Raw genomic sequence first — 144,179 nt, forward strand, 5'->3', positions numbered from 1 at the left:
GCTTCGACTGATGCAACTTTATTCTCTCCTCTTTAAACCACCGACAATATGGCACCGTGAAAACGATAAAGATGCACAAACAAATACCATTAAACATTCAAGTAGAAAGTGTAGAAATGTTCACATTTTACTATAGAAAATTATTTTGATTAACCCAAATAGTGACATTGACATAAATCAATAGTTTTTAAACTATTTATGTTACAGCATTTAATAAAATTAATTAACAACAACCTTTCTGTCTCTTAAATACATAAACAATCATTTGCAATCATTAACCAACCTCTTTCTGCTTCCAAGGGTGCTAATCATGCTGAACCAGCTAGCAACCTCCTCCATGCGCATCTCTTAGCCAGTCTTTCCACACCGCAAACAAATGACATGCATACACAATAAAAAACGAATTCAACCACATTGAGTAAACTTTCAAAGTTATAGCATGTGACAGAAAAATAAAATACATAGTTTTGCATGAGTATTTTCAAAAAACAAATGCTTTTACTCACTCTGAAGCAACGTGTTTGCGTCGCCTCACCGCGAACAAAACAGGAAGTCTGACGCAATAAAAGAGGAAGTGCTGAGGTACTCTTCAAAATAAAGCACAAAGTAAAGTGGCTTTGCCGGCATTTACACTAATAATTAACAGATAAACAACCGAATGACAGAAAAGTCACTGTTTTTTCACGTCTGTGTTGGAAATGTCAGTTTTTTTATGTGTCCACAGTAAAAACATTAAAAATGAAAAGATTAAAAAACAGATTTAAAAAAGAAACTTTCAATTTTCTGACTGCAGGACAGTTGGAGCAATGAGCTGCTCTACACCAGTGTATACAAAAACTGCATTTGTTCCTTGTACTAGTTAAACTAGCGTACTGCGACAGACTATCACTTAGCCGTCCCACTTCAAATTAAATTCAACTAAAGTAGTTCTAGTAAAAGTACTTTACTAGAGACTTTAACATAGAGACTTTAACATAGTGCTCACAATGATACTGACTTCTTCCTCTGAAAACAACATAAGAGTATTTCAACATACATCTGAGTACTTACAGTTTTTTCTGATTGCTTAAGCACATTTTTTGTAACTATTGGCTAATTTTGCATAACTCTACACACAAATAAAAAAACCTGTCACCCAATTATCAAAACATTTTAGTTCTCTTGCAAAAGCAAACACAGCTAGATTAACCCTTCACACCTTTGTAAAAATGGTGTTTTCGTATCAAACAGTACACACAAGCCATCATCTACTAAGCACACAATGCGCCAACTGCACACTGATGGTATGAATACAAAACACATCTGGCTTTTGCTTTCTCTGTGTACAGATGTCAATTTGAGGTCACACCTTTGTCATAGTGTCATGTAAACATACAAGGATCCAAACTTCAAGTATTGGTGTTTATTCACACTCATCAAAACCAAGACAAAGTCAGAACACAAAATAGGAATTCCACAAATAAAAGGGAAAAAAAAGACAATCGGCCTACATCATGTCGTCTTTCTGGGTCCGGCCACAAAATTTCGTCCACATCGCATGCGATATCCTCCAGTCCAAGGCACCGGGGAAAATATCTCCTTGAATGCCGTATCCAGGCCTGACATGATGCCTGGTCAATATCTCCACATGCCTCCTCCATTGCCTGTAAAAGGGCTACCTGTTGATGAGGATGATGGTCATACACTTTCCAGCGCCAGGCAGAGAAGAACTCCTCGATGGGATTCAAGAATGGAGAGTATGGAGGGAAGTTGAGTGCCATGAAGGATGGATGGTCTGTAAACCAGTTGCGGACCAAAGCAGCCCTATGGAAACTAACATTGTATATGACATCATATGATGACATATCGGGTCTGCTCTGGTCTCTGAACAGTGAGCATGTCATGCAAGGTGTCCAGGAATGCAATAATGTGTGCAGTGTTGTATGGGCCTATGGTTGCATGATGGTGAACAACACCATTTTGGCTTATAGCTGCACACATGGTTATGTTACCACCACGTTGTCCTGTGACATTGATGATGGCACGGTGTCCAATAATGTTCCTGCCACGTCTCCTGGTTTTACTGAGGTTAAAACCGGCCTCATCTACAAAAAGTAGCTCATGTCCCATTGCATCTGCTTCTAGTTCCATCACTCTCTGGACAAGACAAAACAAATGCAACACATCAGGCCCATGCACAGCACTACAGTATGCACTTCCAAATTCAGAACCAATGACACTAGCTTACCTGCACATAGTCATATCGCAGTTGCTTTACACGTTCTGTGTTTCTCTCGAAAGGAACTCTGTAAATTTGCTTCATTCTTATTCTGTGGCGCGCAAGTACACGACTTAGTGTAGAAATGCTTGCACTGTGTATATTTTGAAAGATGGTGTCATCATCCATTATGCTGTATTTCACGCAGTCTTGTTGCATTACAGTTTTTTCTGATTGCTTAAGCACATTTTTTGTAACTATTGGCTAATTTTGCAAAACTCTTCACACAAATAAGAAAACCTGTCACCCAATAATCAAAACATTGTAGTTCTCTTGCAAAAGTGAACACAGCTAGATTAACTCTTCACACCTTCGTAAAAATGGTGTTTCCGTATCAAACAGTACACACAAGCCATCATCTACTAAGCACACAATGCGCCAACTGCACACTGATGGTATGAATACAAAACACATCTGGCTTTTGCTTTCTCTGTGCACAAGGTAGGCTATGTCAGTTTGAGCTCATACTTCTGTCATAGATCCATAAGCATAGAGGGATCCAAACTTCAAGTACTGGTGTTTATTCAAACACATCAAAACAAACACAAGTGTTTATTTCCAAGTATAGGATTATTTGCAATCGCCATAATGACTATATGGGTTACTTGGTCTGCAGTGAACATGCTTCCTCTGCCCCCAGCATCTGGTCATCTAGCAATTCTGTAAAGTAACAATTTCAGTATTTTTACATCAATGGTATTGGTGTGTTTCTCATTGGCATATGGCAGTGCTACAAATCTTTGTGCGAAGTGACTGTACTAACCGATTCTCATTTCAAGATGTCCTTATGGTACTTGCTACAGTGTAGCGGCTCGAGTTAGGCTGGACCCGTTGGCCAGCTACCCTCAGGGTCATTCCACGGTTGATTACATGGTCCACTATTGTAGCTCTGATGTCATCAGCAATTCTATTTCTTACTCTTCCTACCCTTCCTCTCCCCCCTCCTCGTCTTCCTCTTGCTCCTCCTTGTCCTTGTCGTCCTCTTCATCCTACTTCTTCACCTCCACATCCTCTTCCTCGGCCTCCTCTACTTCTCACTCTTTCTGCTCCCTCCATTGTACTCCGCACACACAGCTTACCTGTATTATAGTGCTTAGGCTGATTGCAAAGTGAACTAATTATCTAAAAAAGTTTTCACATGTGAAAGTGTGCCAGACAGTTGGCAAATTAGTGTTAATGATAGCCATACATGTGTATACTTTTGCTAGGAGTGTGTTGGAAATTTGGTAATTGAGTGTTGTGCAGTGAATTGTGCCTACAGTTTTGCAAAGTGTGTGTTACAAAATTGCAAACTGAGTGCAAAGCAGTTTTTGTGCTTTTAGTTTTGCAAACTCAGTGAGTGGTTTTGCTATAAGTCTGAATAGTTTTAGAGATTGTGCTACAGGAATCACAGTTAGGGTTTAAGCATTCAGAAAAAACTGTAATCTGTGACTGTATATCTCAGAATTACTTGTTTGAACTTGCCTGAATTAACTTAAGCTCATTGTTGTTATTGCTCATTGTTATAGTTCAAAAGGTACTGTACGGGTATCAATTTTTTTCTTATTTTATAGTTTTCACGGTGCTCAACGTCCAGAGAATGAGCCGTGTGTGGTGAGGAAATAAATGGCTGCACCCGTTAGAGACTCTTCTGTCGTTCCTGATGCCAAGGGCTGCTACAAAGGGTAAGAAGAGTAAGAAATAGAATTACTGATGACATCAGAGCTACAATAGTGGACCATGTAATCAACCGTGGAATGACCCTGGGGGTAGCTGGCCAACGGGTCCAGCCTAACTCGAGCCGCTACACTGTAGCAAGTACCATAAGGACATCTTGAAATGAGAATCGGTTAGTACAGTCACTTTGCACAAAGATTTGTAGCACTGCCATATGCCAATGAGAAACACACCAATACCATTGATGTAAAAATACTGAAATTGTTACTTTACAGAATTGCTGGATGACCAGATGCTGGGGGCAGAGGAAGCATGTTCACTGCAGACCAAGTAACCCATATAGTCATTATGGCGATTGCAAATAATCCTATACTTGGAAATAAACACTTGTGTTTGTTTTGATGTGTTTGAATAAACACCAGTACTTGAAGTTTGGATCCCTCTATGCTTATGGATCTATGACAGAAGTATGAGCTCAAACTGACATAGCCTACCTTGTGCACAGAGAAAGCAAAAGCCAGATGTGTTTTGTATTCATACCATCAGTGTGCAGTTGGCGCATTGTGTGCTTAGTAGATGATGGCTTGTGTGTACTGTTTGATACGGAAACACCATTTTTACGAAGGTGTGAAGAGTTAATCTAGCTGTGTTCGCTTTTGCAAGGGAACTACAATGTTCTGATGATTGGGTGACAGGTTTTCTTATTTGTGTGTAGAGTTTTGCAAAATTAGCCAATAGTTGCAAAAAATGTGCTTAAGCACATATTAAGTTAAGCTTAATAAAGAAGTAACTGTGAGTTAAACATGGTCTCCGTGGTTCCTTAGTCTTAGGATATCACAGACGACCAACATTCTAAGACTGTTGCTGAATTGATCTCAAACCTTCGACAATGTTGTCATCGATGCTATCATCTAAACGACTCGAAACAGTATCTACTGGTAAATGATCCCTCTCTATCTGATTTGCTTAAATGAGCAGAACTGACTGAAGTTCACACCAGTCCGCCATCCTCCGTGACTTTTGACCTAGCACGCTGTTGCTAGCTGTAGCAGCCCTCCGATGGTAAACAACAAGCCAATAGGTGCAAACGTCCAGCCCACTTACATTGATTGACAGACAAAGTCATTCTGCTGAAAAGTCGCATTATGAAATAAATAGGCCATTGGGAAAAACGGGATTTTGAAATAAAGACTGACATTGAAAATGGGTCATTTTGGAATAAAAACGTCTGGAAATAAATAAAATGCCTCAGGAATAATCTCTATTATTGTGAAAAATAATGACCATGAAATAATATTTCACAATAATAAGTAAATTTATATATATATCATTCTCACATTACATATCTGTGTGTTATTTATTCACATAGTTATTTATTTCATCATTGTAGCGACTTCCACAGTCGCTAGAGGCCGGGGATGGAGCCTGCCTATTTGCCTGACACGCTGTCAACTTTACGCAATAATACGAGAGGTGGAATTGTTTGCTTGTTTATTAAAATGCTTTGAGAGTTTACAATGTCATCGGCTCCTGATTCAGACTCTTGTCGGGAGGATGTGCAGGATTTTGTTCGCACCGTTTTGCCACCGCAGCAGCATCAAAACCGCGAACAGGAATCACTGCCGCTGCCTTGCGAGCCTGAGACGGTTCGTGTCGGTTCGCTGAGACTCGCCGCAGCGTCACCACCTCTCAGCTCATCAGTTTCCACACCCTCGTCACAGTCTTGCCACACTCTTGCCACAGTCCAGCGCGAGGAAGCGCTGGACGCCATAGATTTGGACTACGACGAACGTCAGTCAATATTCAGCGCTCTATTGGAGGAGGAGCTCCGGTGGAAGCCATGGTTCATTCCAGAGCACGAGCACTCTTTCCGGGGAACTCGACTGGCTCTCGGGGGTCCCCGGAGTTACCAGGGACTTCCACCCATTGCTCCGCCGTCTTCCACTCTCAAGAAAAAGCGGCGTGCGCACCACCGACGCTCCGCACCACAAACGAAAGTGAGTGACTATATTTTGGCTCCTCATGTTTTTTCTCAGGAGAATATTAAAACTAACACTGACTTACCAGTTCATTAGCCCAGCTATAAAGAGACTGTTTATGATTTTCACGTTGCTAAGACTGAGAATATTTCGGCCGAGTCTTCCACGGACCATCCTATCCCTTTGCAAACTTCCCGCTTCTCTGTGCATTGATCATGCCACGAACTATGCGTCCAAGAAGCCTAATTATGAGACTGTTTGCACTGGAAATGCTAGCCATCAGGCTCAGCTAAGCTGCTGTGGGACTGTAATCCAGGCCGGGTTGGAGCCAGGGGCGGAGGTGCAGTTTGTGCAGCCTTTTCCAGTGTCAGCTGGAGGGCCCGAGGAGCCCGTCCAGCCTCACTGGACTCTGCTGGGGGTTCGGGAGAACCCAGCCAGCCTCATGTGTCTCCACTTCCCCTGATCACCTCATGTGTGTATTTCAGTCCTCTGTTTTTTGCATGTCATTTGTCGGGTCGTCTGTTATTTCACCATAGTCATAGTTATAGTTATAGTCATAGATTTTCTTGGTATTTGTTTCTTAGTGTTTTTTCGTTTGCTTAGGGTTCCTGGTTAACCCCTGTAATCACCTAAATAAAGGATCACTTTTCTGTTTAAACTTACAACTCCTCGTCCTCATCTGCTTTTGGGTCCTGTTTCTATTACACACCGGCGCACCCCGCCGTGACACTACAAAATTGGTTCCGTTGTCAGAACGCAGTTCTCCTGACCTCTTCTTGCATTGAAACGTCTGAACGCATTAATGAAAGAGTCAGTATCCAGTGATGGAGCAACCTCAATGTGAACAGCACGGATAGCAAGGCAGGTGAACATAACACCGTATCTCTTCACCACGCTCCTCCTACTTTTTACACTGAAGGGTCCGAAGTTATTTAGTATTTATTTATTTATTGTCATTGTCAAGAACAATGAAATTGCGTTTGGGGCTTCCATACAACCCCAAAAAAAGAAGAAAATAATAAATACCCCTTAAAACCCAAGTGTACATATTTAACCCAGTGTGACTCCAATGCAATAAGACAATCCTTAGCAATAATGTTCGTAGAAATTCAGACAAAGACCTGAGAAACATGACAAAATACAACAATGCAACCCATTCAATATTATTGTACTGTGAGATATGATAGTTATCTATTTAAGAAAGAGGGGGGGCAGGAGGGGGAAGAGAATAAAGATATGATGCACCAATGCAGACCAGTTCATTGCTATTAAGAAGTTGGATATGGTTATTGTCCGTGAGAGGGGGGCAGAGAGTTCAGGAGCCTCACAGCCTGTGGATACAGGCTGTTGGCCAGTCTGGATGTTCTGGCCTGTATAGACCTGTACCTTCTCCCTGAGGGCAGCAGATGGAAAAGGTGGCGCGCAGGGTGATGTTGGTCCCGCAGGATACTGTGCACCCTCCTCAGACAGCGAGTGGGGAAGATATTACTGATCTCTGGCAGACTTGTTCCAATAATTCTGCCAGCTTCTTTCACCACCCGCTGGAGTGCTTGCTGATCGGCCTTGGTGCAGCTGGGGAACCACACTAGAAATCCATACGTCAGAACGCTGCTGATGGCACAGTTGTAGAAGTTCAACATCAGAGTAATCCACTCCCACCCGCGTGAATGGAGGTTCATCTGGAATGATTCTTTCATTGGGCAAATCCGCCATCTGTTGATTCACTGGTGGAGCATTAAGACGTCGACAGATGACACATTTAGATAACACTTTTCTTATTGCTGTACTAGCTCCAATCAACCAGTACTTTTCTCTTAGCTTAGACAGCATGTGGTTACGACCACCATGTCCAACTTCCTGATGTATGTGTCTAAGCAAGAGCTCGGAAATGTGTTGATCCTTTGCTAGTATTATGGGATGTTTCACCTCAACTGGCATCGATGATCTACTGAGTCTCCCACCCACTCTGAGAATTCCATCTTGCATCTGTGGGCAGAGTCTTCTTAGAGGACTTGATTTTATAATGGGTTGTCCCTTCTCCAGACTCACAAGCTCCAAGGAAAATCTCCTCCTCTGACAGAACTTGATAATGACAACCTCAGCTTTGTCCAGATCTTCCACTGTAAGATTCTTAATCACAGATGTCCTCTTAAAGTTCCTCAGCTTTTCTTCCACAAATGATTTCTGTTGCTCTTTGGTGACCTCTGACTGTGGTAAGCTTGAACACAATTCTCTCCTTTTCTTCACAAAGGACAGAAGCAAGTCCTTAAATTTTAACAGCTGACTTAACACTGACTTCTTAAGACGTGTCCAGGTGGAAAAATGTTTAAACAAGCGAGTAACAGAATTTTCTCCAGCTTGCTCAACACTCTCTGTGGCAACTGTTTTTACCTCAGGATCATCAGATGCAAGCAGACTGATGTCATCTGGGTAGACAGGCCATTCACTTCTAGATTGTAGAAGATACTGAGGCCCAGACAACCATTTTGTATTCTTCATAAAAACATCGACTTTCACTCCTCTTGAGGCCATATCTGCTGGATTACTGGCAGTGTCCACATATCTCCATTGCGAGGAAGATGAAACTCCTAAGATTTGTGAAACTTGTTTGGCCACAAAAACCTTGAATCTTGAAGTCTCACTCCTGATGTATTTAAGAACAGAAGCACTGTCTGTCCAAAACACAGAATCCAGAAGTTCCATCTGCAGCTCTTTCCTCCAGAGTACATCCAATCGACTGCCCATGGTTGCTGCAATGAGCTCCATCCTCGGGATGGTAAAGGATTTAAGAGGAGCAACACGAGCCTTTCCCATAACAAACGCACAGTGTCGTTCTGAACAGATGTTTTCAATCAGTAGACAGGTCACTGTTCCATATCCATCCTCACTGGCATCAGAGAAATGGTGCAACTGAGCACTCGTGATTTCTCCAAATCCATCAGGTTTCAGACAACGACTCACTTCAAACTTGCTCAATAGCTGGAGCTGCTGGAGCCATGTTAACCATCTTTTGGAAAACAGCTCTGGTACGTTATCGTCCCAACCAATTCCTTCCTGGCATAGATCTCTTAGGATTTTGTTAGCAGTTAAGACCACAGGACTTAGCATTCCAAGAGGATCATAGATAGAACTGACAATTGAAAGGATTCCTCTTCTGGTGAGCGGTCTGTCTTTGAGCACAATCTTGAACTTAAAAGAGTCTGATTTTATGCACCACTCCACGCCCAAAACTCGCTCGATCATTGAGGAATCCAATTCCATGTTCAACTCTTTCATTCCTGTGGCTCTGTGACTTTCAGGAATTGATTCCAGCACTCCAGGCTTGTTGGTGATCCACTTTTTGAGCAGAAATCCTCCTTTGGCACACAAAGAAACCAACTCGTGGTACATTAACGCTGCTTCCTCATCAGTTTCAACGGACACAAGACAATCGTCCACATAAAAACAATGCAACAACTTCTTCACAGCTTCCTCACTGTAGAGATGTCCAAAGTCATCCGCACACTTTCTGAGTGCAAAGTTGGCGCAACTTGGCAACAAGTTGCCCCGAAGAGATGTACATTCATCCTGTATTCAGATGTTGGTTGTTTTAGATCACCTTTAGGCCACCAGAGAAATCTCAATAGATCTTTATCTTCAGCTGGAACCATGACTTGATGGAACATGGATTCAATATCTCCCATAATTACAACTGGCTCCTTCCTGAATCTTGTGATCACTCCTATTAAAGAGCTTGTAAGATCAGGTCCTTGTAAGAGTTGGGAGTTTAAAGATGTTCCATGATAACTCACTCCACAGTCAAACACAACTCCGAGTTTCTTCTTGGTCTGATGGTAAACACCATGGTGTGGTATATACCACAGCTTGCCATCATTGCGATTGATCTCCTCTTCCGGGACCTTTTCAGCATATCCTTTAGCCAGAAGCTCATTCATGAAGACTTTGTACTCAGTATGAAACACTGTGTCTCTCTCAAATCTCTTTTTTAGAAAGCGCAGACGTTGTTGAACAACTTTCTTATTGTTTGGCATACTGATACTGGCATTCCGAAAAGGTAATGCTATCTGGATATGACCACCCACATATTTGGCAGAGTTAGTCACTATTTCCAGAAATCTCTGATCCTCTCTTGACAATCCAACCTGCTCATCAACTTTGCTCTCAGGAAAGTCATTCTTGAACTGTTGCTGCCAAAGATCCTCCAGCGTGACAACAGAAATTCTGTTGACTGTAACTTGTGGATGCTTCTGATCACCTGTAGCTTCACAGTTTCCTGAAAGTGGTCCATTGATGGTCCAGCCAAGCCTTGTCCTTACGGCATACGGTCCTCCATTAACACTACACACCACTTCCAGAGGTTCCAAGGCTTTGGGAATGTTTGTTCCAATCAGAAGTTCGATTCCTGCATTTATTTGAGGCAAGGTTATGCGTTTTAAATGTGCCCATCCTTCAGTATCTCCTGGTGTTGTAATATTTCCTTTATGTACAGGCATGGACTCCTGTGTGTACACTTTTGGCAGTTCCAGAAATTCGTCACCACAAAGAGCGGCAACCTCCAGTCCTGATAAAGTGTTGCTGCTCACAATTCTTTCCTGGCTCATGGTTCTGAGGAGGATGTTTCCTTTCCTTCCCTCAAGGTGAAGTCTGCGCATCAGACTCTCAGTGCAGAAAACTGCTGTGCTCCCTTGGTCCAAAAAAGCATATGTTGTAATAATGTTGCTTCCTTTCTTTGACTTTACTTGGACAGGCACAATGGGCAGTTTACAGTCCTGATCTCCAGCCCCTGTAAGACCACTCGACACCAGTGTGCTCACATGCGGCTGCATGTTCCTGCCGGTCTTTTCAGAAGGTGAACTTTCTTTGTGCAGGATGGTGGGATGTTTTCGGCTGCATTTGGAACAGGAAATCCTCTTACGGCAATCTTTACTGATGTGTCCTATACACAAGCAGCCAATACAGATGCCATTTTCCTTTAAGAAGGTTATCTTCTTCTCATGAGCCATTTTTCCCAACTGTGCACAGACATCCAACATGTGTCTTCCTCCACAACAAATACAGACGTTCCTTCCAACCTGATTATTTTTGATTTCCATTTCCGCAGGCTTAGGTGTTCTCTCCACAACTTGCATAGTGGTGGCAAAGCTTGTTCCTTTATTTCCAGGTCTGCCTTGATACTTGGCTTTACTCATTCCTTTTGTTGGTAAAGAAAGCGGAGAATCTTGAATATCACCGAATACAGGATCAGTTAATATTCTTATTTGCTTCTCCAAAAAGTCTGCAATGTCCATAAATTTGGCTCTTCTTTTATGCCTTTCTTGCAGGTCACAAACATGGCTTCTCCATTTGTCCCTAAATTTATACGGCAATTTTTTAATAATGTTCACCATATTAGAAGGCATGTCCAAATCACTCAGATGCTGCACCTCCTCCATTGCATTACAGCATCCCCTGAGGAACAAACTGTAGTTCTGAAGAGCTTTTACTTCCTCTGTTTTAATTGATGGCCATGAAAGTGCCTTGTCCAGATATGCAGCTGCGACCTTCTGTTCATCGCCATAGTGCTCCTTTAACAGTGATTTTGCCTTACGATAACCACGATCTGAGTTCATTTGTTGACAGCTTCTCACCAATTCCTTTGCATGGCCTCTTGTGTACTGTTCCAAAAAATATAAACTATCGCTGTTATTTTTCGTATTGCACTCAACTGCATTCTCAAATGCTTTAATAAATGAATAATATTGAAGTGGATCTCCATCAAAATGAGGTATTTCTCTCTTTGGTAAAGAAAAGAGGCTTTGTTGTTGGATTAAGAGTGTTGTTATTTCATTTTGTTTAGTCATTATTCCAATAACATCATTTTGTGGTTCCAGTTCCACCATACCATTTGTATGACAGCCATTTTGTCCATTTGCATCAGATGGGTTTGAAGGAATAACTGAATATTGTCGAGGATGCTTATTTTGAGAAGATTCAGTCAGCACGGCTTGTTGCATGACACATTCCAGGGTTTTATCTTTTCTCCTGTTTTGAGTTTCAGCATTAGTCAATGAATTTTGTTTTGCAGAAATGTGAGGTATAAATTCCAATGCATCAACATTAAGGGTTTGTTTAGATCTTTCATGGGAAATGTATGAATTCATTCCATCTGAAACTTTTAAAGATCCTTTTTTGCTTGTTATACTTTGAGCTTTAAGGACATTTATTGTAGCCATTTTTTCAGCAATTTCAGTGTCCAATTTTAGCCTTTCCTTTCTTTTACGAAGACGTTCCTCCTCTTCTTCCAGTACATGTTTCTCATCCAAAATCTTTTGCTTTATCATTAAAGCTGCCAACTCTGCCTCAGCTTTCATATGAACAGATGAAGTTGAAGATCTTGATGAAGAAGTTTTGTCACTTTCAACATTTGAAACACTATCACTTGGCTTGATATCATCCTCCACTTCTGTCTCAGTATTTGATGCAACATTGTTTTCCAATAAATTGATTTGCTTTGGACAAACAGCAGGATTTTGTTCTCTTTGATTTATCCAGTTTTGAATTTCATTTAAAAACACATTGGTGTATTTCATGATGTTTGAAAACCATTCCTCTTGTTTTATTACTTCTTCTTCTGGCACCAAAGACAACACCTCAACATGTGAACTTGAAGCCTTTTCACACAGTGCCTTTAAATCCACCAAATACTGCTTAATTTGAGAAAGATTTTCATTGTGTTGCATGAGCGCTTTCATTTTTTGTATTCATTTTATTGACATAAATTTTGCATTCATTTTGTAATTTTTCGATTTTATTCAACAATGCCTTTCCAGTCATTTTTCTTTCTCTCTTTCCCCCCAAATCATTAGAGGAACAATCATCACCTCCTGTTTGACTCATGATTTTCCCGTTTGTTTGTTCGATTTTTTATTTATTTATTTTAATCTTCAGTGATCATCCATTAAAACATATATCCACTGGAAGCCACAATAGACTTTGACCATAAAATCCTTTCAACGTAACGGCACTTTAGTTGTCCATTTGAACATCATCCAAGCAGCATAATTAATAAGACGCAGCGCAGACATCAATCCAAGAGCGCACCCAAAAACGTTGCACATATAACCAACATTCATTCCATTCAGTGTCTCCTCTTGAAACATCTCAGTGCTAATCCAATGTGGCTTCCTTTTCCACAACCAGACATGCACAGGTATTCTTACCTGCGCTCCTCAGAATTGCGTCAGGTGTGTCGGTGCTACTGGGCTCACTCATTCAGATGCGCTGCACTTACTTGGCGTCTCCGCTGGAGGGCCCGAGGAGCCCGCCCGGCCTCAAGCCACGTCAGCTGGAGGGCCCGAGGAGCCCGTCCGGCCTCATGCCTCGTCAGCTGGGGGGCCCGAGGAGCCCGTCCAGCCGCCTTCTACTCCTGCTTCGCCGTCACCTGGTCCAGCCTCTGCCTCAGCTCCTGCTTCGCCGTCGCCTGGTCCGGCTGATCTGATTTCTTTGATCCTGCTTGCGGCTTGCTTCTCCAGAATGCTGTTTTTTGTTGACTAAAGATGTAGCGACTTCCACAGTCGCTAGAGGCTGGGGATGGAGCCTGCCTATTTGCCTGACGCGCTGTCAACTTTACGCAATAATGCGAGAGGTGGAATTGTTTGCTTGTTTATTAAAGTGCTTTGAGAGTTTACAGAGTAATGTCATCGGCTCCTGATTCAGACTCTTACAACGTCACAGGCTCTAATATAACGAAGCGAAACATATTGTGCAGTGGTCAACAAAAACTACGGCTACCCAGCCCTCCTCTCTGTCAAAATCAAAACCAGTGAATGACAGACTGACAACGCCCTTTATGTCACCGCTAGCACCCACGTGATTCCCATAACAACCAAACAAATAAAAACCCAGTGATCATCAAAATTCAATACATTCAATTATGGCTCCTCCAATCATGACCTATTTATTTATTTAATTTTGAACACTTTGGAGTTCCATAGTAATTAAGTCATTAAGTGTGATTGGAGAAAAGGAAGTAAATGACCCAAGACAACAAGGGGTATCTTCACAGGGCCGTGCAGAGAGGTTTAAAGGGGCGGGTGCTCAAAGTTAAAAAGGGGCACATTGAACCAGGCTGAATAACAACAACACATTCATCAAGAATCTAATATGGGAAGGGCAGGGCTGTGTTGATCTGAGACTGTAGACATTAAAAAGTCCATAGGAGAGATGGTAGCTGATTAAACAAGTGTCATGAGATAATAACAAAATGCAAAGATTGGTGACAGCGCTTGGAACCATAAGGCAACAAAACACTGTGAGAAATAAACTCGGCTCTGCCTGTGAATCACTCTTTGCTTCTCTTCTTCCATCCCATCATTTCATATATCACTCTCCACTTGCTGTCTATCTGAGAACAAAGCACAACTTGCTATTGCAATAAACTATAATCTAATTATCCACATCTAACAACTCTTGCACTTAATCTAAAATAAAATGATGACAGAAAAATGTTATAGCCCTGCCTTTAGTAGCCTCCCACAGCTCCTGCTGTTTCCTCCTCATGTCCTTACCAGGCATGTCTGGATAATGTTATATCATGAGTAATATTTTTTTTTTAAATTCATCTAAATAAAACACACACATGCATGCACACACAGTGACATTTTAGACCTTCTTCAGAATACTGTATATACTATGGGCATCATGGTGCTGATCCACAATCCTTACATTATTATTTATTACTAGAGCTACAATAATAAAGCAAAGAGGGGGAAGTAATAAATATGAAATAATGTCATTATGATGATTCCATTTGTTTCACTATCCACTCTGTGCAGGGGCAAAGCTTATTACATTTTTAAACTGTAGAGATACAATAATTTTACTGCTGTAAAATCCAAATTTTGTCTTATTTAAAATATAAATCTAATATAATCTGCTTCTTAATGTATGTTCTTTAAAATACAGCTTGTGTTTTTAAATATATTATAATTATAATTATTATTATGTGGACATGCATATTAGATCATTTTTTAGTGAAATATAATCCCTCCAGAAAGGCAGGAAAAGCCCGGAAACTTACTTTAAAATTAAATATGTTTCTAAATACTTTAAAACTAAATATGTTCCCTAAAACGGTGGACAGAGCTACAGACCCATGACAGCCAGGTAGCCAGCAGCTATGACCAGCACTACTTGTGCAGTTAATAAAAGGACAGGTAATGTTTGTCACGCTGTTGCACACACAGCACGCTCGTTTGTTTCAGTTCCTCAGTTGCAACAAGACATCTTACCAACGTGTACGTAATAAGCTAATACTCCTGGGTGCTATACACTACAGTGTACGCTGTACACCTACTTACTGGTTTTGTCGCATCAGTCTGTGTCTCTGAGTTAACTTGTGTCTCTCCTACAGCTCCGGACCGCTAAAAATGCGCGTGCTCTTTGTGAGCTCGTTCCCGGCTCGTAACCAGCGCGTTCTGCCGTCAAGGGCGATCATTGGTTAAATGTGATCATGTGACTGATGCAAGCCAGATCCTTTTATTTAGCAAAACTGTGATTAATAGTTAAATATTATTGTTGAGGGGCACAGACAGGACTCCGCACGCACGCACACACACATAAAAAAATAATAATAATACTAATTTTTTTTTTAAAAGTTACCTCAACAAAAGGGCACTTTGGGCACCCATCAGGAAAGGGGCGGGTGCTCAAGCCCCTCTAGCCCCCCCCCTCTGCACGTGCCTGTATCTTCATAAGGGGTGGCACTTGAGGAAATTTTGGATCTCAAGTCCATAACCTTATTTACAAAATGATTGAGGAAAGTATTGCAATCTTCATCAGAAAGTCACACAGCATGCTGAGTTGGAGGAGAAACAATATTGTTTATGGTATCAAATAGAGCTCTCGAATTACTTTTATGATGATTTATAAGATTATTGAAATAAGAGGAGCTAGCCTCTTTGACTGATTCATTATATAAGTAAAGAAGTAATATGTGGTTTGAATGCAAGCAGGTTTGCCTACAGCTAATTAAAGGCAGATCCAGCCCATAATACTGCAGCATGCAGTTTGTGATTTATAGGCTTTCTGCTGTTGAGTTGCAGTTTGATCATCTGATCTCATGGAACAAATGGAACAGGTGCAAACAGCTGTAAACAGCTGTTCTGCAGCTAACAAAATTAATTTAACATTTTCCAATCTACACACGTTCAAATACTCATTGAGTCTGTGTAGCAAATCAATGAACTCTACAGGCAGGTCACTAAAGGCGCAAAGCAGCAACAACCTTGACAAAATGAAAACTATGAAAATCACTTTTTGTTGCATTACAGAGTTCCTGGCTGCCGTTTTACAGATTATTAATTAGAACTTTTTTTCTTAATTTGAATTTCACAGCTCATATGTGTTGAATAAGAGCACTCAGGATGTAGTGAGAAAATATATTTAGTTCAGGCTGAGTCATAGCAAACCTTTTGTCATGGTCCTGGGTCGTGTGACCCAGTGTTTTGTGTTTAGCCTATTTTGATGTTTATTGTTTGTTTAGGTTCTCTAAGGTAGTCCAGCCATTTGTATATATTACCCTTGTATTAAGTCCCTTGCCCTTCGTGTGTTTATGTCTGTGTGTCTTGTATTGTCAAGTTCATGCTGTCAGTTATGTCATCTCCCCTGTACTAAGTTTCCCTGGGTCGTGAGTCCTGTCTGCGTGGTTATGTTTAGTTCTTGTCATGTCTAATTTTCATGTTTCCTGTTTTACTTTGTAAATCTGTATTCATGTCAGTGTATTCAGTTGCACCCTCCTGTCCTGTCGTTAGGTTCATGTGTGTCAGCTGTGATCCCATGTGTGGCCACTTCCCCTGATCATCCCTCATGTGTATTTAGTCTCTGTGTTTCATGTAGTCTGCGTCGCGTCGTCTGTGTTCCCACCCTCTGTGTTTCCATGCCCGGTCTGTTGTCTTCCAAGCCATAGCCTCACCTAGTGATGGCCAAATGAAGCTTTCCGAAGCACTGAAGCTTGTATTGAAAAACGGTTCATTACTCGAAGCTTTTCAACACAGTCCTCTCCGGTGACATCTGGTGGTGAAAATTTTGAAGAGCAGCTTGAATCTGCAAAATAAAACGCACTGCTCAATTATCACTGCTCACTCAAGAGTGGAGTTCTCTCTGATATTGGGCCACCGTTCCGTTGCTTTGAACATGTAATTGGTTTTGTTTTCTCGATTGGGGGGCTGAAAAAAATGTAATGCGTATCTGCGTAATACATTTTGATCAATAAACTTTCCCTATTTAAACATGCACTATGGTGTGGCCTTTCTTTGCTCATAACTCCTTGATGTTGGTAAATACAATAAGTGAGCAATATATATAATATACATATGAGAATGCACAGCACATTATGGAGTATGCCCCTGCTGTGAAGTCCTGCCTCCATCTACTTGTCGTTTAATCACTGGACAGCTAGACAGGTTCATACAAAATATTAGATTAGGCCAATTCCTATACATATTTTTGACCTAGGGGTGGGATTGATTGTGAACTGGAAAGGGAAAATGCTTAGGGAGCTGAGTACGGCTGCATCGTTACTGATTTGTAGAACCATTTTGATTCGATACAGGATCCGGTTCAATTTGATTGGAATCTGGAAAGTTTTGCCTCAGTCAGAAATATTACAATTCTGATCATTTAACAGTATATATCCATAATTTCGTATCTATTAAAAGAAAGCTGACACATGTGAGACTTAATTAGAGATGTAAACAGAGAGTTATGAAACCTGCAGCTGCAGAAGCCAGCGAAAAAAAAGGAGGCAAACACAGCGCGGACCCGACGACACACCAAAATCTGATTCTGACGCGTCGGGTCCGCGCTCTGTGTTTACGTTTGTATGCAGAATCCGTAAACCTGCTCCCATTTACTGTTTTAGCTGTATGGTGTTTGACGACATGTTGTGAGGTTTAACCTGAGATGCTGGCGTTTCAGGCATAATAACGTTAATTTACAAATCGACACGGGATTTTAATGAATCAATATCACTTTATTCAATTTAGCATGGATTGTAATCAGAAAAGCGATAATCAAAACCCACCCCTAATCAAGAACTTGCAAAGTAAAAACATGATCTATGTAAGGTAGCCCTTTTGTTATTTACATTTAAAAAAGAGGATTAGTGTTACTGTGCGCTGGCTGAGTCTGTTTCTTTTCTTAGAAATAGTTTCTCCTGCCCTGGAGAAAATCCACTTGCATGGAACAGAAGAGGCTGTGGAGTGCAGGAACCACACTGCAAGCTGGTAGATATGCAGGTATTCCTGGGTCCTGCAGACTATCACCTAAAAACAATAAACAAAATGATTTTCTAAACTGTGTAGCAATGTAATAGTGTCAAATACATTTTTGTAGTCTTCATTAGCTTTAATTCACATGGAAGTGTTCCTAAAGTCATATGCTGTAATGATATTTACATTATGAAAACATGATTTTGGACATTTCAAGTTTTGCACTTCGGCAGATAAAATGAATTGAGCAAAATCAACTCAAAATATTCCCACACGCCAGAATGTCCTCTCTTCCTCGCTGGCTCCATATCTGTCAGTGGAATGATCACCTCGTCGCTATCTGTCACCATCAACACACTCCACGAATCCCGTGGATGATTCACTTCCTTATATCCGTTTGAATCAGGTACCGAAGCAGTTACGTGCGTAATGAAGCTTCGGACGTCACTGGTCACGTGACTTTTGCCAAACGAAGCAAGCCTCGACACAGTGCTTCTGAACCAGTGTGTTGTTTTTTTCGACACACGCTCCGGAGCGTCAGCTTCAAGCGGGCCATCACTAGCCTCACCATAGTTTGTTCCCAGTTTAGGTTTCTGTTTAGCCACGCTATCCCTGCTGTGTTTGTACACCTTGTTTTCAGCCATATTAAAGGCTCGCCTTCTGTTAAGCTCACTCCCGTCTGCTCACTTGTGTACTGTTGGATTGTAGTGTTATTTTATGCCATGTTATACCCCGAATTAAAGATTGTGAATTATTATGTAGTTTTAGTTTGCATTATTCTCCTGAATTAGAAGAAGCTGATAACTATTGCATTAGTTAAACTGATTTGCATTACATTAAACTGCTGACTTGTTGTGAATGAATGACATTGTTTTATGATGCATTATACTGCTGAGTTATAAGAAATACTGTTCGCAGAGAGTTATTGTCTTATTTGTCTGATTAGAAGAGAACAGAATATGCTGGAGTTTTCTGCCCCATCTCAGCAGGAGCAGATAAACAGGGAGCCAAGGTCGTAGCTTAGACGCCGTGTGAGAGAAAGCATGCGAATGTTTAGGCTTTTTATGATAAGGTGGAGGCACCAGACGCTATAAAAGTTTGAGCAATGCTCCACCATTTTGAGATCTGAGGCTGTCTGCATACAGTGTCCATCTCCCACGCGTGTGATCATTAAAATCATCGTTTGACTCAACCCGGCCGGACCAGTGTTGTTATTGTGGTTTTTTCTCTTGTTTCCATCCCCAATTTTGAACTCGTAACAGCTTGGGGGCTCGTCCTGTGGTATTGGGGTGGAATTTAAAAGTTTGGACGGTCCGAGGTTGTCGAATGGACAGGCACGAGCCAGTGGTCTGATGTGAGTGGGCATAAGCCGGCTTATCTAAAGGTAAGGCACTATCTGTTGAAATATTTCCAAAGTGTGCCAAATTGGATATGACTAAATTAAAGTCTACTCACTGAAATTACTGGTAGAGTGTCTGTTTTGATTTTGATGAGAATCACCGTGTGTTATGCAGTTAAAGTTGCTTAAGAGTATTTAATGAAGTTGAAGAAATATGAACGTAATAATGTTGGGTTTGAGTCCCTGGATATTGAGTTAAAGTCTCAAGTAGTTTGGTAGGGAATTGGCTAGGTATATTTTAGAAAATTAGACCAGAAACTGTTCCAGAAGTAACAGAGGCTGGTATTGGCCGTAAAAAAGTTACCTTTCTTCGGTTGGACCCGTTATGGTAAAATTTGTCAAAATTGTGTAGGCGAAAATTGTTATAGGACGGCACCAGAAGTTGCTAAGAAGCACATAGCCCGGAGGTTATGCTCCCTCCTGGCCGTGGACGCGCGGTCTTGACCTGTCGGCGAACAGGGTTAGTTCAGTTTGGCTTAACTGTGGGGTACAGGGCATCCCGGAATCAAGCTAGGAGTTAGAGTCTCCTCACCGTTTTAAACGGTGTCATGTGCTTTTTTGGATACTGTTAAATTGAGTTAGGGATTTTAGAAATTAGGTCAGAAACTGTTCCAGAAGTAACAGATACTGTTTGATTGATTACAAAAAAGTGACCTTTCTTCGGTTGGACCCGTTATATTAAATTTGTCGAAATTTGTTAGGTGCTGAATCTGTCAGGCCTGTCAGTGATTGTAAATATAAGACGTCTTTTGTAATATAAAGTAATAAAGTTTTGTCTGAGCTTTGTGTGACCCTGTGTGTGACGTGCAGCTGCAGCGCTGCGAGCTATTTTTAGACTGTGTGTGAACATGCAAATGAGCTGTGACGCGCACAGAGGACTTTGCTTCCTGTGTAGCGTGTTATTGAGTTTTATAAGTTTGATTTGCAAACAATGATACATGCCTGTAATTAAAACGCTGATTTTGCTGATTATAATATTACAAATAAGGTTTTGAAGGACTAGGGTGTGAATGATGTTGGGTTTAAAGCTGAAACTCAGAGAGGAGTGTGTTGGGAGACTGGCATGTAGTCTGCAGTGCAAAGGTGGGCGTCTTGCCTGCTGGTCTATTTAACAGTGATGAAAATGATATTAAATAAATCTCTCAGTGTGTTGATACAGGTGGCTACGGGCCTGGACCAACTGCCCCCACAAGCGCAGCGGCCGAAGCAAAATTATAGTAATGGAAACCAAACTCAGCAAGAATCAGCAGCTGTGGAAAAGACAGCAGCTAGCAGAGAATTAAAGGAGAAATTAAGAGAAGTTTTAACACATAAAATTGGGGCCAACAGACTTGTGGAGGTTGGGAAGGCGTCCGGAGCATCACAACAAAAAGGTGAAAAAAAACACACAAGCAGAGAAATGTGAGAGAGAGGCACGTGCTAGAGGAATGCCTCGTTTGAGAAAAGAACGTTAAATTAGCCCATTTACAAACGCACATACACGCAATGAAGAAACAGCTTACACCCATGAACACGTGAAGATTTTCCAGCAAGTAAAGCAGTGAAACTTAACATACATCCGCCGTTAAATAATAAAGTTTATCCACTACTAACAAATAAACTCTCTGGGTTGCAGGACAACTTAACTTCAAAAAAAAAAAAAAATCACAACCAGTGATAACACGACAAATTTTGTGGTTAATAAAAGTCAAATTGTGACATGTTTTCTGCTGATTGATTAATACAAGTGATTACTAAATGAAAGAAAATTCCAATTTTTTGTGCTTTTAACCCTTTAAGACCTACCATAGAACCAAGTTCGCCAGAGCTTATATTATATTTTTACATGCTGTGGAGCCATTTTTGGGACCATTTCAAGTTGCTATACATCAATACAACCATTATAGCCCAAACTTTAATAATATGTCTGCATTAGGTGCATAGTAATTACATAAATTGCAAAAAAGTGCAATAAACTACAAAAAAATTGAAAATCGTTTTTGTTTTTTTAACATATATTTCTAGTTAGAGAAATTTAAGAGGCTTATCCCTCAAAACTGTAAATACAAAAAAGTTACACAAACTAGTTTCCCACCACAGGAAATTTATTTTGAGTGTCTTCATAGTTTTATTTTTGAAATACACCAATTTTTATATACTGCAGGAAAAATGAAAATAAATATTATAGTGCAAATTTGCAAAATAACAGCATATGCATCAAAATAAACTATTTCCAGCAGTGCAATATGAGTCCTAAGCATCCCAGAAACGACACATAAAGTCATAAACTCAAACATAACTTTTTAAAACACATAACAAGTAAAACACAAGCTCATAAGGCCCCGATCATAAAAAAACTACATTTCCGCAAAATGACGTCACTTCCGGTTTCGGGCAGGTCATGCGGTCATGTGATAGTTCGCGCTGATGGACGTAGGAAGTGTTACAAACAGCTGATGGATCGGCGAAGCGTGTTTCTGGAATATCATGTTTTTGTTGCTGCAAGTGATTTTTATGCAGTTTTTGCAAAGCTATATGTGGAAGGAAACTGTGACCTAGGACAAGCTGATGGCATAAGATGTAAGTACAACTCCTCCAGTTTCATATGCAAAAAAAATTATTGCGCTAGCTTACGTGGTTGCAGAGCTACCGGGATTTAAAAATAGTTACGCAAAACGGAGCGTGCCCGCTCCGATCGGCTGTAAAGGGTTAAACACGATCTTAGGAATTTTAACATGTACCTGTGTTGTCCTGCCAGCTTGGCGGGTCATGAGTGGATAATATGGTGAGAAAAAACAAAAAAAGGGGGAGAGAAGGCTGACACAGGGCCTGGTCCCGTTGTTTCTCCCCCTCTGAATAACACAGCCAATACAACATCACTTTCCTGTTCGTTTGTTTTTGTTTGTTTTTGTTTTTGTTTTGTTTTGTTTTTTCTCTTTATGCTTGGTTACAGGCTGCTTTGTCACCCGGAAAAGCCGAAGCTGACCCTGGACTCCTGCTCTCCCCTCTACCATCTTTGCTCTCTCCTCCACCATCTTTGATGTGACCCTGACCAAATGCTAAAGCAGCTGGACCCACAACAACGACTTGAAAACGTCAACAGTGCTGCAGGAAAACGATCTCATGCAGCAGAGACGGAGAGAGTTAAATCCAAGGCCCGTTTCACTACACGGGGAGATTTCCGTCAGCGTCTTTTCTTTCTGAGAAGACTGAGAAAGGCCCGGCTCCCACCACCGATTCTGACCACCTTATATAAAGGAAGTATTGAGAGCATCCTGAGCAGCTATATCACTGTCTGGTTCGGGAGCAGCACCATGCCGGACAGACAAGCTCTACAGAGGGTTGTGCGATCAGCTGAGCGCACCATCCGCTCCGAGCAGCCTGACCTGCACTCAATCTACAGCAGGCGGTGCTGGACCAAGACCAGGAAGATCGTGAAAGACCTCAGCCATCCCAACAACAGACTGTTCTCTCTGTTGCTGTGTACGTGACAAATAAACATCTGGATTTGGAAAACGAGGCACTCGCAAAGCCACCAGCATTGTGCCTGATCGGACACACCCCCTCTCACACACTCTTTACATTCTTGCCATATGGAAAAAGACAGCTTCAGCTGACGGAGCTGTGACGAAACGCCCATTAAGCCCAGATGAAAAGAGAGGCCGAGCAAAACCATGCTGACCTTAACCACTCTGCATTAAAACTGTGCAGGACAGTGACGGACCAACACTGACCATCGGGCAGCAAAAAGGGCGTGCCAGAGACAGGAGGAGTAACTGAGGTCAGGAGGCACCTCAGAATGGACAAAACACCAGGAGAAAATAAGCTGAAGGCACAGGTGTCGGGGCTCGGCCAGGAGCTGACCTCTGAGAAGAGCCGAACAGCAGAGCCGCAAAAGGCCGTGGAGCAAAGCAAGGAAAACATCGATGGACTTCAATCTGAAGTGGACGGGAAACATTGTGAGGTTTCTGCCCCTCAGTAAGAGCTCAAGGCATCAGAGCAGAAACTGAGCATGGCTCAGGAGGAGCTGGCTGATTATCGAACCCATCAGACTTGGAGTCCCAGACACACGACTTGACATCAGGCTCAGGGCCTCAGCAAGGAGATGAGAATAAAGCAGAACGAGCAGCAGTGACAGCAGCTGAACTTTGACCTGAACAAAATCTTGAATTGGCTGGGAGAAACAGAGGAAGAGCTGGAGCAGCAGCGTAGACTGGAGCTTGACACTGACATCCAGACGATTGAGCTGCGTATCAAAACCCTGAAGGAGCTACAGAAGCAAAAGGGTCAAGCTAAGGAGGAGTGGAATAAGGAGAAGATGCAGGACACTGGAGAAAAGCACTGCCTCAATTGGGGCCAGAACCAGTATGGACAGAACTTTGAGCAGCAGCACCAACGGATGCAAAACGGACTGAAAAGGAGGAGGGCAGGACCCCAGGGCACGCTTCAGGCCGTGGTTTACCCAGAACACCAGAACAGGAAAGTGATGAACACAAACACCCACACAAACACACACATCTACATTCACTGACTCAGAATGTAGAGAAACACACATATGAACATATGCACTCGTTGATTGAGTGAGAAATGACACACACACCTGCAAAAAATCAAAATGCTGATTCAATTCACTGAGAAGTGATCCACACACACACACATCTACAAGCTTGTGCAATAAAGAGTGACACACACATACGCTGATGCAATGAAGAATGCTTTACTAACAAATGCTGCACACAAACATCCGAATATGGAGTCGGTTACAACAACAAAAAGCCATTGATTGTTTATTGGCTAAATGCATTTCATGCCACACAGAGGGCATCTGTGTAGATTTAGGGGACAAGGTCTAAAGCAGTGTGGTTGGGAAAATAATATCTGTGCATGATGTCTATTTATGGCTTAAGGCCTCCACTGAATTGTGTACTGTGCTTGACACAGGCTGATAAGGAGCAGTGGTACAGAGTGAAAATGATGAGTGAATGATGTAAGTTTTATTTCGGAGAGAATATGAAAAGGTTGTGTTGATTTGACTCAGTTGTTTAACTTTTTGCCAAAGCAAAACATTTGTGTGTAACCAGTGTCTACTATTGAATCAAGTCAATCTAACATGTCTTTGTCAGTGAAAAAAAAAAAAGGAGTTACGGTGCCTGTATGCCTACACAATATAGTGTGTGAAGTTTTGGTTGATTTTTGGGTTTTGTTTGACACTAGGTTGATTCTATCAGTGAGGTTTGGATTGTTCTCTTTCTCTAAGAGAGAGAAGGATGGTTTTATGTTTGGACATGTTTCCAATGGGCCCCAGTATCTGTTATTATATGAGTGTTTTATTGTTTACGTCTGTTTTTTCCTTTTGTTACAGTGCACTGAGATAAGAACATCTGAGAGGTGTGATCCACCGGTGGTGATATTTTGGTATTTTGTGAGTTCCTGATTTAACAAATCAGCTCTTTAATCCAGGCCTGAGAGATTGAACTTTAAAGCGCTATAAAATATTCTTATTGAAAACAGTCGCAAAGTATTTTTTCTCCATGATTACAATGAGCTTGGGAGAAAATTCACTTATATGGGACACTAATTGAATGAGAATTCCGGAGCCTAAAAGGATTGCAGCGAGTCAATCCAGTCCAAAGAAGGAAAAACAAACAAGGAACTGTTTCCTTTAAAATGATGACGTCATCTTGCTGGTGATGGAGCCTTGAATAGGCTGCGCATGAGACTCCATTATCAGCAACTTCTGGTATGAATGTGTGTGGATGTATGCATGTGACTGGACTGTGATGGATTGACGACTAAAAGTTTTAACTGACAAAAATAAAGAACGGGGAGGAATATCATCAAAACTGGAAAAAGGTAATCCCCAAAGGGGGTGATAACGCCATAACTTTCACTTATGGTCAAATTCTCAAAATTTGACCCCGAACTCGAAAAATTCTTAAAACATTTAGAGACAAAGTGGAGATTTAGATAAATATAATGTCGTAAACCACATAAGGATGAAGTATTTGATTCAATAAGATGGTGAAATAACAAGCAGCAAAATGTTGATCATATTAAGTATGTTTATTCAAGGGTGCAGAGAAGATTATTATTATTATTAAAGACAACAAATGAAATAACGAAAACTAGAAGTGGAAAAATTTGCGTTAACGGTAATAAAATCAAAACAAAAAGGAATACTAACTAAAACTGTACTGAATGTTCACAAAACTAACTAAAATTAACTAGATTTATAGCAAAATGTGTTTGGTTGCATTGATGTGTGCGTGCCCTGCAATAGTAAAGTTAAGGCAGTACGTTAGTCGAGTCGTCTGTGTGGCTGCTCCGTCCACGCGCAGAATCAGGTCAGGAAAAGTCGGGAAACAGCGCCAGAATAGAATTGAGGATGATTTTAATATGACTGTTTTGTAGACATAACAAGAGTCTTGTAGTGGAGAGGGACATAATGACCTCCTGAGACCCAGAGAATAAGAAAAAACAGGGAGAAAATATTTTCTTTTTTTCTTTTTTCTTTTTTTCTTTTTTCTTTTGAATAAATCAAGTGTTATTAAAATAACAATCTCAAACGATGAAGATCAGGGACCAACCCAGAAGTCACTGACACTTCACTAGCCGTAAACTATTGGTTCAGGAATAAGTGATGGCACTGAACTTTCTATTTCACAAAAGTCAATTTATTTAGGATATCTGAGGAAGTACTGATTTTATTTGGAGACACAAAGGAACATTTGGCACTCCCCTCATCTCACATCTGTTTCATTGTTACACCCAACCATTCTATAACTGAAATGCCTTGGACTGTTAACCATTTCAGGCAAGCGGAGTGAACCATATTTTGCTAGACTCTCATCGGATGGGGGCTTCCTTTTATTGATCTTTGGAGAGAAGTCTTCATTACTGGTACTATTCAGGTCTTGCTCACAGGTTTGTCCCAGGATTCTCAGCCAAGAGGAGCTTAAACTCCAGGTACTGTGAGTTCTTTTCACACATTGAGATCACTGATAACTTTTAGCAACGACGTGATCTTGTAGAAACAATTAGGTGTTATGGATTCAACTATAATTGCGACTCTTATTTTTTACTTTACTGGAAAAGATTTCTGCATTTTACCCATATTTTATTTTTAACTCAAAATCAAAATTCCAGATTCTACTACATGTTGGTTTTGCACCAGATAGGATGACAGATTTCAGGTGGCCCTGTGGTTTTCTCTGTTACATGTGCCACTGCATCTCGATAATCTTTGTGTGGCTTCTAGTGGGTCCTGACCCTCTCATATTTTGAAAAATCTATGTTTGAATCTCCCTCAATAATTGTGTTAAGAATTCTCTCCGCCTTTGTCAAAAGTTGTCTATTAGGAAAAAGTGAAATAAATATAAATATAAAGTCCCAATGTGTAGAGCACACATTAATAAATTAGTCATGTTCTCTGTGAAACTAAATAAGCCTAATTCTTAAAGACCCCTCAAATTATTTACTAGATGTTTATTTTTTGAATAAAATAAAAATCTGAGTTTAACAAAACATTTTAAATTTAAATATCAAGCTTACCTTTCTTTTTCCATGAAATGTGCTTGTGGGCACGCCAGCCATTTTGAAAAGGTGGGCAAAACAATTGGCAAGGCCACACCCCCACACATGTGATATAATTTTAAAGGTACTGTTGCCCTCTCTAAGAAACATCAGGACTTAGAGGAGTGGCAAGTAGAGTATGCGAGCTACAAGCAAAAACTAAAATGTGTACTACAGTGTGCAAAAATGAAATACTGGGTCATCAGGGGGTTATGAGGGACATTTATAAAACTAAAAGTCCCACTAACCTTAAAGTGCACTTGAAAAGCTCACACAAGAAGGTTAACCTAGCTTACCTAGAAGAGCTCATCAGGGGGAGCACACTCCCCCTCCTTGAAGGGCTCCCCCACTCAGCCCGCATCCCCAGAAAATAGCTAACCCCAGATAAGGCAGCGTGATGCATCCCGAGATAACAGGACTGGGACATCTAAATAAAGGTGTGAAACAATCGCCTTCAAAAGGTTATCAATTCACTTCAACCAAAATTAGGACCACTCGGTGCGGCAAGAGTTAATAGTTATTAGTCTCAACACCCAGGGATAACCAGAAGAGCATGATTGATATGATGGAACTGAGATTTTGTTACACTTAATTTTTGTAAAACACAAATAAAACTAAATTGAAACTAAGGATTTTCAGAAAATAAAAACTAGACTAAACTAGCAAAGAATTGGTAAAAACTAATTACAACTGGTAAAAATTGAAAATCTGGAGTCGAAACTAAATAAAAATAACAACTAATGGAAATGGCGAAAAGTTAAAACCCTGGTGCAGAGATTGGCAAATCTGACCAGGAAACGTTATAAAATGGATTGTCAGGATAGTCAGCGTTAAAGCCACTTTTGACAGTCCATACTAGGATGGCATTGGACATCTTCGGGGCAGAAAAGGGTTGGTGTGACCAGGGTGTGGTTTGGCTTGTTGTATGTATATTTGAGATCATATGGCTCTGGATGGACCAGTTACCAGGGCATGGAACGAGGACAGACTCATTAAAGGAGGAGAAGGAACTTCCTGGGATTGGAGATCCTCTGGGTGAGTGGTTGATTAAAAGCATGCATAAAATAGAAGTTATCTGTTGTTATTGATTGGTAATAGATTGATAATTGGCCACATTTACAGCTGTATTGACTTGTTGTGGACGTAGTCGACTTCAGGTTTAAACACTTTAATTAACAGGTTGAAAATAGTGACATTAAAGGAAGAGTATGCAGCGCCACCCTGTCAGACGCCAGTGATGGTGGAGCTCACTGATGAATCAGGTGAGCTGGATTCATGGCTGATTTAAAACTAAGATCCCCCTGCTGTGGTCAGAAAGGGGAGAAAAAGGGGGAAATAAAATTAAGAATAAAAGAGGCATTTATAAACATTTAGGTGTCAAGTGAAACGGGACAAAAGGGGGTGTTTTACTGTTATTTTCAATGTCGGCATTATTATTGTATGAGAATCATGCAACAAACATTGCATCGATGATCATTTATTGAAGCTTTTGACCTTATACTAACATCTGTGTTCCTGTGATTGTTATAACTTCTGATGAATCTTCTATTTACAGGTGTTAGGATAATGATATAATTTTTCATTGCAGGTGTAACCATGATCATTTTTATACATATTGCAACTTGTTGCTCATTGTAGAGTTGTGCTCAAGTTAATAAGGGTTAAAAGCTACAGTCAGCGCGAATGTCTGACTGATCTATTGAGGGAAAAGGCTTCGAGCATAGAAGGCCGCACGCGCTTACAAAACACTGATATCATGTTATTCTTTGTGATCTTTTCTTTAATTATGTCTTTAAGGTTAGTTTAAATAGCGGCAGTTAATTAAACGACATTTATTAAAATATTAAATACCTGAGTCAGAACATTACACGCAGATCACCTTAAGAGTCTGGGAAACTTTGTAGCTGCCTAACTTTTTTGAATGTTCTAGCTCCGTTGATTTGACACATTGGAATGTGTCAAAAAAGGGGGGGAAAGTTGAGCTTTAACATCAAACAAGGATTATTTGAACAATTTTATAACTTCATTTGTGTCTTTAATACCCTAGGAATGGTAAAGCTTAAGCTAATAGCGGTCCGAGAAGACGGACCTTTTAGAGAATCAGTGAAAAAGCATAAACTATCACTTTCATGTTTAATCATTACTCATTGAAATGAACTGAATAGCGTTTAGAAGATTTGTTAATTTCTTTGTCTTTTGTTAAAAAGAGGGGTTTCAATAATTTTCAGACACACCTTGCAAATGTGCTTATAACGAGTTGGCACCTGGTCTCTTGAAGGTCATAAGCTTCGTTCGGCGTGATTGTCCGGACTGATATATTGCAGGTACTGACTTTGAGTGCAGAGGGCTAAATGCAAACACGCTTACACACACATAAGATATGATTAGAATAAGTCCTTGGGACATTCTGAATGTTTTAGACCAATTCTGAATCACTAGAAGGTCAATAGATAACAACATTAGATTATTAGGGGTAGGAAGAGAGGTGTTTTGGTTTTCTGTCTCTTACAGAGAAAGGAACAGACACCAGACGAGGTCACAGAGATGCAAGGATCCTCCGTAGCAGAGACAGACACAGTGACTGCCGAGACATCAACTGGGTCCAAGGGTCATGGCGTTTGGGCTCCAGCTAGTCACCATGAAAGGATGGATCCCATAAACACAGCAATAACCATGAAGGGGTTGGCGGAAATCCGGGAACACCAGACCAACGAAGTTCGAGAGGCTTTTGGGCAAAAAAAAAAAAAAGGGGGGACATCTTCCTGTTCCTTTTTCTGGAGGATACACAGATCGTTGTTTGAAATCGGGGCAGAATAATCCCCTGATCTGTGCCACGACTGAAGGGTTGTCTAACCCCTAAGGTTGAAGAATGAAGAGCAGAGGATCACCCAACTGGACGACACTGGTAGCTGCAGCAATGAAATAAAGGCTAAAAGCTCTTTGGACAGAGGTTCTAGTCTGAGTACGTCTGAAGGGTATAAGGTAGCACCAAAATAAAGCTGTGGGAGAACTGGGGAGTGTCATCTGGACCTGCTACTGTTGGAATCATAGTTTTTCTTGCATCTGAATTGCGCAAACATAGAGGTCATCCCACATATGGTTCGCCCCTCAGGGGGACAAAGGACCTCAGGAGTGAGAAGAGATGAACCCGGCCACACTGAATTGAAGGGTGTTTGTGAGGTCATTATTTTAATGACCTCATCAGGGGGAATTGTTGGATTGTAGTGTTATTTTATGCCATGTTATACCCCGAATTAAAGATTGTGAATTATTATGTAGTTTTAGTTTGCATTATTCTCCTGAATTAGAAGAAGCTGATAACTATTGCATTAGTTAAACTGATTTGCATTACATTAAACTGCTGACTTGTTGTGAATGAATGACATTGTTTTATGATGCATTATACTGCTGAGTTATAAGAAATACTGTTCGCAGAGAGTTATTGTCTTATTTGTCTGATTAGAAGAGAACAGAATATGCTGGAGTTTTCTGCCCCATCTCAGCAGGAGCAGATAAACAGGGAGCCAAGGTCGTAGCTTAGACGCCGTGTGAGAGAAAGCATGCGAATGTTTAGGCTTTTTATGATAAGGTGGAGGCACCAGACGCTATAAAAGTTTGAGCAATGCTCCACCATTTTGAGATCTGAGGCTGTCTGCATACAGTGTCCATCTCCCACGCGTGTGATCATTAAAATCATCGTTTGACTCAACCCGGCCGGACCAGTGTTGTTATTGTGGTTTTTTCTCTTGTTTCCATCCCCAATTTTGAACTCGTAACAGTACGCACCTGGGTCCATTACACACACCACCGCACGGCCTGTCTCTGCAGACCGTGACACCTTTCCTCATCAGGTTTAACTGTTAATTGAACGTCTTCAGCTCTGGGACTGACCAGAACGGACAGATTAGAAAGAGTTTTTCAGAGGGACGGGTTCACTAAAGCTCAGGTGTTTGGACATGTACAGGCTTGTATTTTTGACAAAGGATGTTGAAGCTGGCAGGGAGGATGAAAAGAGGACCTCAAGGAAGATTCATGGATCTACTGAAGGAGGACATGCAGAAGCCTGCTGTGTTGGGGAGGATGTTAGGAACAGAGTGATGTGGAGACAGATGATTCGCTGTGGAGACGATAGCAGCCGAAAATTGTGCAAGAAGTGGTCTTGACCATCTGTTGCAGACACCGACAGATGAAGTCCGCTCCTGGGGTGCAGTTCTCTGTGGGTGAGTCCACATGGTCAAAAAACCACAGGCAGGCGTCCTCGTGGTCGCTGTGCGACGACAAAACACTAGTGATGTGCGGATCGATCCTGAAATATCGATTCCTCCGATACCAATCATTTATGTTCTAGAATCGATTCTCACATTAAAATATCGATATTTTAGTAATTTAGGGTAAATTTGTAGTTTATCATTAACAGGAACACAGTGGAAAGAAACTATAACATTCGGATTGTCTATATTCAAAGGAACTACTTCCTCTTCCGCCTTTCATAGTCATGTGCGAAATACGGCTGTATAAATGTCTCGCAGCCCCTTCACAACAATGGCTGAGCGTAATTGTGTGAACGTATTTTACCTCCACAAACAGCTGAGACGTGGTTTGCAATACATGTGGCAAAAAAGTGAGGTGTTGTGGCCATACATGCCAACCTTGAGACTTCAGAATTAGGGAGACATTCAAAAGGGCTGTTGGGGGGGTGATAAATACATTTTACAGTGTTTATTTATCGGATAAAATACGTTAAATGTCACCGTTATTATTGGCCGGCCCGGAAACAGCTGGCGTAAACTCTCGACCGTCTCACACTTTGTTTAATTAGTTTTCTGTTTAACGTTTATTCAGCTGTGTGAAAACCCCAGAGGAACCCACCCGAGGGATTAATAAAGTTTAATTTAATTTAATCTAATCTAATAACTTTAATCTCAGCCAAACCGATTTACTCACGAACAAATAAAACACTGAAAAAAGCCAAACAATAACATTTTTAAGTTATCAAAGTGACTTATATCTCATGTTTAACCCGAGTAGCGAAAGACCGTGGGGGTTTGAAGACGATGTGTCGGTCGGCTCAGATATTTGAAGTTTACACAGCTACATTCTCACCTGAAAATATGTTAAAAGTTTTTTTGTGACCCAGAAAGAGAAATAAGAGTAAAATTAAAACTAAGTAGCTGCCGCCATTGTTGGAAACTGGAATTGGCTGGGCCGCGCTATGAATTCTGCAATATGGTTTTTCAATTTTGCTGCCCGGGTGGAAAATCGGGAGAAATTCGGGAGAATTGTTGCTCCGGGAAATTTTCGGGAGGGGCACTGAAATTCGGGATTCTCCCAGAAAAATCAGGGGGGTTGGCATGTATGGTTGTGGCAACATCACTAACCTTGTCAAACACCTCAGAGTAAATCATATCACAGAATATGATGAGCTTATGTTGAGGCGAACTGAAGAGGAGGAGAAGGACAGGTGCTGCTAGGGCAAGACAGACGTCTCTCACGGAGTCCTTTAGTGCTGCAGGCAGGCAAGGTGTTCAAATAGTGCACAACTTCAGTTTTTTTATTTCTATATGATGAACTCTGCATTATTAAGTGATAAGAACAAGTAATCTGATGTCCTGTAATTATTATGATGCTATAATTTAAGATACAATAAATAAAATAATGTTTTGTACAAAGTATCGGTATCGGATCAGTATCGTCGATACCACCCTGAATATTACTTGGTATTGGATCGGAAAGGAAATCAATGGTATCATACATCAGTACAAAACAACAGGGTCGTGTGACAAGTATAACAGAGGCCTTGTTTTATTTCGACACACAGACGGTGGAGACGTCACTGTAAGTGGAAAGAAGAGACAATTGTGGAGCTTTTCTGTTGTATTGACTTGCTTCACCACAGTTTGTGGTAACATAAAGCAGCTAACATTAAGGTCGTGGAATGGCTGCGCTTAGAAGTCGGTCTGTGCCAGGAAACCATGAACTTTACCAGTTGTGAGAAGAAGAGATAGCTCATTTACGCAGATACATCAGGAAGCCATTTTAAACACGGACCAGCGAGGAAGGGAACAGGCAGGTTTTCTACATCTGCGTGTGTGGGATTGGCTGCCCGCTCTAAAAGGGGGAGTACGGTCTATGACAAGCACTCAAACTCACAGACACACACACACACAATCTGTGTGTGTCTCTTTGTGTGTGTCCTTGAGTGTAAGTGTTGATGATGATGCAGCTTTTCTGAACCGAAACTGAAAGTGTTCTTTCAGGATGACGTGAGGGGGATTCAGACATCACCTGCTCTCAGCTGCATCCAGTCCTGGTCCCGGTCGATCTGATCGTCGTCCTGCCCGCGCGGAAGTACTTTCAGCTCCTAATGAGTCATCAGAGGAGTAAAGGTGAGCTCATCTATGTTTCGGTTCAGGTTAGACTCAGCAGTAACACCTCCTGCTCCTGCTGCTCACGCGCCCTGCCCTCTCCCGCTGCTCCTTCAGACACAGAGCGGCCGGTGAGGAGATTAGCGGAGCTGCGGAGTCCCTGTCGTCGATTTGACGTTTGTGTGTGTGTGTGTGTGTGTGTGTGTGTGTGTGTGCTGGTGATCGATAAGCGGACTCATTGATCTGATTGATCGGACTGTTTGAAGTGTTTCCATCAGAGCTACAGCGGCAGGCCTTCAGACTGCAGGTGGTGCTCTGCTGGGGAAGTGCAGAGTCCGCACCAAACTCCGCTCAAAAAAACTCAAATTTACGGCGCAGCAGCGAGTTTCACTCTGGTGTTCATATCAGTGCTTCATGCTGCCGCTCAGGTTTAGCTGGAAAATCTGTGAGCCCTCTGCAGTGGACCCGAGCCTGTCAGCTTACACTGTATTGACTGTCTGCAGCAGGGCTTTCATCATCATTATCCATTGCAGTACTTATATCTATGTAGCGTCACAGCAGATGCCTTTGTGCCAAAGTAACTGAGGATAAAAACATGAAGGAGATTTTCCCGGCCTGGCTTTTTATAGCAGATAACCGCCTTAAAAATATTCTGCAGTAGATCAAAAACAGAAGAAAACCATGAAAACATACTACCTGATGCTGCTTAAGTAAATCAGAGCAAAGTTACAGAGGTTTGATTAGAGAGACAGCTAAGCAATCATTTGTAAAAGTTTAAATTTCTTCAGCATTGAACAGCAGAAATGAGGCTTTCATGTTGGAGGCCGACAGCACTGAACAAAACGGTAGACTTGTGCATAATAAGCAGCAAATAATGCAGAAAACAGATATTTTTGATGGTAAACTGGTCTCTGAGTAAACTGACAGAGAGAGAGAGAAAGAGAGAGAGAGAGAGCTGTGCAGGGAATAACAGCCAAAGTAAGAGGGAATTAATGACGATTTTTATCAAATGTGAAGCCCAGTTTTGATCTTTTGCTGCTAGTTAAGTGAATTTTAGTAGGAAAGCGATGAAACCTGATGTTTCAGAATATTTTAGATTTTGGCTTTCAGCACCAACGGCGTGTCTGTGTTGTGTGCCGTCAGGTGAACGAGCCGTGCTTTGTGTTTACATCTTTTTCCGTTTTCCCGCTCTTTAATCGTTGCTGTTTTAGCTGTTTTGCAGTTGTTGAAATAGTTTTGTGAGCTCTAAGCTAAGATTCTGGCAAAATACATTTATATTTAAAATTCGATTCAGGATTTAATTAATCGATATCAGCTGCACATATTCATTCATCATCTTACTGACTGCAGCAGGAGGTGCAGAGGAAAGTGGAGAAGAAGGAGGAGCCTGGAGCAAACTGCCAAGACTGAAGATCCCCTCAAAGATCTGGAAGAACCGCAAACTGCACAACAACAATGAAGGTGAGACCTGCAGAAGCCCTGCTAGAACCAGGTAGCTCTCCAGGACCACAGACTGTAGATGAAGGATGGACATAGCAACAGTCACGTCACCCACTGGTAGCTTTCGTGAAGGCTCAGTTTGAAGATTTTCTCTATGTTCGTTTTTGTTTCCAAAAATGGCAACATGTGGACGCTAATGGTAGCTAGGTTAGCATAGACTGAATGGGAGCATCTTACCGAGATGGTGCCTGCTAATTAGTGCTCAGTGACATCCAATCACAATACTTTCACCAGAGTTCTGCCCTCTTGGACAGTCTATTAGTACAGTAACCTCACAGCAACTATACGATTGGTCACATGATTTCATTTAAAATGGTTCAAAAGGCTCCAACAGGACAAACACAGTCCAGAAGTCCAGTTCAGGTGAAGCTTGCTAGCTACCAGTGTAGTGGCGAATTTCTGTCCCAAGCTTCGAAAAAATAATTCTTCCACTTCTTAATGTGAGCTGTTCAGATTTATTTCTGACTCGTACATACAAACAAAAGATGTCACGGTCAAAAAACTATTTGCTGCTACAGCGCACATTTCCATTGCCGTCCTGGCTCACTCTAACCTGCTACTGTAATGTTGTAATGTTTTCTTACCCGACACAAATTAAACGCGCAGCATTTATTCTCTAACAACATATTATACAAAATTAAACATGTAACATAATAACTGAAACAGTATCAAAAATATTTCTCTATAGATTGGCTCTAACAACCAGCTATCCGGTTGTTCAGTGATGACGCGACGAATCCTACTTCCGGGTCTAAAGTAGTATGCGTTTAATATGGCTTTTGTGTTGTTAACATGTTTAATGTTATGTATTTTCTTCTATTTAATCTCAAAAAGCTCCTAAAACAGTCAGTGATCCCTGTTGACCTCCCTCTCCTTTTATTACCACTAATCATTTATTTAAGCTCAGTTTTTAAAACCTTAGGATGTAACTACAGCCCAGCCTATGCAGCAGTATATGAATGACTAACCTCGTATTGTGGATGGATTATCTCAGTTGTTCTCCTGGCTGAAGTTTGGTCCTTTTACAGCATCCTGCCATGCGATTACATTTGTTCCTGACCACCGAGAACACTCAAGTTAACTTTTATCGAGTGGAAAAAAAGTTAGCTTGTTTATATTATGCTAACATAGCTGTGTCGCTAGCGGTCACGTAGCACATCATTATATACCAGCTAGCCCAACTTCAGTAACCCTACAAACGTCACTGCTGTTTAGTTTTCTGTCTTCATTTATGTTGGAAGTGATAGCAGAGCTGTACGTTTGAATTTGTTTCCAAAACCCTGCAGTCAGGACATGCTATATTGTACAGTGGGGCAAAAAAGTATTTAGTCAGCCACCGATTGTGCAAGTTCCCCCACCTAAAATGATGACAGAGGTCAGTAATTTGCACCAGAGGTAGATGATAGGTTTGTAGCTTGTACCTATCCGCTGGAACGTTGAAGACAATATAATTACACTGCAAAGCAAGACACAAGCAGGCTGGTTTACTCATGCATGAGGGAAATCTGGCTGGAGCCAAGTGTCGTCCCACCACCTAGCCTCCATCAGACTCTCAGCCAGGCTCCCCATAGCACTCCTTTTATTGTGGTTACATGAATATGCATAGGGTCATTAACATATGACATCTTACATAGGTATACATGTGAACAAAGAATACTGTGTGTGTGTGTGTGTGTGTGTGTGTGTGTGAGGTCCAGATGTGACCCTGTGAAGACTCCCCAAAGCTGGTGCCAGGAGTCTAGCGGTCCATCTGAACAAAAGGCTCTTATACTTAAACAGATATACGTGTGTTTGCTATACCATATATCAGCAAGAGAAGATACGGCCTTTCCTAGGAGGTGTGTAATCTATGCCGGAACACTCTGTAGAGGGAGTGAACGCACTCCCCCTTCATGCTACACAGAGCTGTTACTTTAGGATGAAACATCCTTTCAATCCACCAATGATTATATACACTTCTAAGCATATATGAGTAAATATTTCTAAGCATAAATGACAATCAACAATACAAATCTAACATTTCCCCCCTTTTTGACCTTTATGCTTGAAAAGTTCCCAGTTATGAATACCTCATGTCTGACAGTTTCAATGCAAACATTGTTATATTCAGCATATGTCAAATCACCCTAAATTACTGAAAAAATACACAGTTTAACAAATGTATTAGCAGTTATCTCATTCCTCATTGATCTCATCTCATGGCAAACTGCATCCTACAAGCAAACAAAGAAATTGTTAATTTAATAGTGAAAATAAGAAAGCAACATTTTCAAAAACATCTCAGCTTGGTGATGCTTCCTGCGGGTGTGCAAATCACATGTCTCTCTGCAGGGTGGTTTGAGCTCTGCAGGGCGTCATGAATGTCTCTTCCAGATGTTTCCATCATTGTCCATAGGACCAGAGTCCAAATGTATGTAGAATAAACATTCAAACATACCAGTTGGTTTTGTTGTTTGTCAACATGGGTCTCAGCTATTTCCAGAGCTGCAGACTTCTCAGCACTCTAGTTTTATGGCCTCCCATTACCTCACTTCAGGCCTTCGTCCTGTGAGGGGGATATTTATGACTCCTTCATTGTCCACGCTCTGCAGAGAAACACCTCTGTGAAAACGGTGCAGGGTTCAGTTGTCTTACTGCTGTTATGATCCCAGCAGCCTTCAGAGTGTCATCGTATGTACAGTATAGTGGCACCGCATTAGGTGATGTTCATAGGAAACTGCTGTCATCACCACCATAGCTTCTGGTTCCTGTGCTTTCACAGAATCATGATGTCATCCTCGACCTCCTTCTGCGCTGTCGATGGAGCTTGGCACGCTCCTCATCCCTCGAGTTTTCATGTTCCAACGCTGCTGAAGGTTTAAGGCAGAGCACGTCGTACACCTTAGCTGTCTTCCTCAGCGTCAATATTGAATCTTTCATTTTATTTAAAATCTCCTGGAAGCTCAGTAGCACAGCTCTCTGTGTCATGTCTGCTGTGCTGAAGATGATCTCTGATCCTCCTGAAGCCTCTCTCCTGGCCTCAGCTCCCATCTTGTGGACGATCCTCTCAGGCACTCCTTTTCGTCACGCATAGTCCTGATTTTGGGCCTGCTGGATCTGTCTCAAAACACTCAGCTTCTCCGCCTTCCTCCGGGTTCAGCTGATTCAGCCGTCACGCCTCGCACATGGTTGCCTTAGAGTTGATCAGAGGCTGGAGGTTGAAGTGCGAGCTTACCCTACGGGGGCTCAATCAGCACTCCCCCCTCACCACTGAAACAACCAAGTGTGAGATTTCTCTATTGTGCTGTCTTGGGGGTGCTGGGGTTTCCTGGGACCTCGACCTCTTTGCAGTGGCTCCAAGGTCTGATCTCATGATGGGCCCCAACCAGCTTGACCTTTGACCTCAACCACTGCCTGGGCTATGCCTGGAATGTTTCTTGCTTCTCACTGCTGCACCTGTATTTCAGAAAAACTTCTATTTGGAGAGCATGTCAACAATCATCAAACCACATTCTTTAGTTCAGTGAACTTCACTTATAGGCCATCAAAGCCTCATCTGAACATGGATGCACCACTTGCATAGGTTTAATACTTGTAAATAAACGGCTAATCACACAAATCACTGCAACAATAATAGTAAACATTGTTTAATGTTAATTCTGGACCCCACCTCTTGACGCATGGACACTCTCATGCGTCAACTCACCAAACCTGGATCCCTGTCTTAAAAACTGGCTCCACCAGGAGCCTGCATACATAAGATCTGGAAATAAAATCAAACTTCACACGTATAAACAATTATATCAAAAGAGTAATAAGCATTCAGCACGGGCAAGACAAGTGTCATGTGCAGGTTTTCTCAAATCATTAAATCACTATTGTTACCATAATTCGCCTCAAACATGGATCATCCCATGTGCTCAGTTAACATTAATGTAATCGGTGACTTCTCTTAAGCAAAGTCACTCCACTCACATATTATTATTATGGGCTCAAAGTGGCCAGCAAAGAGCCCATAATAAACTATTCCATAAATACCGTAATCTCTTATTTGTTTTACTCATGTCACTTGTCCGTTTCAGCTGAATCTTCCACAGCATTCTCAAAGAAACAAACATTAGCAATACACATTGACTGTGGTCAGATGGAGGTCAGACACAGGTCAACAGGTTCCAGAGGTGCCATAAAAACACCATAAAATCAACCATCAAAATAACGTCACATTTTCCCAAAACACAGTGTAACAGCATCACCACTCATAACCTGTAAACACAGTTTTCCTCACACATAAACCCAAAAATCCTGTAGTAGGAAAAACATCAACCAGGTGTCCTGGTATAAATCATGTGAGCAAACCACATGAAGAACTGTAATGCTCGCTGAATCCTTTTTTTTAGGCTGGGACATAATTGTCCCAAATAAGTGGCTTTCTCGATCGGTCGTATAGCACTTTCAATTCCCGACGTGCAGATCTGCTTAAAGAAAAGAAATAAACAAACAAAATCAGTGCCTGTTCAAAAGATAAAAATGAAAAATAACAGAGATTATCAAACCAAACTTTCAGTGCACTGTGAAAGTATCAAAATAAAAAGGCCTTGTTAAGTCATGACACAAACTCCTCATCAACTTCACAACAGGAGAAGAATCATCAGCTAGATTCACTCCAAACCAACCATCAGCTGCACAACACACAACAGTCTTATTAACTTATGAGTTTAATCACCAGGTCTGTGCTCTTCACTCATTTAGGCCACAGATCTATTTTATTCAATTTTCCTTTTTCCCTTCATCATAAAACATGTGACATGCTGTCATGCACTTCACAAAAGAAGTTTGTTCTGACGTATTCAGAGTTGTATATCTAGATACAGAATTCACTCGCACATCAAAGCAGGGAACTCAGTGTTTTAGAGTTTCCACTCAAACACATCTCATCCACTCGTGCTAGAATTCAGTCACCTTTCATTAATCTAAACCCGATCAACTAATTTGCATATCAGCCATTAACCCACTAAGTTGACAGGACAACAGGAAAGCATGTTCAAAATAGTATCACAAAAGACAATTTCCCTCATACAGTAAATTACTTGCTGCATCAATCAAGCAGGAAGCTTCTCCCAATTTACCATTTTAACACTAAATTTATTGCCTGATCACTGATTCATCAAACCAGGATTTTTTTTTTTTTTTCCCCACAAAGGTTAAATTGTTGTCCTGCAACTTGGAGAGTCAATTTTTTTTAGGATAAATTCAGTATTTGATAACAAGTGTCTGCTAAATTGACACTATTTTAACACTGATGAAAGATAACAAACTAATTTTCATTGCAGGTTTGTGTAATTAGACAGGTCTAATGCATGTCTGTGGAGCTGCATATCCAGCAGAGCATGTTCTTAAAGCTGCCTTTCCTACACACTTCTCTGCTATTATTTGATCATTTCTTAACTAATGTGCTATGAGTCTTCATGAGTCATTTTGTGTTTGGAATTGTTAGTAAAGTTAATTCATGTTCTGCTTGTTTGTGTGATTTTGTATGTTTCTATCTGTTTCAGACTCCTTCACAATTTTCCAACTTAAGCAGTCAGTTTTCTTTTCCCCAGATTTGCTAACCCAAATTTTGATTTCCCACATTTAATAACAGCATTCCTCTGTGTTTCCACTTACTCTCACTCTGTTGTCCTCTCCCACTTGCAACAGTCCCCAGCCGGCAGTTCTCCTTCAGCTTTGTCCTGTGTTCCACTGTCTCTTCTTGCCATTTTACTCCACAGGTGGCAAATGTCAAACTCCAACAGTCTCCTCAGTTCTCCTCAAAAGTTTTCTTCACATGCATAGTGAAGTTGCAGCTTGTTGTAAACACAGTGCCATTCATCCGATCAGTCAGGATGATGGGTTTGCTCTTCTCTGATGCTGTTTGTCCACATTGCTGCTGCTTGCTGAGACTTTTTGCTCAGGACTTGATGCTGTCTCTTTATCTGCCATGTTATTGCTTTGGAGCTGCATTCTTCAGGGAGGAGTGAGCTTGCTTGTGAGTTTGTGAGGTTGAGAAACACATTGCGCTGTATATAAGTCAGCCAGAACTTGGCCTGCATGTTTCCAATGATGTTTAACTATAAATTTCTTCCGTCCGACCGCTGCATGTGGAAAATTGATACAGGTCTGCTTTTCACCTGAAAGTGACAAACTAAGACATGTTCATTATCATCACTGCTTAATCAACACACATCTCTCTCTCTCTCTCTCTCTGTCCGTGTTTGTGTGAACAATCCTTTCTTAAAGCAGAAAATGACATTGTAGTTGTTTTTTGGCTGATCAACACAAAACCTTTTTCCTATGATTATTTTTCTTCGTCTACAATGTAATTTGTCTCTTTTTCACTCTTTTTTTTTTTTCCTTTACAATAGCTTGTGATCCGCAAAATCACTGCTCTCACTCACAATCAAAGGCAATTACTTTTGCACAGTGCACAAAAACACTGATGTCAGACACATTCACACTCACTTTTTCATCTGCATAAATAAATCATATGGCTGGAGATATGTGCCATGGTGATCCATAGGCATGATCACCAGTTTATTTAATTATTTTTAATCCAACAAAACAAATAAACAAAAACATGATGCTGATGCTACACACACACTAGTCAAGGTGCAGAAAAACTGCTCATGGAAACGCTGCACACTCTCTGTTTCCCCTCTCTTTGAGTAGTTCTCAGACAGCTCTTGATCTGATAATGTGTAGCTTGCTCATCAGCTCAAAAAACAAAAACAAAACTGCAACGCGACATCACACAGTAGTTGCAGCATATTAGTTGTTTTCACAGATGTGCTCTATATCTCAACAATGGCTCATAATAAGACGACAGTCTTCCACACAGGTCAAGTGCCTCTATGCACTTCATGAGTTTAAATATTTACCTATATCACTTCACCTCACATGACCTCACATGTCATTGTACTGAATTTGAGCAACCACAAGCTTAATGTAGGTTACTTTTAACAACTATCCACCTCAATGGTTTGGCACACAGGCTGTTGTCGAACAGGGCAAGCTAAAGAGTTAACATTTTGTGTCAGCAAGGGGTGGGGGGAAAGCCACCCACCAGAGCACAGCAGCTGATGTGGGCTGGCCTTTTCCACACACTCCTGGCTGCTTAAGAAACCATGATAACAACAACAGTCGGTGTCGCAGACCACGTGTTCTACTCCGCACACACTCACACAACAACAACAACAACAACAACAAATATCCTCACTCACAACCAACAAAAATTAGGCCTATTGTCTCAACGCAGTCTCACACAGTGACCACGTGCTCTGCCGCACACAGTGGCAAAGACTTACATAGCAGTGATCACGCGCTTTATCGCACACAGTGATAAAGACTTTCAACGCAACCTCACACAGTGGATGCGTGCTTTGCTGAACACAGCGGCAAAGACTTAAACTTACTCGGTGTTGCTTAGCGTGTAATGTAGCCTCGAATCCCGCCGATCGTCATTCATCGAGGAGAAAGGACAGACAGCGAATCCACAGGAACTTCCTGGCTGACGTCAGTCTTTCAGCGTGCCTCTCCCCCCCCTCGGTGAATGCGATCCCAGGGCTCCGGCATCGAAGGACCAATTAATGATAGGTTTGTAGCTTGTACCTATCCGCTGGAACGTTGAAGACAATATAATTACACTGCAAAGCAAGACACAAGCAGGCTGGTTTACTCATGCATGAGGGAAATCTGGCTGGAGCCAAGTGTCGTCCCACCACCTAGCCTCCATCAGACTCTCAGCCAGGCTCCCCATAGCACTCCTTTTATTGTGGTTACATGAATATGCATAGGGTCATTAACATATGACATCTTACATAGGTATACATGTGAACAAAGAATACTGTGTGTGTGTGTGTGTGTGTGTGTGTGTGTGAGGTCCAGATGTGACCCTGTGAAGACTCCCCAAAGCTGGTGCCAGGAGTCTAGCGGTCCATCTGAACAAAAGGCTCTTATACTTAAACAGATATACGTGTGTTTGCTATACCATATATCAGCAAGAGAAGATACGGCCTTTCCTAGGAGGTGTGTAATCTATGCCGGAACACTCTGTAGAGGGAGTGAACGCACTCCCCCTTCATGCTACACAGAGCTGTTACTTTAGGATGAAACATCCTTTCAATCCACCAATGATTATATACACTTCTAAGCATATATGAGTAAATATTTCTAAGCATAAATGACAATCAACAATACAAATCTAACAGTAGACTTCAACTGTGAGAGACAGAATGTGAAAAAAAAATCCATGAATCCACATGGTAGGATTTGTAAAGAATTTATTCGTAAATCAGGGTGGAAAATAAGTATTTGGTCAATAACAAAAATACAACTCAATACTTTGTAACATAACCTTTGTTGGCAATAACAGAGGTCAAACGCTTACTATAGGTCTTTACCAGGTTTGCACACACAGTAGCTGGTATTTTGGCCCATTCCTCCATGCAGATCTTCTCGAGAGCAGTGATGTTTTGGGGCTGTCGCCGAGCAACACGGACTTTCAACTCCCGCCACAGATTTTCTATGGGGTTGAGGTCTGGAGACTGGCTAGGCCACTCCAGGACTTTCAAATGCTTCTTACGGAGCCACTCCTTTGTTGCCCGGGCGGTGTGTTTTGGATCATTGTCATGTTGGAAGACCCAGCCTCGTTTCATCTTCAAAGTTCTCACTGATGGAAGGAGGTTTTGGCTCAAAATCTCACGATACATGGCCCCATTCATTCTGTCCTTAACACGGATCAGTCGTCCTGTCCCCTTGGCAGAAAAACAGCCCCATAGCATGATGTTTCCACCCCCATGCTTCACAGTAGGTATGGTGTTCTTGGGATGCAACTCAGTATTCTTCTTCCTCCAAACACGACGAGTTGAGTTTATACCAAAAAGTTCTACTTTGGTTTCATCTGACCACATGACAATCCTCTGCTGTATCATCCATGTGCTCTCTGGCAAACTTCAGACGGGCCTGGACATGCACTGGCTTCAGCAGCGGAACACGTCTGGCACTGCGGGATTTGATTCCCTGCCGTTGTAGTGTGTTACTGATGGTGACCTTTGTTACTTTGGTCCCAGCTCTCTGCAGGTCATTCACCAGGTCCCCCCGTGTGGTTCTGGGATCTTTGCTCACCGTTCTCATGATCATTTTGACCCCACGGGATGAGATCTTGCGTGGAGCCCCAGATCGAGGGAGATTATCAGTGGTCTTGTATGTCTTCCATTTTCTGATGATTGCTCCCACAGTTGATTTTTTCACACCAAGCTGCTTGCCTATTGTAGATTCACTCTTCCCAGTCTGGTGCAGGTCTACAATACTTTTCCTGGTGTCCTTCGAAAGCTCTTTGGTCTTGGCCATGGCGGATTTTGGAGTCTGACTGTTTGAGGCTGTGGACAGGTGTCTTTTATACAGATGATGAGTTCAAACAGGTGCCATTCATACAGGTAACGAGTGGGGGACAGAAAAGCTTCTTACAGAAGACGTTACAGGTCTGTGAGAGCCAGAGATTTTCCTTGTTTGAGGTGACCAAATACTTATTTTCCACCCTAATTTACGAATAAATTCTTTACAAATCCTACCATGTGAATTCATGGATTTTTTTTTCACATTCTGTCTCTCACAGTTGAAGTGTACCTCTGGTGCAAATTACTGACCTCTGTCATCATTTTAAGTGGGGGAACTTGCACAATCGGTGGCTGACTAAATACTTTTTTGCCCCACTGTATTTAGATAGAAGCTAGCGAGCTAACTCCCTGCTAACTTCTAACTCCGTTAAATGTCATAAATTCCGTTTTCATGGATGCCTGGATGTTAAACTCAATTGTTACACCTGGTAGAGCAGAACGCTGATCATTTTATTAAAGATGAAAGACTTTAGACAGTTTTTCAACTCTCATTAATGCCATAGTGATCGTTTGATATATGGACCTGCAGCGGAGTTTAGACCCAGACACGGCTAGTGACGTCAGACTGAACAATCAGATAGTCTCCTGTGTCAGTGAAAATAGGCGACTCCCCTAATAAACAGGGGAAGTATAAAGACCCCACCACCCCATTCATGTGCAATGAAGGAAAAGACCAAACTGTTTGTTTATCAGGCTGTAAATATGTTTATTTGTGCTGTGAAGTTTTAACATGGGAGTCTATGGGGGTGACTCACTGCTGTTTCTGCTGGATGTCATAGGAACTGCAGGTGTTTGGTTCACATGAAGAATGAGAGCTAGCAGGACCTGATCTGTTGATGGATTTAGCTCCTGTGGTTTTTTGCTTCTGATGCTTTCTGTTTTCTTCAGGGGATGAGGTCAAGCAGGTGCAAGTGGAGAAGGAGGAGCAGCTGGAAGAATCAAGCAGGAGGCTGATAGAGAGGGAGGAGGACCTGTTCAGCTATGACTCGGTCAATGAGGAAGAGGAGGACGAGCTGCACAAAGACTTCGAGGCTCTGCAACTGAAGCTGTGGATGGCCATCAATGACACCTTCACCCCCTCCTCCTCTGCAGGGGAGCTGAAGGTCCTGAGGAGTGCCATGGTGTCTATCCAGCAGCAGGAGGCGCAGGACCAGCGCTGGAGAGACTGTCAGGAGGAGCGAGTCCCAAGATGGCGTCCTCAGAAATGTCTCAGCATCCACAACATACTGCTCCAGAACATGGTGGAGGGCCGAATAAAGGAGGCTGCCAAAGACACCTCGGGAGGAACCGACTGGCTCTCTTCACCTGTGAAGAGACAGGTTAGTCACCTGGGAGGAGGTGTGGGAGGAGCTCTGCTGGTACTCAGTTTGAGCTGGATGAGAGTTTTTTTTTAAAAATTCAATTATTTATTAGATTTTACATTTTATAACAAATACAAAAATACAACAACCAAAAACAAGAAGCAAAAAATCAAAACAAAAACAAAAGAGAACAAGAAAAAAGCAAACAAAAAGAACAAAACAAAAAGTCAGGTAGACATGTAGGTGCAGAAATTGCCCCATTGTTCCACCAAAGCTTCCGTCACATGATCTTACCTTCCCAACATCTTTTCGCAAGTAAAGTTCCCAATCATTCTGGCCACATTTTAAGCATTTGAGTATAGGTGTCCTTTCAGTATTCCAAAATGACACAGGCACATGTTACTGGTGCAGTGCTTAACACTCTAAACTGGTGTTTATTTAATTGTGGCACCTTTCTTTTATCTCCTAGTAGACATAATTTAGGTGATTTGGGCAAGTTACAAACCTTCCATCCCTGCATATAATTCAATACAGTGTTCCAAACTGAAAAAACAAACAAACAGCGGGCATTCAGGGGGCATGTATCAGTACCTTTGGCTTGTTGGCATTTCCAACACAAGTCCTCTCTACCAACACCCATTCTATACAGCCTTGAAGGAGTATAATAATATATATTAAGATTTTTTACTGAATAAATTAAAATTATTCTTATTCAATTAAAATCCAGTTTATCTTGTTTTTCTCTGCTCAATGTTTGCCTAATCTAGCCATTTCAAAAGTATGCTTTAATAATCTATATTGGGCAGGACTAATCCCCCTTTTTGTTTTGGTTGGGACAGTCGATTAATGTTAATACGGGGTTTGATGAGAGTTTTTACCCTACTCCCTGTTCGATGAACCTGTCCAGGTGTGTCGAGTGGGAAGATGTGTGAAGGAAGACCTGCTGACGGTGGTGAGGAGGGTGAAGAACTGCTACCCTCCTCACATGGACATCATGAACCTCTACGCCGGCCTGTACCATCAGGAGTTCTCGGCCCACCTCACTCAGCTCACCGCTGCAGGGCTGGACGACGATGACTGCAGCTACCTGTTGTCCTGGGTCAACCAGTACTACCCACAATGAGTCTGTGTGGCACTGGGTGTGGCAGCGCTGCCCACAGGCCAAAGAGCAGAGTGCTAATCACCATAGCAACAACCATAACAACAACCCTGAAACAAATCAATGCGAACCTAAACACTTCTACTGAGCTTAACCATGACAGCAGAACCATTACTGGGGAGCCGTTATTGCAGAACTGTCACAGCAGAGCTGTTACAGCAGAACCGTTACAGCAGAGCCATTATTGCAGAACCGTTTCAGTAGAACCGTCACAGCAGAGCCATTAAAGCAGGGCCATCACTGCAGAACCGTCACAGTAGAGCTGTTATTGCAGAACTGTAGCAGTAGAAGCATCACAGCAGAGCTGTTACAGTAGAACTATTACAGCAGAACCATTACTGCAGAATGGTTACTGCAAAACGGTTACAGCAGAACCGTCACAGCAGAGCTGTTACATCAGAACTATTACAGCAGAACTATCACAGCAGGTCCTGTCTGAGCATCAGTCCTCTGCCTTACCTGAACACAGCCCAGATTCCTGCTGCGCTGTGAAACATTCACAATTATTTATTTAAACCATCAGCCAGACCTGTAGGTCCCAGTTCTGGTCCACAGGCCTTATCTTTATCCTCTCTGTAATAACCACTGGCTAGTTTCTTTTGCATGATCGTATTCTGTCAGACTCATGTGAAGGAGAGAAGTTAGTGTGTGTGAATTATGATCTTTGCTCGGTGTGGTCAATAAGACTTCAGAAAGTTGTCACGGTTGAGGATTGAGTGGACTCAAGCACGGAGCTGTGAATATAAGCAATGCGTTTATTTACAATGGATAAAGGTTGACAATAGTTAAAATGTGCAATGATAATAGTTGGTGCGTCCTCCTTCCCGTGCTCAAACCGTGCGTGGTAGTGAGTGCCAGTCTCTCCTCCAAGTGTTTTCTTGTGCTCGTGAATCCTCCGTCCCAGTTCCTAGTTGCACACAGACAATAGTAATGAATAACCAAAAAGAGCAGACAACACTGAGCAACATGAGCGGCTCGTAACATTACCAGGCTTAGTGCAATACTCCAGCGCTGTCGTTCGCTCAGCCACACCATTAAATAGCCCTGCCCAAGATGGTGGATGATTGGTAGCAGCTGGTGGAGAATCGGTTGCAGGTGAGGCAGCTCAGGGCCACAGCGCCTCCGGGTCGGAGGTCCCTCGTTGCTATCCGACCTCCGTAAACACCACAGCGGAGGGAAACAGAGCGAGAGAGGAAAACACACACACACATATACACACAGGCGGGTTGACCGGTCGGGGCACCGTCCGACCCTGACAGTACCCCTTCCTCTAACGCGAGCCACCCGGCGACCCACCAAACTTGTAAGGGTGCCGGTGGCAGAATTCTCTCACCATGGCATCATCGAGAATTGCGGACCGCGGCACCCAGGAGCGCTCTTCCGGACCATACCCATCCCAATCCACCAAAAACTGAAAACCTCTACCGCGATGCCTAGCATCCATAATGCGGGTGATGGAGTATGCCGGGGCGCTGTGGATAATCTTTGATTCAGTTTTGAGTGGAATGTGTTTGGTTGAGAGCCATACCTGCTGGCCCACCTGGTACTCTCAGAAAAATTATGGCTCTTAAATGGTTCTTCAGATGTCTTCATGGTTCTTTAAAGAACCATCATATGTCAAAGAACCTTTTTATTTTGTAGATGGTTCTTTAGGTACTACAAATGGTTCTTTAAAGAACAAAAGGTTCTTCATCCTTAGCTATCTAAATTTGATGGTGTAAAATGGCATACATATTTGTTATAATTATAGTGTGAATTATACTGTGTGTTTTGTTTGTGTACATGTGTGTGCAAAGGGGGAGGGCGGGTTACCTGGCAATTACCCTTTAAGAGCAGATGGTAGGAAACTGAATATTCAAATAAAAGTTAGAAATACTTGGTTAAAAATATACTGGTGGCAGGGGTGGGGGCCAAAGCCTAAAGACCCTACCCCCAACACCCCTAACCCTGCAAACCCACTGATCACAAATAATGTGGTAATAGAATATGGAATTTATTATTAAGACGTTTACTGTACTTTAGTTTTAAGTTTTAATAAAGTATTACTATTTTCTGTTTCAAGGCATTACTTTTGAGATTATTATACATATTAGAAAATATAGCAAAATGATAATACTAATTATTGTAAACTTTATAAACCACCCAGCAGTATGTAAAGTCAAATTATAAAATACAAGTAAATAACAATTGTACAACAGAATGTCAGTGTAATGAACACACTTATGTGTAGTGAACACACTTATGTGTTCATTATCGACACACTTACTTAGTTTTGACAAAGCGCACTGCTTAGGTAAAGGATCTGAGTACTTGTTTATCACTGAGCAATTTGTTAATATGTGTTTCGAGCCAAATAAATGACAGAGAGAGAGAGTCACGTTAGAACATGTCGTACTGTGGCAACCTTCCGAAAGAGAAGGGGGGCGTCAATTGTTGGGATGCACATGCGCAGACAGATTGTGCGACCGGTGGGCCTTGAACTTTGTAAGGGAAAAAACACTTTCTCACAGTCGGTGACAGCAAAGCGGATAACAGTCTTCAGTACCTGCTGGTCTTTGAAGCTCTGGATTCTGGGACTGTTGGAAAAGGTAAAACATTTTCATTAAAACCTTTTTACTGTTTTGTTTTTGTTACTTGTCATTGTAGCTTGCTGTTAATGCTGTGCTAACAACAAGGGTTAGCTATGTTAGATACGTTAGCCGCTGATGTTAACGCAATTTAGTATCCAGTATACAGAACTGTTTTCCTAACAAAACCACTGTTATAATTAAGTGAAGGTGCTCCCAGCTAATTTGAACCTTTGGCTTCTCAAATTGCGTGCTGCGTACATAACGTAATGTCAGCTAGACCGATATTAAAATTTATAATATTGTTAAAGTCACTAAAAGGGCGCATGAAGCCTGTTTGACATGAGCGCTGTGTCTGCTCTAGAAACTCTTACATTAAATACTCACATCAGCCTGTACTTTGCAGTCTGTAAGAGCTGTATAAAACACAGCTATGCGTAAGTGTTTTGAATGAATAGAATGTGACACATGAGAAGGTGTGTCTTTGACTGTTACTGTATAACTTATTTTCAGACTACTTGACAAGTTATGCTCCGGTCATTTGATGTTTCAAAGATAGATGATCTTTTGTGATATAGTTAAATTTTCTTTGTACATTTCATTTATCCACCATCATACATTAAGCCAAGAAGAGGTCATTATACTATACAAGTACTATACTATACTATACAAGAGGTATCAACGCTGGGCCAAAGTTCAACACGTGGTTAAAGTTTGTAATCCAGCCGGGGTGTAAATATCACTCAGCAACCAGTCGTAGAGATGAAGCAGGCAGCATCAACACATAAATCTACTCTTCCCAGCTTAAATCACAAGAGCATCTCTGACCGAAAAGCTGATTTTTCACATTTGCAAAAATTAATTCAGATTCACACTAATTCCTTTCACAGCTCCAACAAAATGAGGAAGAGGAGGGGGAAACACAATTAGATTGAATTACAATTGGATGGAAGTCGAGGACAAGGAGAAGGAAGCTTTGGATGAGGAGGAAGAAAAACAGCAGTAGCATCTTTAGGGATCTCTGTGATGTCATTGAGATTGGTTTCATTAATATGGTCCTCTCACAAAGAAAGATGACTTGTTTTAGTTCACCTACTTCCTGTATTAAATAGTGATGTGCAAAATGTTGTGGAAAACCACAGAGCAGGCACGTATAGGGCATCTGCAGGTAAATGAACGTCAAATCTCTCAGACTAAAATCTGTATTATACTTTTAGTCTTAAGACCATATGTTGTATATTTATCACCCTTATGATAAAACCCATGTCAGCCATTAGTTTATGGACTTTGTATTTTGAAGCCTCAACGTTTGCTTTATTGCTATCGCTATGTTGGTTGTTGTGAGCCTTTTGGGACCATATTAAGACAAGGGATCAGAATCTGAAGTCGTGCACACTACTGTTTCATTTATTGTGTATCCATAAGATTTGTACAGCAGATCCAAGTTGTGCCTTGAAAACAGGAACGTTGTCTGCATAGAGGAGAACTTTAATAGCAGGCTTGTATAAAGTGAAGCTTTGTGCTCACATTTGCTACAAACACTTGTTTTAATTCTGTCTCCCTGTTTTGATGCAGATTTCACTTGAAATCAGGCAAGAACGGGACTTTCTTTTTTAATGTGTTCTTGTGAATTGATTGTGTATCGCATACATTTGATTTGACTTTCTGCGAGACAACAGTCGTCCGCTGGCCAAAAAAGTTTTCCAAATACCTCCACGTGATCAAGCCTGGATTTAGAAAAGAATAGCAAAAAAAATCTGCACCTCCTGCTTTACATGCAATTTGTGTTTGTGTGTTTAGAGGTGGTGGTGAAAGGGGAGACCTTGGCTCATCCAGCTGGAGAGCCTGACCAGGAAGAGTCGAAAATTAACTATGCTCTTCCAGGGCACCCTGCAGACTCGGCTGCTGGCATTGGCGAGTGAGTGCAGCCGCCGCTGGGATGACGTGAACACCAAACAGGAGTCCATCACAGGTCGACCTTCTGAGGAGGGTTTCACTTTTCTCTCTTCTTTATAATTGACCCTTGTTTTCTCTCTCTCAGCTCCTTGTCTCAGAGTGGGAGGGATTTGAAGCACAAAGGGAGGAGCTTGTTGTTTGGTTGGGTGATATGGATGTCCACCTGAGTGAGGTTGACCACTGACAGGAAACACCTGTGAAAAACTGAAACAACTGCAGGTGTGGGGTTGTTTTGATATGACATATATTTGATATGATACATACGTCAGAGACATGGTCCTAAACTGGAATAACAAAGGACCATGAGTCCAACATGAAATTTCCCTTACATAACGCTGAAGTTCATTCATCATTTTAATCAAAAACTTGTTGTTGAAATATTTTTACTGAACATGCAAGCATCTGCTGATGAAAATGTGTTGATTTATTGGTCTGTTATGAAGCTATTGCTATTTCTAATCTGTTTTTATATCTTTCTGATGTTTTATTAATTAAGCAATACATGTATTAATTGTTGTGTTATCTATAGATATAGTATTTATATATTTTTGTTTATAGTATAGTAAAAATATTTAATTATTACTGTTTAAATGACTAATATGTGACATGTATTAGCTGTGATGTTGTGCTGAGGGTTAAAATGTCCTTTTGTCTTTTGGTAACTACGAAATGGCAATAAACCATTAATATACAGTGGGGCAAAAAAGTATTTAGTCAGCCACCGATTGTGCAAGTTCCCCCACTTAAAATGATGACAGAGGTCAGTAATTTGCACCAGAGGTACACTTCAACTGTGAGAGACAGAATGTGAAAAAAAAATCCATGAATTCACATGGTAGGATTTGTAAAGAATATATTTGTAAATTAGGGTGGAAAATAAGTATTTGGTCACCTCAAACAAGGAAAATCTCTGGCTCTCACAGACCTGTAACGTCTTCTGTAAGAAGCTTTTCTGTCCCCCACTCGTTACCTGTATGAATGGCACCTGTTTGAACTCATCATCTGTATAAAAGACACCTGTCCACAGCCTGAAACAGTCAGACTCCAAAATCCGCCATGGCCAAGACCAAAGAGCTTTCGAAGGACACCAGGAAAAGTATTGTAGACCTGCACCAGACTGGGAAGAGTGAATCTACAATAGGCAAGCAGCTTGGTGTGAAAAAATCAACTGTGGGAGCAATCATCAGAAAATGGAAGACATACAAGACCACTGATAATCTCCCACGCAAGATCTCATCCCGTGAGGTCAAAATGATCATGAGAACGGTGAGCAAAGATCCCAGAACCACACGGGGGGACCTGGTGAATGACCTGCAGAGAGCTGGGACCAAAGTAACAAAGGTCACCATCAGTAACACACTACAACGGCAGGGAATCAAATCCCGCAGTGCCAGACGTGTTCCGCTGCTGAAGCCAGTGCATGTCCAGGCCCGTCTGAAGTTTGCCAGAGAGCACATGGATGATACAGCAGAGGATTGTCATGTGGTCAGATGAAACCAAAGTAGAACTTTTTGGTATAAACGCAACTCGTCGTGTTTGGAGGAAGAAGAATACTGAGTTGCATCCCAAGAACACCATACCTACTGTGAAGCATGGGGGTGGAAACATCATGCTATGGGGCTGTTTTTCTGCCAAGGGGACAGGACGACTGATCCGTGTTAAGGACAGAATGAATGGGGCCATGTATCGTGAGATTTTGAGCCAAAACCTCCTTCCATCAGTGAGAACTTTGAAGATGAAACGAGGCTGGGTCTTCCAACATGACAATGATCCAAAACACACCGCCCGGGCAACAAAGGAGTGGCTCCGTAAGAAGCATTTGAAAGTCCTGGAGTGGCCTAGCCAGTCTCCAGACCTCAACCCCATAGAAAATCTGTGGCGGGAGTTGAAAGTCCGTGTTGCTCGGCGACAGCCCCAAAACATCACTGCTCTCGAGAAGATCTGCATGGAGGAATGGGCCAAAATACCAGCTACTGTGTGTGCAAACCTGGTAAAGACCTATAGTAAACGTTTGACCTCTGTTATTGCCAACAAAGGTTATGTTACAAAGTATTGAGTTGTATTTTTGTTATTGACCAAATACTTATTTTCCAACCTAATTTACGAATAAATTCTTTACAAATCCTACCATGTGGATTCATGGATTTTTTTTTCACATTCTGTCTCTCACAGTTGAAGTGAACCTCTGGTGCAAATTACTGACCTCTGTCATCATTTTAGGTGGGGGAACTTGCACAATCGGTGGCTGACTAAATACTTTTTTGCCCCACTGTATGTCTATGCTGTTGTTCTTGTATTTATTTTACCCTGCTCAAATTCAATTTATCTTACACTTTATTTTGTTGTTTTTTTTTTTTTGTTTTTTTTTTGCCTGTCCCGTTTGCCTCCTTTGCCATCAGAATTATTGTCTAAAGGCAAAGAAAGATGCCCAACGGATTTACTTTACCAAATTGACCATCCCAGCCTTGCCATAATGGTCCATTTGATTCATCTTTTATTGTTTATTTTATTTTCACTTGCTGAATACGGGACAGACTTGACTGAGGGAAAGAAGGGGAGAAAGAAAGAGGGAAAGAGAAACAGCTGAGAAGAGGGACGGGGGAGAAGGGCAAAAAACAAAAACCAACAGAATGGGCAGAAGAAGAAAAAAAGAAAAAGAAAATGCATATATCGATCACCTGGATCACCTGTTGAGAAAGAAAAAAGAAAACAAGCAGAAGAGAACAAGAGTAATAGAATAAACAACATCATGGGAATATGACAGTAAATGCTAAATATTAAACATTATTGTGCAGCACGTAAGATCAACAGAACACAGTGTGCTTTGAGGTAGGAGCCAAAAAGGGTGTAGTTTGTGGGTGTGATCACCCGTGTGTACACCTGTGAGCATGGACGCGCTTGTTTTGTTTTTTTTAAAAGGTTCTTTCATGTAATGATCTGCTAGAGGGTGTGGGGGGGCCACAGCCCCGTCCTCCAGGGCATGAAGCAGGTATGGAGGAGATCAAAACTCCAGACATCCAGAGGCCCTCAGAACACAAGAGACCAAGGAAGACCAACAGAGGGGCAGCCACGCCACTGTCCCAGAAAGAGCTGAGGAGAGTCCCAGATGAGGGTTCACTCAGCAGCCGCGGAGCAGAAGCCAGGGGGAGTTGCAGTGACGCGCCCGTGAGCTCCGCCGGCAGCCAGCCGTGCCTGAGTGACCGAGCCCCAGGCCGAGAGGCCGGGGGCACCCCACCTCCGAAGTGGCCTGAGCGAGCCCCAGGCTCCAGGCCCCGATAAGCGGCCGCCAAGGAGTGAGCCGGTGTGTACCTGGACGCCCATCCCCAGACACAAAGAAGCACCAACGCACCGATGTCTGAGGGAGTCTGCCACTGGCAGGGGAAGTGGTGGTGGGGGGAGATAGGCCTCCAAACCTTGGAGGGCCTGAGATGTCCCCAGAGAGGTGGCGTCTGATACCCAACCTGACATATAGACACAGACATACAGGCACACACAGATACAAACATCCATTCCCACCCTCATGCTCTCATATGCACTTACTCCACACTCAACCAATGTGGAGACAGACATAAAGAGACGCTGTACACACAATCACACTCCCCAAGCGTACTCTACGAACCGGGTCTAGGTACCCTTGCCCCTGGAGGGGGGAATTGCACCCAGACCCAGGTGGTGTTACCCTTTTCCCTGCGGCGGGGAGAGGCAGACCGCCCCGACTCCGCAGCAGCAGGGAGGCCCCACACTCCAGACCGCAGTCGGACGGCCAACTCCTCCTCTTAGCCCCCCCGCTCCAGCAGGCCGCAGAGAATGGGGGTGAGAGAAGACTCCAAACCTCCCTCCACCCGCTCATTGTAGTGTTGATGCATGTGTGTTCTAAGGTGCATTTAAAACCCAGGAGGGCATGGAGCTACCTGCCAGAGAGCACCAGGTACATTTTATTTTGAAAGATTTAAAATGGTTCTTTAAAGAACCACTCAAAAAAGGTTCTTTAAAATGTTTTTTTTAAAGAACCATTTGAAGGACCTTTTTAAAAATGGTGTCTTTACAGTAAGACCCTGACAAAAGTATTCTCTCCGTAAAGTATAACTCTGGTGTACTTGTAATCAGAATGATCCCAGCAATACGTCACACAGTAAGAACCTGGTCCGTGTTCTGAGGCACCTTGGAACCCACACAGGTGCTGAACTTTGTGAGGTCATCACAACACACAGCAGCTACCATTAAGAGACAGTCACGCCTTTAAACGAGGTGCACAAGTTCTGGTCCCGTTCAATGGAGTAGTCACAGTATCTGAGCCTGAGTTCAGATTTGTGTTTTAGGACTTTTTATGGTCTTTTTTTCCTCCTCCACAGAGCACAAAGTGCTTTACACAGAAAGGATCAGCTCATGTTACAGGCTGAAGAAACAATAAGAGACTTTAGCAGTTAGGTTAATTTTAGCTCATCAATAAAAAGCTAGAAGCTCTTAACTGACCAAACACTCAGTTTTATCTCACATCTATAAAGAATCCTTCCAGAAATTCCTGAATCCAGAACACCTTTTGGGTCATCCATCTCCTGTAGGGTGGTCACGCTAACAGAACCAGATACATTGTTTCATTTAATTTAGTTCAATTTTATATTTCTATCACCAAATCACAACAGTTTCCTAAAGCTAAAAACTCAATAATAAATAATAAAAAGAAAACAGAGAAAAACCCAACAATTATATGACCCTGCTTGAGCAAGCGCTTTTTGACAGTGGGAAGGAAAAACTCCCTGTTTGACAGGAAGAAACCTCCAGCAGAACCAAGCTCAGGTACACAGCCATCTGCTGTGAGCGGTGGGGGGTTATGGGAGGAAGATGGGACAAAAGACATACTGTGGGAGAGAGCTAGAGATTAATAATACCTAATGATTAAATGCAGAGAGGTCAATTTTCACATAGAGAGTGGAGATGAAACACTCAGTGCATCACGTCCTGCTGCATGCTCAATCATCCAGGTAAGAAAATCCCAAAAGGTGGATTCTGTTCATCTGGATGTTTTCAGTGGGAGAAATGACCTTGTAAACAGTATATTTGTATAATGACTGAAACTAGCACAACTGGCTGTTAAGTCAATTTCTTGATCATTAATATGCAAATTGTCAAGACCCTTGATCAACAACCACTGATAAATGGCCATGAGTACCATTCACAGAGAGTTGGGGAATGGCTGAACTCACAGCATTGTAAGATGGTGAAAAATGTACCCTTAGGCTGCCTCCTTGATTCAGAGATGGTCTTTCCCTTTTCACATAAATGGCCTCCCCTACTTCCCGCTCCCTCCTTGTCCAGGATGTGTACATCCTCATTATTGAAAGAGTGTCCAGTGGCCTGTTGGTGTGAATAGACTGCTTAGTCCTGGCCTGATGAGCTCTTCTGTGTTGCGCCACCTGCTTTACCTCTTTAGGTTGTTTGGTTTCCCCGATGTATAAATCATGGCAATCCTCCTGGTACTTGGTGGCCCAACACATTCACATTCACCAGGGAGATGCAAAGTGGCAGGTTAGCCTTCTTAAACTGTGAAATTTCCATCAGTAATGGGGGGCATTTAAAAGTTGATGTGAACCGTAAACCTACACACACTGTTCAGAATTTAAGGTCTTACTCTCATCATTCACTGGAGCACAAACTGGGTTCATCGGGACGCTACAACACAGAGCGAACACCATCCTGACAGGCAGAGCAGCCAGGAGTTTGTATCAGGAGTATCGGAATAGTTGAGACTCTTAGCACCGCGTCTCTTTGGCTTTCAAACCGCAAAACAGGCTGCGCCAAAAATTGGTCAAAACAGAAACAAAGCTATATAGTGTATGCTGTTAAGTAGCAGGAGGATTGCCATGATGTATACATCGGGGAAACCAAACAACCTCTGACTATCAAAAGGGCCTGGAAGCCTGTATGTAACTGCAGACTCAAGTGCAGAACCAAATGCAGAGACAACAGAGTAACTTTTGTACAAACATCTACATCTACAATCGTAGAGTTAAAAAAAATCCTAAACATCAACTCCATTAGCAATAACCCAATCATCCTTAATGGACGTCCTCTGGAGGAAGTACACTCTTTCAACTAACTGGGCGGCATCATCGACCAGCAACGTGGAACCGATGCAGATGTCAAGGCAAGGCTCAGCAACGCAAGAGTCGCCTTCATCCAGCTCAAGAACATCTGGCCTTCCAGAGAGCTGACCGAGACTACCAAGATCCAGAGATGGGCAGTAACGCGTTACTTTTAATGCGTTACTGTAATCTGATTACTTTTTCAAGTAACGAGTAAAGTAAGGGATTACCATTGCAAAAACGGTAATTAGATTACTGTTACTTTCCCGTAGGAATGCTGTGTTACTGCTTTACTAAAACCGTGATTTTTTTGCCAGAATGTCTCATGACAGTGACGTAAGCGAGTGCGACGTTCGTGACAACAGCTGTCTGCAGATCAACAATGGATCATATATCAAGTGCGGGAGAGAGTATGCAACGTTTAAAGCTTGGAAGTACTGACCTTACTTTGAGTTTGATTCCATAAAAAGTGACAAAAACATTAGCGTCCATTGTGGGTGGGAAGAAAACTTCTTTTTACACCGAAAAAAACCCGTAAACTTCCAAGCAAGCTCCGAGTGCGCAACGACGTAATGGGAAATTCACAGAGAAACTCGCGGATTCTTCCACTGACCGCTGTGCCACACCTGCACCAGAGCACACCTCCGCCTACCCCACTCCTGCTTTACAGGTGAAAATAGAGCAACAGGACTGCTAGTCTTTGATTTTATTTACTTTCTGCTGTGTTTTACTTGCATCTATTTGAAAGACTGAGTGCAGACACAAAAAATATTTTATTTTATGTGCTGGAATGTGCAGAAAATAGGTTTAAATGTTAAACTAATTTCTTCAAGTCAGAGAATGGTGCATATAATTTAATTTTTGCTTGATGCATAAAGTTAAAAGATTAAAACGGATAAAACAAGTTTAAAAAAAAGAGACTTTTCCATTTGATTACATTTTGTATGATGGATTATGCAAAAAAAGTAGAATTGGCTTGACAGATCTATCGTTTTATCACCTATTCAGGTTATAAATCATGTTTTTAAAAAGTAACTAAGTAACTAAGTAATTAATTACTTTTGAAAATAAGTAATCAGTAAAGTAACGGGATTACTTTTGGGGGAAGTAATCAGTAATTAGTTACTGATTACTTTTTTCAAGTAACTTGACCAACACTGCCAAGATCCGACTGTTCAACTCCAACATGAAGTCAGTCCAGCTGTATGGGGCTGAAACTTGTAAGACAAACAAACCTCAAACAGAGAAATCCAGACATTCCAGAACAGCTGTCTCAGAAGGATTCTCCACATTCGCTGGCCAGACACTATCAGTAACATAACCTATGTTGAACCTGTCAACTCCCAGTAGAGGAAGAATCAGGAAGAAAAAGAAGAACGGACAGGGAAATCTGCGCTTTCACAGATAGCACTTTATCAATAAAGAAGTGTAGGAAGTTTTCACAAATTTCCTGAGAGGACTCGACACCAACAGTCTGTGGAGCATGAAGGACCCTGTCAATAGTCTTAAATAAGACATGAGGCTTACGACAATTTGACTGAATAATAGCAGCAAAATGTTTCCTCTTAGCATCTTGTACAGTCTTCTGATAGGAATTCCAGTAGTTTTGTAATATTTGGTATGACACCTGAAGTAGATCCTTCTTCCATTTACTTTCAGTTCTCCTACACTTTCTTCTGGCAGCACAGAGTGTCTTCATTCAGCCAGGGTTCAGATTTGGCTTTAACTTGCCTAAGTTTAAAAGGGGCCACCGAATCTAAAACAGTTTGGCAGACTGAGTAAAATCATGTACTCAGCTCTTCTGTATCATTACATATGGAGTCAGGAAGGCTGCAGTTCTGATTAAAAACAATAGAGAACTGACCAGCAGAGGAAGGGTTAAAAATACGACAGCATCTAGCAACAACAGGAGGAGGATTAACTTTGGTACAAGGAAGGGAAACCTCAAACAAGACAGGCTTATGATCCGACCATACAATATCACAAACCTCTAAGTTAGAGACAGGTAGATTGTGAGTTAAAACAAGATCCAACGTGTGCCCATATTTTTGGGTAGGCACAGACAAAGGTTGCACAAGATCAAAAGAGTCAATAAGATTTAAAAAGTCCTTTGCCATTGGCTTGCCAGGGCAGCACACGTGAATATTTAAGTCCCCAGTAATAAGGACATGATCATATTTTGGCATAATTTCAGCCAACAGATCAGAAAAGTCATTTAAGAAGTCCTTATTGTATTTTGGGGGTCTGTAACCCACAGCACAGAGCACTGTGTAACAGCAACCTAGCTCAAACACACTCAGTTCAAAGCTACTAGGTGATGTTGATAAGGACAGTGGTTTACATTTATACTGCTTCTTAAAAACAACTCCTGCTCTGCCTGATATTCGAGGAGAGTTTAAAAAGCAGCAGTCATCTGGTAAGAGATCTATGAAAACGCTGGACTCACCGGCCCTCAACCATGTCTCAGTTATACAGAGGAAATCCAATCCTTGGGTCATAAAAAAATCCTTTAAAATAAAAGTTTTATTACTCAGCGATCTAGTGTTCATCAATCCAAATCTGGTGGAGGTCAGCGTGTTCTTGGCTGACTGCGAGACCCGACACAGCGGCCGCAGGTTCTGTAGGTTTGCACCGCGCCGACGAAGATGAGGGAAAATCTTTCGCGGCTGGGACATCTGATCCGAGCCAACAACGGGCACCAGCCAGGCATCGATGGGCTCCAGAGAGCATGGAGAAAAGACATGGCGAAGCACAGATCCACGTTCGTTCCAAGGAGCTGGGGAAGAGCGCACCAAGTATGGCTTAAGTTTCACGAGCAGACAGCTGCGTTTGCCCCGGTGTCTGAAACGCTTTCGCTGTGAGGCTGGGGCCAGGGTCCAACAAAGGTTAGCTGGTATCCCAGATACCGCGCGCCGCACGCCGCACGAGGCCGCTTTGTAAGGCGCTCATATCACCAGTGGCGAGACCCGCGTTGTAGGTGGCGGTCCTGGCGTTCACATCAGTTTTCTCTGATGGACTCTCCATCCACAAATGCACATTGGCCAAGAGTTGGGAATGTCTACTAATGTCCGTAGACTCATCAAGTTGCAATGCAAACCTCCCACTGAAGCGTATCTTCTCCAAAACCACACTTTTGATGTCTGCAGACATGTCATCAATACGTCTGGCAATTGTGTTATCTGAGAGCAGGACTTTTTCGGGGGCTATTTCTTTAACTGCATCAGGTCCGAGCATCTCATTCACAATGGCTTTGCAGGCAGGTAGTGTATTAATGTCTCTACTACGGTGTGGTTTTTTTGCTATAAGTTCAGCCACTAAGTGGCTAGCTTTGAGAGCTCTTTCAGACACCTTTGTGTTTTTTCTCAGTAAAGTTGTTTCTCAGCGTGTTCAAGCAGGCAAACAAAATAGTCTCTGTTCTTGTTTTGAAGTGAGGGATGTTTTGTGTGGAAATGGCGTTTGAGCTTGCTTGGGACCATGGCACTGTTTGAGAGCTTTTCTCCACACACCAAACATAACGGAGTCGGTGCAGTCGGATCTCCAGTGAAAGCAAATCCGAATGAAAGATAACTTTCGCTGTATTGCCGCGAGCTCACCGTTTTTGCTTTCTTTTGACTAGCGCTCGTACTAGGCTCTTCTGGATTAGAATTTTTTGGACCAATTAATTAAAATTAAATAATTTCCCACGGCACACCTGACAATCTCTCATGGCACACCTATGTGACACGGAACAGTGGTTGGAAAACACTGGGTTACCTGATCCAGCCGTAACTACATGCTTTATCAAAAAGGAAAGTTTGAAGCAAACTTTCAAACTTGCCTTTCCTTTTCCTAGTTTTAAGACTATAGTCTTAAAAGTAGAGATAGTGCCTGTCTCCTAAATACAAACTGGAAGCTGGTTCCACAGAAGAGGGCCTGAAAACTGAAGGCTCTGCCTCCTATTCTACTTTTAAATACTCTAGTAACAAAAAGTAAGCCCACAACAGATCATTTGCCTCCTATCCAAGAATACTCCTCTGTCACACCATCCCTCTGCATGTCCTCCTTCAGTACATCCTCCTCTGAAGTCTTGCTCTTCTCCTTCTGCCTGGTAACTGTATCTCCAGCCTCCACGCTCCCTCCTCTCCACATGCTCAATGCAGCTCATTTGTGATCCTGTCTATACTGCTCTCTGAAAATCTTCACCTCTGTCTCCTGTCTTTTTGTCAGTGCTACTGTCTCCAAAGCATACATCACAAAAACACTCAGATATGGTCATTATGTTTGTAGCCTCTGCCACAGCCGCCTCTGTTAGGTGGCTGGTTTCTGGAACCTGTCTAAGGACTGGGACAGGGCTTTCCTGTAGTGCAGAGTTGGTGTAGAGCCAACTGGTCAATTTTGTTAGTGTATGTACACTCGTTATTTATAGACACCAGGTCTATGAATAACGAGTGTAGAGGAACTTTGTAGACTCTCCATAGGCTCCTGTTGTTAGTCTTTTTCTTTTGTTCATTCTTCTGTTATTCACATTAGTATTTGTGTACTTTTGCAATGCCAGAGTTGACGAGTGGTGTAATCTTGAATGTCTGTTGTTTCATTGCAGTGAAATCCTGGAACATACGGAGCTGGATGGACAGATAAAGGTGCCCTGTCTGGGTTCTCTGCTCCCGCAAAATGAGCTGAAGCTGCTGGAGGAGCAGTACCTGACCCACAAAGAGGTAAAGAGCAGCAGGAACTGATGCTGCTGTCGGGTCAACTCAGTTCTGTCCCCCCATGTTAAAACTGTTGAGGGTGGCTTCTAGCTTTGGCCTGATGGTCGGCTTTCTGCTGGGGTGATTACATAGAGAACCCCGACTCTATGATAACTCAACAGCGTCTGATTATAATTTGTAGAACAAATGTGAAGTGAAACGTTTTCTTTAGGAAAAGGTGAAGCTGTGGCTGAACACTGCCCTGAAGAAGGAACAAGAGAACTGGCTGAGTGGAAGGACACCCGAAATCATCGATGGTTATTACTTCAGTTGTCTGGCTGTAGACGTCATACAGGTGAGGCTCAGGTGAGACCCATTGTGCAGGTGAGGCTCGGTCTGTGTTAAGTTGATTAGTGTTGTGATGTTTGTGTTTTCAGGTGATGACCGGTTCCCTGTCTGAGTTCAGCTGTGCCATCAAAGACAAGAGAAAAGCTCAGAGGCTCACAGTTCAGCTTGAGAACTTCATGTACAGGTACAGTCGTACTATGTGGTTCGCTAATCTTGAACTTACTTTTTATGTTACGGCATCATTCCTCCCATGCTCACTGAATATTTACTACAAATATATAACTTAATGCTGTCAGCATTAATCCCGTTAACATGAAGTTAACGCCATAACGGCATTAACATGACAAATCTCCGTTAGCGAGTTAACGCGGATCGCCCTGTGCGAGGGCTGCATGGCGTCAACGTGTTAACGTTGTTACCTTGTTAACGCATTAGCACCCTGCAGCCCCTTGCACGGGGCGATCCGTGTTAACTTGCTAATGGAGCAACGATAATGTGGTTATGGCGTTAATGTCATTTTAACGAGATTAACACTGACAGCACTAATATAACTATATTGTAACGTTTTCCACTTTAAATAAAAATGGTAGAGCTCAGCAATAAATTGTTCCACAAACTTATTTAAATAAAATTCTTCATAAAGCCTTCACTGCTTGTTCACATTTTCCATATTAAAATTGATCTTCAGTCAATATTTGAAGTCTGTTTTTGACCTGAAAAAAATGCAGACATGTAAATGACGTCTGATTGACACCCAGATGTGTAACAAATGTGTGTGTGTGTGTGTGTGTGTGTGTGTGTGTGTGTGTGTGTGTTTCAGCTATGTGAAGTGTGTGGAAGAGTTTGTGAAGGGAAACCATGGTAATGTCCGCTCGGTGATCAAAGCTCAGCTGGTCTGCGAGCAGCAGCTCAGGTGAGGTCACCTGTTCAGTTCTCAGACACCTGAGAGTCTTTGAAAGTCTTCCAAACAGAGTGGACTAGATCACATGACCTGTCTAAGGACCAAGGATAGAGTAGGATTAGATCTACCTAACTTTCAGCACTACTTCTTAGCCAACAGGCTTCAATTTATCTCAGGATGGCTAAAACATACCTACATCAAGCGACATGAATGCTTTAAAAGCATCCACATCAGCTCTCTGACAGCATGGGGGGAGTTTCTAAAATTGACACAGTCTTCATTAATCCCATGCAAATGTGGCACCCCGGTGAGGGAATGGCTACATTAATATTATTTTGTGTAAAACACTTGTGTTATGGGACATTTTTCATTACTATATGTACTCATTTTCAGTTACTTTAAAAGAATAGAAACCCATGTAAAAGGGAGTCATTTTATGTTAGAAAGCAGTAAGGGCGGAACGTTGGTGGCTGCTCTAGGGTTTCGGGGTGCAGTAAGTGGAGCCCACCTTCTGCTGCTTCCTCAGACACGTTCTAGAGGAAAACAGAGATGCATTGTGTCTTCCTTACTCCACTCTTCACCTGCTTTTACAGGTTGGTAAATGGTGTTTGTACTGAAAAAGTTGTTTATTGTTACCACAGTTACCCATGGTAATGTGAATGAGAGAATTTAAGGCGGTCCGCCTGAGTTACTTACAGTGTTGTGCAAGTTACTTTGAAAAAGTAATTAATTATAGTTACTAGTTACTTCTTCAAAAAAGTAACTGAGTTAGCAATTGAGTTACAATATTCTAAAAGTAATTAATTACATGAAAAGTAACTATTGCGTTACTTTAAAAAAAACGTTTAACCCCCTGGGTCCAGGGTATAATTGGCCATTTTTAACTACTTTTGATTTTCCCTCCACATTTTACCTTTAAAAACTATTTACTTTGCCTTGTGTTAATTCCAGTTCTTTTGATTCTTAGGGCCAAGAAAACACGGCTCAAAAGTGGTCTTTTACTTTAAAAAATGATCTTTATTTACATTTTCTGGAATATGGAGACCTGAGCACACAGCACACAGCCCCAGGTCTGAAGCACAAACGGAAGCCTAGTTATTTATATACTTGCTCTCATGTCACACCACACTTTAAGTTTCGATCAAACAGCCTAGTTGGTTTCACTTTCACTTCATTTTAGCTGCAAAAGCACGCTCTGCAACAGCAGCACTTTTTGGCACAGAGTGTACTCAGAGTTAGGCCTTTCTCATATGAAGCAATATAATCAGCATATAAACATTTGATATGATAAATTTAACGTCAACACTTGTTTGGTATCATCCTTTTCAGCACAACGTCCCATGTCTGAATTTACAGTCATGTTTTCATTTTGACACACTGTATTAACACAATTGATCTATAATCAGACAAAAAACATAAAATCATAGTAGAAAAAGTTATTTTTTACTGTAACAACCACAAACATGTTGTCATGAAACGCTGTGTGGCAGGCAGGAGTAGGACCCAAGATGCAGGCACTCAGACGCGAGGGATGAACTCAAAAAACTCAGCTTTATTTGCTGACAGGGGAAAAGCATACAAAACTAAACTGGGAAAATATAAACTTACACTTGACAGAGAGGCACACGAGGAAACACACAGCTTGAGGCAGTGGTTCCCACACACACACACACATTGCCACACACACAAACACATCCTCCAACCACACATACCCATATTTTCAGGGGGTGGCTGTAGCTCAGGTGGCAGAGCAGGTCAGCCACTAATCAGAAGGTCGGTGGTTCGATCCCAGGCTGCATCCTGGCTGCATGCCAAATATCCTTGGGCAAGATACTAACCCCATGTTTGCCTACTGGTGGTGGTCAGAGGGCCCGGTGGCGCCTGTGTCCGGCAGCCTCGCCTCTGTCAGTGCGCCCCAGGGCAGCTGTGGCTACAATGTAGCTTGCTATCGCCAGTGTGTGTGAATGGGTGGATGACTGAATGTAGTGTAAAGCGCTTTGGGGTCCTATGGACTAGAAAAGCGCTATACAAATGCAGGCCATACCCATATTTTGCTCCATTGCGGTTTATTTCACACCTCAAGCATTTAGTAAACAATTAAGCAAATACAAGTAATCTGCAATAAGTTACAGGTAGTAATAAAATAAACTACTAACTCTTTTAGGCTATGTCAGCACCTACACGGGTATTTTTGAAAACACAGCTGTTTCGTCCACACGTAAACGGCGTTTCGAATCACCGAAAACTGAGATTTTTTAAACTCCTTTTTTGCGTTTACGCGCGGACGAGGAATACAGAGTTCGCCAATCAACGTCAAAGGTATGTGCCTTTTTTCACGTCACGCTGTGCGCCACGTTATTGTTTACATGAGGTGAATTGCAGAATGGGAGATAGAGACAAAATACTGTTACTATTAATCTTCAGGTTTTACACGCTTAAATATACACACGCAGTTACTGTCCCTCCATTTACAAAGGCAGAGGCGTCACAGTGTGATTATTTTACGTGTAGTTGTTTTTTTTCATGTGTAATAATAGTCAACATTGCTATCAATACATTTTTCAAATGGAACAGAAAACAAAAGCAGTGCACAGTAAACACCGGAGCCCAAGAACACAGCCCAAACACAGTTCAGTTCAGGCAGCCGACCGTGCGGACGGCAATGGCGGCGGCGGCGTGGAAACAGATCAGGGGGCTGGCTGTGCGGACGGCGGCGGCGACGAAGGAGGCTTGGAGGCTGGACCAGACGAGGATGAAGGTTCGGAGGCTGGACCAGACGAGGATGAAGGCTCGGAGGCTGGACCAGATGAGGATGAAGCTGCTGATGGCTGGACCAGATGAGGAGGAAGCTGCTGATGGCTGGACCAGATGAGGATGAAGCTGTTGATGGCTGGGCGGGCCCCTCAGACCCTCCAGCGGAGGCAGGTTGCTGGACGGGCCCTCCGGAACCCCCAGTGGAGACGAGGAAGTGCTGGCCAGGCCCTCCCGAGCTTCCAGCAGGAGCAGATGCAGAGCCAGAGGGTGTGAGGACCCCTGGCTGAACATTAGGCTGACTAGGTGGGTGAGTGTGTGGCTGACCAGGGAACTGAATTGCTACAAGGGACTGAACTGAAGTCTGAAGTGGCACAGGGGACTGAACTGAAGTCGACTCAGCTAATGGTTCATATAGGGGTTGTTTTTGTGTGTGTGTGTGTGTGTGGGGGGGGGGGGGGGGGGGGGTCATAAGCAGAGAGTGCTTGCTAGCGCTGTCCTTAGACAGTAAATGTGACCAAACTATTGAGGAAAAAGCGCCACGTATATATTGTTTATCATGACTCTGGTTTTACGTGGCCTATCAACACAATTTAAAAACTGGTATATATCACCTTGTTGCTTTGTCTTTAAGTGGTCATGTTATTGGCTTACCACGACTACTTTATTCTTCCTCAGTCAAACAGCAGGACTCATGTGATTGTTTTGCCCCCTTAGCTCCAGGTATTGTGCTAGACAGTAATTGTGATTACAGTCCGCGGGAGCGTGCGCAGCTGCTTAAAGCTGTAGCGTCCAGATTACTTACGTAGTCAGCTACTTCCGTGCAACTGATATAAGATGCGGTAAGCTGAACACAGCTTCAACCGTCTGTTTGTTGAAAAATAGTAACGGACCGCATTTTCTTGTTAATAACTGCAACGGCATTGTAACGATAGGAATAGTAATTAGATATCAAATCAAATCACTTTTATTGTCACATCACATGTGCAGGTACATTGGTACAGCACATGTGAGTAAAATTCTTGTGTGCGAGCTTCACAAGCAACAGAGTTGTGCAAAATACAATAACGTAAACAAGCAAAATACAAGAATGGCTACATCTGAAACTAATAAATATATGTACAATATATAATAGTATATGCATTTCTGGATGTGTATAGTAAATATTTTTCTACGTGTGTGTGTGTGTGTGTGTGTGTATACACATATTTTACAAATTAAATAGAGTAAACAATAAAATAAAATATATAAAAATATACAGAGTTGAGACGTGCAAAACAGTGGCATTACTGTACAGTACGGAGTGCATAATGTTGAAGTTCCAGTAGTGGAGGTGAGGTGTCTATGACGTGTTCAGCAGTCTGATGGCCTGGTGGAAGAAGCTGTCTCTCAGTCTGCTGGTACGGGACCGGATGCTGCAGAACCTCCTTCCTGAGGGAAGTAGTCTGAACAGTTTGGCTGGGGTGACTGGAGTCCTTGATGATCCTCCCCGCTTTCCTCAGGCACCGCTTCCTGTAGATGTCTTGGAGGGAGGGAAGCTCACCTCCAATTATCCGTTCAGAGCACCGCACTACTCGCTGGAGAGCTTTGCAGTTGTAGGCGGTGCTGTTGCCATACCAGGTGGTGATGCATCCAGTGAGGATGCTCTCAATGGTACAGTGATAGAAGGTCCTGAGGATGCGGGGGCTCATGCCAAATCTTTTCAGTCTCCTGAGAAAGAAGAGGCGCTGCTGCGCCTTCTTCACTGTTTTGTTTGTGTGTACTGACCATGTAAGATCCTCAGCCAGATGTACACCAAGGAACCGGAAGCTGCTCACTCTCTCCACAGCAGCGCCGTTGATGGTGATGGGGGTGTGTACTTCTCTGCACCTCCGGAAGTCCACTATCAACTCCTTTGTCTTTGCGACGTTGAGGGTGAGATGGTTGTCTTGACACCAGTGGGTCAGGGCGCTGACCTCCTCCCTGTAAGCCGTCTCATCACCATTGGTGATAAGACCCACCACTGTAGTGTCGTCCGCAAACTTCACAATGATGTTGGAGTTGTTAGTGGCCGTGCAGTCGTAGGTGTAGAGTGAGTACAGGAGAGGGCTCAGTACACACCCCTGTGGAGCACCAGTGTTCAGTGTGATGGGGGATGAGGTGATGCTGCCCAGTCTGACCACTTGGCGTCTGTCAGACAGGAAGTTAAGGATCCAGCTGCAGAGGGAGCTGCTCAGTCCTAGATCCTGCAGTTTCCTGTCCAGCTTCGAGGGAACGATGGTATTGAATGTTGAGCTGTAATCTACAAACAGCATTCTCACATATGTGTCTCTCTTCTCCAGGTGTGACAGGGCAGTATGTAGTGTCAGGGCTATGGCATCATCAGTGGACCTGTTGTGGCGGTATGCGAACTGTTAGATTACACGTTACTGAAAAAAGTAACACCGTTAGTAACGTCGTTACTTGTAACGCCGTTGGTATTGGTATTGGTTACAAGTAACGGCGTTACTTGTAACGCCGTTACTTGTAACACCGTTATTCCCATCACTGGTTACTTGTTAATAGTTATGTTAAAGTGACTGAGTTAGCTAGTGTAACACAAGCATTCCGAGAAATTCTGTGTAGCTAACAGATGCATTAACAGGTTAATTCAACAGGCTGGGTTTCGTGATGCACTGAATAGTGATATTGCCAGTAAATTACTAAGGGGAACAAATGTGATGTATTTACCGATGCTGTAATTGAATATAACTGTTTAGACAGTAAGACACTACAGAAGACAATGTGATGTGTTTATTGATATGAGTAAGGAATGTAACTGTTATGGAAAGAAGGTGTTAATTAGAGAAACTGAACCAGTAAAGAGAGTATATTTCGCTGAGGTTGTGAAATAAGTAAATGTAATTGATGTGAACGAGGAACCAGCTGACTGGTATATTGAAAGCTCATGTTTAGTGTTTATATAGCATTTATTTGTGTGAAATAAATCAGACTCAGACACGTTCTGGAGGAAAACAGAGACGCATCTTGTCTTCCTTACTCCGCTCTTCACCTGCTTATATAGGTAACATATTTGTCATCATGGTCTTCATCCTTGGGACCCGTAACACAAACGTACACCTATCTGGAACAACCCTGACATAATATGATTAACTTTCCAGATTGGAGTTGTATAGGAATCAAATACTTAGAACATATATTAGAAGGAACAGAATTTATTCCGTTTGACAGACTGTTTACACAATATGGGCTCAACAAGAAAAGATTTTTAGAATATCAACAAATTAAATACATAGTAAAAAAGAAATTTAAACCCAGTCGAATCACAAACACCACCAAGTGTGGTACAGTTTCTTACTCTTAAACCCCAAATTACTGTCCAAAATATACAGAATGCTTTCTAAAACATATGAATCAATATCACTTCCTATTGCAAAATGGGAAATAGATTTATCAGTCAACTTAGACTGAAACTTCTGATCTCAGGTATGCATAAAAACCTTTCATTTAAATAGAAATTCCATTCTGCAATTAATTCAATACAAAACATTACATACTGTAGAGTGCACTATACGGGTCATCGGATGCTCACATTGTCAAGCCAATACACCAGACAATTATATTCACGCTCTTAGGTCCTGTCCACCAGTTTAGAAGTTTTGGTGCGGAATATGTGAAGACTTATCAGCGTCTGAAATGTGACAGCAAAACACAATAAAATACAAACGAGTGAGAACAGAAGAGTCAATAAACGCATTCAAAAGTGATTTACTCAAGCAAGAATGGGAGATGCTGTATAAGGAAAAAAATATTGATAAAGCTTATGAGATTTTTTTAGGAAAATTTAAACTGTTATATAATAGTCATTGCCCAGTAAAGAAATATAGTAAAAAACAAAAATATGCAGAGTGCCCATGGATTACAAAAGGATTGCAAAATGCATGTAAGAAGAAAAATACCTTATACAGAGAATTTATAATGAACAGAAGTACAGAAGCTGAAAATAAATACAAGAAATATAAAAATAAATTAACGAGTATTTTAAGGTCATGTAAAAAGGAATACTATGAAAAATTACTGATTATGAATAAAAATAATATTAAAGGGATCTGGAAAACATTAAATACCATCATCAAAAAGGGCTCGGGGCAGGCAGACTATCCTTCGTATTTCGCAAATAATGATAGAAATATTACTAATATGAGAGATGTGGTAAATGAGTTCAATAAATTCTTTGTAAGTGTTGGGCCAGACTTGGCTGAAACAATTCCTGATATAACAGATTCTGTAGAGAAAGAAACTAGACTCATTGACCGCAATCCTCATTCAATGTTCTTAACGGTGGTGGAAGAAATGGAAATCATTGATATTGTTGGGAAATCACAAACAAAAAACTCTACAGACTCTGACGACATTGATATGGAAATCGTTAAGAGAGTGATAGAGGGCATTTCCAAACCCTTAACACACATTTGCAATTTGTCCTTACAAACTGGTACATTCCCAAAACAAATGAAAACAGCTAAAGTAACACCACTGTTTAAAAATGGTGACAGACACCAATTCACAAATTATAGGCCTGTCTCTCTACTTTCTCAATTTTCAAAAATACTGGAAAAAGTCTTTAGTAATAGACTTGACAAATTTATAGATAAACACAAAATAATAATGGATAGTCAGTATGGTTTCAGATCAAATAGATCAACATCATTGGCATTAATGGAACTGATCGAAAATATCACCAACAATATAGATAAAAGTTAGTGTATTCATTGACCTAAAAAAAGCTTTTGACACAATTAATCATGACATATTACTTGATAAACTGGAGTACTACGGCATTAGAGGAGTGGTGTTAGAATGGGTAAAGAGTTATTTGAGAGACAGGCAGCAATTTGTGAAAATTGGGGAATATCAATCAGAGTGTATGGACATTGTTTGTGGAGTTCCGCAGGGGTCAGTATTGGGACCAAAGCTGTTTATCCTCTATATCAATGATATATGCAGAACATCAGATATATTACAGTTTATTCTATTTGCAGATGATACAAATATTTTTTGTGCTGGAGAGAACTTACAGCAGCTTTTGGAAATTGTCACACAAGAAATGATTAAACTGAAAACATGGTTTGATAGAAATAAGCTATCATTAAATTTGGAAAAAACTACATTTATGTTATTCGGAAATTGTAAAAAAGATGCAGGAGCAAAATTATTAGTAAACAATGTTGAAATAGAGCAAGTTTCGGATACAAAATTTCTGGGTGTGATAATAGTAGGGATGGGTATCGTTTAGGTTTTATCCGATACCGGTGCCAAAACGGTACTTTTGAAACGGTGCCGGTGCTTAAACGGTGCTCGAACCGGTGCTTAAAGAATAAAGAACACAAACTTCGTCCAAAAACCTCGTGTTTTTATTTTCCCCAGTAATTTTTTTAAGCAAAATTATAACAAAGTTAGCCCTTTCTGTCAATAAAACATAACGTCTTTGGAACCAGTGCTTAAACAATTGAAAACAAACTTTGTCATGAAACCTGTGATGTTTAGCAGTTTTTTTGCAAGAAGATAATCATATTAGCCTTTTCTGGAGCTATACAGCATCGCTCTTGGCTGATGGCATGCCCAGCACAAAAGAAAACACTTTCAGAAGGCGTTGATGAGGCTGGGACACACAAGTATTTTTCTGATAGGGCAGATAAATTGGGGAGTGTATCCCTCTTACTCCACCACCAGGCCACAGGGTCTTGTCCAGAGGTAATTCCTGGCAGTCTTTTGTATATTTGAAGCTCCTTATGTACCTGCTCTGTGATTGAGGGGACTCTACCCGCTTGAGAAGCAGCCTGTTGAAGCTCTCTGTCTTCATCCTCAAACAGTTTTTCTAAGGGTGACTTCTGGACCTTACTTAGCTGAAAAACAACAAAAAAAGATGTGTGAGGTTTGCAAAATAAATAAAGATCACTTTTAGAATGTAGTGGTTGTGTTAGAAAAAATCTGAAATTACATATTTTTCTGGCTTGTCCATGTCAGCATCATCCACCTCGCTGTGTGCTTTGGGGTCCTCAGTGGGAGGCTATGGACACACAGATAGTAAAAGAGCATTCCTTCAACATAGAAACTACATCATGATGCAAAAGGACAAGATTGTACACACACAATGAAAATACCTGCGCAACTGCTACTGTGGCATTTGCAACTGCTGCCTTCTCCAACCTGTCCCAGATGTCAGTAGCTGCCTCACCAGCTAGCCTGCCTTTAAAACGTGGGTCCATCATCGTGGCCTCCTTCAGAAATTTCTGAAGGTTTTCATCCTTTAAGTAAAACAAGATATAACATAGGAGCTGATACTGAAAAAAGGTAACCCTATTTTCCATGCGCATTGACATTGTCTGCAAATACCTGATATCTTTTCTGCAGACTACCCCAGACTTTCTCTTTTATTGAAGAGGTGAAAACACTGTCTTCATCACATCGGCTGAAATGTGCCTCCAGCTTGGCCAGGATGGGGATGATTTGGCTGCATGTGGGTGACTTGTCACTTGAGACACACATGGTTGACGTGTACAGGACTTGCATGCACTTAATAAACTCCTCTGCCTTGATTAAATCAGTGTGTGTGAACCTTTCTAGTCTGTTGAAAAATATTCACAATGTTAAAGGTAAATGACGTTATTTAGCTCTTGCAAGTGATGCTCATGTCATTCACTTACTTGTCCTTCTCCATAGGCTTCCTCAGCCGTTGATCCGGAGCAGCTGCCTGGATTGCATCAAACTGCTCCATAAATCTCTCCACCATTAGGAAGAGAGAATTCCAGCGCGTCTTAACGTCAAGAATTACATTATGCTCTGGCAAATCTAAAGCACAGATAGACACAAACATTTTTTTAAATTACTATAAAAAAGGTAATATGAATAACAATACTTCTTGATATGTAACTGCATGTGCTACTTACTCAGGATTCGCTGCTTTTCTCTGAGCACAGTTTTGCTCAAGGATGAACGTTTGAGCCACACCACAACTGAACGGATTTTGGCACACCAGCTGGAAACTGCAGGAATGTCATACACCTTTTGTGCGGCCAGGTTGAGGGTATGAGCAAAGCATCCCACTTTTAAAAAGTCCAATTTTTTCAAAGCAACATCCATGTTGCAGGCATTATCTACAGTGGCAGCAATTATTTTCCCTCCCAAGTGAAATTGCTCCACAACGCTTGATATTTCTTTAGCGACAACTGGACCTGTTTGTGACTCATAAACTGCTTCAGTGCTGAGCACATTCTGCTTCATTTTGCCTTTGTAGATGTAGTGAACAGTCACTGTGAGGAAATGGTCCTGAGCAATACTGGTCCATCCATCACAGGTGATAGCGACCTTGTTAACCTGTGCCAAATTCTGGATGAGGTTGCTTTTCTCCACACAATACCAAGCAGGTATAAGTGTGTTGGATAGATCATCCCTGGATGGGGGCTGATACCTCGGATTAAGGGCAGAGGACATCTCCCTGAATTGAAGAAAAAAAACAAAACAAAAAAGAAAAAAAAACATATAACTCACCTTTTATTCAAATATAGTTTACTTATAATATTTAGAGAAGACTTACAAAGCTAAGCAGCTATGAACATATTAACCTTTACAGTATTATGCAGTCTATTTTTTATGTCAGAGTAATACAACATTTTTCACCTGAATGATGGTGACTCCACCGTTGAAAATGGATGGAGATCTTTGACTATAAATTTTGTCACTGCCCTGTGAATTTCGTCCACTTTTTCTTTCGTCATTTTAGCCTTTTTGGCCAGGATGAAGGGAGTATCTGCCATCAAACAAGAAGAAAGCCGCATGTAACTACGACGGTGTTTGCTAGTTCACCTTACATGCATTAATTTAATAACGTGGTTAGCCTACTCAACTTAAATTACACACGAACAACATTAAGATACTCACCCAGAGAAGAACGGGTGCTGCTGCCATCATCATCATCAGTTATCATTTCCGCTACACTGGCGGCAGGGCTAGGGGCCGGACTCTCCTCTTCGGGTTCTTGGATGTTGCTAACTCCGAGAACAGGCACCGCAGCAGATGTGCTAGGTGTGCTGTCTTGCTGCAAGTTATCAAATGCGGTGCATTTCTCGGCTTTTAAAAAAACGCTATGCGACGCCATGTGTTTCATTAGATTTGAGGTGTTACCTCCTTTGCACATTATTACCTTTAAGCACTTGTTGCAGGCTGCTGAGTTTATATCTTTTGCTGTGAAGTACAGCCACACTCTCGAGCGCTTCGCCTTCGGCATTTTAGCTCCGCTCTAAAGAAAAAACCGTACATACCTGGGCCCGCCTACTATCCTGGGAAAGGAAGTGATTGGCTAGATTTCTCAGGGGAAAAAAGCACCGAAATGAAGCACCGAATTGTGCGCTGCTTTTCGGTCTGGTTACTACCGTTTATGTCAGAACCGGTTCCACAATGGCACCGGACACCGGTACCCATCCCTAGATAATAGATAACAAAATCTGCTGGAAACCTCACATAAAGCATATACAAGCCAAACTGTCAAGAAGCATCTCCGTACTAAGTAAAGTTAAATATTTTTTGCCTTCCAAATCACTCCGGGTACTTTATTGTTCACTTATATTGCCATATTTGGAATACTGTGTGGAAATTTGGGGAAACACATATAAAACTGCACTTCAACCAATATTTAAAATTTAAAAAAAAGCAATCAGGATGATTAATAAAGCAAGATTTAGAGACCATACTAACATCATGTTTTTGAAATTAAAAATACTGAAGTTTATGGATCTTATAAAATATAAAACTGCAAAAATTATGTACAAGGCCAGATACAATATGTTACCAGGAAATATACAGAGGATGTTCTATGACAGAGAAGGAGACTATGAATTGAGGGGGAAATTGAATCTAAGGATTCTTAAAGCACGGTCAAAGGTTAAAACCTTTTGTGTCACTATTTATGGGGTAAAACTGTGGAATAGTTTTACTATAGATCTACAGCAATGCTCAGGAATTAGTAAGTTCATGAAAATACTTCGAAAACTGATTTTGGAAGAATATGATACCGATAAAGATGATCACCCATTGTATGTATAAAAATATCAAATTATATCCAAATTATATCAATCACGGTAGCCAAGTTTATATAGGTTCTCCTCGTGTATCGTGTGGAGTATGTGATGATGGGAATTAGGTGAATTATGTGGGATCAATAAGATGTTGAGCAGGGGTAGGAATTAATAAGTATGTTCATACTTCTTCCTACTCCTTTTCAGACCAAACATTGTTACATTATGTCAGACGATTTTGTTTTATTTCATTATATATTTTTTGTTTATCTGAACACATACGTGTGTGTGTGTGTATCTACATATATATTCGTATCTGTAAAAGGAAATATATATATATACACACTACATGTGTGTATATATTGTTTTTTGTTTTATATGTCTGAAACAAATAAAGATACAATACAATACAATACAATACAATACAATACATTCCAACTTCCCCATTAGTGTGCTTGTTGGGCAACTTAGAATATGTCACAACGTATTGGGGGGTCATAGTTTGGTCCCAACTTCGCTGTTGTGATTGATGTGGGGGTAGGGACAGGCTTGGGGCGTCGGGGGATTCCCTAGGGACGTCTTCCTTGGAGGACATCAGGAATATTTCAGAGTCATTTAATAAAAATCTGATGAAACATTCGTCTCTATATCAGGACTTTATCTGTCATCCACTGTGATCACCTTCTGTTTTCTTTCATTTCTACAACACCGTGAAAATAAAAGGGAGGTTTGCGTGCTTCGTACACCCCCGTTCTCAGGGCAGGTGGGCTGGGAGGAGGAGGTCTGGGTTGTGGGGCCTCCCTGCTACTGCGGAGTTGGGAGCGGTCTGCTTGTCTCCAACCCAAGGGAAAAGGGTAACACCTCCGGGGTCTAGGTGCAGTTTCCCCCTCTAGTGGCGAGGGTACCTGGACCTGGGGTATAGAGTATGTTTGGAGAGTGTGATTGTGTGTACAGTGTCTATTTTTGTCTGTCTCCACATTGGGTGAGTGCTGAGTATTTGCATATGTGTGCATGAGGGACATACAGGACAGGCGGCAAAAAAAAATGACATGACCTGGATCACATGACCTGCAGATCTGACTGATAGCACTGATAGAGAGAGTTAACCATTTTGTCTTCTTACAGCAGAGACTTGCTTATATTTAGTCATCCATTGCTTTTATTTCAGATACAGAAAATAAAGAATTATATTTCATATCTGTCCACAGGAGTTTGCCTCACATTTAAATGGTAGAGGACTCGCAGAGGAAACAAAAATAAAAATTTTATCATGATGTTACAGCCTGACTTCTTCCTACTGTTTATCTTTGTTGGTCTATTTTTAACAGTGAATCATTTTATTGTTGCTGTTTTGGCGAGCTGTGTGATTATGAGCTCTGCTGCTGACTGGTTCTCTCTGCTCGTCTTTAGGGATTACATCACGGCTGAAACAGGAAATCTGTCTCAGGAGCAGAAGCATGGCTGTCTGAATGCGCTGTCTGCCCTGAGGGATTGTGGGTACAGATATCTCACCTGTTCTCTTCACATTAGACTGAAGGTATGAATACTGTACTGCAGTAGTAATATTCAGAAACCTGCACATTAACAGAAGTCCTTAAATCAAATCCTCCTGGAAATCCTGTCACAGAGGTTTTCAAAGTGTTATCGTGAAACGTTGCATTATTCACCTGAAGCTTGTTCTGATAAACGTCTTTATGTCGCTAAGAGCACTGCTCACATCTCATGGTTTGAAGATCTGACAGTTTCATGTTTAGGGCATTTATTTCTGGAAATGACAGAAGGTGTGTTGGAGTCAGCTGTGGATGCCGCGATGGCTGAATGGCTCACTTCCTCTCGTCGACTTGCTCCTGGACTCTCTGAGCCAACAACTGGTTGACCTGACTGACCTGAAACCAGTCTGCAGAGAGGTGAAATGCCTTCATACCTCTGTATCTGTCTGCACACCTGTCTGTCTGTCTGTTTGACCCCACTGTGTGTCTGCAGTTGCTCCTTTGTGACCTGCATCAGGATGTGGTCCTTAAGTATGTGAAGAGGATGATGAAGACCAAGATGAAGAGCAAGGAGCAGCAGACTGCCGGAGCTCAGCGGATGATTGAAGACGCCAAAAAGATCAACAGCTTCTTCTCTGAGGAGGTGAGACAGGTGCACCCTCACATAGGTGTGCTCACCACCAGGCTGTCTCAGTTAGTTCACTCTTCAGTAATACTGTGCTAGTACTGCAATACTGTTAATGCGTTAAGGCATCTGGGAAGGATCTCAAAACTGGATTATAGATGCCATACAGTTGGTGTCATAAGCCCCGGCCTCTATTCAAAGATGGTCATTCACTCTGGACATAGATGGCTTCTTTCACTCCTCTGTCAAACCATCTTTCTTCTTGAGACCACGCCCACTCACATCCTGGGCCATTTGACCTCAGTAAGTCACATGATAGGGTGGGGCAAGGTCTCATAAAGGGTTCACCCGAAACCTTGGCTGATTGTCACCCAAACCTGTTTTCACGCCTTGGCTCGTGTGATTAGGCAGAGGATCAATAGGGGGTCCATGACCCTTTTTGGGACACTCGATGGGGCTTAAAAATCTGGGACTCCACCGTTTGCTCTTAGAACTGAAGAAGCTTCTTGGATGAAATGTCTTTAAGAAACTTAAAGTCCAGATGCTTTTTAGGCCAAGAAGTAAAATTATTAACAAGATAATCAACCTCTGTTGGAGTAGCGTTCAGGTAGGTATTCTGTGCTGGTACAGAAGATGATAACAGTGGGGTTAATAAATTTGGCCAGATTTCTAGAAATGAAATCTGCTCCACCAAAAGTGTGATGCATGCTGTGTCACGGTCGGACGGTCCTCCCCGGACGACCCTGCTTGTCTATGTATGTGTGTGTGAGTGTGTGTGTTCGCTTCTCCCTCTCTCTCCCCGGTCCTCAAAGCCGTGTTTACGGATGTGCGCGCTGTAGGGAAGGCGTGACCTGGCGACTTTCGTCATCAAAGGTCCCTTCTCGCTGTCGCAGGCCCACCAGCGTCTGATTACCTGGCCAGCTGTTGGCAATCATCCTTCTTTGCCATTCGGAGGTATTTAACCTGGGCTTGCGGCGACAGTCACGTGGGATTATTACTCCAAACTGGTAGAATCTTTGCGAGAAGTGTGCTTTTGTTATTCGGCTAGCGAGTTTGCTAATTGTGGATTTTGTGGATTTCCTTCTTCCTCCAGGAGAGTTGGGTGGAGAAGCAAGTTGGGGAGCACACGCACTCACGGAGCCTCTGCATGGAGCACACGGGGAGCAAAGGACGAGCCCTGTTTGGAGATTGCACTTTTTTTATTGTATTGTTGGACTTACCTGTTTTTCTCACTCTCGAGGGTTGAACAAGATTACAGTTAAAAATAAATATCCTCTCCTTCTGCTTGCCTCAGCATTCGAACTGTTACAGGGGCCGGTCATGTTCACAGGGCTCTAGACTAACTTTTTGCCATGGTTGCACCACATCGCTTAACACCGCAGTTTTACATGTGCACTTTTTTTTGGGGGGGGGGGAAATTGCTGTCCATACAGACAATATTCATTTGTAAATGATTAACTAACAATCTTGTGCTTAAAGTGGTTTGGCACTCTTTGGCAATATTGTAGAAAATGTTAAACTTAATCATCATCTCGGCCTCCTCTGATGACCTGTTTGCTGCTGCCTGCTGCTGAAAGGCAGTGGGGAGAGGGAACACTTGGGCAGTGCATTTATTGCAGCATATAATGTGTTTTCTGGATACACCGTGCTTTTTCAGTGTTCAAAGATTAATGGCTCCGTGTCAGAGCACTGCCTATGAATTTCAGATGGATCAGGCCTTAACTTAACAAAAAAGTTATCAATAGTTCTTTTCATCTTTTCTCATTACCCACAGCTACATCCACTTCTGTTGGGCCTACTCACTAGGGCTGGGTATCATCACTGATTTCTATAATCCATTCGATTACAGTTCTCAAAGTCCTGATTCAATTCAATTTTGCTTTCGGTCTTACTAATGCCCCTGTTGTCTTCCAGGCCTTGATCAATGATGTGCTCAGAGACTTTATTAACCATTTTGTTTTCATGTATCTGGATGACTTTCTGATCTTTTTCAGGACCCGGAGAGTGCACATCAACCATGTACATCTGGTCCTACGTCGCCTGTTGGAGAATCGCCTCTTTGTTAAGGCAGAAAAGTCTGAGTTCCATGTTCAAACGTTTTTTTTTTTCTGGTATTCATTGTCTGCTCGCAAACAGGGGCGTTTGCGAGCAGATGCGGTCAAGGTCAAAGCCGTAGTGGAATGGCCAATTCCCAAAACCTGCAGGGAGCTGCAGAGATTCTTAGGCTTCGCCAATTTCTACCCCCGCTTCATCTGGGATTTCAGCAAGGTAGCCCTTCCTCTAACCAACCTCACTTCTCCTAAGTTGTCTTTCCAGTGGTCTCCCACAGCCCAGCAAGCGTTCAATCGGCTCAAGCACCTGTTCTCTTCAGCTCTGGTCCTTGTCCAGGTGTACCTCAGCTGGCCCCTTTATCATGGAGGTGGACACGTCCGACTCGGGCGTGGGGGCGGTTCTCTCCCAACTGATTGAAGGCAAGCTACATTTCTGTGCTTTTTTTCTCCCGTAGGCTGTCTCAGGTTGAGAGGAATTATGATGTGGGTGATCAGGAGTAGCTCGCCATCAAGTTGGCTCTCAAGGAATGGCAGCATTGGTTGGAGGGCAGTGAGCAGCCTTTCGTGGTGTGGACAAACCATAAAAATCTGGCATACCTCCAGGCAGCCAAGCGCCTCAATGCCCAACAAGCCAGGTGGGTCTTGTTTTTCACACATTTTCACTTCTCCATTACCTACAGGCCCGGCTCAAGGAACACTAAGCCTGATGCGTTGTTGGTGGCCCTCTCTCATTCTTGATGTCCAGAACTATGTTTCGGTTTGCCCAGTGTGCGACCTCCAACTCACCTGCCTCTGGCCTCCTGCGACTGTTGCCCACTCCTAAACGCACTTGGTCCATTATTGACCGTTTTTCCAAGGCCGCCCACTTCATTGCTCTGCCCAAGCTCCCTTCTGCCCTGGAGATGGCCCAGTTACTAATGCAATACGTGTTCCGGTTCCACGGCATACCCCAGGACATAGTTTCTGACCAAGGCCCTCATTTTACCTCGCAGGTCTGAAAAGAGTTCTGTTTGGAGTTGGGAGCTCAGGTCAGCTTGTCCTCCGGGTTCCATCCCCAAACTAATGGTCAGACTGAAAGGGCAAACCAAGAAATGGAGACCACGCTGCGCTGCGTTGCTTCATCTAACCAGTCGACCTGGAGCAACCAATTGGCCTGGGTGGAGTACGACCACAACGCAAGCACCTCATCGGCAACCGGACTCTTGCCCTTCGAGGCATCGCTGGGGTACCAACCTCCCCTCCTCTCTAGCTCTGAGGGAGAGTTGGCAGTTCCCTCTGTAAAGCACCACCTGAGATGCTGTCGTCGGGTCTGGCGGGCCACCCGAGCAGCGCTCCTGAGAACGGCCGAGCGTAACAAGGCACTGGCGGATCGCCGTCGCAACCCTGCCCCAGACTACCAGGTCGGCCAGCAAGTGTGGCTCTCCAGCAGACACATTCCCCTTTGGACTGGTGTCCAAGAAACTGGCCCCTCGGTCTCTGGGCCCCTTCTCTATCCAGGAGTTCCTGAACCAGGTGACGGTCCAGCTGGCCCTGCCGCCCGCTATGAAAGTACATAACGTCTTCCATGTTTCTCAGATTAGGCCCGTACGGACCAGCCGTTTGTGCCTGCCCTCCGGGTTATCGACAGCACCCCGCCATGCTCCATTACTCGCATAATGGATGCCAGGCGTCGCAGTAGGGGCTTTCAGTTTTTGGTGGATTGGGAAGGGTATGGTCCGGAAGAACGTTCTTGGGTGCCGCGGTCCGCAATTCTCGATAATCGCATGATGAAAGAATTCAGCTGCAGGCATCCAGACAAGTACAGCAGGTCTCCCGGAGGCTCCCGTTAGAGGGGGGGAACTGTCACGGTCAGACAGTCCTCCCCGGATGACCCTGCTTGTCTATGTATGTGTGTGTGTGTTCACTTCTCCCTCTCTCTCCCCTGTCCTCGAAGCTGTGTTTACGGAAGTGCGCGCTGTAGGGAAGGCGTGACCTGGTGACTTTCATCATTGAAAGTCCCTTCTCGCTGTCACAGGCCCACCTGCATCTGATTACCTGGCCAGCTGTTGGCAATCATCCTTCTTTGCCAGTCGGAGGTATTTAACCTGGGCTAGTGGCAACAGTCGATGTGGGATTATTACTCCAAACTAGTAGAGTATTTGCGAGAAGTGTGCTTTTGTTATTCGGCTAGCGAGTTTGCTAATTGTGGATTTTGTGGATTTCCTTCTTCCTCCAGGAGAGTTGGGTGGAGAATCGAGTTGGGGAGCACACACACTCACGGAGCCTCTGCACGGAGCACATGGGGAGCAAAGGACGAGCCCTGTTTGGAGATTGCACTTTTGTATTGTATTGCTGGACTTACCTGTTTTTCTCACTGTAAATAAATGCACTGTTTTGCTGTTGAATAGAACCGCGCCTGGATCCTCTTTTCCGTGACATGCTGTCCCCAAAACGTTTCCCAATTATCTATATAGGCCACATCGTTTGTTGGACAGGTCTACTGTGAACATCACTGGATCAGAATAATTCATTTATGTGCAAAACAGATAAAGTAGGAGGATACATTGGTGTAACAAGGACAAACAAAAAGGAAGCCACTGGATTGTTGAGTAAGGACAATGAGAGATGACGTGCATACTGTGACATTTAGAGTCAAGGCAGTTTTTTCTTGCAGTACTGAGAGAACTGACAGTGCATTGTTTTACCTCAGGGCTGCAGCAAGGCCTCGTGGCTCTGCGAGATAGTATGCAAACTTGCAGAGATCCTCCGTCTGCAGGATCCTGCCAGCATTCAGCTGGAACTCGTCACTCTGGCCCGGAACTTCCCCGACCTCAGGTACAACACAATTAATCAAAATACACATTAAAGTATGTCACAAAGCACTTCAGTCTAGGGATGGGTATCGTTTAGGTTTTATCCGATACCGGTTCCAAACTGGTACTTCTGAAACGATGCCGGTGCTCAAACCGGTGCTTAAAGAATGGAGAACACAAACTTTGTCCAAAAACCTCTCATGTTTAGCTGTTTTTTTGTAAAGAAATAACAATGTTAGCCTTTTCTGCAGCTATAGGGCATATATGGTATCACTCTTGGCTGGAAGAAGTGCTTAAACAATGGAAAAAACACAAACTCTGTCCAAAAACCTCTCATGTTTAGCTGTTTTCCCACTTTCTTTGGTCATTTTAGCCTTTTTGGCCAGGGTGAAGGGAGCATCTGACATCAAACAAGAAGATGGCTGCATGTAGCTACGACGGTGTTTGCTAGTTCACCTTACATGCATTAATTTAATAACGTGGTTAGCGTACTCAACGTAAATTACACACAAACAACATTAAGCTACTCACGCAGAGAAGAACGGCTGCTGCTGCCATCATCATCCGTCATCATTTCTGCTACACTGGCAGGGCTAGGGGCCAGGACTCTCCTCTTCGGGTTCTTGGGGGATGTTGCTAACTCGGTGCATTTCTCGGCTTTTAAAAAAACCGCTATGTGTCACCAGATTGGTCGTCAGATTCAAGGTGTTACCTCCTTTGCACAGTATCACCTTAAAGCACTTGTTGCAGGCTGCTGAGTTTGCATCTTTTGCTGTGAAGTACAGCCAGACTTTTGACCGCTTTGCCTTGGGCATTTTTAATCTGTAGCTCTAAAAGAATGTAAGTACCTGGGCCCGCCTACTATCCTTGCAAAGGTAAAATGATTGGCTAGAATCCAAGGTGTATGACATCTCAGGGAAAAAAAAGCACCGAAATGCACACTGCTTTTCGGTCTGGTTACTACTTCAGACTACTTTAAAGTATCTCAAACTATGTCAGAAAATACTTTAAAGTACTTTGTAATTTGAAAGTACTTTGACATCGTTAACAGGCAGATTCTTCCTGTTAGCAAACGGTGAAATGATGACAAACGCTGATTTGTTCTAGTGATGATAGTACTCAGAGATGTTGAGCTGAACGTGATGTTTGACTGGTTCATTGTGTTGTGTCTGAGTCCCTACTCATTCAGACTGTCACTCATCTAATCAGGCGGCTGCTGGTGATGTCACCTGGTTAACATTCGGGTCATGTTGTTTCATGTTCTTTCCTGATGAATGAAGCTGAGTGGAAGAAAACAACTGAGCGAGCAGCCAAAGCTTTCTTCACTCATTTGTCCAAACACAGAGATTATAAAAACGAAGTCCGCCGACACGTTTAATGAAATAACGAGGAGCAGGGAGCATGAGATGAGGATTAGAACCATCAATAGAGCTTTCAATGCGGGGTTCAGTTTCCCTGCTTTAATCTTTGATCCGGTGGGAGGTCCTGCTGGGTCCCCTTCATGCTCACAGCTTATGTAAGGCCTCAGCCTGCAGACCTTCCTCTGAGTCTGCACACATCACGCTGGCCGAGTTTCCCCTGATCCATCACACCGACTCCCTCCCCGTCCTTTGTGATCCCCACATAAGGGCAGAGCAGCAGCAATTTGTGTGCATGAAATCTCTTTTGTCTGTTTTACATCAGGAATATTTCAGAGCTATTTAGTAAACATCAGATGAAACATTCGTCTCTGTATCAGGACTTTATCTGTCAACCATTGTGATCACTTTCTGTTCTCTTTCATTTCTACAACACTGTGAAAATAAAACCTCAGTGACTGAAAACAGCAGACAGGAAAGATGTTCTCATGTCAGATGGTGGGTGCAACTAGGTGGGGTTCATGTATCACAGGTGTGTAACATGAGTGGAAAAATACTGACTGTCTGACTAGGCTTCCTCTGCTTTATTCCTCTGAACTGTATTTAGGCTTAAAGTTTGCATTATTAGGGGCGTGGCGCGTGACTAACAGGTGGATGGCGACAGAGGTGGCTGTAGCTGCTAGTTTTCTGCTAGCTTCACCTGAACTGGACCTCTGGATCATGTTTGTGCTGTTGGAGCCTTTTGTGTCACGGCTGAGGAGGCGAGCCGTGTGGTGTGGAGGAAGGAGGACCCAAGATGCAAGCAGTGGATGAAAATGCTAGTGAAGTTTAATTACAAGGTGTTGTAGTGGCAAATGTACGGTGGCTGGGAAGTGCAAAGCGAGACAAATTAAAAAACCGCAACAAATTAAAAAACCACAACAAATTAAAAAACCACAACAAATTAAAAAACCGCAACAAATTAAAAAACCGCAACAAATTAAAAATCCTTGACGGAAAGGGATTGTCTGAAATACCGGAAGTGACACAACGATTAGCCTAATAGGGCTTTTGGAGAGTGATGTCACGAGAGGGGGCGTGGCCAGGATTTTGGGTTGAGGTGCCATGTTTCTGGGCCGAACAAAGCGCTAGCGAAAGAGGAGCGAAAGTACACGGATAACACCAGCTATGGTTCGTACTTGCTGTGCGGTCGGTTGTAAAGTTAGATCACACGACCGGCAAGGGAATAAGGTTGAAAATGGTTTATATTTTCATTCTTTCCCAGTCCAGGCAGGGCTGGACTGGGACAAAAAATCGGCCTGGGCATTTTGACTAGAGCTACTCCAAAGATGTGACGTCATTCAGGGGTAAAACCGCAAAGGATTCTGGGAACTTGTGGCAAGAGGTACTAGCGCATGCAGGCTTTCAATTGAACTCAGTTACACAGCGATAAAAAGAAACACAAAAAATGGCAAGAAGCTGTTGTATTATTAACTGCAATAGCTGGTGTTGTGCCAAAAAGTGATTTCCGGTATTTGCCAAAACCTGATTGCTCATATTTAAATTGCTATAAGTAACTTGTTGGGCTATAATATGTGAAACATATGTCAAATGCATCCCTCATGGATGACATAAAGTCATCTCTCCATCTCCATCTCTCTCTCCTGCTCTTTTCTTTCTCTCTCTTGCTCCATCTCTCTCTGTAGCTCTTCTGTCTCCTCTGTCACAGACTTCTCCACTTTTGATGATAAATCAGCCTGGTGCAACATGTAAGGATTGGCACAATTGGTTAAGATTTTGAGGAGTTTGAGAAACTAACCTTAAGCATAAAATAAAATTTATAATCAGTAACTTCATAGCACCCGCCCAGCAGTATACAAACTCCGTCATGCTAGCTAGTACGCAGTACCAGTTATTCTAAGCGACTGTAAAAAGTCAGCACAACGAAAACAAACTACAACTAAACTTGGTTTATATCTGACACAGATAGACAGCAGGTCATAACTTCTTACCTGAAGTTCAGTTCCTCTGCCACTGTGACCGGCGGCCGCCTCGGGTCTCTCCTCCTCTTGCCTCCCCTTTCCCTTTTTTTTTTTTTTTTTTTGTGTCCCGTTTGGATCTATAGCCATCAGAATTGTTGTCTTAAGGCCAAGAAAGATGCCAAGCGGATTTATTTTACCAAGTGGATCATCATGGCTTTGCCATATTGGTCCATTTGATTGACCTTTATTATAATTATGAATTTATTTTATTTTCAGTTGCTACAAACGGGACAGACATGACTGGGGGATAGGACAGGGAGAAAGAATGAAAGAAAGAGAGGGAGAGAAAGAAAACCAAAGGGGAGAAGAGACGGTGAGAAGGGGGGGAAGAAAGAAAAAAAAACACCTGGGTCACCTGTATGGAGAAAAAAACAGAAGAGAAAGCAAACAACAAAGAGCAACATAATAAAAAAAAACGGCACCATCACAATAAACTAGCAAGCAGTAGATATCAGTAGATACTAAATAATAAACGATATTGTGCAGCACGCAAGATAGACAGCGTACAATGTGCTTTGAGGCAGCAGCCAAGAAAGCTGTAGTCCGCGTCTGTGAATACCCGTGTGTACACCTGTGTGCATACCTGTGTGGATCAGCATGCTTGCATTCCAAAGGTTTCTCCATGTAACGATCTGCTAGGGAGTGTGGGGAGCCACAGCCGCGTCCTCCAGGGTATGAAGCAGGTATGGAGGAGATCAAAACTCCAGACATCCAGAGGCCCCCAGAACACAAGAGACCAAGGAAGACCAACAGAGGGGCAGCCGCGCCACTGTCCCAGTAAGAGCTGAGGAGAGTCCCAGATGAGGGCTCACTCAGCAGCCGCGGAGCAGAAGCCAGGGGGAGTTGCAGTGACGCGCCCGTGAGCTCCGCCGGCAGCCAGCTGTGCCTGAGTGACCGAGCCCCAGGCCGAGAGGCCGGGGGCACCCCACCTCCGAAGTGGCCCAAGCGAGCCCCAGGCTCCAGGCCCCGATAAGCGGCCGCCAAGGAGTGAGCCGGTGTGTACCCGGACGCCCACCCCCAGACACAAAGAACCACCAACGCACCGACACCTGAGGGAGTCCGCCACTGGCAGGGGAAGTGGTGGTGGGTGGAGATAGGCCTCCAAACCTTGGAGGGCCTGAGATGTCCCCAGAGAGGTGGCGTCTGATACCCAACCTGACATATAGACACAGACATACAGGCACACACAGACACAAACATCCATTCCCACCCTTATGCTCTCATATGCACTTACTCCACACTCAACCAACGTGGAGACAGACATAAAGAGACGCTGTACACACAATCACACTCCCCAAGCGTACTCTACGAACCGGGTCTAGGTACCCTTGCCCCTGTACCTATCCACCTGCTGGCCTGCACCACTTGCTGATGTTGCTAAATCTGTGGAAGCTATGCCATAGCTACCGCCAAACAATTCAGTTATTTTTACACATTTGGCAGCGTCTGCCAGGCAAATGCCCGGTATGCCCAATGGCCAGTCCAGCTATGCTTCCAGGTGGGGAAAGAATGAAAATATAAACCATTTTCAACCTTATTCCCTTGCCGGTCGTGTGATCTAACTTTACAACCGACCGCACAGCAAGTACGAACCATAGCTGGTGTTATCCGTGTACTTTCGCTCCTCTTTCGCTGGCGCTTTGTTCGGCCCAGAAACATGGCGCCTCAACCAAAAATCCTGGCCACGCCCCCTCTCGTGACATCACTCTCCAAAAGCCCTATTAGGCTAATCGTTGTGTCACTTCCGGTATTTCAGACAATCCCTTTCCGTCAAGGATTTTTAATTTGTTGCGGATTTTTAATTTGTTGCGGTTTTTTAATTTGTTGTGGATTTTTAATTTGTTGTGTTTTTTAATTTGTTGCGGATTTTTAATTTGTTGCGGTTTTTTAATTTGTTGTGGATTTTTAATTTGTTGTGTTTTTTTAATATGTTGCGGTTTTTTAATTTGTTACGGATTTTTAATTTGTTGCGGTTTTTTAATTTGTTGTGGATTTTTAATTTGTTGTGGCTTTTTAATTTGTTGTGTTTTTTTAATTTGTTGCGGATTTTTAATTTGTTGCGGTTTTTTAATTTGTTGCGGTTTTTTAATTTGTTGTGAATTTTTAATTTGTTGTGTTTTTTTTAATATGTTGCGGTTTTTTAATTTGTTACGGATTTTTAATTTGTTGCGGTTTTTTAATTTGTTGTGGCTTTTTAATTTGTTGTGGTTTTTTAATTTGTTGTGGATTTTTAATTTGTTGTGGATTTTTAATTTGTTGTGTTTTTTTAATTTGTTGCAGTTTTTTAATTTGTTTTGGATTTTTAATTTGATGTGTTTTTTTTAATATGTTGCGGTTTTTTAATTTGTTACGGATTTTTAATTTGTTGCGGTTTTTTAATTTGTTGTGGATTTTTAATTTGTTGTGGCTTTTTAATTTGTTGCCATTTTTTTAATTTGTTGTGGATTTTTAATTTGTTGTGGTTTTTTCATTTGTTGCCGTTTTTTAATTTGTTGCCGTTTTTTTAATTTGTTGTGGATTTTTAATTTGTTGCCGTTTTTTTAATTTGTTGCGCTTTGCACTTCCCAGCTACCGTACAAACGAGCAGTGGGGCATGACAAAATAACTGAAGACACCTAAACTGGGAGAACTAAAATAACAGACCTGGGAGCATACGACAAAGGGATGAGAGGCAGACAAAGAGCGGGACACCGAGGAACCAGCAACAGGCAGGAGAACACACAGGGCTTAAATACACACACCGGTAATCAGGGGATGAGAGACAGGAGGGCAACACAGCTGGGAGAAATCAGAGCTGACGGGACAGGGGAAACGTAAAGTGAACACACTCACATCAGACAGAGACCTTCACAATAAAACAGGAAACTCAGACACGGGGAACCAAACAAGACACAGAACTAAACACACAGATTCACAAACAGACGGGGTGACACCATAGACAGACAGAGACACAGACGCAGACTCAGAGGCAAACCGAATATAACACATAGAACTCAAACAATAATAATCATCATCATAATAAACTAGAAAATGATAATAAACTAAAAGCGCTGGGTCACCGACCCAGGACCATGACTTTTTGTCATTTTTAATAACATCATGTGACCAATATACGGCTGCTGTGAGGTTATTGTGCTAACAGACTGTCCAGGAAGGCTGAGGTCCAGATTTTGCGTTTTATTTGGATGCTACTGATTAGTAGGTATTTGTGTCTGTGATGTAAACAAGCTACCTAGCATTAGCTAATGCTCCACCAGGTTAACCCTCCACCCTCTTGTCCAAATACGATGACTTCCTGTAACACAAACCAACATGGCGGTTCTAATTCATTATTAATGTGCTGAACCTTCAACACATTAACAATTATAAGGTGTCTGCTGAAGTGTTCTTAATGTGTCATTGAGTGGCAAGATGGCGCCTGTGTTTGGCTTTGCCACTGCTGCAGTTTGCTGGATGCAACGATGTAGTTTTTCATTGTCGTCAATCGTCATTTGTAATGTTATTTTTGCTCTTTTGTGTTCTGACTTTGCTTCTGCTGCTTTAATTTGTGATCGGGATACACTGTTAAACATTAAAAATTAAATGGAGCGCTACTGTGACAGCTACAGAAAAAACTTTTCCTCATCCTCTGGTGTGTTCCTTACCTGAGTGCGCGCTACTGTGCACAACCCACAGGACTCCCACCCCTAAGAGACAGAAAGGGGGAATGAGGCCCAGCATCCAGGTGAAGCCGGAGGCTAGCTTCTTGTCTGTGGGGAGACTCCAGGGTGCCTGAAACCAGTTCCTCTCCTGACATTTGGTTGGGATGTTACCCTGCTGCCTGGGACCTGGGCCCCATGGCTCAAAAGCAGTATGCTCACCCTGTGTCTGTCATCCGTTTTCCTTTTTGCTGGTGACAGCTATGTCCGTTCATCGATCACTGTTTCCCCCAGCTCTGGAGTCGCAGTACCGCCCGGCAGGCACACAGGTGTGCATAGGTTTTTAATTCAAGTGCCGCTGCAGTCAGCTGTTGATTTCGCAGATCAACAGTCATCAACTCAGTTCGCCCTGCTTAACGTTTGTTCCATAACTAACAAATAATTTATTCTAAACAGTCTCTTTTTTTAGAGTCTCTAGATTTTATGTATCTGACTGAGACATGGCAGCAAAATAAGGTTTACGTCCACTTGAATAAAATCTGCCCGGCTGGCTGCTCCGTCATCGGAACTCCGCGTCTTTTGGGATGTGGTGGAGGCCTTGCTACTGTTTACCAGGACAGATTCATGTGCAGGCTGATGACCTTGGACTCCTTTTCTTCATTTGAGTCACAGATGATGAAGGTTTGTTCTCTGAAAAACTTTTATTTTATTTTAATCTATCGACCTTCTGGACCTGTTGGGGTCTTTCTAACTGAATTTAACGACCTTCCGACATCCATCATTAAATTGGAGAAGGTTGTAATAGCAGGAGATTAAAACCTTCATATTGATGAAGCATTCTGTAACGCTGCTGCTGAGCTCATTGCTGTCACAGTGTCTTTTAACTTTAGGCAGCATGTTTCTGGTCCCACACATAGAAAGGGCCACATACTGGATCTTGTTTTCTCTCTGGGTTTAAATATACATGATGTATGTGTGGAGGATGTGCATGTGAGTGACCATAGCTACATATTTTTTAATTTGCCATTTTACTTGGATCCTTCACCTCCTCAACTAATGATCCGAAGATGGATTATAAACCAAGATGCTGCTGGAAGGTTCTCTGCTATGTTTGACCCTGGCATGGGTCAAATATGGCAGAAACATTTCTAAACTCAGACTACTGGTGTCAAAGGCAGAACTTGAGATGATTATTCAAGCGTTTATTTTTTCTCATTTGGATTATTGTAATGGTCTTTTTACTTGTATCAACAAATCAGCTTTTGCTTGACTTCAGACTGTACAGAGTGCTGCGGCAAGACTTTTAACTGGCACTAACAAGAGGTCACATATTCCAGTTTTGGATTCTCTTCATTGGTTGCAGGGTTTTAATAGTTTTGCAATTTTCATTAGTTTTTATTTTTATTTAGTTTTGACTTCAGATTTTCAATTTTATATCAGTTTTATTAGTTTTTACCAATTGTTTGCTAGTTTAGTTTTTATTTTTTTGAAAATCCTTAGTTTCAGTTTAGTTTTGATTAGTTTCAGTTATAGTTTTAGTTGTGTTTGCAATAATTAAGTGTAACAAAATCCCAGTTTCATCATATCAGTCATTCTCTTCTGCTTATCCTTGGGTATGTTGCTATTCCAGCTACCATACCCTGCACCCTTGACAGGTCGCCTGTCTGTCGCAGGGCTAACACGCAGAGACAGACAACTCACATTTCCACCTATGGGTTCTTTAAATAAATAAATAAATACATAAATAAATAAAGGCAGATGAACAACCATTGATACCAGACAACTTTAAATTTTATATATTGGCCCCAATGAGACTTGCTGCACTGGGTGTTCGTAATTTTGGTTCAAGTGAATTGATAAACTTTTTGAAGACAATTGACTCGCACAGTTACGTAGATATCCCAGTCCTGTTGTCTCGGGATGCATCACGCTGCCTTGCCTGGGGTTAGCTTCTGTTTTCTGGGGATGAGGGTTGAGTGTGCTCCCTTACCTTCTCAAGGTAAGCTAGGTTAGCCTTCTTGTGTGAGCTTTTCAAGTGCACTTTAAGGTTTGTGGGATTTTTTTCCCTTCTAAAGGGATTTTTTTCCCTTTAGAAATGTCCCTCATAATTTGTCTCTTTCCACTACACCCATCAAACACAGTCATATTCAAAGTAATCCCAAATTGGACTCCGGCGCTTTCTCCCGACTTTTCCTGACATGAGTCTTTGCGTGGACGGCGCAGCAACACAGACGACTCGACTAACGTACTTGCCACCTGCTGGCATAATGAGACGGCAAGAAAAAAAATCTGGAAACTAAACTTCATTTTCACCCTTGACTATTGTATGACACACATACATCAACAAAAACTAAACACATTTTTGCTATAAATTCAGTTAATTTTAGTTAGTTTTGTGAACACTCATTACAGTTTTAGTTAGTTTTCCTTTTTTTGTTTTTATTTTTATTTCCGTTAACGAAAATGTTTTTTCACTTCTACTTTTCGTTATTTCGTTAGTTTTCATTAACGATAATAACCTTGATTGGTATGGAACGCCAGGACTGCCATAATGAATTAATTAAATACACCATTAAATAATTAATTAAATGTGTCAATAATTAATTAAAATTGGAATTAATTGATTAAATAAATAGTTTTGACACATGTAATTAATTAATTATTGACACATTTAATTAATTATTTATGTATTTCACATTTTAATTAATTATTGACATATTTAATTAATTATTTATGTATTTCACATTTTAATTAATTATTGACACATTTAATTAATTATTTAATGATATATTTATTTATTTCATTTTGGCAGTCCTGGCTCCTGGCTCTCATCATGAAATAATTTTATCTGTCAGCCTCACCCATTGAACTCAGGGGGCGGGGTTAACGCTGCCCATGCAGCTTCTCTAACATTTGACTGGTTGGTGTCCAAAGTAAGTCAAAACAGGTCGATCCTAGATAATCGATTGCTTGTGTAGACTTGGGGCAGCCAGGTATCCCAGAATGCAGATCAAATCACAGGCAGCAATGGTGGTGGTGTAGTTTTTCTGTCACCAGCTACACTTTTAACAGTGATTTAGCCGCGAATGTCGCGCCGTATGTCTGGTCAGGTTGTCAACATAGAACATGTTTGCAAAAGTGCTCAGATGTTTTCAGAGATTTCACTAGCTCTGCTAACAATTAGCATGCAGAGTGCACCGAGGGGGTTACGTTAACCGGTTTGTTTACATATTCCACTCTCCGTGTTCCACATGTTGCATTCGCAGATTCTCATTTTCACCGAACGATCGTCTCTTTCCGCCTGGTCTTGTGTCTCTGTGCTTCTGTAACATAAAGAACGAGCTGACATTTTTCTCACGAAACCAGCGATCAGCTCAACAGACCCTCAGTTTACCTGCATGCATCCTCCTCCTCATCTGTCAGCTGTTTAACACCTGCTGCTAATTCAAGAAACACGCCTACGTTACCTGGTAATAGTCACAGTTTAACTGGGCAGCCGGTGCTCGATATAAAGCAATGTCAGCGCATTTTTCTGCACAAGATAAGTAAATATAGTGTTTTCCCTGAGCGCAGAGCTGCTGGAGCTTGTTTCCTTACAGAGCACTTTATAGGCGAACCAGCTTCATCAGCGGCTGATGTCCAATCACCGGCACACAGCTTTGAAACCTCAGCTGAGTTTTAGCTCTCAGTGGTTAAATGCTGGACTTCATTCACTCAGGTTCTGTCTGTCGGGTCACGTTTACTTCGCTGTTTTATTTACAACTGAGCAAATCGGTTTGGCTGAGGTTAAAGTTACGTTTCATAACTGCATAGTTTCACAGACATTTAATGGTTCACTGGCACATGTATTAGACTGAACTATCATCTAAATATCATCTGTTTTTTAATAGTTATTCAACTGTATTCTAAGCACCAGCTGTCTGTTAGAATGTGATTTTTTTTCTCTCTCTGTTGGCAGAGGTATAAAAATGCGCAGGAAAATCTGACGTGCATGGCAAACTTCACCGACGATATTTAGGGAGGAATAAACACACATCAAACATAAATGAACCATTTGCCTGTCTCCATAATTGAGAGCATTTTCTCTTCTTATGTCAACACTCTCTCTCTCTCTCTCTCTCTTTTTTTTTTTTTTTTTTGCTTTTTTGGTCATGTTATGTTTACCTGTCAAAGGCTTGTTACAAACTATGAAACACATCGTGCAGACTTCTGGATGTTAGAAGAAAACTAATACTGCTCATGAAGGAGACTAAAGGCAGGAAGGTGTCCTTTAAAACTAAACATGTTAATAGGACCTCCCTATTTATATCATAGTCTATGATATAGCACGTGTATTTCAGTAATAGCCTGCTGATTTCAGTGTAGTGGTGAACAGTCGCACAGCTCACGTAGGCGTTATCTGTGATTCTCCTTAACTATAATTTATCCAAGTTAACTTCAGTTAACCATTCAGACAGTTCTTTTGCAATAAAAAACATAAACACCCATGCTGCCGGTAGGTTTCCTCAGTGCCAGCTGTTAACATTATAGCTGCTTATGCAGTAACCATGGTAACCACGGACTCTGAGCGGCTGGATCGACGGAGGTCAGACAACAATTTTACATGTATGATCTTAAAACAGGACACAGCCACTATACGTGCTGGCCTCATATCAAATGTGAAGGCAGACTGAGTCTATGTTTGACGTTGTTTATATCTAATCTTCCTTTTCAAACATTTAAACAGCAGCGAGTCTGCAGCTGAGGGAATACAAACTCAAATTGTCGGAACAGGTTTGCTCTGTATAACTGTTATTCTAATCTTCTGCTGAGTATCTTACACTTTTCTTTATGCTGTATATTTTCACGTCTCTGGAATAGTTGGAAGTTAGATAGTCAGCTGGGAAACTTTGTGTTAACTCATGGAGCTGAGGATATCGTGGATATGCTGACCTCGCTGCGTGGTGTACAGAGCGAGGTCAGCATGATTAATATTCACAATAAAAATATTAGCCGAACATCATGAAGTCTGTATGTGTTTCATAGTGTCGAACAACCTTTGTACAGTTAAAGCCAGCAGTTACTACATGACGGAAACACCAACGTTATCTCTTTTATGCGTTTATACACAGGTCACGCTGATTACTGAACAAAAACCCAAAGATCAGATGTTAAACAGATTTATTTGCTCTCTCTCCTCCTTAAACATGTTTTTAATGTTAGTTATAATTCAGAATTGGCGACTGAAACACGTAGGACACATAAGAACATCAGGAAATAAAACACCGATAAATATAACCTCAGTAAAAGAAGTCAGCGGGGGTTACTACAGCTGTGTACCGGGGCCTGCGCTTTGTCGGTGGGATTGCTTGCGAGGCGAGCGGGTCTATCCCACGCTTTGCTGTGAGACTGGGCAGACATCTCCGAAATCATCGAAGCACTTTTGCAAAGAGGCTGTATCTTGACAAACCGACCAGACACATGAAGATTAAACCACTACATTCTCGGCTAAAAAAATATTAAAACGGTATTTGGTAACACACAAACAGGGTTTTTCAAAGTTCAGTTCTGTTAGCTTCCAAATGCCGGTTGTTGTGTGCTAGAAACAATGGCCACCAGGCCAAAGCAATGGTTTTGACTCGATCAGCGTTGACCCCGCCCCCTGAGTTTGATGGGTGAGGCTGACAGATAAAATTATTTCGTGATGAGAGCCAGGCGCCAGGACTGCCAAAATGAAATAAATAAATATATCATTAAATAATTAATTAAATGTGTCAATAATTAATTAAAATGTGAAATACATAAATAATTAATTAAATGTGTCAATAATTAATTAATTAAATGTGTCAATAATTAATTAAAATGTGAAATACATAAATAATTAATTAAATGTGTCAATAATTAATTAATTACATGTGTCATAACTATTTATTTAATTAATTAATTCCAATTTTTATTAATTATTGACACATTTAATTAATTATTTAATGGTGTATTTAATTAATTCATTATGGCAGTCCTGGCGTTCCATAGATTGGTTGACAGTAAATTTTAGGTTTCATTTTAAAATTTTAGAGCTCAAAACGGTGAAGCTCCCCAGTATATCTCTGACCTGTTGAAACCTCGTGCTTGTTCCTGAGCACTTAGATCTTCTGGTCAGAAGATACTATTGCTCCCATGTACTAGATTGAAAACACGTGGGGATCGGACACAGACACCAGGGCTGTGGAATTCTCTTCCGTTGTCATTATGCTACATAGACTCCGTTGACTCTTTTAAAAAGCAGCTGAAGACATTTTTCTACAAACAAGCTATTAATTACTTTTTTCCATTGTTTTGTATTATTTTTGTATTTTTATTATTTTATTTTTATTTGTGATTTTATTGTGAAGCACTGTGCTTTTTATCTATGAAAGTTGCTATATATAAATAAATTTTACTTACATACTTTTAGTTACCTCGTTTATTATAGTTTGTTATTGTTTGTTGTCATTCTAGCGTTCGTTATCTTCCCTTATCAATTGTTGTTGTTCTAGTTATCATGTTCGTTATCTTTGTTATCGTTCATTATCAATCGTTATCGCTTGTTATAGTTTGTTATCGTTCTAATTGTCATGTTCGTTATCTTTGTTATCTTTGTTATCGTTCGTTATCAATCATTTTCTTTCATTATCATTCTTTTAAAATGTAGCTGAAGACATTTTTCTACAAACAAGCTATTAATTACTTTTTTCCCTTGTTTTATATTATTTTATTTATATTTGTGGTTTTATTGTGAAGCACTGTGATTTTTATCTATGAAAAGTGCCGTATAAATAAATTTTACTTTCTCACTTCTAGTTATCGCAATAACAAACAAAAACGCGTTCGTCCGTTATTGTTTGTTATTATTCTAGTTATCGTGTTTCATTATCATTTGTTACTGTTCTACTTGCGTGTTTGTTATAGTTCGTTATCGTTCTAGTTGTTGTGTTCGTTATGTCTCGTTAGTGTTCGTTATCTTTGTTATCATTCTTTATCCTTCGAATTATTGTGTTTGTTGTCTTTATTATCGTTCGTTATCATTCATTTTCTTTCGTTATCGTTTGTCATTGTTTGTTATAGTTCTAGTTATTGCGTTTGTTATCGTTCTAGTTATGTGTTCGTTATCTTTCGTTAGTGTTTCTTATGTTTGTTATCATTGTTATCATTCTGGTTATTGCTTTCATTATCATTCATTATCATTCGCTATCTTTGTTATTGTTCATTATTGTTCATTTTCTTTCTTTCATTATCATTCGTCATCATTTGGTATTGTTCGGTATCATTTATTTTCTTTCATTGTTGTTCGTTATTATTTGTTATCATTCATTTTTTTTCATTATTGTTGATTATCATTCATTATTGTTCTAGTTATCATGTTCGTTATCATTCGTTATCACCTGTTATCGTGTCTGGCATGACTCTAACCCTAACAATGCCTCTCACAGCTGACTGCTGTAACCCTGTGTGTCTGTGTCTCTTTCTTAGCGGCGCGCATGTCTCGGCTCTCCTGTCTCTTAAAATTGGGCTCTCAGCTGCTGACACTCGCTCTATCAGACGCAGTGTGGAGGAGAATCGCCACGGTGACGTCTCCACCAATTACAGTCCTCCGTTCTTCTCCAAGGTCAAAGTCAAATGGATTGACAACAAGATGAATCAGATGGGACTGTAGGTATAACAACATGATGTTAGTAGTTCAGGATGTGAGCAGTGTTTCCTGTATGCTAGCCTTCTATTTCATCCTAATGCAAACAAGTATTTTGTTGTGAAAGGTGCTGCTGGAGCCCATGATGAAGGACAGAGCAGCAAACACAGTGGCTATGTCCAAATTCAGGGGCAGCATGTTTCGAAGGACCCAACCTAACCAGTCCATGTAGGGTGGGTCCTTCGAAAGCTCATCTCACACTTCTGTTTGATATTTATTCAGCTGTGTGTAAACTATAACTTTAATCTCAGCCAAACCAATTTACTCAAGAACAAATAAAACACTGAAAAAAAACCCCAATAACATTCTAATTTATCTATTTGACTATTTGAAGACCGCGGGGGTCTGAAAACGATTTGCCGGGAGTCCGGTGCTCTCTCCGGCTCTAGTGAGCCTTAACCTCCCAGTCAGCTATCGAGTTGGTGGGTAACAGACGTCTCCGAAAACATCGGAGCACTTTTGCAAATATGTGATGTCTTGATAAATTGAACATGTATTTGAAGTTTACACAGGTACATTCTCACCTGAAAATATCTTAAAAATTTATTTTGTGACCCAGAAAGAGTAATATTAAAACTAAGTAGCTGCTGCCATTGTTAGAAACTGGAATTGGTTAGGCTGCACTATGATTTCTGGGATAGGGTGTGCCACGAAGGATACCCAACCCATCCTTCAAATCTGGGGAAAAGGAGGATGCATTTGTTGCCGCATTTGGAAGAGTCTTCGAATTTGGACAGCCTTCGTCACGTCACTGTGACGTAATTGCCTACAAATGCGGCATTCGAAGCAAATGCAGAGAGAGAACCCACGCAAACACGGGGAGAACATGCAAACTCCACACAGAAAGACCCCGGCCTGATGGTGGAATTGAACTCAGGACCTTCTTGCTGTGCGGCAACAGTGCTAACCACCGTGCCACCGTGCTGGGCATTCGAAGCATGCTGCCCCTTAATTTGAACACACCATATATCGTTACAAATTCTCGAGAGCTGTGCAGCAGGGCTCTGCTTTCTTCTGATTGTCTGGTTTCTGGAAGCCTGCAGAGGAGAAGACAGAAATCTGTGAGTGGACTCTAATGTCCAACAGGTAATAATAATAATAACAATAATACATTTTATTTGAAAGTGCCTTTCAGAACACTCAAGGACACTGTACAAGGTAGAATAATAAAAGAAACATAAAAGCAAACAGTTTACACAATCATAAAAGCATAAGACATAAAACAAATTTAAAATAGCAGAGTGGAGAGGTTATGTGGGATAAGCTATTTTGAACAAGTGAGTTTTGAGTTGGGACTTAAAGAGAGAGAAGGAAGAGATAGTTCTTAAATCAGGAGATAGTGAATTCCAGAGTCGAGGAGTAGAGCAGCTGAAAGGGTGATAATACGGGCAGCAGAATTCTGGACGCGTTGGAGCTTGTGGATGGATTTTTGAGTAAGACCAAAAAGAAGTGAAATACAATAATCAATCCGAGAAGTAACAAGGCTATGGACAAGAATGGCAGTGGCATGTGGGGTGAGAAAAGGACGGAGACGATTAATGTTGCGCAATCGAAAATATGCAGATCGACTAACATTATTAATGTGTGAATTGAAAGATAGAGTAATGTCGAGGATGACACCCAAGCTTTTCACAGAGGAAGAAACAAAGACCGGCGAGTTATTGATAGTAACAGAGAAACTGTTGGTTCTGGATAATGTTGATTTAGTGCCTACCAAGAGAAGCTCGGATTTATTATTATCGAGTTTGAGAAAATTAGAAGAGAACCATGAATTTAGTCCGGCTAAACAAATGGTGAGGGAGGATGGGGGAAGAGCAGAATCAGGTTTAGTGGACAGATAAAGCTGGCTGTCATCGGCATAACAGTGAAACTGAATATTGTATTTACAAAAAATGTGTCAGAGCGGTAGAAAGTAGATAATGAAAAGAAGGGGCCCCAGGATAGATCCCTGGGGCACACCAGTGGTCGGAGGAAATGGCTGAGAAGTAAAGCAGTTGAATAAACTGAGTGCGATCAGTCAGGTACGATTTAAACCAGGCTAGTGGAGTATGGGAGAGACTGATGGAGGCTAGCCTACTGAGAAGAATGGAGTGAGAAATAGTGTCGAAAGCAGCGCTCAGATCGAGGAGAATAAGGATGGAAAGTAAACCGGAGTCAGCTGCTATAAGAAGATCATTGGTTATTTTAAGTGTTGTTTCAGTGCTATGGGAGGAGCAAAAACCAGACTGAAACTGTTCATACAGATTATTATTAGTTAAATGTGAGTGGAGTTGTGTGGGAACTATTTTTTCAAGAATTTTTGAAAGGAACGGTAGATTGGAAATAGGCCGAAAATTCTCAAAATTACTGGGATCTAGACCAATTTTTTTTTCAATATTGGGGTGATGGCAGCAATTTTGAGGGAAGCAGGAACAGTTCCAGTGGTAAGTGAAGAATAGATTATGGCAGATATTAGGGGAAGCAAAGAAGGTAGACATGCCTTAACCAAAACTGTAGGAATGGGATCTAGGTGACAAGTAGAACGTTTTGACTTACAGATGAGATCTGAGATATCAGTAACCGAGTGGAGCTGGAAAGCAGAAAAACAGTGTGATGGGAGAGGTATTACAAAGGAAGAGCTAAATGGAACATCGGAAACCAGGTCATGGTGTATTTTGTGAATGGTGTGCTCACCTGCCACATAAAGAAGAGCAGGAATGATTTCCTGAAGCATCGGCACTAAATGCGTCTGAGGAGGCGTTATGTTTGTCCCACACACAGACACAGGCAGAAATTCACAGACACATAAACAGAGACACACACACACACACGCACACACACACACACACACACACACAAAGTCATTTTCATATCCTAGTGAGGACATCTAATTGACATAATGCTTTCCCTATAGCCACTTACTCTAACCATGAAAAGTGAATGTCTAAACCTAGCCATAACCTAACTGTAACCCTGATACTAAAACCACAAACATGCCTTTAAAAACACAGGTATAGTGTTCGCCTGAAAATATCTTAAAAGTTTATTTTGTGACCCAGAAAGATTAATAAGACTAATTTTACAACTTAGTAGTGGCCACCATTGCCGCAAACTGGAGTTTGGCTGGGCCGCGCTATGAATTCTGGGATATGGTGGGCCACGAAGGACACACACGACCCATCCTTCAAATTTGGGGAAAGGAGGATGCATTTGTCGGCTGCATTCGGAGGAGTCTACGAATTTGGACAGCCTTTGGCGCATCGCTTGTGACATAATCATGTACATGACATATGTAGGATCAGAAACATTCCAAAAATCAGCCAATCAGAAGAAGAAATGCTCTTCTGCAGTCTGATGTCCTCTGGGCCTCGTTCACATGGCCTAGCTCCTCTTCCTCTGACCGGCTTCCAGCAGTGATGTTTGTCAGTGACGCTGTTCAGAGCTTTGTTACTTTAATCACCTGAACGCAGCGAGCTCGAGCTGATGTTTGACGAGCTCGAATATGAAGCTGCTAGAAATCTGTGCAGAAACTGGTCGACATCTTCATCTCCTTCATGTTCACCACCGCCTGCTCTGCACCACACTGCCACACAGCTTGTTTGCAAGATGTTGATATACTGACTTATGACATACTGAGGATGTTATTAACAGTAACAGAAATACGTTAATATTAATAGTAATATATGAGAAATTATAGTATTTCAGAGGAGACAGAGACAGTACTGATGTATTCTGGTCTAAAGACTTCCTGTATTTGAGTATTTAATGATCCTTTTTCCTGAAGTGTTCATGTACTCCCTTCCTCTTAAACGTCCTCTATGACTTAATTTACAGAAACTACATTTCCTGCATCCATTTCAAAATAAAACCATTCTTATGTTTCAGTAGTAGAGATGCTTTGTTTCTCTTATTGTGAAACATTCTTTGGGACACAATTTTTGGGGTTTAGGAATCATTGAGCAGGAGAACATATGTTTAGCTGGTAACGTTTACTGGTTTAAACATGAGAGCAGAGAAATCTGCTGGGTCTGACCGGGAGAGAGGAAGATGACACTCAGACAAATTTTATTCATTCAGTCCAGTATTTAATCATGTTTAATAATACTCCAGTAAAAGTGGAAGTACTGGCTCTGAAATGTATTCAAAATATGAAAGTAAAAGTATCTTCTTGGAGGACGTTTCTACCAGCTGTTTTATCCAAATCTAACTGAACTCTGCGCTATATTAATGTAATAAAATAATAATAGTAGATGGAAATACAAATCTTATTTCAGTCTAAATTTTAATTATAATATTTAATTTTAATAAATGAACTCAACTTGAATCTGTTAAGTAGAACACGAGCAGAGAAAAAGGAAAATAAAAAATAATTCTATTTTCTGTTGCCTCCATTGTAGAAGGGTGACTTTAGCTCTAAACAGTAAAATGTGCACAGTCAGGGGTTACAGTGTGATCGTTGCCCCCTTGGTGTGACAGGTGCCTGGGAGGGGTGCGATCCTAGATCCCGCAGCTGTGTATTGAAATAAAGAGGCACAGATCATGAACTTGTTTACGATTCAACTGCAGGATTTATTCTGCTCATCAAAAGGGGAACAAATCATTAATCGCCTCTCATAAGAACCAGCAATTCTTTGTAACGTGTGGCATAACAGCTGTCAGCGCATTTGCAAAAGTACAGGAATAACCTTGGCGAGTATACATTAACCATCATAAATATAGACAACATTGGCTCGCAGTGACCAGGTTGCCCCAGCCTTGGTTCCGGTTACACATACATATCACTGCATCAAGAAATACAATGTACTGTAACTCACAGCCCATGAATAGCAAATAACCATTCATATACAGCACATGAGCAGCTATGCAAGCATTAATTACAGCCTTTGCATCCTGTCTTACTTCAACAAGACATATAGAGAACACACAACTGACAACGTGCCTTAGCATCGCTACGGTACTTGAAGCTCACTTCCCCCGCTAGCCAGTCCATTAGCCTAGCACGGTCACGTTCACATCACGATCTCATTCAAAACACAATACTTCAACAGTACTTAACTTATAATGGTATACTTTCATTCATGAGTTCACAAAAGTCTTATTGCTTCTACTGTGTTACCTATTAGTCATTTTGAGGACTAGTAACCCACCTGTGTATTGAAATAAAGAGGCACAGATCATGAACTTGTTTACGATTAAACTGCAGGATTTATTCTGCAGATTTGCCTCCCAGGGGGGTTTACGCTCCTCCTGGCCGCTATGCGCCACCTACTGGTATTTTTTAAGTAATGCCATGGAAGATGTAAAGTGTAAGTAGAAAATACTGAATCAACACTGAACGATATACAAAGACCAAAATATAACTGGGGTGTTCCCTTTTTTCCTTGTATGAAGACATAAACTGAACTAACATCCCCATAAGTCTGTTTATCTCTTAACTTTTTAACTATTAGTGTAATCCAGATTTACCAGCCACACATTTCAACTTAAACACATATGGTAACCTTTTACAGGTTCAGCAGGTGGGGGGGGGAGGGGGGGGGGGGGGGTTGTAATGTCTGGTGTGAGGGAAATAATCATAACTAACAGTAATTTCTATTGACAGCTTCACTAGATTTTCTTAATGTACAGGCTGTGATCAGCTGACCTGCTGCTCTTTGTGGATGTACACAACTTAAGTTAGCAGATGTTCCCTGAGTTGTCCTGGCTGATTTCATCCTCTACACTGGCAGTACACTGTTTGTTCTGTCTTTATATTAGACACTATACAACCATCATCAGCTAAAATTCATATGAATCTCTGCTACACTTGATGTAAGCTAACTGTGACCATGAAACCACAGCAACTGTGCACCAGTCACCAGAGGTGGGACCAAGTCATTGTTTTGCAAGTCTCGAGTAAGTCTCAAGTCTTTATCCTCAAGTCTCAAGTCAAGTCTCAAGTAATGTCAGGCAAGTCAGAGTCGAGTCTCAAGTCACTGGTGTAAAAGTCCAAGTAAAGTCACAAGTCTGAAATTTTGAATTTCAAGTCCTTTCGAGTCATTAAAAAAAACGAAAAAAAGCATGTTGCAGTTATGCTAAATGTAAATATTAGACCATGTAATTTTTAAATCTGTGTTTTTCCTCAACACATGACAAAATAGTGAACTTAGAAAATATACACAAATTGTGAAATTGCACCTCTTTAGAATGCAGCTCAATTAAACCTAGCTCCAAGAATAATTTTCACCGACGGTTCTAAGATAAGCTGCATGTTATTCTTGGATGCGGTTGTAGGACCAGCTTTAAAATCGCATGATAAAAATATCATACATATAAAAAAAAAAAACTGCATCACCAACGTAGCCTGGACAACATTTGCTAGTTAGATGAAGTCAGCTATCTCATTGTAGCATATTTATATGCATATTTATAATTATACGGTTCTTGGAGTGAGTGCATACACTCGTGAAGTTTAGTAACTTACGGTCACTGCAACAAGCCCAGGTACAGTTTACCGACGGATGGGTACAGGACCTTGAAATGCACCGTGTAGAAAGTAAAGACCATCGTACGAACAAAGGTAAGTTTACCAGTCTCACAAATCGTCGTCATAAATACACATTCCTTAACCGTTTATTAATAGGACCTTTGAGCTCAACGATAATTAATTAGTAGTGGAAATAATTTCTGGTAGCATCACAGAAATGTAGCAGTGACAATAATACTGTATGCTGTAATCGCACTGGACAATTAGTGATACAAAACAACTGTTTTACCCTGTGAATAAAAGTATATGTTTTTGTCAGTGTACCATAATAACAGAAGCGAAACGCAATATTGTGTCAGGACAATTCACTATTTATGCACAATAAACAAAGGAGCATAGCGCGACAATTTCTGTTCAGCGCCAGACTTGCTTGTAACCTATATCACCAATTATGTTATGAAAATGACTCATTAACTACAACAGCAGACTGACCTTCGTGTAAATGCTTGGAGCAGACTAACCTGTGAGCTGGAGTGTTCTGGGACGTTATATTTGATCTTTGAATGGCTGCAATCCAGGCCATCCGTCGCCTCTTTGTTACTTCGGAAACATGGCTCGAACAATTTCTCTTCAACGACGTAATCCGATAACAACCGATCTCTTTACCCGTCGGCTTCCCGTGGCTGTCATGTGACCGGCTATTGCAGTTAATAATACAACAGCTTCTTGACATTTTTGTGTTTCTTTTTATCGCTGTGTGACTGATTTCAATTGAAAGCCTGCGTGCACTAGTAACTCTTGTCACGAGTTCCCAGAATCATTTGCGGTTCTACCCGTGAATGACGTCACATTTTCAATCTCTATATAATATGCATGTTAAATTTTATATTTGGGGTGAAATATCAAGTCTTTTCAAGTAAACCGGTTCAAGTCCAATTCAAGTCCCAGGTCATTGGTGTAAAAGTCCAAGTCAAGTCACAAGTCTTACAACATTTTTTCAAGTCAAGTCTAAAGTCATAAAATTAATGACTCGAGTCTGACTCGAGTCCAAGTCATGTGACTCGAGTCCACACCTCTGCCAGTCACACACTGTTCTTTACTGTAAATCTTTCACAGTGTAGCAAACTAACCTGTTTATCCTGCAATAACCTGCAGAGGATTTTCATGCAGCCTTTAAATAACATAGTTAGTCTTCCTCACTTTGTTTAGCAGCAGGTTTTACACTATAAAAAAACATAATGTCACATGTACAGATTTTAAAACATGAGGAATTACATTTGAGCTTTAAATGAGCAGTCCTTCCCTTTAAATCTAAGCTCTCTTCTTCATCTCCTGTCCTGTCTTTCTTATTTTTTCCATCTCTGAGTGAAGTTACCTCTTTCTATGGGTAGAACTTTGTGCCATCAGAAACTGAATTAAATAAGTTAAATTCGAATTTGAATTAGGGGAGACCGGGGATAGTTGTAACGTGGGTCAGTTGTAACACTTCCAATTTCTCCAATCAGGGCTAAGTTTCAAATGATGTGACTCATCCTGTGCATGCCCAATTCAGTTCTGCTATCACACGTGAAAAATCAGCACATTTTGTCAAACACAGACAATTTAACATGAAAAAAAGTAATTTGTATGCCAAAAAGTAAGTTTTTCTACTTTATTTCAATTTGTGATAGCATTATCTGCTTTGCAGTTAAACTCATCAAACTTAAATTATGTTATTTGTATGTCTATGGGGATATATTCTGTGTAAGTCTTTAGTGCTAATGTTTTAGCCGTTGGCTGTAATGTTAGCTAGTTCATGGCTATAGGAGTCTGGGTCAGTTGTAACAGCAACAGTCTGGGTTAGTTGTAACAATAATGCAGATGTTACAACTTGCCACACTATTACTTTAACTTATATTAAACAAGTTGGGGCAACGACATCAGCAGAGAGAGGTTCACTGGTCGCATTTGTATATGCGGTTAATGCCATTGGCAACACAATTCCTCCACTGTTTGTGTTCCCACACATACCGGTACATTATGCAGACCTCTGTGTCAGAGATGGACCAGTAGGAAGTACTGGTAGTGGAAATAAATCAGGATGGGTGCAAGAAACAGATTCCCTCATCTTTCTGAAGCACTTTGCAAACCACACCAAGGTAAGCCATGATAAAAAGTAATGGAATTGCGATGCTGGTGAACAACTACATTTTTTCAGCTTCATTGTTATGTTCAAAATTGGTGCAAGAGTTGTAGGTTATAATGCCCACTGAGCCAATGAGGCCAAACTCAAGGAAGACCAACCAAAATTAATGAAATATTCAGTTGCAGAAAATTCCATAATATGTCTTTTTTGGGGGGTTGGAATATGTTCAAAAGCTAGATTTCTGCATTCTGTCACACACACACAGCTACATAAATGGATGTAAGTGCATTCATGTGTTGAATAAACAAAGATTACATGTTAATGTTTTGTTAGTACCCTTATTTCATTGTGTTACATTTTACCCCAGGATGTGTTACAACTAACCCAGACTATGGGGTTAATTGTAACATTTCACTCTTTGTGTTTGAGACCATACCATGCAATGGGTAATTGTGCTGCAGAGAAAATAGCTGCATTATTTAATAGCAGAGACATGTAAATACTTTGCATTACATTTTGAATCCACTACCTTAAAAGAGCTTCAATTTACAGACAGAAATGTCAAAAATGTTACAACTATCCCCGGTCTCCCCTACTCAGATTGAATCTGAATTGTAACTTGAATAAATGCTTTTCAAAACTAAAATTAAAATGTTTTGAAATTTGAAAAATTTAAAATTAAAATGTTCATCATGTCAAATGACTACCGGATAAATTCTCAGGTTGGTAATAAATGTATTACATTTAAAAGAACAAGCGTCATGTTAACAAATGATAGCCGTACAGTAACTTTTATGCTTATTGTAGCTGTTAGCTAAAAACGCTAATTTAGCGTGATCGACTGTTTCCAGTTGAATTCCAAAGTTGTCATCTTGTACCCTCTCAGAGCCCTGTAGGCTTGCAGAGACTCCTACAGTAGGGAAATGTACAAAAGAATGTCCAACCATTGTATTTTAGGTTTATATATGTGTTACACTGCATCCAAACTCTTTAGCTAACTCAATAACTTTAGCTACAGTGAATAGTTGGTCAAATTCTTTAGTGCAGCATTACTGGATCACCTCTGTTTGAAGTGATATAATATGATATATAACTATGACTGAAACAGCAAACTTTGTAAAAAAAAATAAACTAAACTAAACAAAAAACCAACAACAACACTTCTCATTCTCTAAACGTTTGGCCACAGCTATAGATTACACTATCAGTGCTCGTTCACTCTTGTCAATAATTACATTTCTAAATTCTCTGTGCAGTTGGAGGTCAACAATATCTAATATGGGATGTAAGTCCCCAAAAAATGAATTCTGAAACTGAAATTGAATTGTAGAACTGAAACTGAATGCTGAGAAGTGAAAGTGAAATTATTCGGGAGCTACATTTTTAAATGATAAAATAGTTTCAAAGAAAATGAATTCATTTTCAAAATATAAAATTCAATTTCAATTTAGTGACGATCATTTTCAAACCAATACACTGAATTTCCAATTAAGCTAATTCAAATTCAGTTTTAAAAAAGCATTTATTCAAGTTACAATTCAGATTCAATCTGAGCAATTCAAATTCAAATTTAACTTATTCAAATTCAGTTTCTGATGGCACAAAGTTCTGCCCATATCTTGCTTTTCTCTCCCTGTGAAATACAGCAGCTGCAACACACTGTGAGACAAACTGCACACAGTTTGTGTGTTTGCTGATGTTTGGTGAGCTGATAGAAACGCTGCATTTCAAATTACCTGACACTTAAAAAACATTACACACAGTCTCAGTTACATGTGGTTGAGCTTCAGCGTCGGTTACAGACTCCTCTACAGTGACTCTGTTTGTCAGGGTCCTGGGTCTGAGCAACCCAGGATCCCTGAGCAGTTATGAATTATATGATTATTATTATATGTATTTTGGTGTTGCTGCTGCTCTTCTCCATGCTTGTAGATGTGAGTGTGTGTGTGTGTGTGTGTCTGCGGGTATGCTTGGAGGATGGAGCTCAGCCACCTGCAGGCCTGAGGGGTGTGGCCCTGCGGAAGGACTGGCCACACCCGAAGTCACACACCTGCTGCTGATCAGGCCTCGTCGGGGGAGCTACTTAGGAGAGAGTTGGAGCTCCCACCGACGCGGGATCATTTCCTTGAGACTCCACGTTAGTCGTCCCATTGAATTGAGTTAATGTGTGTAAGTGTATGCCCGCGGTTATTTGTGTCCTGACGGCTGCGTCTATTGTTTCCCGCAGGAGGAGCGTGGAAGGCACGAAGAGCAGCGAGCACCGGGGGGTGCTGACACGGGAGCGGAGAGCACAGAGACACAAACTATTCACGCAGAGACACGACACGGGAGTCTGGGAGAACACGGGGATTTATTGTTGTTTTTGTTCCACTCTGTAAATAAACACACTGTTTATACATAGAGCACCGCGCCTGGGTCCTCCTTTCCCCACATCCCCACGGTCTGCCAGCCAGACCGTGACAGAATGATCCCGCCACTTATGGACCCAGCGGTCTCCGAGGAGAGGCTCAGGAGGGAAGTTATGGATGAAGTGTACCACCTATGTGAGGTGTGGTGGGAGAAGCCAGCGGAAGGTTTGCGTCGCGCTGTGGAGAGGCGGCTGCAGGAGATGCTTTTTAAATTCCCCTGGCTGGTGGACTCCCTTAATGCGGTGGTCCTGGACTTCCTACTTTCCACCCTCCACCTCCACTCTCCTCCTCAGGCTGCCCACCAGCTCGGACAGCTGGTGGATTCACTGCCTGAGACGCCGGCCCCGACGCCGACACGGAAACGACGTTCGCGCCGCCAGCGTTCCTCACCGCAGCTAAATCCACAGACATCTCAACAGCCGGCTGTAGTGAGTCATATGGACAATTCATCGTCACTCACCTCAACTGTTTACTCTGGGGCTATGTTTATACGGTCAGCTGCCCAGCCGGTAGCCAAAGCGCTGCCCGCGGCCCAGCTGGTCGCTATACCTCAGCCTATCGCCCGGCTAGTGATCCAGCCGTCACCTGCTGAATCATCCCCCGCGACATCTACCTCACCGCTTACCGTTTCATCCTGTTCACCATCCACATCACACGCTCAGCCATCTTCTCCACCAGCAGCAGCCTCCATTCCACTGCCCACTCCAGCGGCCTTGTCCGGAGAGAGCGACCTCACCCGCGTCCAACGCCTGATGGACTGGGTAACTCACACCACCAACGCAAGGGCAGGAGTGGTGGGGTTAAACGCCATCGAGGCAATCCTGGAGGGAAACCCCTACCTCGGCCAGCTCAAGGGAGTTTCCGCCTGCCTTTGCACCCTGCGTAAAGCCCGGGGGGTAGTGCAAGCTCGGGAAACCTCAGACTTCGTCCGGCTGCAGCAGGAGCTCAGCATGCCCGAGCAGGAGCTCAGCGAGCCGGAGGAGCCCGCACCGTCAGCTGAGGCGCTCAGCGAGCCGGAGGAGCTCAGCATGCCCGAGCAGGAGCTCAGCGAGCCGGAGGAGCCCGCACCGCCAGCTGAGGAGCTCAGCATGCCCGAGCAGGAGCTCAGTGAGCCGGAGGAGCCCGCTCTGCCAGCTGAGGAGCTCAGCGAGCCGGAGGAGGAGCTCTCGCTGCGAGCAGTGGAGGAGCTCTCGCTGCCGGCCGAGGAGGAGCTCTCGCTGCGAGCGGAGGTGGAGCTCTCGCTGCGAGCCGAGGAGGAGCTCTCGCTGCCGGCTGAGGAGGAGCTCTCGCTGCCGGCCGAGGAGGGTCCCGCTCGGCCGGAGGTCAGCGGACCGGAGGGACCTCCACGTCTAGCGCGGCCTCCTCGCCGTCCACGTCCGGTGCGTCCACGTCAGCGATCGGCGCGTCATGGACCTGGTGCCACGCCTCGCTGTTGCTCACCGGAGCAGCGACATTGCCATCGGACCCGTGGCAGGCCACCAGAACCGTTCCGCCGCCACCGGACCCGTGGCAGGCCCCCTGAACTGTTTTGCTGCTGCTGCCGGACCCGGGGCCGTCCGCCGGAGCTGCTACGTCGCCGCCGTTGGGCTCGAGGTAGGCCCCCTGAACTCTCTTGTTGTGTTGATGGGCCGCCTGTGACTGTTTGTGGCGTCTTTTCGTTTTCTTTTTGCACCGCTGCGGGATGCGCGGTCTGACTCTGAGACTGTGGACTGGGTCGGTTTGTTGTTTTGTTGTTTTTGCTTGTTTCGGTTCTGGCCCTCCGTCCTGGTTACCCCAGCCGCCCGCCCTGGGTTGGTTGTGCTGTTTTTTGTTTTGGTTTTGGGGTCGTCGGGAGCCGACCCTTAGAGGGGGGGTACTGTCAGGGTCCTGGGTCTGAGCAACCCAGGATCCCTGAGCAGTTATGAATTATATGATTATTATTATATGTATTTTGGTGTTGCTGCTGCTCTTCTCCATGCTTGTAGATGTGAGTGTGTGTGTGTGTGTGTGTGTGTCTGCGGGTATGCTTGGAGGATGGAGCTCAGCCACCTGCAGGCCTGAGGGGTGTGGCCCTGCGGAAGGACTGGCCACACCCGAAGTCACACACCTGCTGCTGATCAGGCCTCGTCGGGGGAGCTACTTAGGAGAGAGTTGGAGCTCCCACCGACGCGGGATCATTTCCTTGAGACTCCACGTTAGTCGTCCCATTGAATTGAGTTAATGTGTGTAAGTGTATGCCCGCGGTTATTTGTGTCCTGACGGCTGCGTCTATTGTTTCCCGCAGGAGGAGCGTGGAAGGCACGAAGAGCAGCGAGCACCGGGGGGTGCTGACACGGGAGCGGAGAGCACAGAGACACGAACTATTCACGCAGAGACACGACACGGGAGTCTGGGAGAACACGGGGATTTATTGTTGTTTTTGTTCCACTCTGTAAATAAACACACTGTTTATACATAGAGCACCGCGCCTGGGTCCTCCTTTCCCCACATCCCCACGGTCTGCCAGCCAGACCGTGACACTGTTGTTCTCACAGGACTTTTAAACTGGAGACAGATTACAAGAACAAGAGAAAAAGTAACCAACACTCCATTTCCACCTTAGGGCCTAAAGCAGGATCAAAGTTCTCTTGGGCCTCTGTGCAATTCAGTTTTATTTATACAGCACCAAATCACAACAACAGTCACTTAAAGGTGCTTTATATTGTAAATTAAAGACCCTACAATAATACAGAGAAAACCCAACAATCAAATGACCCCCTATGAACAAGCACTTTGGTGAGAGTGGGAAAGAAAAACTTCCTTTTAACAGTAAGAAGAAACCAACTGATTGAGGGGAGGAAGACAGGATAAAGACATGCTGTGGAAGAGAGCCAGAGATTAATAACAAGTATGATTCAATGCAGAGAGGTCTATTAAGACACAATGAGTGAAGAAGAAACACCCACTGCATCATGGGAATCCCCCAGCAGCCTAGACCTATTGCAGCATAACTAAGGGAGGATTCAGGGTCATCTGATCCAGTCCTAACTATATGCTTTAGAAAAATGGAAAGTTTGAAGCCTAATCTTAAAATTAGAGATTTCTCGATTTAACAGGGAGCCAATGAAGGGAAGCCAATATAGGAGAAATCTGCTCTCTTTTTCTGGTCAATAATGTCAGTGTTATCTGAGTCCGGTCCACTAACACCGATATGAGCGTCCCTGTACTGAATGTGGGAAACTACGGCTGGTCTTTATTGTCTGATTTAATGACTGCATCAGAACTAAAGAAGCCATTTTCATAACTTTAGTTCAATGAGATCAAAAGTTTGTAGGCGAATAAAACTGTCCTTTGAAGAAAAAAAGGATAACTTTTAGTTTGAGAGAGCTGAGGCACGTACCACAGAAGACGGATGGAAGATGGATGACCTAGTAATACCTTTTCAAGATTGGGCAGACCTCCTACAGCAGTCGATATTTATTAAGAAGTGGTTAAAATGATGCATCCTCAGCCACTTCCAATAACACTTTTGAGTTATAACAATCAGTGTGAGAAGAGCATGGTGCTAATATCAGGCCCACGTTCACACTTGTGCACTCGCCTCACATTGTGGAAGCAGGACCATCTCCTCCCTGCGGGTTTGTTGGTTCATGGAGTCATTTTCATTTGATTTACCAGCCAAAATATTGGCATCCTTGTAACTCCCAGATCTCTCAAATTACTTTACAAGAATTCATTCTGTTTTTTAACTAAGCCAGAAGACAATAAACTTTCCTCTGCTCAGTGAACATCAATGAACATCACTGTTAACAACCTGAAGCCTAGTCGGTTCAGCGGAGTCATTGGTGAATTTGAACTTGGTCAACATGTCAGAGCACAAGTTTGGCTGCCATGCTTCTCACCATAATTTAGATTTATTTACTAAAAGTGAAGCAGAAAAATAAAACCCCATCATCAAATCAATAAATCAATATAAAAGTAGAAATGTAACTACTTATATTTTATATAATACAAGTTTTCACAAACGACAGTTCAAATATCTGAACGATGTAAGGCGTTTCCAGGGTATTCAGTTACTTTTAAGAAACTGATGCACATTAAATTTCAACATTCAAATATACACGTTGGTTGTCAACCAATTGGAGGTCACTGTATTTTACAACCTGGGTGATGTCATCAGGAAGGAGGTGCCAGAGTAAAGCAGAGATTCTGGTGTTTCAGCATCTTTGTGTTGCTGGTAACCTTCATGACGTAGTTTACATTGAAGTTATTAGCTGCCATCATGATGTTACAGTCACATGCCATCCACACAGGAAGTGATTCGCAGTGGCATGGCGCCCAGCGACCACAAGTCAGTAAGATTCAGCAACTTCAAGCATCTGTGGGCAACAAAAAAAAGGACAACCCCCCCCCCCCAAAAAAAAAAAAACACAGGCAAGCGGCCGGGTCCTGAGATAATCTTTTCTTAGCTTTGATGTGTGGCAGTGACCATCAGTTTCAAAGCTTCCTGTGTGGACATAGCTGAAGCTCCATCTCAGCTCACATGCAGGGTTTCAGAAAAGTATGGATCCAACTCACGGAGGCCATCAATCAGGGATGAGCTGGCTTCTTCTCCTTTATTTCGCACCACATCGATCACATCCCGAGCTCGGTCAGCTCTGGGTTTGATTCTGGCTGAATCCATTTCTTCCATATTTATGATTCCCTGTTGGAACAGGCTGTCCAGCAGCTGGTTCAAGGTCGAATCCGACACTTGATCTACAAACTGCTTCCGAATGAAGAGCAAATGCTTGTCTGGTGGGAGGCTCTGCAGCCTCAACCGATTGTCTCTGGTCTGAACAACATCTGAGGGAATAGAGAAAATTTGTAGATTTCTTCATAGCAGAATAATCAGCTTCAAAAAATCGAGATAATCTCTGCTGGTAATTAATCAGCACTGAATGTCGCTGAGCTTCAGACACTCTGTCAGTAATAGCATGAATCACGTGGCTGGAGACAAATTCAAAATGAGGAGATACAATTTAATGAACACAGGACAGGAGGCCGAGCTGGAGGTGCTCAGGGCCTCAGTGAGAATGGAAACAAGTCCATCAGAGGGACAGCTGAGAGTCAGAGAGGTTGAGATGGTCTGAGCATGTGCAGAGGAGGGAGGGTGGAGAATGAAGATGAAACTGCAGGCAGAAGGAAGGAGTGAAGAAGGACATGCACAGGTTTAGAGGATGCTGGAATAGGAAGAGATGGTGGCAAATGATCCTAAACAGAACAGCCGAAAGAAGAAGAAGAGGAGAATGAAGGAGGAAGAAAACTTGCGGGTGATCCTTGGTCATTACTCAAAAGCTACCACGGACCACCGTTTCTCATCATTTCTGATCGAGTGTCAGGTGTAGTGATGTTACCGCTCAGATCAATGTCCCGCCTCCAGACATCTGTCTGCATTTGGTCCTTGACTGTTATCGATACTTCTTCAGTGTTTGCAGGAAGGCGGATCTCAAATGTTGGGTGGTAGTTTGGTCCAAAATCCAGGTGAAATTTTTCCTCCTGCAAACACAGTGCAAGTGTCTCCATCATATCCAGAGTCCTCTGATGGAAGCGTGTCAAAGGGCTCCACCACAGAGAGATGAATTACTCACCTCAGGCTGGATTCTACAGGCGACTGGACACAGAACTGTGTATATGCAATCTTTGAAGAATTCACAGTTGGAAGGCACCGGGATGTAGTCAGAATATCTGTGTTTCATCCTCACCTTAAAATATGACAAGTTTATTTCTAGAGTAATTTTAAATGACCTCATGATGAAATATACATGTGAAGAAAACTGCTCTTTAAGAGGCAGTGAAATTATAAAGAAAGAGTATAATTATAAAGTAAACCGACAATCTTCTCCCTCTGAACTGCACTGGATGCAGTGATAAGGAAACGTTCTTACTTTAAGACTAACAGTCTCTTTTCCATGTTTCACCCTCTTTGCAACTGATTTCCCACTAGGGATACCCAGCAACCTCTAACAAACATTCACCAACCAGTTGGGGAATACATAGTTTTCCTAGTGACTGGAGATTGCAGGGGTCCCCGATCTTGGCTCTGTGACAGCGCAGAGATGCAGCAGTGGTTAGCCGAGAGACGTAAATCATCTGCCTCTGAGCTGTTGTGGTAACCCGGAGACAAAGATCCAGCTGTGGGACAGTTGTACGTATTCTGACCACCATTTTTAACATGATGTTTCTGAGAAACACTGTTTGTGTAATTTGTACATTTCGTTGTACAAAATATAAAAATACTACAATACCATGGAGCCTTAGCTGTCTTTGCCATTCCATGTAGCCATGATAGTAGTGAATTCAACACTATGAATAACAACAGTTTCAACAGTGAAACCCAAGCATGAAGCCACAAATGCTCAGTTCACCCACAAATGATGCTGAATTCGATGGTAAGGGGCAGAATGAGGTTTGAGTTTTCTTCCACTCAAATGTAACCTCCTCTAGAGCAGGTTAGTTCTTTATCATAAATTCCCATTGTAATGCACCCTAGTATTACTTAAACCACCTCATGAAGTACAACATCCATACAAGATATATAGTCCCAGTCGGTCTGGGACCTCCCCAAGATCCCCTGGAAGAGGTGGAAGATTCTTCTGAAGAGAAGGAAACCTGGAATAACTTGTATTTTCTGCTGTCTCTGAACCTGACTTGACCCAAGTAACAGAAGATGGACAAGCTCCGAGAAAGATAAAATTAATTAATACTGAAGGTAAAGGTATAACCTTTCCTAGATCTTTACCTCTTCCACTGGGATGTTGCTTGGCAAGAGAAACACATTGAGGTTTTGCTTCTGTGTTTTGGGGTTTGGCAGACGGAGGAACAACAAAACTTGGCCCAAAACTGGTTTCTCCTTGTTCCAAAACCTCCTTATTATGTCCCACACGAGTCCAAAGGAAGAGAGGTGAGGAAATTCCACAATCACATGAGTGTCTGTGATCTTTAGGGGCTTGAGGACGTTCATTTCCCCATCAGAGATGTGGACGACAGACAGACAGTTGGAAAGCAGAGCTGTGAAAACAAAGAGCCAGCAGATATCTCTTCGACTCCCAAAACCTCATTACAATGACAGTGTGAATCTGATTTTACAAAGAAAACACTTCAAATGGTGTCCTGGGTCAGGCAATGGATCAAACCCTGTTGCAGAGACACAAGTGAGTCTCCTTCATTTCTACCAGGTAGGACCTCTGTGGGGAGAACACAGACTGATGTCCCTGTGTTGGTGTTCCTCCATCATCATAACAATGATGGTCCAGGATCAAAATCACTATTGACCATTCACATTGTCTGAGCATTCAGTTGACATTAGCTAAGAAGTTAGCTTATGCCATCAAATGCTGTCACTAACAAACTAGCAGAAGTAACCTAAATTTGGAAAAGGAAAACTAACTTGATAATACAAGTAATTATAAATATAAATTTTTCCTTCTACTTCCCAAAGCTACAACAACGCAACAACGTGATTGGTCAGCTGCAATGCCTATCCTGGGCAAACGTTCTTATCAACACCAACACAGAGATATCAGACAGACTACGGGGGAGAGGCTTCTGGAGAATATTTAAACGCACCACTTATGTGATATGCAGAGGTGACTGATTTTGCTTTTAAAAGTACACTGTGCATTTTAATCCAAGTATAGGCAGTTACTCTAGTAGAGCTGGAGATGGCCGTAGACGGCCTTAACCCAATAGCGGGACCAGTATCTTCTCCTTTGTGCAAAGAGGAATAGGACGAGCATTGCCAGAGCTACAAAATGACCTCCAGCAGGCCACTGGTGTTAAAGTCTCTGACCAGTAAGAAACATGGGGGCCTGAGGGACCGACATCCTCATTCAGCATGACGGTGGGTCAGTGACGGTCTGGGTAGGGACAACAAGTAAGGCTGCAGTGTGAGAGCAAAGTGGCTGTACCATGGGATGATATGGTACTATAAGGTCATTAAGATAAGATGAGGCCTGATTATTCAAGACCTTGAATGTGGGGAGCATGATTTTGAATTCTGGATTTAACAGGGAGCCAATGAAGGGAAGCCAATTTAGGAGAAAAATGCTCTCTCTTTCTAAGTCTACATTAACCAAGAGTCTCCTTTTGAGCTCTGACATTAACAGGGTCTCAGTGATCATTATGGCAGTCAGTAGGAAAATTTCTGCAGCCTGTAGGGGCGTTAGCATCCCCACATGAGGAGTGCTTTGCTCACCATGCTTTGGTACACAGTGTGGTAGGTGGAGCTGACGGACTGCATCCTTTGAACTCTTAATGTTAAACAGTGGGCCTGCAGCCATCTTATTGGATTGCTGAAGGAGTTTCTCATCCCATTGGACGGTCTTGTACAGAAGCTCTGCCTGCTGACTGATATCAAACACGAGTCCAGTCAGAGTACACTGGAACACACCTTGACCAGGACACCTGAAACTGAAGCAATGCAGAGATGAGTGACCATGTTAAAACCTGCAAACAAACAGATATCTGCATATGAATAAATAAGGTCATATATAGTTTGTTCCTTTGTTATTATTTGCTTCCTACTTTTTTAGGTTATAACCCATTTGTTTAAAAATCTACCTGTGTTCCTGTTTCCAACCAGCTAGGTCTACAACTGTTAGCTAATTTATCTGCTATATTCCCTGATACAAACCATCTTGTGAATGAAAACTTAACTTTCAGTTTTTTAGTTGTTGGTGGAGTTTACAAGCTAACCAACCGATCTGCAGGCCTGTGTGACTGACACCTCTGACTCTGTCCTTAAAGCTACTGGAGTCACTCTTCCACGTTCAGGGTTACAGCTCCCAGTGCTCCTGTTACCTGGCCACCTGTTATCATTGTTTTCTGGGTTTTATTGTTTATCTTCAAGAAAAGAGATAAAGGAAAAAATATAATCCCAATAAAAAATCCTCTCTGTTTCCAGTCCTGTTGGTAAATTCATCGGAGAGATAACAAACTGCTAAGCCTCCCACACTTAAATACACGAAAGCACGTCTAGCTTTCAAATCAATGTTTATGTCATGGCTGTGTGCAGGCAGGCAGGAAAAGGACCCAATATGCAGACTCCTGGAGGCAGAACTTAAACTCAAGGACCCCTGCTTTATTGGAGGCATAAGTTGAAAACCGAAAAAAAACTAGAAGGGCTACAAACTGAAACAGAACCAAAACACACAGGCCAGAATGAGGGATGACGCGACACTGAATGGGAACACATGCAGACACTAAATACAAAGACGAGTTTGGGAGGAAGCAAAACAGAATATGTTGACCTTCAAAGTAAAACGGGAAACAGACTGGGCACAGAACTAAACCTAAGAACTAGACAGAAAAAAACCCTCAAAACTAGAATACAAAAACAGAACTCAGAATACAAGAAGTCATATACAAAGGAGAACTCATAGGATAACAACCGTGACAGTTTAACCCCAATAGAAGGAAACTGTGGAGACGGGAGGAGGAAGACATAGTCTGAGGTCTGATGAGCTTCAGATTTGTTACATGCAGACTTGTGCAGGATTACCTGTAAAAGATGTGTGCAGATTCACCGTACACCTCAGGTGTGAAACTGGACTGAAAGAAGTAACATTAGAGGTTTCAGGAACATATACTTGGAGAAGAAAGCTAGGTCGTGAATCACATCAACAATATGTACCTGAAAGGGTACAAAACTGTCAAAAAATTACAAATTAGTATTTGCTGGGAATGAGTACAAAGCTTGGATACAGCACAAAGTTCTCATATGAAATGATGAATCCGTTTCTGTACTGACAGTTTGTTGTACAAAGAGTTGAAAAAGTACCAGCCTACAACAGATATTTGTTAAATCTGTGTTTTAGAGTCCTTAAATATCTGGAAACTCACCTCGATCATCTTTGTGTTATCCTCTGACAAACCAGGCTGTGTGTCTGCTTTTACACTGGAAACACCTAAAGACAAAAGATCAGCAGCAGACGTCAGTAGGTTTGGGCAATTTGAACCTGGCTTGTTAACATTTTTGAAAACTTTCCAGCAAAATACTTCTAAGTCTGAGTACTCACAGGAAGCTTTAATCATCGTGAACCCTTCAATCCTACAGAGACAAACAATAGTAACTGTTTCTGTAGATCCAGTTTATGGGTTAGTCTGCCCCCTTGGACATCATACAAAGAGTACATCCTTTCTTTGCTGTATACTGGTGTATTAAGCTGTAACTAACTAGAATGAGCTAAACTTTCAACTGAAGTAAGTTATGACATAATCTAGTCTCAGGTTCAGTTTTACTGCATTTAATAATTTGATACCTGTGTGAAGGTTTTTCGGTCAGCTGTCTTTTTCTGGCATCCTGACGTGGATATGGGAACAAAATCAGCAAGAAACTCTACACAATAAGTAAGTGTTTCTATAACAGGAAGAGACCAGTGATACTCAACTGCACACAGAGACACTGAAGAACCAAATGACCAAAATCCAAATCCAGGATACAGAGTTTCAGTGAATGTGGTGTTAAAGGTGTGGAGGTGGATCAGAGTGTCAGGGGAGACACTGTAGAAGGACAGAGTGCCAGCAGGACAGTCCACATACACCCCTACTCTGTGAGAGACCGAGGAGGAGGAGGAGGAGGAGGAGGAGGAGATCGTAGTTCCTCTGTCATTGTGCCACACAGAATAACAACCATCATCAGAGCAGTTCAAACTCCACGACTGGTCATTCCATCCAAACACACAGTCTTTACTGAATCCCCTCCTTCCGATTCCTCTGTAACTCAATGAAATAAAAATGTCTCCACTCCACTCCACCTCCCAGTAACAGCGACCAGTCAGACCATTTCTACACAGCAGCTGAGTGCACCATTCGAATCTGTCTGGATGATCCGGATACAGTTTATCGCCTTCCATGTATGTCACCTTCCTGTTTCTATCAGACAGTTTGAGGTTTCTGTACGCTGTGTTTGTGTCGATGTTGAGTTCACAGAAATCTGAGTGAAAGTATAATACAGCTGCAGTTATTGATCCATCATGTGTTCATTGAAGATGGTTGAATGTGTGCTGCTTTGTTTTCATGAATCACATGAAAAACACACTTACACTTCCTCAGGCCTGGTATCAACCATTGGACTCCAGCAGGCTCCACCCTGAAAGGAGGAGGAGCACAGCTTGTTGCAGCATGCACACATGGACATTGTGTTGAAATAATAAACCTAAATTAAAGTTGAATCTAAGATGAATGTCATGTTAGTTTGGTTTTTTTTAATTCCATCTTAGACTAAATTAAGTTTTGCAATATTTTCAACAACTGGACAGGTACACTTAAGTAAAGTATCTCTAAAATATTGTGCTGTGGTCGCTCCTTTCCAGGACAAACTGACAATTAACCTTCAGGAATGATTTATTCTGCCTTTCATAACATCACTTGGGCTCGGGAGGTAAAACGGGTTGTCAACTAATCAGATGGCTCATGAAGACTTTGGTTCAGGACCTGAGGAAAGGACAGGTTCACTTAGGACTCTACATACTTGAGAGTGTCCAGTCTCCAGCATGGATCCTTCAGTCCAGCTGACAGCACCGTCGTTCCTGAGGCGCCTGGATGGTTGTAGCTCAGGTCCAGCTCTCTCAAATGGGAGGGGTTGGAGCTCAGAGCTGAGGCCAGAGAACAACAGCCTTTCTCTGTGATCAGACACCCTGATAGACTACAGAGACACAACACACTCACTGCATCATGGGTTTCTTGTTTTAATGTGTCAGAAGTTACTTTGAAAAATACTTATGGTGTGTTTTATTAATACAAACACTTAAATCAAAGCACATTACTGGTCCGCGTGTGGGGTTGCATTAGCAGGCAGCAAACTGTTTAAAACCACAGACACGTTTTAAAGAGCAGCGCACCGGCATACATTTGACTCCCATCTCCATTATTTCTGTTTGGTTTTGTGGTTAACTGAACTGCAGGAGCTTGTTGGTAGTTGTTCACAGTTGTTTCCATTTCTTGAACAGTAAAGAGGGATAATTGTGAGGTTCATGAAGCTAGAATAAAATCAATAATCATTGCCGTCTACAGGAACGGAACAGTCCTGCTCCTTGGCATTATTTAACTCCTTTTGAATGTTGGTGAGGTACTGAGATAAACTGCTACTTCACTGGCTGTGCCTTGTCAGTGTAAGATGGAAACTTAAATAATAGAGTGAATGCTAGCAATAGGTAAATCAGCCGCGATGATTCTCCTTGAAGATGAGCCAGATTTGAGCTTGGTGGCCAGTTTCGTAATCAAATTCCAAGGCAATCAAATAGTAATATAATTGTCCTGGGCAGACTGTGGCTCAGGAAGCAGCTTACTACCAGTCAGAGGGTCACTGGTTTGCTCCGTGCTTCTCAATCTCAAAGTATCTTTGGACAAGGTACTGAGCCCATCCATCAAAATTAAAGTGTGTCAATGCAAGTGTTAAACAATGTTTGTGTGACTGGGTGATAGAAGTGAGTAACAGATGTTAGGTGTGGCTGTGTGCAGGCAGGAATAGGACCCAAGGTGCAGACTCCGGAGACAGACGTGAACTCAAAAAGGCTTTAATTTGGTACTCAAAAATATAACATAACTGAAAAAACTCAAAACAAACTTAAACCAGAGGAATGACAGAACACACAGCTAAGAAAACGGTAGATCGCGACACAGACACTAAGAAACACAGGGCTTAAATACACAGAGGGAGCAATCAGGAAATGAGTAACAGGAGGGAAACACAGCTGGGGCAAATCAGAACTGACGAGACCAAAGAAGCGTAAACTGAACACACTGAGAAAAGACGGAGACCTTCAAAGTAAAACAGGAAACACATAACACAGACTGAACAAAGACACAGACTCACATGCAGGCACTACAGAGGGAACAGAGACGTGGGAACAGGGCAGACACAAACACTGACTGAACACGGGGATATAGGAACTTAAGATACACATAGACGCGAACTAGACAAGGGGATGCAGGTGATAGGGGAGACAGAGCAACTAAAGAAGACAGACCTAAGCCATAAGACAGAACTCAAAGAAACCAAAAACTAGACAGTATAAATAATATCATAAACTCAAAAACCCTGGGTCGACGACCCAGGCATCCTAACAGTACCCCCCCCTTAAGGGCTGGCTTCCAGACAGCCCAAACCAAAACATCAAAAACAAAAAAACAAAAACAACCCAACCAGGGTGGGCGGCGGGGGAAACAGGATGGAGGGCTCGAAACAAAACAAGGAGCCAAACCAAAAAAAGAAAGAACAAACAACGGAGCCTGGAAAGCAACAGAAGAAAACACAGGAACAAAGTCCAAAACAACAGCACCAAGGCCCAGGCATAGTCCAAAAGCAAACAAACAAAAGAGCTCACGAAAAGCGCAGAGGCCCAGGCAATAGTCTCAAAAAAGTTCAGGGGGCCGGCCCGGAGGCTGACAGCACGATAGTCCAAACCCGGGCAGTTCAGGGGGGCGGCCCGGAGGCTGATGGTCCAAGAGCCCAGAAAACAGTTCAGGAGGCCGGCCAGGCGGGAGGCACCGACGGCGACGGAGCAGATCAGGAGGCCGGCCGGGCGGGAGGCACCGACGGCGACCGAGCAGATCAGGAGGCCGGCCGGGCGGGAGGCACCGACGGCGACCGAGCAGATCAGGAGGCCGGCCGGGCGGGAGGCACCGACGGCGACCGAGCAGATCAGGAGGCCGGCCGGGCGGGAGGCACCGACGGCGACGTAGTTCAGGGGGCCGTCCATGACGGCAATGACGTCCAGTCATCGGCCGGACAGGACGTGCAGGACGAGCAGGCCGGACAGGACGTGCAGGCCGTGCAGGACGAGCAGGACGTGCAGGACGAGCAGGACGTGTAGGCCGGGCAGGCGGAGCTACAGAGGCTGAGGTCGGATCAGGGAGAGCTGCAGACTCGGGGGCCGGACCAGGCGGAGCTGCAGACTCGGGGGCCGGACCAGGCGGAACTGCAGACTCGGAGGCCGGACCAGGCGGTGGAGCCGGTGGTGGCTGAACGGCCTCGCCAGAACCATCAGCAGACACTAGGACGTGCTGGCTGGGTCCTCCCGGACCCCCAGCTGACGAGGCACGAGGCTGAACGGGCCCCTCGGACCCTCCAGCGGAGACAGGTGGCTGAAGCGGTTCCTCGGACCCTCCAGCGGAGACAGGTGGCTGAACGGGCCCCTCGGACCCTCCAGCAGAGACAGGAGGCTGAACTGGCCCCTCGGATCCTCCAGCAGGAAGAGACGGCTGAAGCGATTCCTCGGACCCTCCAGCGGAGACGGGTGGCTGAAGCGGTTCCTCGGACCCTCCAGCGGAGACGGGTGGCTGAAGCGGTTCCTCGGACCCTCCAGCGGAGACAGGAGGCTGAACGGGCCCCTCGGACCCTCCAGCGGAGACAGGTGGCTGAGCAGGTGACTGAGCCGATAGGTGAGCTAATGTCTGAGCTATGGAGAGAAGTTTAAGTTGTATTGACTGTTGTAACGATGGCAGTAATGGCGGGTGAGGTGGTGGATTAGCAGACGGTTGGACTAGGTTGTCTGAGCCTACGGATCCTACAGAAAACTGCTGGACGGGCTCACCTGAGCCTCCAGCGAGGTCAGAAACAGGTGCAAGTACCTGCCGGACACCAGCCACTCCCACCCGAGGAGAAGGTACGGGTGCAGGAGCTAACTGGTTCCCGGTCATCCTCACCCTGGGAGCCGGGACAGGCACAGTCAACGGCTGGGCAGCTGCAGTCCCCACCCGAGGAGCTGGTACGGGTGCAGCGACAGGCAGAGGCTCAGCCAGCCTAGACACCCGAGCAGGGACCAGCTGGACCTCAGCTTCCCTCACCTGAAGCACTGAAACAGGTGCAGGGGAATGCTGGGCCTGAGCTGCCCTGGGAGCAGGAACACAATGGTGCGAAGGAGCAGGCTCAGCAAACACAGACTCTTCTAAAATGTTTTTTAACTTCCTACCACCACCACGTCTAGCAGTCTTAATATTCTCAGTCTTAGCAGTGTTCATATGATTGTTAGTCTCCAGCTCCGAGGAACGACAGCAATCACAACTCACCACCGGGAGTTGCTCCGCAGAAAAAGAGTGGTGACGGTGTGAGCGTCGCCTCCTCCGGGAAGTGGGAGGTGGCGAACTGGGCTGCGAACCCTCCAAAGGACCGGGCTGCGATGAGGAAGCAGAGAGTTTGTGAAGCTCAGAACGCGGCAGACCCAAAAACAGAGCGAAGGACTGCAGCGGAGTGAGTCTAACGTCCGGTGTCACATAATCTCTCTTCCTCCGCCGCTTAACTCTCTTGTCGGACTGGTAATCCAGGGGTGAAGGCGGAGGTGTAGCGACTGGAGAGAAGGAGCACGTGCTCAACCTGATCGCCCGAGGCATAGACACTGGCTCGGCCGTAGCCATTTGGAGGCTGCGGGGCCCTCCCAAAGCCAAACGTGACCCATAGAAGGGTGACTGGAGCTCCTGGGCATGCTCAGCTTCCTCCCTCACGATCTCCTTGAGGAAGGCAGAAACTGCGGGTCGCTGATACCACACGGAGTCTGCTGGGTCCATGTTCTGGTCGCGATCTTCTGTTAGGTGTGGCTGTGTGCAGGCAGGAATAGGACCCAAGGTGCAGACTCCGGAGACAGACGTGAACTCAAAAAGGCTTTAATTTGGTACTCAAAAATATAACATAACTGAAAAAACTCAAAACAAACTTAAACCAGAGGAATGACAGAACACACAGCTAAGAAAACGGTAGATCGCGACACAGACACTAAGAAACACAGGGCTTAAATACACAGAGGGAGCAATCAGGAAATGAGTAACAGGAGGGAAACACAGCTGGGGCAAATCAGAACTGACGAGACCAAAGAAGCGTAAACTGAACACACTGAGAAAAGACGGAGACCTTCAAAGTAAAACAGGAAACACATAACACAGACTGAACAAAGACACAGACTCACATGCAGGCACTACAGAGGGAACAGAGACGTGGGAACAGGGCAGACACAAACACTGACTGAACACGGGGATATAGGAACTTAAGATACACATAGACGCGAACTAGACAAGGGGATGCAGGTGATAGGGGAGACAGAGCAACTAAAGAAGACAGAGACCTAAGCCATAAGACAGAACTCAAAGAAACCAAAAACTAGACAGTATAAATAATATCATAAACTCAAAAACCCTGGGTCGACGACCCAGGCATCCTAACAACAGATTAAGGAGGCAGATCTTAGTTCATCCCTCTAGCCCGTGTGATATGAGACCCAGCTGAGATCTGGTGATATGTTAACTTTAAAAACTGCTTTGACAGCATCAATCCTTTCAGATTGCAGTAAGTTTGGCGCATGACCAAAATACATGAGTGTGAGCTGTTATTTGAATGCCACACTTTCTCCAGCATGAGCCGGGATTATTTAGGTTCATCTTTGATTTTTGGAGTTCTGAAAAAGCTTAATATTATAGTCCACTTAAACTCCCTCGATGTGTATGAATTTGTAGTAAAATTAGCTTCAATGCATATTACCTCTACTTACTTTAAAAAAAATAACAGTTTCTTCCTCCCAACTCTGCTTAATAGCTACAAGATTATGCTGGTTCATGGACACAAAAATGTCATATAAAGTACTTATTTTCTATCCTCCTGTCACAGCTGGTGTGACAGGCAGGATGGTGTGTTTAGAGGTGTGGTGCAAAGCACAGGAATGGGAGAAAAATGAAGTATAACAAAAAGTGAGCCTTTATTTGGGCTAATGTCAAAACAAAAACATGGCAAACTAGAGAAAAACTAAAAATAAAACATGAAAAATGTGCCATGAACATGGCCTGCAGAGGAACATGAAAAACTATAACATGAGATAATCAGAACATGAACAGGAGCTGGAGGGAAAACCTGAGACATGAAGAGCCGAGACTCACAGAAGCATGTAGCGAGACAAACAGATGACCCGAGACTGAACAGAGGAAGACAGAGGACTTAAATACACAGAAGGGTAATGAGGGAAGTAGAAAAACCTGGGGAAACACAGCTGACACAAATGAACATGACACCACAGGGGAAGCAAAACTAAACACACTGAACATGGAAACACAAACCTGCCAATTAGGACATTGAACATACAGACATGAAATACCTGAGGAGACACGGAACACAGGGAGACACTAAAGCAGTGGCATAACTCAAAGTAAAACACAGGACAAGACAGATTATACAGAGCACAGAAAAAGACTCATAAATCAGTAGACATAGAAGAAACGAAAACTAGAATAAAAAGTCACCGCTGCGGGGGTAAGTGTTTCTTGCACATATTCTATTGCCTTTACAGGTCTTGGAACTCTTTATCTTCATCTCCATTTTTAATATGGAGCCTCGCCGGGTACAGTCACTCAAGTTAGTATTCATGGACCCAGATTACTCTGCAAGGCTCCTCACTACAGTAGCCATATTGCTCTGACTATCCATCAAGCAGTGCAGCTTCATAGCTTACCAAAGATGTGCTAAAACATTTTTGACCGATTTTTGAGCACTGTGTACCACATAAAATCGGTTCGAGGTCAGTAAGCACAACGGGTATTCATACATAAGGCGCACTGGATTATATGGTGCACTGTCGATTTTTGTGAAAATGTAACAACTTTAGGTCCATCTTATAGTGCAGAAAAATACTGTACATCATGTCTGTTTTAAGATGTGCAATGTGTATTGACCTGAGAGTTTCCAGTTTACAGTGTGGACTTGCCAGACCAGCAGACAGAAACTTTATTCCTGAATCCTGTAGGTCGTTGTTACTCAGGTTCAGCTCTCTCAGGCTGCAGGACTCCGTGTCAAGAGCCGAGGACAAAGCTTGACAGCTTCTCTCTGAGAGGTTACACCCACCCAGCCTAAATTGCAAATGAAAATGTTCAGGGGGTTTTTCAATTCCATATCTAAACAGTTAAAGCAACAATGTTGAGGTGTGTCTCTACACACTTACAGAGATTTGTTGGAAGTTTTTACCCATGGCAACAACCTCAGAAAAGTCTTCTCTGAAGCAGTGTGTTTCTTCAGGTCAAACACCTCCAGGTCTTCTGAAAATAAGAGTTGATCCTAGATCTATTCAATTCAATTTTATTTATGTAGCGCCAAATCACAACGAATGTCGCCTCAAGGCGCTTTATATTGTACAGTAGATACAGAGAAAAGCCCAACAATAATATGACCCCCTATGAGCAAGCACTTTGGCGACAGTGGGAAGGAAAAATGGTAAATGGCTTGTATTTGTATAGCACTTTACTAGTCCCTAAGGACCCCAAAGAGCTTTACATATCCAGTCATCCACCCATTCACACACACATTCACACACTGGTGATGGCAAGCTACATACACAGCCACCCTGGGGCGCACTGACAGAGGTGAGGCTGCCGGACACTGGCGCCACCGGGCACTCAGACCACCACCAGTAGGCAATGGGTGAAGTGTCTTGCCCAAGGACCAACGACCGAGACTGTCGGAGCCAGGGCTCGAACCGGCAACCTTCCAATTACAAGGCGAACTCCCAACTCTTTAGCCACGATTGCCCCAAACTCCCTTTTAACAGGAAGAAACCTCCGGCAGAACCAGGCTCAGGGAGGGGTGGCCATCTGCTGCGACCGGTTGGGGTGAGAGAAGGAAAACAGGACAAAGACATGCTGTGGAAGAGAGACAGAGATTAATAACAGATATGATTCAATGCAGAGAGGTAACACATAGTGAGCGAGAAAGGTGACTGGAAAGGAAAAACTCAATGCATCATGGGAATCCCCGGCAGCCTACGTCTATTGCAGCATAACTAAGGGAGGATTCAGGGTCACCCCTAACTATATGCTTTAGCAAAAAGGAAAGTTTTAAGCCTGATATTGAAAGTAGGGATAGTGTCTGTCTCCCGAATACAAACTGGAAGCTGGTTCCACAGAAGAGAGGCCTGAAAACTGAAGGCTCTCCCTCCCATTCTAATTTTAAATACTCAAGGTTCTTCAAGGTTCTTCAAGGTTCTTTATTATTTGTCACATGCATAGCAATACAAGTATAACACACAGTGAAATGTAGCCTGACACGCTCCTCGACATGTGCAAAAATTGGGGGGGGGGGGGGGGGGGGTGTAGAGGAAGAACATTATATATATATATATATATATATATATATATATATATATATATATATATATATATATATATGCACACAGACGGCTGTTAAGTCCCAGATCCCTCAGCTTTGTGAACAGTCTGCTGGGCACTATTGTGTTAAACGCTGAACTGTAATCAACAAACAGCATTCGCACATAGTTACCCTGTTTCTTGTCCACGTGGCTGAGAGTGGTGTGTAGGACGTGGGCGATGGCATCCTCTGTGGATCTGTTGGATCTGTAGGCGAACTGCAGCGGATCTGTGGTGTCTGGGATGGCGGAGGAGATGATGTTCTTCAGCAGCCTCTCAAACACCTTCATTACTACCGAGGTCAGTGCAACTGGCCGGTAATCGTTCAGGGATGAGGGTTTGCTGTTCTTGGGCACAGGGATGATGGTGGATCTTTTGAAGCATGTGGGGACCACAGACTTCGCCAGGGACTCGTTGAAGATGTAAGTGAACACACCTGCTAGCTGGTCAGCACAGCAGCGCAGCAGACGGCCGGTGATGCCGTCTGGCCCCGCCGCTTTCCTTGTGTTCACTCTCCTCAGTGCCGCTCGGACGTCATGCTCCGCGATGCTGGTCACCGGTCTCTCACTGATGACGTCACTGTCCTCGGTAGTCAGGCGGTAGATAGCATTAGCCGCCTGGCTAACCTCGAAACGGGCGTAGAACCGATTCAGCTCGTTGGTGAATGCAGAGTCGGCGTTGATCGGCGCAGTGTCCCTGGCTTTGTAGTCCGTAATGGTGCGTAGTCCGTGCCACATACTCCGTGTGTCGCCCTGGTGGAAGCAGGACTCCACACGTTCCCGGTACCTGCGTTTGGCATCTCTCACCGTGCGCCGCACGCCGTATGAGGCCGCTTTGTAGGCGCTCATATCGCCAGTGGCGAGACCCGCGTTGTAGGAGGCGGTCCTGGCGTTTACTGCAGTGCGGATCGATCTGTCCATCCACGGTTTCTGGTTTGGGAATGTGGTGACTCTCACAGTGGGGATAATCTCCTCTGCTAGCATATTGACGAAGCATACTGCTACTTCCGTAAACTTGTTGATGTCGACTGCGCATGCTCTGAACATGTCCCAGTCTACGTCGTTGAGTGCGTCCTGTAGCGTAGCTTCTGATTGGGCAGTCCACCGTTTTACTTCCTTCGTGGTCACGTCTTCCCTCCGTATGCTTTGTTTATACTGGGGAATGAGGAAGATGGCGTTGTGGTCAGACTTCCCAAAAGCCGGGTGTGAGACAGCTTTGTAGCCCTGCTTGTATGGCGTGTAGCAGTGATCCAAAATCCGATCCCCTCTCGTTGGACACGAGACATGCTGGTAAAAGTTTGGCATGACTTGTCTGAGGTTCGCTTTGTTAAAGTCTCCTGCTACAATGAGGGCTGCGCCCGGGTCCTTGTTTTGAAGCGAGCTCAGCACATCATGTAATTCGGACAAAGCCATACCTGTGTCCGCTTGGGGTGGGATGTAGACCGCCGTGGCGATGACTGAGGTGAACTCACGGGGCAGATAGAAAGGGCGGCACTTAATGCTCAGGAACTCCAGATGTGGCGAGCAGCCGCTGGAGAGAGTAGAAATGCTCCTGGCATCACACCACTTTCTGTTTACCATGAAACACACTCCTCCACCTTTGGTTTTGTTCGACTCTGCCATTCTGTCCGCGCGGAGCACAAAGAATGAATCCGACGGAGTTACGGCCTGGTCCGGCACGGTGGGGGACAGCCATGTCTCCGTGAAGCACAGAATGTTGCAGTCCCTCATGTCACGTTGGAAGGTGACCCTTGCTCTTAGATCATCGAGCTTGTTCTCCATGGATAGTACATTGGCCAGTAGGATACTGGGCAGTGGTGCGCGATGCGCCTGCTGTCTCAGTCTGTTCCTAATACCAGCGCGTTTTCCCCGGCGCTTCTTTGTTCTGCGCCTCGGATGAGCGGCCCGTCCTTTGTTGTTCTCCGCGCCGCGTAGAATCTCTGGCGGCCAGGAAGGGTCAGGTTTAAAAGTGTCCAAGATTAGATGTGCAACCTTGGCACCGATGTTTACAAGTGATCCGCTGTCGTATACTATAAGACTAGAGGATTTTGGGATGTAAACCAGAGCAAAAAATAAGTAAAAAACAAGAAAAGTGGATAGTCGGAGCAGAGCGGTCAGGAAGGCGTCTGGACGTGGCCGCGCCATCTTTTTTTTTTTTTTTACTCTAGGAACAACAAGTAGGCCTGCAGTGCGAGAGTGAAGTGCTCTAATAGGGTGATATGGTACTACAAGGTCATTAAGATAAGATGGGGCCTGATTATTTCAGACCTTGTATGTGAGGAGCATGATTTTAAATTCAGTTCTGGCTTTAACAGGAAGCGATTGAAGGGAAGCCAAAACAGGAGAAATATGCTCGCTCTTTCAAGTCCCTGTCAGTACTCTTGCTGCAGCATTTTGGATTAACTGAAGGCTTTTCAGCAAGATTTTTGGACATCCTCATAATAACAAATTGCAGTAGTCCAGCCTGGAAGTAATAAATGCATGAACTAGTTTTTCAGCATCACTCTGAGACAGGATATTTCTAACTTTAGAGATGTTGCGCAAATGGAAGAAAGCAGTCTTACATATTTGTTTAATATGTGCGTTGAAGAACATATCCTGGTCAAAAATGACTCCAAGGTTCCTCACAGCGTTACTGGAGGCCAAAGTAATGGCATCCAGAGTAAGAATCTGGTTAGATACCATATTTCTAAGATTTTCAGGGCCAAGTACAATAACCTCAGTTTTATCTGAATTAACAAGAAAGTTGGCGGCCATCAAGGTCTTAATGTCTTTAAGACATTCCTGCAGTTTAACTAATTGGTGTGTGTTATCTGGCTTCATGGATAGATAGAGCTGGGTGTCATCTGCATAGTAGTGAAAATGTATGCTATGTCTTCCAATGATACTGCCTAAGGTAAGCATGTATAATGTAAACAGAATTGGTCCTAGCACCAAACCCTGTGGAACACCATAATTGACCTTAGTGGGTGAAGAGGACTCTCCATTTACATGTACACTGTAAAATATAATATTGTGTTTAATTAAAAATATTAAATAGGCTGAACTCAGTTTTTATCAATTTGTTATTAGAACTAGATTTAAATAAGTTACCAGTACTTTTTATGCAAAAACACTATAAACTCAATTTATTTGAGTTGTCTTAACTTAGAAAAACTAAGTAAGATGGAAGTTTTGCTTCTCAGGGCGGAAGGATGAAAGATGTGTTTTGAAAATGCCATGTCACTACCGTCCTCCTCCCTCGCGGATCAGTCTGCATGTTCATGGTGGCAGTATTTGTTATGGAATATGTTGATTAAACCTGGAAAAGCGTCAGCTCAAGATATTATTATTGTCATTGCTATGGATCTTTACCTGATACACTGACTTGGTGAGTAAATGTTTACTCTTATTCAAACTGATTTTGTGGCTTCTCTTACTTTAGCACCAGGTTTATAATCTTGCTAGCTAGTTAGTGTTAGTGTTTGTTTTGTGCCCAAATCATTTTGCACATCATTAGAATGAAAGTTATTGGCCATGTTTGCATAGCCCTTTTTAAAATTATGCTTTCATGACATTATTGTGTGTTGGGTGGTAGTCATGGCTATCCAGACTGACAATTGGGACATTGAGTGTCACCTCTCCGGTGGGGAGGCAGCCTGAGATTGTCCAAATTGGAGTCTGTTTTATACCAAATGCAGAAAAAAATGTTTTAAGAAAGCAAATGGCCTGTATTTATATAGCGCTTTACTAGTCCCTAAGGACCCCAAAGCGCTTTACATATCCAGTCATCCACCCATTCACACACACTGGTGATGGCAGCTACATTGTAGCCACAGCCACCCTGGGGCACACTGACAGAGGCGAGGCTGCCGGACACTGGCGCCACCGGGCCCTCTGACCACCACCAGTAGGCAACGGGTGAAGTGTCTTGCCCAAGGACACAACAACCGAGACTGTCCAAGCCGGGGCTCGAACCGGCAACCTTCCAATTACAAGGCGAACTCCCAACTCTTGAGCCACAATCGCCCCAAAAGCAATTAAGTTCATGTTCCAAAAAATATGATTGTTTGCTTGCAGGACAACAGGAGAGATGAGTCCTCCGTCACTGATGGTGTGGTCAGTGAAGATGGTCGCCTGCAGGTTCAAGCTCATTGCATCTCCAACCCACATCCACTGCCACTATACTTAAGGGAAGTTAAAGACTTTCTTCTGCACCTACATTTGGATCACCTCGATCCATGATAGTCATTCAGGCAGTAATGCCTGGACTGGAAACAAGCCATCCTTAAAATATTACAACATTGCAGCTCCTGTGTTGGAATGCAAAACAAATGTGTTGTTTAAATTAGAGACTGCACTTGTGACAGAACAACAAATATTTTATTTTGATTATATAAGTAATGTAAGTACAAAACAAACTTGTGGTAGGTCTAAACTTATTTTCAATAATTGCATCTGAGACTTTGTTTCATTGTAAGATTATAACAGTGATGACAATATAATTGTTTGTTGTTCAGGAGAACAGTGTCCAGTATGTTGGCTGTTATACTTTGTGTTTGAAAATAAAAGTTGGGCTCATTTTAACATCATTACAAAAAGTGTTGTTAATTATTTTTAATCATATTCAGGTTACCACAAATTGTTTTTTCATTTAGTTGAACTTGAAATGTTTGTCAGTAGGTAAACAATTAGTATTGTACAGTCAGAAATATCAAGTTATTCTTAATACTGCAGACTTGCAATGTATAAGTTGTCCTAATAGTCATCTTAAGTAAGCTTTACTTAGTTTTTTTGAGGCAACGAGTTTCCTTAATTTTTTTGAGTTCTGGGAACTAACAAGGCTGTACAGTGTACAAATTGGAGTCTATTAGATAGATATGATACAAACCACTGCAGCACAGTACCTGTAATACCTACAGCATGTTCTAATCACTCTAATAGGATATTATGGTCGACAGTATCGAACGCTGCACTGAGGTCTAGCAGGACAAGCACAGAGATGAGTCCACTGTCAGAGGCCATAAGAAGATCATTTGTAACCTTCACTAAAGCTGTTTCTGTGCTGTGATGAGCTCTGAAACCTGACTGAAACCCTTCAAATAAGCCATTCCTCTGCAGATGATCTGTTAGCTGTTTGACAACTACTCTTTCAAGGATTTTTGATATGAAAGGAAGGTTGGAGATTGGCCTATAATTAGCTAAGACTGCTGGGTCTACAGATGGCTTTTTGAGTAAAGGTTTAACTACAGCCACCTTGAAGGCCTGTGGTACATAGCCGATTATTAGAGATAGGTTGATCATATTTAAGATTGGCGCATTAATTAATGGCAGGACTTCTTTGAGCAGTTTTGTAGGAATGGGGTCTAAAAGACACGTTGATGGTTTGGAGGAAGTAATTATTGAAGTTAACTCAGAAAGATCAATTGGAGAAAAAGAGTCTAACTTAACATCAATGGTACTAAAAGTAGCTGTAGATAATATTAATGTGGGAGGATTATTGGTAATGTTTTCTCTAATGGCTAAAATTTTATTTGTGAAGAAGTTCATGAAGTCATTACTAGTTAATGTTAAAGGGCTGGTTGGTTCGATAGAGCTCTGACTTTTTGTCAGCCTGGCTACAGTGCTGAAGAGAAACCTAAGGTTGTTCTTATTTTCTTCAATCAGTGATGAATAGTAAGATGTTCTGGCTTTGTGGAGGGCTTTCTTATAAAGCAATAAACTATTTCTCCAGGCTAAATGATGATCCTCTAAATTTGTGAAACACCATTTCCTCTCCAGCTTACGAGTCATCTGCTTTAGGCTACGTGTTTGAGAATTATACCACGGAGTCAGGTACTTCTGATTTGAGGCCTTAGTTTTCACAGGAGCTACAGTATCCAGAGTCGTACGTAGTGAGGAGGTAAAATTATTAACAAGATAATCGACCTCTGATGGGGTAGTGGTCAGATAGCTGCTTTGCTCTATGAGCATTGAAGATGATAACAGTGGGTGGATTATATTCTTAAACTTAGTTACAGCGCTTTCAGAAAGACATCTACTGTGATAAAGTCTGCTCCCCACCGCTGTGTAATCAATTATTGTAAATGTAAATGTTATCAGGAAATGATCAGACAGGAGAGGGTTTTCAGGAAACACTGTTAAATGTTCAGTTTCTATGCCATATGTTAAAACAAGATCTAGACTGTGATTAAAGTGGTGGGTGGGTTCTTTTACATTTTGAGAGAAGCCAATTGAGTCTAATAACAGATTAAATGCCATGTTGAGGCTGTTACTTTTAGCATCTACATGAATGTTAAAATCACCCACAATAATTATTTTATCTGAGCTGAGCACTAAATTAGATAAAAAGTCTGAGAAATCAGAGAGAAACTCTGTGTAAGGCCCAGGTGGACGATAGATGATAACAAGTAAAACTGGTTTCTGATTTTTCCAGCAGGGGTGGACAAGGCTAAGCGTCAGGCTTTCAAATGAATTAAAAGTCTGTCTTGGTCTTTCGTTAATTAATAGGCTGGTGTGAAAAATTGCTGCCACACCGCCCCCTCAGCCTGTGCTTCGAGATTTCTGGTAGTTAGAATGACTCGGGGGTGTTGATTCATTTAAATTAACATAATCATCCTGCTGCAACCAGGTTTCTGTAAGGCAGGAGTAAATCGATTTGTTGATCAATTATTAAGTCATGTACTAACAGAGACTTGGAGGAGAGAGACCTAATATTTAATAATCCACATTTCACTGTTTTACTCTTTGGTTAAGATGTGGATACTGTATTGTTCCTTCTTTGTGATTTTTTATGTTTAAGTTGTTTGTTGCTGGTTTTTAGTTTGTTTTTTGTCTGTTTGGGAGCTGACACAGTCTCAATGGAGATGGGTTTTGGGGGGGGGGGGGGGGGGGGGGGGGGGGTAGCAGGAGGAGAGAAGCTGCAGAGAGGCGTGTCAGACTGCAACTCTGCTTCCTGGTCCCAACTCTGGATAGTCATATTTTGGGGGGATTTAATACATTTGTCCATATTTCTAGAAATGAGAGCTGCTCCATCCAAAGTGGGATGGATGCCGTCTCTCCTAACAAGACCAGGTTTCCTCCAGAAGGTTTGCCAATTATCCATGAAGCCCACATCGTTTCTTGAACACCACTCAGACAGCCAGCAATTTAAGGAGAACATGCGGCTAAACATGTCACTCCTGGTCTTATTGGGGACCGACCAGAGAAAACTACAGAGTCCGACATTGTTTTGGCAAACAGATCTTTATACAAAGTCTTTTTCAAACATGCTGTGGTAGCTTTCTTCCTGATCCTAGTTGTGCCTGATTTCTCCCTTTCACTTGGAATCAACCCTAGATCTTTTCTGTATAATCTGGAATGGAACAGACCTTAGCTGACCTTGAATCAGTTTGTCAGACATTTCCAGTTGGTTTTGAACCTCTGAAAAATGGGGGAACCTTGGAAAACCTTGAATCAGAGCTGGAAGCCTGTCACAGATTGATTTGATTTAAAGTCCACAGTAATGGTGTCCAAATTCTTATGGACCTAACATTAGCAGCTGAAGCAAGTGATTACATTTTGTCTAGTAGTTCCTGTTTTGTCTTTATCTCACTATGATTGCATTTTCTATCTTCTCTTTGCTATCACCTACCAAAGTTGGCAGAAGCAGAAGGATGCCCCTCCCTGATTCTGGTTCTGTTAGAGGTATCTCCTAGTTCAAAGGGAGTATTTCCTTTCCACTGTCACCAAGTGCTGCTCATTGGAATGGTCTCTTTAATACTGTTGCTCTTTGCCTTATAATGTAAAGCACCTTGAAATAACTTTTACTAAACTGTTCTATAAAACTGAACTGATTTGACATGAAAGTGCATTGTGAATTGACCTCTAGATGAAATTGTGTATGTTCTTCATCTTTTTACAAATACTTGTAATTACTTGTTTATTTTTGTCCCACTCACACTGGCAATAAAAAGATAATACAATCAAAGAAATTCAAACCAGAAATTCACAACATAGTAATCATTCTTTGCACAAATAGCCCTAAGCTACAAAACACACTGGAACAAGTCTACCTCTGATAAGATGAGTAGAAGTATGCCCCCCAACTTTATCTTGGAAACATCAAATACTGTTCCCCCCAGTCTGTGAATTATTCACCCTCAGGTACACACCAGATTTACCTTTTGTCACGTAACGCTATGTGGCAGGCATGATTTATCCCAAACGCAGGACTCAAAATGCAACAGGATACACTCCAAGAGGCAGCTTTATTTTGGCTGTGAACATGCTATGTTCATTATAAATAAGAAAACATGGAAACTGGAAACTAGAAACTAAGAACTAAGAACCGAAAAACAAGGAACCTAAGAACAGACTCTGAAATAACCTGGGTAACTCAGCTTTATCCCAACAGTTTTTTTTTTTCAAAACAATCACTTTGTGTCCTTCACCAATTTAGTCTTGACATTTAAAATTATAACCCAACATAACATTTAATTTGTGAAAATCAAGACTTTTTTTAAAAAGCAAAACAGGAAAAAACAACACTCTAACAACACTCTAAAGACAGAAGGGGTTATCATACAACGCAAAGATCATAAAATCCAGGATCCATCCACCCTGCTCACTCCAGATCAGGCCTGACAGGAAGCTGCAGCTTGTCCAACACAAAAACACAACGTAAGACAAGTAAACCCAGTGCACCGTGGAACACAGAAAAGTCCCTTTATGCAGTTTACTCTTTCTTCACACACACACATTTTATTTTATTTTGTGGACCTCCTCATCACCACCATGTCACCATCACAGTATCTCCAGTTGTTCCATACTTTAAAGTATTTGAGCAGTAGAATAAAAAGCAGAAGCTAATGGTCCTCACACCTCACTAGGTATCCTTCTCTTCCCCTGTTCTTCCCTTCTCCACAGTGGAAGAAAGTGAAGTGTGTTTAAATCCTTTCAGCAGAATAAATCTGAGGCTCTTATGTCCACATGCACCTTCTTCTCCTCCACTGACTTACCTTTATTCATCTTGAGCTTCTTTGTGATCAGATTGGTCACTGTCACAGCATCATTCAAAGCATATTTCTGGACTATCAGATCCACCGTTTCCGTCCTGCTCAAAGTCTCCAGGCCCATCTTCCTGATGGCCGGGAAATCTCCCAGTAACTCCGGATCCTGGAGATAGCACTGGAATGAATTCAGCTCCTCATCTCTCAAATCCTGTAGCACCTCCAGCAGCTGGTGCTTCACCCGCATCTCCATGTCTGACCTGTGGAAACATCAGAGCTCACCTGTGACTGTCAGAGAGCTCATGGGGTTTCAGACCAGCATAACTGTGCACACAACACAACACAAATTCCTCCTACCCGTGACATCAGTCTTTATAATTCCTTCCCATTTCACCTGGGCTCCTCAGTTGTAAGAGCTTGGTTTTATTCTACATCGTACTCTTTAACTTAGGACCATTTACAGTGGGATGCAAAAGTTTGGGCAACCTTGTTAATAGTCATTATTTTCCTGTATAAATCGTTGGTTGTTACAATAAAAAATGTCAGTTAGATATATCATATAGGAGACACACACAGTGATATTTGAGAAGTAAAATGAAGTTTATTGGATTTACAGAAAGTGTGCAATAATTGTTTAAACAAAATCAGGCAGGTGCAAAGATTTGGGCACTGTTGTCATTTTATTGATTCCAAAACCTTTAGAACTAATTATTGGAACTCAAATTGGCTTGGTAAGCTCAGTGACCCCTGACCTACATACACAGGTGAATCCAATAATGAGAAAGAGTATTTAAGGGGGTCAATTGTAACTTTCCTGCCTCTTTTAATTTTCTCTGAAGTGTAGCAACATGGGGGTCTCAAGACAACTCTCAAATGACTTGAAGACAAAGATTGTTCACCATCATGGTTTAGGGGAAGGATACAGAAAGCTGTCTCAGAGATTTAAGCTGTCTGTTTCCACAGTTAGGAACATATTGAGAAAATGGAAGACCACAGGCTCAGTTCAAGTTAAGGCTCGAAGTGGCAGACGAACAAAAATCTCAGATAGACAGAAGTGACGAATGGTGAGAACAGTCAGAGTCAACCATCAGACCAACACCAAAGACCTAAAACATCATCTTGCAGAAGATGGAGTCACTGTGCATCGTTCAACCATCCGGCGCACTTTACACAAGGAGATGCTGTATATGAGAGTGATGTAGAGGAAGCCTTTTCTCCGCCCACAGCACAAACAGAGCCGCTAAGGCACATTTGGACAAGCCAGCTTCATTCTGGAATAAGGTGCTGTGGACTGATGAAACTAAAACTGAGTTATTTGGGCATAACAAGGGGCGTTATGCATGGAGGAAAAAGAACACAGCATTCCAAGAAAAACACCTGCTAGCTACAGTAAAATATGGTGATGGTTCCATCATGCTGTGGGGCTGTGTGGCCAGTGCAGGGAGTGGGAATCTTGTCAAAGTTGAGGGACACATGGATTCCACTCAGTATCAGCAGATTCTGGATACCAATGTCCTGGAATCAGTAACAAAGCTGAAGCTGCGCCGGGGCTGGATCATTCAATAAGACAACGACCCAAAACACTGCTCAAAATCCACTAAGGCATTCATGCAGAGGAACAAGTACAACGTTCTGGAATGGCCATATCAGTCCCCAGACCTGAATATTATTGAAAATCTGTGGTGTGAGTTAAAGACAGCTGTCCATGCTCGGAAGCCATCAAAACTGAATGAACTAGAGATGTTTTGTAAAGAGGAATGGTCTAAAATACCTTCAACCACAATCCAGACTCTCATTGGAACCTACAAGAGGCTGTAATTTCTGCAAAAGGCGGATCTACTAAATATTGATTTCATTTCTTTTTTAGTGGTGCCCAAATTTATGCACCTGCCTGATTTTGTTTAAACAATTATTGCACACTTTCTGTAAATCCAATAAACATCATTTCACTTCTCAAATATCACTATGTGTGTCTCCTATATGATATATTTAACTGACATTTTTTATTGTAACAACCAACAATTTATACAGGAAAATAATGACAAGGTTGCCCAAACTTTTGCATCCCACTGTAATTTAGCAAACTTCAGCTTATTTTTATTTGTTTTCAGATAAAGACTTTGTGTTTTCTCTCCTTCATATTTATATTTGAATTCTGCGAAAGTAATTTCCCCTCCCTGGATCAATTAAATGTTGTGATTTTACAAACACACTGTTCACAGAACATGCCAGTTTCCAGCAGTGCCCCCTTGTGTTTAAGAGGAAAAATCATGAATCATATGCACCGAACGACAGTTGAGAGTACCCAGCCTTCTTGGAGTCCCTGGGTGGGATGCTTGAGGGTGGGTCCACCTGGGGATTCTGTTGTTTTACTGGGAGACTTCAAAGCTCATGTAGGTAACAACAGTGAGAGGAGGGGAGTGGCTGGGAGGAGATCTGCCAGATCTGAACCCAAGTGTTGTTCTGTTACTGGACTTCTGTGCAAATGACAGTTTGTCCATAACAAACACCATGTTCGAACATAAGGGCGTCCATAAGTGCACGTGACACCAGAACACTCTAGGCCGCAGGTCAATGATCTACCTGCCCTACCCTCACCTAGGGTCACAGCTACAGATGTTGACCAAAAGAACGAAATCGCAGATACAAGCAGGAAAAATCAGCTTTCTCCAAAGGGTGGCTGGCTTCTCCCTTAGAGATAGGGTGAAATGTTTATCCATCCAGGAAGGGCTCAGAGTAGAGCCGCTGCTCCTCCACATCGAAAGGAGCCAGTTGATGTGGTTCAGGCATCTGACTAGGATTCCTTCTGGGCGCCTCCTGGGTGAGGTGTTCCTGGCATGTCCCACCTGGAGCCCCCCGGGGCAGACCCAGGACATGCTACAGAGATTATATCTCTTGGCTGTCCTAGGAACCCCTTGATGTTTCCCCGGACAAGCTAGAGGAGGTAGCCGGGAAGAGGGAGGTCTGGGCTCCTCTGCTTAGGCTGCTGCCCCGTGACGCAACCCCAGATAAACGGAAGAAGATGGATGGATCGACTGAGAACAACAAAGCTGCAGAAAGAACCTGTCGTTATGCAAACGAGCAGTTTATGATAAATTAATTTACACCAACACAGCCATAAAGACGACACGTACAGCTCACACACTCAAAAACAGCCGATCGACTCACGCTGTAAATCATTCTGTATTCACACGGATTCAAAACCTCTGATGCTCTGTGCAGCCAAGGCTTCATGAACTGTGACATCAGACACCTGCTGCAGGTGAGCAGATAAGCATCCAGTCTCACACAGAGACACACACACAGACAGTCACACACACACTCGTTTCTCGTATCATGTGATGGTACGTCACAGCGCACATGTCTGAGTTTTCCATGCATGTGCGACGCGGGTAACAGTTACCGGTTACAAAAAACAGACGTGCCAGTGCTGCGCGTGGTATGTGAGCGGCCCATAACTGACTGAAGCGACCGCTGCTGTGTCACGTGCGTAAACGCGCCACTCTATTAACCTGAGGGCATGCAGCTACAGGGGTTAAACATCTGCACTGCGCAGTCTCCGTGTGTTCCTGTGGGGAAGGCTCGACCCCGCTGAGTCACCCTACCGCTTGACCCTGACCAGCTGGCAAACCAGAAGTGAACATCTGCCTGTAAGCGGAACAGCAGCAGCACAGCTCTCTCTCTCTCTCACACACACACACATGCACACACCTACACACACACGCACACACGCACACACACACGGCTCACCTCTGTTGACAGTCCGGAAAACTCGGACCGGGGTTGCAAGTTAGACGGTCTTCTCCTGACTTCCGGTTTAAAAGGTTTAAGCCAATCAGAAGCTCCAGATGTTTGCCACACCCAGGAAACGTTTAGCAGCCTTTCAGTCACTCCCCCCCCCCCCCCCCCCCCACACACACACACACACACGCACACATGAAACACTTTCACTTTGTTTCCAGATGCTTCTTCATCATCTGCCTGTGCAGACTCCCTTCCTTCGTGCCAGATGTGATCCATACCGCCTAAAGTGATGTCATGAGGTAGTAAATATTAGAGTTGAATGTCTGGAGACCGGTCGAGACCATTTTTACGTGGTCTTGGTCTTCTCTTGGTCTTGCTGTCTCGGTCTTGCTTTCTCAGATCGACATTGGCTATATCGCAATTCAGGGTCTGCAGTACGCAGCCTTAACTGTCCTCAAGGACCACGTACTCAAAGACCGCTAAGGCCGGAAGTGCGAGGCTTGTGAAATGGGACGGTCTAGCCTTCGTCGCGCTGCCCAGGTTGCCTAGCAACCATGATACTAACAGCTGGAAACGTTTCATACAGCTTTGTTTGACAGAAATGAAGGAGAACATATTTTTGTTCATTTGTTTCTACATGAGCTTTGTATGATTTTGTATGATCTGAAGCTGAGACCACAGGACTGTAAAAACATGATTTTTGGGCTTCATTTCTGTACTGAACAGTCATTTTAAGATTAGTTGGTAAATAACAATTAGCTAATGTTATTCATGAGACTAAAGTCATCTCACTTTGGTAATGCAAATATAATATGGCCAATATTATAGTTATTATATTAATCATTATTAGTTATTACAGCAGTGAGTTTGAACTCTGTGTCAACTTGAATCTTTACTGAGCTTCAGTAAAGATTCAAGTTGGAGTTATTTATATTTGCTGTCACCTTAAATCTTCACTCAAAGACAAGTATCTTTGACAGTGTATATATAGGTGTATTATATATAAGAGACAAATATTGTTTTTAATATGTTGGTGTTAAGTTGAAATATTAAATGTTTGTCATTTTTATGTTTACCATTTGTACATAGTTTTAAAGAATTCTTTCTGTCCTCCCCTCCCCAGATCCTTAAGATTCTGGGAGGGGGGCGGTAGTGTTTTTATCACAGGAACACCCTTGTTTGAAGTTGGCAAACTTCCTCCCCTTTGTATGGCTTCACTGTGTTATCTAGGGTGAACCATCTAGGGTGTGGGGGAGACTACCCTCTTTATGACCAAGGATGTTCCTCTTGTGCTTTTATGTTATATGACCCTTTGATCAACAGGATCACACACACACACACACACACACACACACACACACACACACACACACACACACACACACACTTACTTAAATACAGAAGTTCACACATCTTTGTAAACTGTGTCTCAATAAAAAGGGCAGCAAGGGAGGTCGTGGTCGAGGTCATTTTCGTGGTGGACACAGGCCTCCCTTGCGCAGGTGTTTGATCGAGTGACTGTCTTGTTTTCTTCATGATGAATAAGTCTCTAGAATTAGCGGGGCTTGTGGAAACACAGACACAACATTTATTTGGTCCTTCGGAGCCGGGTGTTGTGCCAAAAAGTGATTGTCTGCCAAAAACTGATTTCCAATGTTTCCGTGTATTTTTTATGTGTAATATCTTTACGTATGTTCGTAAATAGACTGCGGTGAACAGGGTTTACAAAGGGGTTATATATAGAATTTAAAAATTATCAGTTTTTCAAGTATCTTCACAACTCTGTGTTATTGTACTTACATTATAACCAATCCGGTCCTTTATCCCTACTTAAAATATTTTTACAGAACTATTGTAATATTTGCTGCCATTTCTGCTGTCCTCTTGGCCAGCTTACTCTTACAAAAGACATTTTTAATGTTAATGAGATTGTTTTTAACTGCAAAAATAAAGGTTATATAAAAGTCACTGCCAAAAACTGATTGTGGCTTCTACCTTGTTACACGGATGTTGTTTGTGGCTCAAGATGACTATATGTAATCCATGAGGGATGCATTTGACATCTGTTTCATATATTATAGCCCAACAAGTTACTTATAGCAGTTTAAATACAAGCAATCAATTTTTGGCAAATACCGGAAATCACTTTTTGGCAGACAATCACTTTTTGGCACAACACCGGAACCTAACACATTGCATCCACCGAGGAGAGGGAGAGGACGCCACCGCAACGTCTGGGATGATTGACGTAAAGCCCTGGTGTTTTTGGCTTGTCACCAGGCCGGGAAGTTTGCGCCTGAACTCCCCTCGGGATGGATGACGATTGACGGGATCCAGAGACTCTTCCCATGAACGTAAACAAACAGTGAGTACAGAAGGCCTTAGAGAGCGGCTACGTGACCCTGCGTTGAACGCAGGTACGGGAGCGCGCTAGCAGCGTGAGAGAGACGCAGGCTTCTCCGTCGTGTGGGGCGTAGAGACAACCTAGGTTCGGTGACTCCGCCGTGAAGAGAGTCCGGAATCTCCGCCATATGGGGCGTTAGAGAGTTTTCAACAGAGAGCGCTAGCTGTGCGTGTAGACACAAGCAATAGGCCTATGTTGTGTGTGTGTGTGCGGGCCCGACGTGGTCTGCGTGAGTGTGGCTGATTGTTGTCTAATGGAGAATAAACTGTGTAAGTCTGCCTTGAAAGAGGATGAAATACACTGCAAAGTTTTTATTGGGCAGCACGTGATGTGTGGATCGTTGACGAATGAAGTGTAATTGTGATTTAAGCAGAAGTGAGTGTGAGTGTGTCTGACGTCACGGTGTGTGTGAAAAGGTATCCAGCTGGGGCAGACATGATTCTGCAGATCACCTGCCCAGTAGACAAAAATAAATAAAATAGTTGTGTTGGTGAATGATAGTGTGGCAGGATGAATGTTATCCCTCGGTCCAACCCACTTTCAGCCTGGCCCCTTTAGGGGGCGCTGGTATAAATAGTGGCCATTTGAGTGTCTCTGCATCGTTTGCCTGTGATCTCCTTTTTGGTCACCTGACTTCCTCGGTGTGGTAGAGATCGTTTGTGGGTTACTCCTCTAAAGTCTCCATCGCGGCTGGTCGTAGCTATAGAAGCCTCCTCTGAGCTATTCTGCTTACGTTCTGTGACCCGGCTTACTTGGTACGTAATCAACTTTTGTTACGCTCTCTGCCTTCTATTGTTCTTTTATAGTAATTATTTATTATGTTTCGCAGGAAGTGTGGACCTTAGTTTTGCGCCAAGCTACGCGAACTGAAGTGCTGCTGTTTTGCCTTGCTGTGCTTTTACCGTCTGTTCCCGTTGTGAGAATTCTTTCCCTGCTGCTGTCAGCTTTTACAGTGGACGTCGGCGTGGACAACGGCCATATGCATGCCGGTTATCGGAGTCAGCTGGCGTGCATATTGATTGACTGTTAACTTATCGTCGTGTGGACGGCAAGTTGGAGCAGTACGGCGATTCCGTTTGCTCCAGATTTTAGAGTTTTATTCAGATTGTATGTTTTATTGCTTTTTGATTTGTAGTTTGGATTTTCTGTTACACCACTGGTGGGAGGCCCTTTTTCTAGCTGTAGATCACCAGTGTGGTCCTGCAGTTGGGTTATCCCCCGGTGCTACACATTAGTTTGTTGTAATATATTAACATTTTCTTTGTTTCTTTTATTCAGATGCGGAGTGCCGACGTGGAGGAGACTAGGGTGCCTTGGTGGTGGGATCCCTTGAGTGTACACACCTGCCTTGTCTAGTTTATTAGTGTGAGTGTGTGATAGTGTGTTGCACTTGTGTTTTGGTGTGTTTTCTTTCTGTAGTTGTGTGTGGCATCCCTGCCCCTCCACTGGTAAGCCTCAGCTCTGAATACCTTTTTAAGCATATTTGTATTTGAATATTTATGATTATGTTTTTATTCGGTGTTTTAAATAATTACCAATAAATTGTCAATTTGTTTATTATTGAACCTCGTCTCTGGATTGAGTATAGCGAACCTAAGTGCCTTTTTGGTGATTTAGTGTCATTTCCAGTATTCTCTGGGTGAAATTCCCAGGGTGGCGTTGTCGTTCTTTAAAACTGAAGAGTATTTACTTTATATCCCAACCTCGTCTCGCCACAATAGCATGAAGAGTGTTTGGTGTTTCTCAGTCTGAAACAGCTGTAATGCTATTTTCTGTTTTGGAGGAAAGTAAAGTTAAAAAAAAAACAGATGTGTGTTGTTTAAGCAGTGATGAGAATAATGAAAGTGTGATGAGAGAGGAACAGAAAAACATACAGGAAATGCATTAACCATACTAACCCTTACATGCATATACACTGTTACATCCCCCAGGAGGATGTCTCTTCTCCCTATTAACCCTTTGTTTTGTCCAGGCTCCACCTCCTCTGTCCTGATTGGATGTTGCGCAGAGTCCGGCTAATTGGTAATCAGCAGAGCACTACTTAAGGCCTGTGGAGCTGTGCTTCTGTGCCCTCTGGCCATTTTGGGTGCCATACTTGTGAAGGCTTGCATGCCTTTGTATTTTGTGTGAGCATTGTTGTT

At 42.6% G+C, this 144,179-nt stretch overlaps 4 protein-coding genes across 4 annotated transcripts; 1 reads left to right on the plus strand and 3 right to left on the minus strand.

Moving 5' to 3' along the window:
• The first annotated feature begins 33,454 nt into the window (after positions 1-33,454).
• On the plus strand, positions 33,455-96,798 carry LOC146617701 (tumor necrosis factor alpha-induced protein 2-like). Its single transcript, XM_085373205.1, has 13 exons — positions 33,455-33,476; positions 34,806-34,916; positions 45,254-45,684; positions 46,574-46,785; positions 62,011-62,125; positions 62,331-62,453; positions 62,536-62,630; positions 63,267-63,359; positions 76,562-76,688; positions 76,930-77,058; positions 77,135-77,284; positions 82,007-82,131; positions 96,615-96,798. Exons 1-13 carry the CDS (start codon positions 33,455-33,457, stop codon positions 96,796-96,798), a joined length of 1,917 nt encoding a protein of 638 aa, XP_085229331.1.
• Positions 71,621-73,573, minus strand: LOC146617702 (E3 SUMO-protein ligase ZBED1-like). Its single transcript, XM_085373321.1, has 6 exons — positions 73,028-73,573; positions 72,785-72,929; positions 72,474-72,705; positions 72,242-72,385; positions 72,079-72,147; positions 71,621-71,983 (listed from the first exon to the last, which is right to left on the minus strand). The coding sequence occupies exons 1-6, from the start codon at positions 73,569-73,571 to the stop codon at positions 71,621-71,623; spliced, it is 1,497 nt and encodes a 498-aa protein (XP_085229447.1). The 5' UTR covers positions 73,572-73,573.
• A 15,503-nt stretch (positions 96,799-112,301) lies between the features above and the next one.
• Positions 112,302-139,686, minus strand: LOC146617703 (uncharacterized). The gene is made up of 16 exons (XM_085372951.1): positions 139,641-139,686; positions 135,900-136,150; positions 125,725-125,818; positions 125,459-125,632; positions 119,280-119,453; positions 118,852-118,898; positions 118,198-118,742; positions 118,069-118,109; positions 117,826-117,857; positions 117,650-117,714; positions 117,309-117,358; positions 116,004-116,218; positions 114,549-114,817; positions 113,398-113,511; positions 113,164-113,305; positions 112,302-112,612 (listed from the first exon to the last, which is right to left on the minus strand). Exons 2-16 carry the CDS (start codon positions 136,141-136,143, stop codon positions 112,302-112,304), a joined length of 2,517 nt encoding a protein of 838 aa, XP_085229077.1. The 5' UTR covers positions 136,144-136,150; positions 139,641-139,686.
• Positions 120,111-123,407, minus strand: LOC146617704 (uncharacterized). Its single transcript, XM_085372810.1, has 4 exons — positions 122,534-123,407; positions 122,162-122,434; positions 121,737-122,062; positions 120,111-120,147 (listed from the first exon to the last, which is right to left on the minus strand). The coding sequence occupies exons 1-4, from the start codon at positions 123,311-123,313 to the stop codon at positions 120,111-120,113; spliced, it is 1,416 nt and encodes a 471-aa protein (XP_085228936.1). The 5' UTR covers positions 123,314-123,407.
• Positions 139,687-144,179: the final 4,493 nt, after the last annotated feature.

Source organism: Diplotaxodon limnothrissa, linkage group LG15 (genome assembly GCF_057381915.1).
Source record: "Diplotaxodon limnothrissa isolate DT_005_m linkage group LG15, D_limnothrissa_male_GT1.1, whole genome shotgun sequence".
Taxonomy (NCBI): domain Eukaryota; kingdom Metazoa; phylum Chordata; class Actinopteri; order Cichliformes; family Cichlidae; genus Diplotaxodon; species Diplotaxodon limnothrissa.

Bases quoted from the DNA above. Each gene is read 5' to 3' on its own strand.
- LOC146617701 (XM_085373205.1), top strand. From the start codon at position 33,455: ATGAGTCATCAGAGGAGTAAAG. The intron at 77,059-77,134 runs GTGAAATGCCTT...GTGTGTCTGCAG, and splicing joins TGAAACCAGTCTGCAGAGAG to TTGCTCCTTTGTGACCTGCA. The intron at 77,285-82,006 runs GTGAGACAGGTG...GTTTTACCTCAG, and splicing joins ACAGCTTCTTCTCTGAGGAG to GGCTGCAGCAAGGCCTCGTG.
- LOC146617702 (XM_085373321.1), bottom strand. From the start codon at position 73,571: ATGTCCTCTGCCCTTAATCCGAGGTATCAGCCCCCATCCAGGGATGAT. The intron at 72,706-72,784 runs GTAAGTGAATGA...ATTTTTCAACAG, and splicing joins AAGCCTATGGAGAAGGACAA to ACTAGAAAGGTTCACACACA. The intron at 72,148-72,241 runs GTATTTTCATTG...GTGTGTCCATAG, and splicing joins CCACAGTAGCAGTTGCGCAG to CCTCCCACTGAGGACCCCAA.
- LOC146617704 (XM_085372810.1), bottom strand. From the start codon at position 123,313: ATGGACCCAGCAGACTCCGTGTGGTATCAGCGACCCGCAGTTTCTGCC. The intron at 122,435-122,533 runs GTCGCTGCACCC...ACCGGGAACCAG, and splicing joins GGCTGGCTGAGCCTCTGCCT to TTAGCTCCTGCACCCGTACC. The intron at 120,148-121,736 runs GTCTGCAGTTCC...CCTTGTCCAAAG, and splicing joins CCGCCTGGTCCGGCCTCCGA to ATACTTTGAGATTGAGAAGC.
- LOC146617703 (XM_085372951.1), bottom strand. From the start codon at position 136,143: ATGGAGATGCGGGTGAAGCACCAGCTGCTGGAGGTGCTACAGGATTTG. The intron at 118,899-119,279 runs GTATGTAGAGTC...TCCTCCTTTCAG, and splicing joins TGGAGACTGGACACTCTCAA to GGTGGAGCCTGCTGGAGTCC. The intron at 117,359-117,649 runs GTGAGTTTCCAG...TACTTCTTTCAG, and splicing joins ATAACACAAAGATGATCGAG to TCCAGTTTCACACCTGAGGT.